Here is a 137,851-nt window from a genome sequence, read left to right as displayed (position 1 = left end):
ATTGCATTAAAAAAGATGCAAATTACCAAAGAAATGGTGGGACTAAATATATTATAATTTAGCTTGTCTATTACGACATGGGAGACTGGATTATAGGAAAATATTACTACTCGACCAGATCTAGAGAATCAAATAACCAAGCAGTTCTCACAAAGGGAACTCTTGCATATGACTTGGGGCGAAATACAAATAGAATTAAGATCCAACATCCTTCTGTGGGATACCATTATAACCTAGAGATTGGTGAGGAAAAAGTTCAAGCTTTCTTAGTCTTTATCCAGATGTAACATGGTATGTTCCATAGTACTTGTCTTTCCCCACATAGTGTATCTGTTATGTAAGACCTGTTAAGTTCCAGGCTGTAACAGGTTAATCTATGGGCCAGTGACCCCCCCTTCTGCTTTCCTTGAAAGTGAAGGAAGGTAGGTGGTGACTCATGGCCTGTGTACAGCCCCCTTGGAGGTGGGTATAGTCCATAAGCCCGCTCCTTCCAGAGTTTTCCAAGGGGAGTAGCTAAAAGTTAGAGAATATTTCTCTGCTCCTCAAGGAGTGAGGAAGGAGCTATCAGTCTTCCCCATTACAGGGGAAAGCATGCTCATTCTAGGCCGGCTGGCCTAGAGACCACCATGATTGAGCCCATGATACCGGGCGAGCACCATCTATAGGTCCTGAGACTGCAGAGAATATACTGTAAAGAGAATCTGCGCAGAAGGAAAAATAAAGCTGTTTGTTCACCAAGACTCTGCCTGGGTATCAGTTACTGGGCAGGAGGGAGACTGAATGCAGTGATGGGAGCTGATATCCTACCCCTAGGATCCTATCATAGATGAAGATTACAACTTTTTATCCAGGTATTAGATTACTGTAAAAAGTTAAAGGACTACAAGACACGTACTAAAAAATAATAAATTATATGATTACTTTAAGTTAAATAAAACTATCAGATATTCTTTATCCAAACTCTATAATGTAGTCAGGGATTATGAAATGGAAAGAAACAATAGGAATACTTTTAAAGCTTGGCAAAAAGATTTCTCGGCTATTCAAAACACAGAAGACCTAAAACACGATACACAAGCGTACACAAGTTAATAACATCATAAACATGGAGGGAAATGCAGTTCAGAATAACGCACATTTTCTTACTACAGTATACAGTACATGTGGCATACAAAGACATATTCAATCCTATAATCCAAAATTACATGATAATGTTAATGTAGAAATGAATACATAACTTTACATTGAGTAATGTTTTAAACCAGCAGGAACACATTAATTAATTTCACAAAGTTATGTATATGATTCCTTGTATTGCTAATTCCTACATAATGTATTGGTCCTGAGGAAGTGTATATTAAGTGTAGCTTGTGTAACAGTGTTTCCCTCCACCCCCAATCGCAGATAGGGGCCATTACAGGTTGTGTGTGGTGCATACCTGCTGGTAACAAGAGGGCTGAGTCAACCACGATGACTTTGGAACACAGGAACAGGCTTCTGGGGTCCATACCCCACATAATACTTAGCAGTGCAGCGCCTCCATCTGCCGTAGGCTCCAGTGATATGGAGATGATCTCCCACGGTAGAACTTGTACTCACCCCCCAGTTAAATCACACACCAGGCCGGAGGTATATTGCAAACAGGAACAGTTTATTACTACACACTTTGCAGGAACACAGCTACGCAACAGTCGTCTGCCGGATACAGTCTCCTTAGATCAGCTCTCACTGGAGATGGACTGTCACTACAGGCACCCGCAGCCGTCCTAGCTCTTCCCAACCTCCCTAGCGGAGGCAGATGTATTGGTCCACACTCACTCCTCCCCGCAGGGAAGAGCACATGGGTAGGCCCCAATCTCAGGCTCCCAGTCGTGTGACCTGCCTTCCTCAGAGGGGAAGGACCAACCCCCAAATTTAGGGCAGTCCTGCCCTTAAGTAGAGTCAGAAGGCGGGCACCCTGTTGTCAAAGCTACAACAGGATGCACCACTCCCTGCCGAGTGCAGCACCAAAGTGAAGGGGAAAACCCCATGATAACTACTGACAAGTCCTGCTTATACCAGGACTTACTGCCAGGAGAAGGGCAGATTAGTAGTCAGGGGTAACCCTGCTACACTTGTAACATTTTTTAATAGACCTACAAAAGAGTTCATCATAAATATAATCGTGTGTACAAATACTCTGTAACTTCAGAGGTATACTCTTTGTTTTTACTCTGTTTTTCACAGTGCACATGAAGATAGGTGACACCTGTGAGGATTTAAAAACCCTGTAATCACTAATACAATTATGAATAACTTGCTTATTGCTCACAACCTATGACAAATTATATCTAGAAGAAAAAAAATGAAAATAATATTATAGCTCATGGTAATATTATTGGAAAAAAGGAAAAGATCAATTATGCTTCACTGAGTCACACTGAAGGTTGCTAACCATCATAAATTCACCCCTTATCCTTTATCATAATAGAGGATTGCTATCATATTAATTGCCTCAGAGTTACAGGAAGCACAGCAGTGACCAACATAGAAGTATTCATCATTAAGTTAGAACTGTTTCATTATCTGTATCTGCGAACTCTAAAGACATATCAATCACAATCCATTCTCACTAATTAGGTCAAGGAAATAACTTGGAAATGTAATATGTGTAATGTAAAAAGTACTACGTACATAATCCTGCTGTATACAATTGTACAGTACATAGAACATTTGTATGCATATATTTATATAGTGAAGATTTATTTATAGCTCCTCTTGTGGCACATTTATTAAGTGCAGGAATGGGTGGGATAACATGTACTAGTACTTATTTATTTGATATATTTATTTATAAAAATGTTTTACCAGGAAGTTCAGTAATACATTGAGAGTTACCTCTCTTTTTCAAGTATGTCCTGCGCATACAGATGCAGCAGCCGTTCTCCGAACATTTCACAGAGCCGTTTTCGTGAGCTCTGCTGTATTCCACGTGGCATTCATACGTTATTCTTCCATGAACGCTGCTGTGAATGCCACCAATCACACCTGTGTTTACCGTGGTTGATTTCCTTGAATTACCTGGATTCTGATTTTTTGGGTGCAATTTTTTGCGTATCCGCCATGTGGCAGAAATGAATGAATTGCAATGTGTACAGTACTGTGCTACTGTGTCAATTTGCAGGTGTTTAAAAACCAGATAAAAACCAAGTCTACAGTACCACAGTGGTCCATTGTGAATCGACCTTGGTCCTTGAAGACGCTAAAGACATTATCAAATTTAGGCGTTTCATAATAAAAACCTCTAAGACACAATGCTGGTGGCTTTTTTTGTACATTCTTATCCCTGCACAATTGCTGACTGGACTGGACACCATGTGTATTCCGTACACGTATAAAAAAAACCTGACTGTAGTTATGAATTTGTTATATGTTCTGCAATTAATGCTGCAACAGATAAGACGGCGACTTTATTAGAAATATATGAATATTGCATTTTGAACTGTGATTTTTACAAATTTTTACCTGACGTTCATGGGTGGAAGCGTTCGGTAAGACCTTAACTAATGATCATTGTTTGTTTCGCATTGCCCCTCCACCGGGAGATAGAAGAGGATATTGGTGTGTGATCTCAGATTTTTACAGTATGTTTGATCATGGCAACTGCAAAAGGAGAAAGGTAGGGTTTAATCCATATAAGATTTGTCTATCCCAATCCAGCAATGTGCCAGCGCCGGCACCAGCACCGGCTTACAATAACAGTCCAACCGTCAGTGAAAACCTGGTGAATGGCAATCCTTGCAACCTGTCCCCGCCAGATTACCCACAAAAATTCCAGCCTAATTTCTAACCAGATTACACGTACAGCATGTGTACCAACATGATTACCAGCGTCATCAGCTGTCAACTACAGGTGTAGCAGGCCAGCTGTCACCTGGCAACTATAATTCAGACTACAGGAGTGACAGTGGCTAATCTCCACCCATTTGGCAAAGTTTATAATGAAGGTAAATATAATGTACAGTACTACAGTATACTGTATTACAATATACAGTACAGTATTACATTTAAAGCTGCAGTTCAAGCTGCCATTTAAAATATATATATTTTAAAAACAATAAGTACTGTATGTGCATCAATACAATATGCACAGAGACAAGTGATTAGCTACAGTACGCTGCAGATCGGTCCGTTCTCCTTTAATCAATCGCTTTGCTCAGGGTTATTTAATTCAATTCTTGCACAGCATTATTGAAAATGTAGTCCTGCAATATGATTGACTGAGCAGTTACTACAGAAGATACAATTGGTGGACTGATAGGGAGAGGACGGGGCTCAAGAGCCAGAGCCTATCACAAGTTTGTTCTCATCGTATAGAACTGATTTATTTAAAAAAACACACATGTCAGATATTGCTTGAACTGCTGCTTTAATTCCCAATGACACTATAGTAGTGTACAGTATGCTTGCCATACAGTATCAATGCTTGTACTCATGCACTCATTTTTTTCCCCCAAGAAAATAAACTTTGACATCAAGCGGCAAAAGATATGGAGGAAGTTCTATGGAACTCTAATATTGCTTTTTTAAAACATTGATTGCGCATTGTAAATCTGATTTAAAAATCCAACGAGGATAAAAATGTTTTCATATTCAATAAATTTTTACATTGTTATCATCACTACTGTTTTATTTTATCAATGAAAAATATCTCAGACACACACCCATGGTATTTAAGTACTGTTGTGAGAACTTTGATTGTAAAACTGTTCAAATGATTTCTTTGAATTACAGTATACAGTCTAATCCTGCACACCAGGTCTGGCAAAGTGAGTGGCATCTGCCCCCCTCACAAAGCAAAATGCATTCAACAGCTTATCGACACCTCCCCTGGCCGATTCATTATTGTTCTCTTACCGGGTTAACACGCACGTGCACGTGTGATTAGTCCTTCATGGGGATTTGGTCAAAATGACTTCACTACCAGTGTGAATGTCAAGTCTGAAGAAAAGAAAAAAAGGCAGAACCGTTTCTTTCTATTTTTTTCTTTATTTCTTCTAGACCAGGGCTTAATAAATGAGTCATTTGAAGAAAACATTGTGTGATGCATGTTTTTAATATTTTATCAATTTATACATTCTTAAAATCATTTACTTTGTATTTCTATATGAGATGGCATACTCTAATTTTTATTTTGTGGGGGGGGGGGGGGAAGGTTACAGTATACCTGTACTATTGAAAACCTTCACCTTTTGCTAGGCTTGATCTGCTTTGCATACGGTTTATGGAAATATCTCAGACACACACCCATTGTATTTATGTACTGTTTTTATTATAACTGTAATAGGTAAGACAGTACACAATGTCTAATACATGTCTAATACAAATGCATGATATATATAGAAAGTGGAGAGTACAGAAAGCACAGACCTCACTACGGTTTAGTAAAGTACCTTACTATATTCCGGTGGCACTCCTTTTACGCTGTAAAAGAACAGGCACCACACTGGCAATATTATTTATATAGTTGTTGCATTTGTCTATTGTGAGTATGTTGCTCCAGAATCTAATTATTCCTTGTGTTACTTCCTCCTTTTTGGATGGTTTAACAACCTTTCTCATATAATCCTTCAGTTCATGCCACACCAGTTCGATGGGGTTCAAATCTGGTGATCTGGAATGGGAGGGGGAAAAAATGGCGAATTAGTTGAACAGCTAAAAACAGTTTAAAGCAATGAGAAAAAGTTAATGTACACTGGAGCACCGGAGCACTTACCGGTGGCATCTTAACTCAGTTGATACCGCTCGTAAGAATATAGTTAAGAGGCGGTATGTTTAGGGTCATTGTCGTGGAAGAAATGGTGACCAGATGGGAAATCATGTCTAATGTATTCAACAATCTGGGGGACTATTTCTTCTTGGAAAAATACTTTATCCATGATTCCTGGAACAGTAGAAGAAAAATGTAACATTAAGATACATAATATTCTACAGTTGTATAGTGCAAAAGGCTACGGCATGTGACTTTGTGCTTTATTTACCCTCAAAGATGATTATGCATCCTGGTCCACATCTAGAGATCGCACCCCACACATGCATCTTCAGTGGGTGCTTGGGCCGCGTCTTCAGAGATAGGCTTCCCTTTTTGTGGAATGCGAATGTGGCAAATCTCTCAAGTGCTACAGTTGTCTCGTCAGAAAAGATGACATCCTGAAAAGTCTCGCCACTTTTGATCCATGCCTGTGCTTGCTCCACTCTCTTCACCTTGTTGACATCTCTTATCATTGGATACGCTCTGTAATGAAAAGGACAAATTTTACAGGTACTGTAAAACTGCACAGTTTCTTTAGGAGACTATGGTATATATGTATGTAAGTTATGTTTTTAAATGTTTTTCTGTGCCCATTAACAATAATAGAACTAATATCCATATGCTATTTAATATTTTCATTATTGTGTATAGCTATGATTTGTTTTTCTATTTTGAATATGGCCACTTGGCAACAGATGATGATTTAGGGGCGTTCCCACCCCTCATCTCGGGTACCCATTGGCTCCCATTTCCTTAGGAGTGTCACTTCCAACATGTCATGCCTTTTGCATCAAACGAGCTGTAGGTGGAGCAGAGTATCCCATGGGAGCCGCCCCCATTGATGACGCGACGAATGGGGCAGTGCTCCGTTCCGTCACGCTCACTGGAGTAGCGGTTCTATATAGGTAAATATGGGGATTGGAGCTTTCTTTCCACAGCGTCGAGATGCATGTGACTAAACGTGGAGGTTTTGGCACTTCAGGATTATTCAGAGCGCTTGGGGGCGTGTCTGAGGGGAGCGTGATGACATCACGTAATGTGGGCGGAGCTACGTCGTTACCTGTGGCGCGAAAATGGACAATTTGAATGGGTATATATGGAAGTAGGTTTATGATCATGTATACTCCTTGATAAAGTGTTTTTAACACGAAACGCGTAGGAAGGTGAGTGCCTCCACTTTTTTAGATGGATCAATAAAGGAATACTTTTAATACTATTTGTTTGTGACCCACTTTTGGATTTTGCGCCAGAATCACCTTTTTTCTCAGATTTACCTCTCTATTCCAGGCTGCGCGCTTACCAGGACTTCAGGATTAAGAGATTTCTGTGAGTACTTTCTTATTCATGATTACTCAATGTGAGTCCAGGGACCCTCCTAATGAGGGTTTTATGTTTTTTTTTTTAGCCTTACACCTTACCCTTCAGGGAATATTGGCCACCTGAGGACTTTACTACTTATAAGCAGTTTACCCATATCCTTATCCAGTCCTGTTTTATGCATACATATTGAAGGGATCCCTGACGAAGTACCTTTGAAGTACGAAACGCGTTGGATAAAAGGGCGCATTCTGACACTACCTGCAGTGTGTTTTTACCCTATTTTGTTATCCGGCTCCATCTCCGTTACACCCTACGCTCCCGTGGCCGGCTGAGACTGCTGAGTGACTGGCGCCGCTTGATGACGTCATCCGATGCGCGCTGTAAGCGGACGCCACACGTGCAGACATACGCCTGAAAGCCAGTGACCGAGAGCTTGCTTCCCTGCAAACTGCCACAGTGAACATGCCGTGGGACATCTGTACTCCACCGGGTTGCTGTACTCATGCTGAGGGGCTGCTGCCTTGTATCACGGCGTCCTGAGCGGTACTACAAGCATACCAAGTGAGACGTGAGAGGAGAAGGGAAGTCATCCGGTGAGCGTTACCCACCATCTGTTGCTGACTGGTAACATGTCCACAACATGTACTGCTAGTAATTTTTAAACTGATGTACGTGCAATACTCACCTGTTTTATCACATTATAATTTTATATATACTACACTATGAGGTTTTTTGCGCTGTTTCTTTTGTCTTTGTATCTTTAGCCCTGGTCTGTGGAGCCATTCCACGAATCTAGCAGCATATCCTCACTTATAAAGTAACAGGTTTACATTTTTATTATCACTGAAATATCACCATTACAAACAATCACGATTAATAGAGCGCAGTTCACTTTTTGTTTCTAGGCCCTGATTATTGCCCACACTATATCGATGTTAGTTCCCGGGATAACCGAGTACTTGGACTGCTCTCGGGGTTTGGGGCATACTAGTGGCTCCACATCCATAGGGTGCGATTTGCCTGTGTTCAACTGAAGTATCTCCAGCCGAACCTTCAATATCCCATCAATGGGGTAATACTCATTACTTAGCCCCTCACTTTCATATGCTTAGCCAACTACAAGGAACGGTGTTTAAGGTGTTGGTTATAGAAACCTCTGTACACGATAGGCTCTTGGGACCCAGTGTCCAACAACGCTGATGAATAGACACCATCCATGATGACGCGTATGATAGCGCGTATGATAGTGCCTGGTCTTACCCGACTGTAAGCGTTCACTGGTGGGGTTCCATTGTTGGGGCTTTGCTCAGGAGGGTCATTGGAGGGTGGGAAGGTGGTTTCATACGATGAGGCAGGGGTTTCGGCGGTGTAAACCTGCAGATCATTACGTTAGGGTGGAAATTCTTAGTTTGAGTTTTTTTTTCTTTCTCGGGGCATTCGTTGGAGAAGTGGCCCTTCCGCCCACAGCTGTAGCAGATGAGGCCACCGGGGCGGCGCGGGCCTTATCGGTAGGAGATACTCTCCCTAACGGTTTGGACTTGACAGCTGGTGGCTTGGATTGAGAGTCCTCTTCCGTACTATAGGATTCCTTGACCTTCGGAGCGAACGCTCCCTTGGATTCACCCCTAAGGGGCTCTTTAGTCTTTTTAGGGGCATGGAAGTGCAGCTGAACTTCGTGCTTTCGAATGTGCCGCATTAAATCCATGTAACTGGGAAGTCACTTAGTGAGAAGTGTCCCCAAGGATAGTTGGAGCCTGTGGATGAAGGCGGACAATTCCTCTTCCTCCCTCTGGCGGAGAGCCTTGAACTGGGCTATGAGCTCATCCTCATTGTCTTCGCTTGTGAAGGACTGGATCAGTAGTTCCACCAACTCGTGGGCAGGAACTTCGCCCTCTGTGTCCCGATGCTTTCGTACCAGTTGTGTGGCCGGGGGTCAGAGACACCCAACCAGCCTCTGTCGCTTGACGGCTTCCAAGCACGACCACTCGTCTAGCACATGTAGAGAGTGTTCCCTCCAAGTTTCAAACCCTTCTTCTCCTAAGGGTGTTGGCACTATCCCGGAAAAGGCCTTGAGCTTTCTATAATTCTGCGACTGTTAAGACATAGTAAAGGCCTCCACTAACTGCGGTAGAGTCACTCCCAAGTTGGACCTACTAGCTGCCAGGTGACTGGAATATTCGGACCTTGTGCTCCAGACTACTCTCATCCGTCTGGGGGTAGATGGCGGGTGGAGAATTTCGGCGCTACGGGGTGTCTCTAGTGAAGTACTGGGAGTGAAGGCCATCCGTGGTTTGGGTGAACTTACACCCGAAGTGCTGTTCTTCTGGAGGGGACATGGGGTACGTAAGAGTTAAGCCACATAGGGGGCGCCAACGGTGAGTCCCAGGGTAGAGGTCAAGGGTAAGGTGGCCAGAGCTGGGTATATCATTGGGCAGCCTGTGGCTGGGATGTCTGGTAAATACAGGGCCTTTGGAGCCCCTTCTTCGGGGTTCATGGCTGGCAGCCACAAGGAATATGGTCCGCCGGTGCGTAGTATCATACTTGCTCCCTAAAACCTGTGCTTTGGCTAGGCCAGGGAGTTGGCAGAGATACTGGCAAAGTTTGTGCGTGGGGGTACTGCTGGGAATATCTCCCACTGTGAGCATGTGGCAGAGACTCATGTCCAGCCCCAAGACCCATTAATTAATTTATTAATTTAACTGAGTAGGGAACCCCAGGTCTGAGAATCGCGGTAGCGCACTTTCACCCACCCCCCTGGGAGATGTGTGGCTATGGTATATGTGTTGTGCTACCTGTGGCATGCAGGAGAGCTGAGTCTCCGCTACTGGGAACCTGGGGTATACCCGAGTGATGCTAGGTAGCACCTCCACCTGTACGAGATTCTAGTGAGTGAAATATTGATAACTCTATATTTGAAATATTGATAATATCAGAGAGATCATCTACTTCTTCTTTCTTTTCGTAGAGATGTTGCTTTGTTCGTCTCCTTCCACCCCGTCGTATCCTCGGTCGTTTTTTGATAGGGAAAAGAATGATGGACGCTGTGGTTTTGTAGATGTTGATGGTTGCTGCCTTTCTTGTTTGTCATTTTTATATTTAGAACTCCCTCATCATTGATTAAGTCCCTTGTCTGGTTTCTGTGGGACACCTCTGTTAACTTGAATATTGGAAAAAGATACTAAATGGCCAGAGGCTCACTCATCAGAGAAATCATATTCCCCACTCGTAGCCCCTTCTAGATCCTTATTTTCTATGCATTGGATGGTGCTCCGTTTTTCCATTTCTACTAGTCATCCCTTGAGTCTAGGCACAAAGTTTATCTTTCCTGTCTTGCCTTCAAATAATTTCTTGGTAAACTACCAGCCTATCCGAACAAGCTCCTCACCCCTACCACATGCAGCACTTATCATCTGAGATCTGACTCCAGAAGACTGTTCATGGTCCCAAGGTTCAACAAAGTATCTGTCCGCTCCTCCTCTTACGGTGCACCACAAAACTGGAACAATCTACCAGAGACTCTCACAGCCGCCACCAGTCTAAGTTTTGCAAAACTAAAGCTGTCTCACATTTTAATCTGGGCTGTGACTGTTACATACACGTATAGTATATATATTATCTTTAACTGTGTTTGCAATGTCTTGTATATAATGTATAATAACCCTGTTCACCTAATGTAACTATGTATTTATAACCATGTATTATTTGTATTATTTGTCATCATAACTCTATGCCCTGGCCATACTTGAAAACGCGAGGTAAATCGCAATGTATTACTTCCTGGCAAAACATTTTATAAATAAATATACTGATGTTTCATGTATCCAGGTTTTAGTATCATTTAATATGCCTAAGAAGAGTGCTTCATGCGTTCCAAATGAATTTTTGTTTGCCTTTCAATATCGTCCACCTAATGCATAGGGGTTTATAAAAGTAACATACAGACAACGCAAGAAACAGGTAATTACAGTTTAATACAGGAATAGGTAGAACAGATATGAAAACATTTATGCACTTAAAAGTTTACAATCTGAGTGGTATATAGATTACAGTAGGAGAGAGGCTACAGTACTGTAACAGCTTCAATTTTATTTTATTCAGCTTTTATTGCACTTCTAAGTCTTAGAGGATGGCATCTGTTGAATTAGCTTTGAGATTTAAATAAGAGATGAGGTTCACAGAGTCTCTAAATGTAGTAGGATAATGGAGAATACAATGGGAAACCAACATATAAAAACCAGATAGAACGTAGGAGTGATTCTAATTATTCAAGCAGCAGCATTGTGAACAGATTCCAGACTATTACTAGAGGATACCGAATAATATAATGTGTTAGAAATAATCGTTGAGCTGATAGTTATTTATAGAGGAGAAAGCATAGGGGAAGTTATCATTGCTTGAAATAATGCTGATTCTGTTGGGTTACAAATGAACAAAACATTTCACAGTAATTATTAATGCCTTTAGACTAACATAGAATTAAGAATATATGTGTTTGTTTTGCTTTGAACTGTAGTATAACTGAACGTTATTGGGAAAGGAGAATGAAATTCATGTTTATCAAGTCGTATCAATCCTGCTTTTTTAAATCCGTTTTTCCAATCTGCAGCAGCAAATCTGCCTGGTTATGTGATTCATGCTGATCAGTGCGACTGTATCAGTGGTACTGTGCTGTGTGGGCGTTTTGTGTGTGCATCGACCTTGAATATACAAGGGCTATGCTGTAGCAGAGAAACACTGCAGTGTGAGCTGTAATATGTTAACACATATGTATACCTCTTCCCTAGAGCATTATGCATGACAATATGAACATCATTTCAGACATCTATACAGTATCAAAAGTTAATTTTTTTCATGGACTGCAGCATTCATAAGGATCTGCAAAGTATAGCAGAGTTACTGCTTTGCAGTATCCTCTGGAACTGAACTAGTTATTCAATGTACATAGACAGGAAATAAGTTCTCTATGGTTGGAGAGAAGCAGATATAGTGGCTGATTCATCACATTCATTTTATAATGTCTGAATGTTAATAAATTAAGGCAAAACAGTATTTGCTTTAAATTAATGTTTTTATTTGCTTTGTGCACTATGTTGTGTGTGCATGTTCTAATTTGCTTAAAATTAAATTACTTATTCCTTTTTAGGGGTAGGGCCTTGAAGGAAAATGACACAATCCCCCCAAAAAGACACTGAGGCCAAAGTGCGAAAAGAGTAAACCACCATAGGCTTTAAATACCCTAAGTGACAACTGGAGCCTGCTCCCATCCCCACAGCTGCAGGATTTAGCACTTTATTTTATAAATAGGTCATACAGAAGACTGGACTTTGTTTTTATTCATTACCATTCTAAACACTGATAACTGTACAATGTATTAAAAAAAAGTTATCAGAATGATAGTGCCAATTCTGGATAGAATAAGTGTGCCTCACCTCTAAAGACAATCTGTAGAAGCTGGGAATGGTCTCATCAGACTATAGGTGACACTTCTATTACACCGTATATGCATTACTGCACCAATGTTAAACTGCCTTACATATGTAACAGGGTATGTCCAGCTGTACCTGTTTCTCTCCACATAGTGTATCTGCTATGTAAGCCCTGTTAAGATCCAGGCATTAGAAGGTAATTCTATGGGCCATTGACCCCCCTTCTGCTTCCTGGAAGCTAAGGAAGGCAGGTGGTGCCTCATGGCCTGTGTATAGCCCTTGTAGCCCGCCCCTTCCAGAGGTTTCTATGGGAGTAGCCAAAGTTAGAGGGGAGTTCCTCTGAGCTTCTCAGGGAGCGAGGAGGAAGAGAGTGTCGATCTCTCTGAGCCCTGGCTAGGGTGACACACATTTATTTAGTTTAGTAAATTAGGTGCGTTTCATGTGCACTGTAGTGGGTTAGAAAAGCACAACACATCACTTCAATGGTGGAGATCATGTTAATAACAGTTTAAAAAATAAAGTGAATGATTCTACTCACAAGTGTAGTGCTGTCACACCGCACACACACAGACACACAGTTGTATATCACATAATGGGATATCTTCTTTCCTGCTCCTTTCTTGCTGTCTCTGTTCTCCGTGGTAGAGTCTCCTCACGCTGCAGTGAAATCTCAGTGCAGCGTACGCTTATCTTCACTTCCGGGTTGTGCCGAGATGACACTCCCATGTTCTTGAGATGGTTGCAGCAAGTTGCCAGGATCCCTTTGGGCACCCAAGTGAGACATCCCCACCCCAGAGGAAGCCAAGACAGACTTTGCGAAATGCGGAGGCCAATTTTGGGCTACAGAATAGCATGCCCAAGGGATTCTGGATCTTGTTGCAACCTACTGCATCCATTTCCAGAACATCAGAGGGTCATCTTGGCGCAATTAGGAAGTGAAGACCAGAGCGCGTTGCTTTGCGGTTTCACTACAGCATGAGGAGACTGTACCACGGAGAAGAGAGGCAGCAAGAAAAGAAATATCCTATTCTGTGATGTACAAGAACTGTGTCTGTGTGCGGTGTGACAGCACTACCCCTGTGAGCGAAATGTTTCCCTTTATTTTTTAAACTGTGTTATTAAAATAATACTCAAAGAAAAATCACCAACCACTGATGGACTTTTATTTTTATTTTTTTTATCATTCACCACATTTAATAAGGACTTTTAGATATCTCACAATCAGAGAGACGTTTTGTGTTTTATTCTTAATGAATGTATTAATATAATTTTATTGCATTTTTTTTCAGCGCTTTTTGGTTAAATTATGTATGATGTACAGTACATATTGCTATCTTGGAACTCATGTTTTATATAAAGAATGAATTCATTTAATGTGTCAACAGGCACAAACATCTCTTAAAAGACTTGTTGGCATTTTATACCCCATTTTTTGCAGTCACAGTGATGAACTTTTTGAGCTACTGAAAACAAGTGTAACAAATCACGTAAAGCAATGTTTTAAAATGGAAACACGAGCTATACACTTCTTATTTGGTAAGGAGTTCGAAAATCTAAATCTAATCCTATTATAGTATTGAAATCCGGCCTATGCACCAGCGGCTGTCAGCACTGCAGTGGGATTGTTTATTCTTTAATCCCTTCCTGCAGCCAAGAGAAAGCTGACTGTGCAGTACAGCCAACCTCACTATTGAGATATAATTGCATTTAGGTTTTGTATCGATACACCACGTTGAGACACTCGTCTAGATATCTTTAACATGGATATTGGACATTATTTAATATTTAGATTAGAATTGTTTAATATGCTTGCAACACATTACAGACTTAAGGGCCTATTTTTGTAGCCTTGATAACCCACTTATCAAGGCTTTTGAGCACGAATCGCACACACACTAAAATGTAGTAGCTATGCAGAAAGCCTCGGTAAGTGCACAGTGAAAGCATTTAATCGCCATTTTTGGCTCTCGCCCAAACACATCACGCTGTGTGCTGCGATGAGCTCCAAATCGCAATTTTTGGAAAATTGGGCAATTCTAGTAAAATAGAGAATCACATCAGCGCTTTAGAATTGCGATTTTTATCCCTTAAAGTGATGTCACATCCTTTTTAACAAATGGAACATCACATGGTACAGGAACCAATGGGATTATCTCCAATCCCATTAACTGTAATGACGTGATATCAGCCATGTGGTTTTAAGAAGGCGACATACCTCCCTTGGAAATAACGTCACATCCTTAAAAAAATTTTTTTAAAGCCGGTCATATGGTACAGAGCCCAATCAGATTGAATCTGGACCATCTGACCCTAAAATATGACGTCACATGCCTTATACAGTATAAAACCTGTTCCGTCTCATTTTAGCCGACTATGCCAACGAGTCAACATCCGTTTTGGATTTAACATGGGGTTCGTATAACAAAGAAAGAAGATGGAAGAAGAAAATAATTACAGAAGAAGATGGAAGATTTTTTTGCCTGATGCTGATCATCGCTGAGGATAGAGGTGGATTGTGGTTGATGACGTCTCGGGTCGAGAGCTTCCTGATACGCCGGGATTCGGAGGGTGAAGACTTCTAAAGGTAAGATAAATATTGAATGTATGTAATTGTCTTTTTTCAGGCTTTTTTATTGTATTTTTTTCTTTTTATGTTTTTGCTTACACATTAACTGCCAATGTATTTATCTGTGCCTCTTTAGGGTACAGATAAATACAGTGGAAGACAATGCATTTTTTTGGCAAATGCTTGTTTTGAATTTATTGATATTTTTTCTATTTAAGTTTATTGTTTTGACTAAATAGTTATGTATTTGGATGGCTTGTTTTTATTACATTTTAGGATTGGTTAGCGGTTTTATTTCTTTAATTGTTTTGTTGGTGTCAATGTTTCAAATTGACAAACGGGGTTCAGTTGATAAGTAGTTTATTTCAATACATAGTATAGTATGATCATACTAATTCAAAAGTCTACAAGACTCTCTGCCAGGGAGTGTCCAGGCAGCAACCTTTATACATTTTTGGTTCCTTTGTCTAAAACTGTTACTAGGCAGATTATACGAACCACTCCTTAATTCTTAAACCAATCATATTACAGCTGATTAAACCTAATTAAAACTAGCCTCAAAACAACTATGAATGGTTCCAGGTACCAAGTCTCACTAGGAATGTGGGTGTTAATTTAGACACAGTCGTAAATCAACTTAGAGGCGAAATCTCTCATTTACACCAGACACATTCTTACTCACAAAATGGATACTAGACATAATTGACTTTACAAAATGGAAACTGAACATCACTTTCCATCCTTCTCCAGAGACACCCCCCAGTCCATTAAAAAAAATATATCAACAGTATCTTCATTTTAGCAATATTACTTAGTCATTGGTTAGGTGTTTATTTAAGTGTAATCTAAAATTTTGGGATAACATTTTTTTATTCTTTTGCTGTTTTGGTGTTAGATTAATTTTATTGATGTGTAGTTTAGGCTTTTTAGCCCTTTTATTCTTGTGGTGTTTAGGTGCTTGTTTATTTCTTTTATTGTTGTGTATTGTTGGGCTTGATGATTTTTTTATTTTAGGTTGGTCATTGACTGCTATAGTGGCTTATCATGCCCATATTATATGGGCATGATGTACCACTGTGCCAATCAATGGATGAAGGGTAGGTATTGTGTCCCCGGGCTGGGTGGTTAGGCCTACTGGGTGGGTAGCGGGGAAGGTGGGTTAACTCCTTAATTACTATAGCGATTACTAATCGCTAAGGTGATTAAGAGGTTATGGGCCACTAGATTGTATTTTTTATTGTATTCTTGCTGCCAACGAAGGACATAGATCTGGAGTATAGTGATGAGGACGCCCTTCATCATGGCAGGGGCAAGTGCAAGTTTTATTTACTTTATTTATGCTGGCTGGCTAATGTTTTATTTAGAATAGGCAAATGAGCAATTATCCATATCTGGATAATAGTAATTTTGCTCATTACTGTACGGTATGTGTTGGGGTGGGGGGTTGTTGGGTGTAGAGGAGGTGGGTATTAGTGTTGTTTTTTTAATGTTAATTGTGGGTAGAGGGTTTGGGTGAAGGGGGTAGTTGCCACAAGGGTGGGTGTTTAGGCCTACTGGGGGAGTAGCAGGACTCGTTAACACCTTCATTACCATAGCAGTTTTCACCTTCCCGGCAGCCCTATCGCATGGCTTCAGAGTCTTTCTGAATACCATGATAATTCAACTGACAAAAAGTCTGGCAGAACATGCCAAATTTGCAATTTAGCAGCGCTTTCATCAAGGCTATTAGAATAGGCCCCTGAAAGAGAGTAACCAGTGCATACTGTACACCTTTAGTTATATTATTCCTCTAGCAAAATTAACTCTAACTAAATAAAAATTCTTATTCCAGCACAAATTTAGTTACTGCATTAGCAGAAAATTTGTGATTCTGGTTCGTCTCGGTGCAGCGCCTCCACCTGTAAGGGATCCCAACATGGTGGTATAGGCCCCTTACAGGAACAATAATACACAGACAGGTATATAACAACAAACTTTACTGAACACGGACCACAGTACCCTATACCCCACAGTATAACAATGCCCCAACCTGATACCACCAGTGAGTGTCCCCCAAAGTACATAGGGTGCTTGGTACCATTACCCTGATGTCCTTTTCCCCCAATGTTAGGGCCCATCCAAAAGTGTAGGAGATAGCGTTATCCCATGGAGTGTTGGTGCACTTAGTTGAGGTGCCTGCCAAGTAAAACAGTACTCGATGCGGCCGACTTAGCAACAGGGATCCGCCAATCCTCTGTGTTGGGTGAATTCCGTCATGGATAATATCACCAAACAGGGTCTCTTACAATGGAGGTGGTCTGGTCCCAGGCCGCAGTCACCGTGCTGCATCTTCACTGTGTCACTGACACTAGACAGTAAATGGGGAAGTGTTTCTAACCAAGAGGCCCTCCCTGCAGCAACTACAAGCTACTGTGAGTCAGGGCCTAGATGGAGCCCAAGGAGGAATATACTAGGCCTAGTCGCAAACTGGCGTGGTCTCCTGAGCGAGCCAAATGTATCCTTCTGCCTGCCGAGATCCTAGCAGCCCTATTGGCTGTGCTTTCCTATATGTTGTACAGCCCCTGGGGCTGCTGGGAATTTTAGTTCCCCTGTGGAGCTTTGAGCCGCCGATATACTAGCTCCTGCACATGCGCGAGGTGGAGCAAGATTGCCACCGCAATTCGGAATATCCTCTGCGCATGCACGAGTGCTTCTGTGCATGCGCGGCCAATTCAACATGGCGGCCCCCGCTGTCAGGTGCGAAGAGAGCCTCCAGGGGGCGACCCGGTAGGCTAGTGCAAAATCCCTGCACCTCCCTTCCTAGCCGCGCTCTCCCCAGCTGCAGCGGAGGTAAGGGGAAAGCCGAGGGGGGGGGGGGGGAGAGCCGAGGGCACAGCCGGGGAAGCTTGAAGGTGACCTATACCAAGATATACCAGAAAATAGCAAACTTTGTGATGAGAGTAAAGATGCTAACCAATTGTACAGCAAGATAAATATAACTGGAGTAGGGAAAAAAGTACTAAATGAAAATGCTTACATGTACTTGTGTTTATAATAATTTACATTCAGTTTATATATTAGTTACATTGTAGATGCTTATTTGCTTCTAAGGTAAGCCTGCCACCTCCTGGATATCCTCCACACTCAGGCTTTTTCATTAACCGTTTTCCGTATGTAAGAAAAAAGGATTAATACCTTTACAAGTTACAGATATATATATGCCCACATTAACTAAGCAATCTTCTGCTTAAAGATACTGTACATTATAATCCATTGAGCGGCAAGCTATCCATCAGCGCTTATGGCAGAAGACGGCTTATTAAATATGACCCATAAGCCTGGATACATCAAGCTGTGGCAAGCAAAAAATATGGTTTTATTATAGTGCAATATATCAACGCTGCATTGCTATAAAAAAACAAATTGTTTATAGGATGGGTAAAAAAAATTAATGATTGAATCTGGCAACAAATAGCCATAATATCGCATTCTTATGTATTAACAGCCACATATCATGTTCCAATGTTTATATTTGATAGAAATACTTGCCTTTTTTATCACCTTATCCAAGCTGGCGTTAACCCTGTCTTGTGTATGTACTGTATATAATGAACAATATATTGGCCATTATATACATACTGTAGGCAAGATAACCTAACCCAACCTGAAATTGATGATAAATCATAACTTTAAATAAATTACAGTACATATGAACCCCTAGTAGCCCAAGTGGTCAACAAGTCATGGTTTTCAATGACTTGTGGACCAGAAAGGATTAAAAAGAGATAAATATAACATTAAACTACACCACACACCCCCTTGGCTGCCTTAGTGGCTAGTAAAGCATTGCCATGATAATCGCTAAGGTGCCCACGGGCCTAACCACCCTCCTAGGGCAACTACCCCCTTCACCCACAACACCCACCCTCTACACTAATGGGCAATAGCCCGATTAGCCATATTTATTGGTCCATGAAAACAAGAAAATATAATAATAAAAAAACACATTACATAAACAATAGAATACACTGCCTACCTTCCAATGTTTTACTAACTGCTAAACGAATCAAGGGGGTAAACCTCTACTACCCCCCCCCCTTCCAGGGCTGCCTAACCACTCACCCCGAGACAACTACTCCCATAACCCCCCCCCCTACACCCTCCACTACTATACTAATGGACAATAGCCTAGTAGCCAAAGTTGTCAAATAAGGCTTTTGTCTATTGAAAGAAGAAAAGATGATAGAAAATAAATACTCACCCAAGACTCTTCTTCAAATCAACAGAGGATCAAGGGCTTTATGACAAATTGAGGATCCAACGTTGTCTAGTGATGATGATGTGGATTACAAATAAACCATCAGGCCTGGATTTATTTTTAACTTTGATTTTTTTGGGAGGCCATCGGATTATTTTTTTTTGCTTTTGGGTGTATTTGTTGTTGTTCTTTATTTTTTTTTTCCAAGCGATCAGGCTTTGGATTAATTTTTTTGGTGGTTTGGCATCAGCATTTTATTGGATGTGTTTCTGGTGGCTTCAGCCATGATGTTGAGGATGGACTTCATCTTGACTGGGTAAGTAACCAATTTTTTTTAATGGTCAACATTGATTGCCAATGTGGCAGTCAAGGCCTCATTGAGGGCCTAAGTAGCCACAGTGACAATCAATGGATTTAATGGCTATTTTATATTTTGGTAAACAAAAAACAAACATATTATATTAAACATTAAAAATCAAATTAAAATACATAGAATAAGCATTCTTTTGCACAATAGTTTTTGTATTGCACATTATACTGTTAATCTCAGATACACACAACAGCACAAATAATAAATAATACAAATAATAACAAAAAAACCAGACATCAATATTTTCAAAAAATTAAAGTTACAGGTATCCTCATACACCTTCCAATCATAACCTGGTATGAGGTGATCCAATTGCCATCTCACACTATGGGGCCTATGCAGAGAGCAGCGCTATTTCGAAATTCGCCATTTTTTGGAGAAAATCGCGCAGAAAACAGCAGAAAATGGCGAGTTCCGAAAAACGCGCCAATTTTTCTTTTCTATTTGTAAAACTCGCCTCGCGGCTGGCGAGAACCTCAATCTCGCCAGTTTTAAAAATATCCTAATGCAGAGAGCCGCGAACGGCATCTAGCGGCTGTTCGCGCCAATAAAATGGCGCGATTGTCTCCTTTTTGCCTCGCCAGAAAAAATTGGCAAGAAGCTGCCGCTCGCGGCCATTGCAATGGGAAAAAAAAGGCGCGAATTTGTTTTTACACGTTTCTGAAGCGCGCATCTCGCCAATTTAAACTCGCCACACGCATCCATGTTAAACATAGCAGAATTCGCACTTTTCTGCATATGGAGAATAAAACTCTCCAAAAAAGCTACTTTTTACTAAATTCGCCATTTTTAAAATTCGCTGCTCTCTGCATAGGCCCCTATGTATCCTGTATAATCATATTTCCTCAAGGATTGTGTTATCTATGGCCTTCTGCAATTAGTCTGAGAGGTCCCAAGAAGTGTGTTCGAATGTTTGTGTAATTGAGTCCCTATCTTGTTGTTATATAGTGTCAATAAACTTTTTTCCTTTTTAATTCTCGGTTTTACATTATTTGTCTCGGCTTCCAACCTGTACAGCAGCATCAATTTATTCAGATAGCCTTTTAAAGTGTCCATGTTGAGGGACTCAGGCTTAATCCATAACTGTTTTTCTTGCTGCCAATATCAGCTAGCCTTAGGACATTAACCTATTTCTAATTTTCTATATTTCCAAACACATCTGGTAGTAGGGTAAGGAACAAAGGGAAAGAGCCCCCACCCCCTTTGTTCTTTTCTATGCACCCGAACCTCACATACTGTATAGCCTTGGCTCTCATATAACTCTCTGTGTTCCCTGCAGTGGGATTTAGCTTAAATACACAGAATCTTTTGTTGAAAGCTTTGCTAGCCTTAGAGAACGACATATCAATCTCCTTCCTTCTCTTAATATATACAATTATTTTCCTCCTTAAAACTGCCTTCACGGTCTCTCAGAATAACTTTCCCTAAATGCAATGAGCTGCATTAGTTTCCTTAAAATAAAGCCTGTTATTTAGAAGAAATGCTTTAAATTCTTCATTACTGTACAAGAAGGAAGGAAATCTCCATATTCTATTCCCATGCACTCTTTGCCTCATATTAACCTCCACCCATACTGGGGCATGGTCAGAAATGACTATGGGGCCTATGCAGAGAGCAGCGAATTTTAAAAATGGCGAATTTAGTAAAAAGTAGCTTTTTTGGAGAGTTTTATTCTCCATATGCAGAAAAGTGCGAATTCTGCTATGTTTAACATGGATGCGTGTGGCGAGTTTAAATTGGCGAGATGCGCGCTTCAGAAACGTGTAAAAACAAATTTGCGCCTTTTTTTTCCCATTGCAATGGCCGCGAGCGGCCGCTTCTTGCCAATTATTTCTGGCGAGGCAAAAAGGAGACAATCGCGCCATTTTATTGGCGCGAACAGCCGCTAGATGCCGTTCGCGGCTCTCTGCATTAGGATATTTTTAAAACTGGCGAGATTGAGGTTCTCGCCAGCCGCGAGGCGAGTTTTACAAATAGAAAAGAAAAATTGGCGCGTTTTTCGGAACTCGCCATTTTCTGCTGTTTTCTGCGCGATTTTCTCCAAAAAATGGCGAATTTCGAAATAGCGCTGCTCTCTGCATAGGCCCCTATATCTTCTATTTTGGTCGCTGTGCCCTTACCTACAGTGGCGGCCGCCTTTAGCCTCTTGCGGCTTTCTCCGCGGGTTTTTTTTTTAAAAACGCGGCAGCGCGCGTCTTTTTTTTTTTTAGTTTTCCCGCGTTGCGGGCGCTTTCAATGATAAGCGCCATTAGCGCTTATCTGATGAATGCGGCCGCCGCGCGGGAAACTCCGATACAAACGGAGAAAATGCCCGGATAAATCCAGGTAAGTGTTAGGATAAAGGTGGCCGCGACAGTACAGTATTACCTGAATATTGGCAAAGATATAATCGATTCTGGAGAATGAGCTGGGTGGTGTGATATGACAATATCACTGAATTGGATTTTTTCTACAAATGAATGTCATTCTATCTGTTTTCTATATTCTGCTCAGTACTTTGTTCTTCTTCCAATTTTAAACTTTCTTTTTTTCTGTGTGTATGGTGTCAATCACGATGCCTGGTAACACCTTCCACCCACACTGTGGGGTTGTTTAGGTGCCAAATAAGTATATTTATTGTGTTTTTAACTTGATAAGGCACCCAGAAGAAGGTCCCCCTCGGGACCAAAATGTTGGGAAACCCTTTGTGTTGTGGGTCAATAAACACCTTTTTGTGTTCAATGCTGATTGTTATGATTACTTCGGTTTTCATTTGTTTTGTTTTTCTAAAATGTACCTTTTTTTATCATGCACTGAAACTGCCTTACAGGGCATTAACTTTGGGAGAGTGCAGCCATTGCTCTGATATGCTGAGCCTGCGTGCGCACCTTATGTGTAGGAGACAATAATTTTTTTATACAAAGCTACTTCCAATGTGACAGTACCATACCTATATATTGTCTTGAAAAAGGGTAATTTAGTTCAACCCTTTGGCCAAAGCGTCTTAAGCCTGCTAGACAACTTCAAGGCATGACCGTTAGCAGGTCCTAACACTCCCGAGTTAAAATTCTTATTTACCTGCATAATTACAGGAAGAATAATCAGCATTGGATATGTCGTAACCCAGCAAAATGAAATTGACCTGCCAACTTGGAAAGTGGGGAGGGGCAAGCTTAAACCTTGGGGCGGGGGGAGGGGCCAACCTCCCAAAAACAGCTGAGACCAGCTGTCAATAGTTAACACAGATACCCAACAAGCTCTGAGAAACCCCAAACATTACCACATAATATATATGTATATAAAAGTGTCAAAATGAGTGCTACAGATAGCCTATGTGTATTGCCAGTCAGCGTGTAGTGTGCAGTGTCTTGGAACACAGCAGTGACATCAGCCATGACCCGTGACTGAAGATAGCGAGGAGAACGTTCACTGATCACTGCTGAAAGACAGGCTGTTTACAAGCTGTGGGCGGCATTCGTGTATTCTTTTTATAGCAACGACAACATGCAAGTGTGTTTCGTTATGCAGGTTATTTTAATTAAAGCGTTTTGCAGTTCTGCATCATCCTCTCTCTTTTTGTTGCTCTCTCTGGGGAACTGATCCGGTGCTTATTGTGGGAACTTACCTGCTGGAATCGGCTGAGGCACCACGTGGGGATCGTGGAGCACACAGACAGAAGTCATTGGCAAAAGCACAGTTTCTATCCATTGAATGCATCAAGATCATTTCTTGTAAGTAGGCAATCACTTGCAACATCAGTGAAAGTGTCCATTGGCTCTATGTACTGCGCAATGGTGTGTCCCTCTTTCTGTTTCATGTAATAGGAAGATTTCCATTCACAAGGAGGCAACATCTCAACTAGATCTCAGGATTGGATTGTCTTTGGGACTCACTTCACCTGTGGACATTTGTATGGACAGTGGTAAACTGGTTTATCTACCAATTTTTCTGAATGCGCCAGGGATTGCATTTTTCCCTTTTTTATTGAAAGTTTACCATTTATTTAGATTTATAAAATGAACGTAAGCATATTTGCTTTTTCTGTTTCAAGGTACAGTACATTAAGAGTATAAAATTACGTGGTATCACATAATTTGTTCACTAATACAACGAATTGCTTGCAAACAAGTAAAACTATTAGTTTTCTAAAATGGTAATAAGAATGTGCCCAAAATATTTAGGTTGTGATAAATGTATATTGTTGGTGTGGTTTATTTAAATAAAAATAAACCTTTTTAGGTTTATTTTCTATGGAATTTCCAGGACATCGATTATGTGGTTTAATTTTCATTTTATTTCCCATGCTAAATGTAAATGTATATGTATATGTTTGCTTACAGGTTAGAAAAGAACAAGTGAAATATATAATTTTTCTATGTTAAGGAAATGTTGTGTTCTGTATTTTTCAGTCTATCCTGATTGTCTTTCGAAGGGGAAACAAAATTTCAAAATGCATTAATAAATGAAGTATTTTGTTTCCCTTGTCCTTAGTAATGTTGTGTTGTTTCCATGTTTTATGTAAAGTAACAGATTTTGTGATACATGTATATGGGAATTATAAAAGGCAAATCGTGTCCCTTAACAGAGAGCTAATAAAGGAGGGAGAGCGAGAGTCTCTGGCTGTGAAAGCAGTTGTTGAAATACTATCAGATAAAAAGGAGAAGCCCGAGGGAATCAAACCAACTTTTAAAATAATAATAATGTTATGGGTATCAAGCAGTAATACAATGTAAAATCACACAAATAGAACACATACAAAATACTGCGGGCACTAGTTTGATCCTAGAAGGGATCGTCCATTTTAAGTACATGTTAAAGTAGAAGAAATTAGGCGAGTGATCAGTAAAATAAAAAAATAAAAAAAGGAAAAGATTTAAAGAAGGATTGAGAACTCAATAAGGAACCATCATAGCTATGAACGGCTAAGGCCGTGCGTATAATGCCCGCGACGGGAGATGGTGACGCCGCCCAAAAACAAATGCATTGCCGCCGCGTGTACTTATAGTAAGCGCGACGGCAACAATGCGAGGGAGCGACGAAGCATCGTGAATTTGGTAGCTGGCAATATTTGATTTTTCAAGGGCTGTCGCTTCATGTGACAGCCCCTGAACCAATCAAATGCCAGTATGCCCGCGACGCCGCCGCAAAGCGAACTATAACTTTCGCTAGCGGCGACATCACCCGTCCCATCGCGGGCACTATACGCGCGGCCTAAGAATTGATATCAAAAGTGGAATCTTTTTCATATAATCCTTTGGATGATTGAAATCTTCATTTGAATGGAAAAAGTTGACCCATAGCCAGGGCGTGACATGTTTAACCATCATCAATGGAATTTTATTATATTTGCCATATTTAAATAACAAAATGTGACATGTATGTTACTAGAGCATTGACATTTTGTAGTACATTTTTATTGAGTTGTGTTATGTAGAGATTATACTATATAATGTCGTTTCTTTATGGTTATGCTTCTGTGAGTGCCCTATTGTATGAGTTTAAAGTGAATATTTCCAGAAATGATGGAAAAGGTTTAAGTGCTAATGGTTAGTGTCTATGAATTGGGGGTGGGGGAAGGGGGTGGGGAGGGAGTCGAGGTTTTCTGGGCACTTACAGTATACTGTATGTACACAAGCGTAGAGTGAAAGGTGTACCAATATACTAGATTATGTCGACCATCACAATACAAGGTGGTTGATGAACAATGTTGGGTAAACCATACAAGTTATATAATTGGAAGGTAAAGAACATGTTAGTGACCCTGTTTATTTTCTGGGTCAGGAGTGTTCACGTTTTAGTCTTTGCAAAAAAACCTAAATATAAGTTACGCACATATGAAGAGTAATTGAATCATCCTCTTCCTACACTTGGTGTACAAAGATCTCAGTACTTACTATTCAGGCAAAATAATTAAATTAACCTATTCCCATTTTTCAAAATATCAATGCTCAGTTTAACTATTCAGTTAACTTGCAGAGATCAAATGTAAGATTGAGAATGGGAACACATCAAAGCTCATCCATCCCTACAATAATCCACAGAAGGAGATAACGGGAAAATGCTGACAAGACGATACAGCTAGGGTGGGGGAAAATGGTGTATGCATGATGCAAGAATGAAGTAGTGTTGCTGTTTCTTCAGGTATATACACCAATGCTTTAGGAGAGATAATTTGTCTTGACCAGGTGTTTGCTCTTTTCACACTGAGACAACACTATACTATTATCCACATTGTTTGCTGTGCTGAAAAATGAAATTTACTTTGAGAAAAGTCTGTGTTAAACTTGCCTGCCTTGAAATACCAGATTGCCAATGCCAGTGAGAACTGGCATAGGCTAATTCTCACCCCTAATTATAACTGGCCAAAGCCAATTTAACCCTGCCAGATGAAGGCTAAGGCCCCGCTCCCTCAGTCAACGCGCCCACACTGCAGACAGGCGGCGCGCTGACAGGCAATTGACCGCGATATGCGGTCTGTAGGGAGCGGGAGGGGGGCGGGAGTGGGAGAGGGGGGCGTGGTAAAACTTTGTGAAGATGGTGGTGCCGTCCACCCCCCCACCTCCACCCCCACACACACAACACACAACACAACACATTTTTCCCCGCAGCTCCTTCCCTGCTCCCCTCCCAAGCCGCCTCCCATCCGTAGCTCCTTTCCTCCCCTCCTTCCCTCATTGGCTGACTGCTGCACCACGTGACGCGTCAGAGCTGCAAATCACTAGGAGCTTGCAGCATCGGCCGGCTTACGCGTCACAGCACGCAGTCAGCCAAGTAGTAAGGAGCCAGCGGGGACCTCCACACTGGAGGAAAGGGGCTGGCGGTCCTCTGCCGCGCAGCACGGGCCGTCGGAAGCAGCGGGACCCAGGCCTGATCCTTACCCCAGGATTCAGCTTTGAGAGGGCGAGTATTAGACCAGGAAAACTTGCACAAAAAACATGCACATGGGATACAGAGGCTGAAATCCAGAAAAAAAATACATTTGAATAATTATTGTTCATTAAAGAAAAAGCTTTTTACAAAAATAAAAAGTACTACAGTGCTCAACACGTTACACTGCTGAGGTATTTTATTTTTACAAGATATAATGTATGGCTGCTTTTAAAATAGTTTCTTCAAAATCTGAGACTTTTAAATCTTTTATTAAGCACTATACATGTGAACCTGGTACATATATTTTCCTGTCTCCTTTTTTTGCCGAAAAAGAAATACAAAATCGCCAATCGTGCGCCAACATGCCACTTATCGTCATGTTTTCAAACTCGTGCTATTCTAGTAGCCCAGATTAGCTTATCAATGCTAATCGCCTGTCTAGAATAGAGATTTCCTCTCAAAATCGTGTCGTCAGGAAAAGTTGGCAAGAGGGTGGTGTTTACTGGGGCAGAAGGGGTTAGTGAAGGGCCAAGTATCTGCTTCACTCACCCCCTCTGCCCTCAATAAAGCTGCTTTAATGTAATTTTTATTATTACTGTGAGGGAGCAGGGGTCTCCTGACCTGAACCGCATTGATTTCAGCCGCGTCGGGGAGCCACTGCTTCCCGAGTTACAGGCCCAGATCTTGGGTACCGGTATCTCCATTATTTAATTCTCCTAGGCACATGACGCGGACGAGTTAAAAATGGCGGCGATACTGGCACCCGATGCCCCTTACCAGGGCCTATAACTCGGGAAGCAGGGGGTTGCCGAGGTTGAAATCAAAGCGATTCAGCTCAGAAGACCCCCTTCTCCTGCACACTATTAATAAAAATTACATTAAAGGAGCTTCATTACCATAGCAGATAGCTGCTACGGTAACTAATGTGTTAAATTTATAATTAGGGTTTTATTACTAATGTATTGTAGCAGGGGGTCTCAGATACAGGCCCCGTTAAGGGGTGCCGTATCTCCTATGCATTTAAATGTTCAGCATCACGTGACCATGAGAATAAAATGCATAGGAGATACAAGCCCCTGTATGGGGTGCCAGTATCTCAGGAAGCAGGGGGTCCCCGGACCTGAAATCAAGGTGATTCTGCTCCGGAAACCCCTTGCTCATCTACACTAGTATTAAAATGTAATTTAAAAAAACACATTTTGGGCGAGATTTGTGCCGAGAGAGTGGCGTCTCTCTCTCTCTGCAGCAGAAAGAACTCACAGGGTGATCCCTTTTCAGAAGGGCAATCTTCACGTCACCGGCTACTCGCCATATTTGCAAATGTTGCCATCACAGGTATTCGGGGCTTTCTGCATTCCATGAGCACCGCTGTAAAAAATGGCTATTTAAAAACCATGGCGTTTTTTTTTTATTGGCGCTTAGTGCATAGGCCCTCAATAGTGCTTAATTAAGTAGTGTAAGAATAATTAATATCTAAATATAATCCCTTCCAACGTGATGAATAAATGTATTCAATAGATATCAGAAATTGAGATACCACATACAATGTGATAAAAAATGTGATAAAGAACATTTAACATGTGACCTTGTGTTAAAACTGTGAGAGTCTGCTGCTGTTCCAATCAAGATGGCTTGGGATCAAGTAAAGCTAGTAAAAAGAAAAAACAGCATACAACTCTCAGTGTAGTAAATTCAATTATATTAAACGAATATATACAAGTGGTAAGAATCGCACGTACATCAGATTAGATCAATAATGCATTTCATGTATATAGCACGTTACCACAACAGCGCTAGGCATGTCTCTGAGGATTAGTCAACGTTCCTCTCTGTAACCCGGTGCTGCTGTGTCCTCGCTGTGGCTTGATGTCCGCGTTCCGTGGGACAACCTCCGTGAGACAAGCGTCCTTGGATCCGGAAGACACTGCTGTGACAATATCAATATATAGAAATAGTAGCCGGGAATGCTCCTGCGCAAGCCCAGTTGTGTACTGGCAAAAACCTCTAAAGGTTATAAAGACTTTGATGATATATTTGCCATACTCCCCATGTCAGCGTGCACGCTACCGATTATAACCCGGCAGTCGTTTTCGCGTGACGTAGGTCTAGTGACATCAGTAGCAGACGCCTTTGAGACACAGCTTGTGCTTGTTTCTGGTACACAACTGGGCTTACGTAGGAGCATTCTCGGCTACTATTTCTATGTAATGATATTGAGCACAAAGCGGAGTCATCCGGATCCAAGGACGCTTGCCTCACGGAGGTTGTCCCACGGAGTGCGGACATCAAGCCACAACGAGGACACAGCAGCACCGGGGTACCGATAGGAACATTGACTACACCTCCCTCTGGGAGTTGACAGCCCGGATAGTGCTGGGATGAGGAGACCTGCATAGCGCCGTTGTGGTAACATGTGCCATATACATGAAATGCATTATTGATCTAATCTGATGTACGTGCGATACTCATCACTTGTACATATTCGTTTAATATAATTGAATTTACTACACAGAGTCGTGCGCTGTTTTGTTTTTTCTTATTGCTTCATATGCCCACAAGTTACTGGTGTTGGCAAAATACTCTGCCACACTGAGATTAAGAGAAGTACAATACAGGTGTCCAGTTCAATGAATGATACACAGATCTCAATTATATCCTAAAGTTAAAGATGTGTTTTTGTTTATTCATTTTCTTTCTTCCTTGATCAACATTGCCAGTCTCTCCAAACCCTAAAAATGACAGAAATATCAATAATATTAATAGTCTCTAAAACACAACATATAAAAATAAATTAAGATTTGTTTCAGAACAATACCATTTAGTTCTGCAAATAATTAGTACAATTCTATATATATATTGTTTTATTTGCTATGTGCAACAGTACCTACAATGGAGAGAAAAAGTTTGTGAACCACAATGATAATAACGCAAATTCAACAGTTTTTGCATGATAGCGTTCTTGAATCGAAACCAGTCATTTCTTAAATATCCAATAGGGTTTATCTCAACTAATTCCAAGTCTATTGAAAAAAAAAATGATGTATGAATTAGAAAAACAATGAGTAATTAAGAGTCAGGGTATGTGCAAAAGTAAGCAAAACTCCAGTTTTATCAGCTAAATTAAAGGGGATAATCAGAATCAGGTGTTTAAATAATTAGGTAGATCTTCAGGGGTGAGTTTGGGACGCTCCACACTATGTAAAGATCAGAAACTTTGAGTTTGGCCTTCACCATACAGGTGTGTGGAATCATGTCACGCCACGATCTACATAAATCTCGGAGGACCTTAGAAAATAAGTTATTGATGCTAGGGACAGGGCCTTCACTGGTTTAAAAAACACAAGCACAAAGCAAGTCTGTAGGCGATGAGTCCAGCAGGAAGCTGGGTAATTCAGCTAGAGTCAATTAGTCAGTCTCCATCCGGCAGGTTTAAATATATGCTACATAAACTGTGTGGGTTCTCTAGCACAGAAGGACTGTGGTGCCAGAGAGAGCCCAAGGAAACAGATCTCTAGCACTGAAGAAGTGTGTGCTACCATAGAGATCCCAGGAAACCAGGCCCTCTTTGCCAGGATGCAGTGGACCCAGGAACCTGCCAGAGGGTGCACCCCAGGGACACCAAACCAGGCCGATATAAAAAGAGCCCCCTGCTTACAGGTATCTTTTACTTTGGAGTCAGAGGTTGGAAAGAGGTCTAGCCTCCCAGTCCTGCAGATAGTAACTGTGAAGTGCGAGTTAGCCCTTACAAAGGAATAGGACTACTTTATTGGTTTTGCATGTTGACATAATGCTCTACTGTTTAAAGCCATGGGCGAAATAAAAGTCAACATTTATTTTCCCTTATAGAAAACGTTTCCCTCGTTATTCCTCTGCACTTTTCTCTTATAATGCTCATCAGTCTAGAAAGACATAAAACCGTCTCTAAGGATTTGGGGCTCCACCAATCCACTGTCAAGACAGATCCTATACAAATGGAGATAGTTCAAGACCATAGTCACTCTACCCAGGAGTGGTCGTCCTACCAAAATCTCTCCAAGAGCAAACTAGCAAATCATCCAGGAAGTGACAAAGAACCCCAGAGTGACAACCAAGGCTCTACAAGCCACTCTTGCCTTGGCTAATGTGAGTGTTCATGACTCAACTATCAGAAAAAGACTGAACAAGAATGGTGTTCATGGAAGGATAGCCAGGAAGAAACCACTGTTCTTTAAAAAGAACATTGCTGCCATCTGAAGTACGCCAAAGAGCACATCGATAATCCACAAGACTTCTGCAACAATGTCTGGACAGATGAGTCAAAAGTAGAACTTTTTGGCCTCAATGAGAAACCTTATGTTTATTTTTTGCCAAACATTGCTTTCATACAGAAAAACCTCATCTTAACTGTCAAGCATGGGTGTGTGATGACTTGAGGCTGCTTTGCTGCCTCAAGACCTGGACACTTGCCATCATTGACACAAACATGAATTCTGCATTATATCAGAAGATGGTAGAGGAGACTGTCAGGACATCCGTCCGTGAGCTGAAGCTTAACTGAAAGTGGGTCATGCAGCAAGATAATGATCCAAAACATACAGGCAGATCTACAAAAGAATGGCTGCAGAAGAAATTACACATTTTAGAATGGCGTAATCAAAGTCCAGACCTAAACCCCATCGAAATATTGTGGCAGGATCTGAAGCGAGCCGTCAATACAAGGAAGCCCTCAAATGTTACAGAGTTGAAGCAGTTCTGTGAGGAGGAATGGGCCAAAATTCCTCAAAACCGATGTGAGCAACTGATCAGCAGTTACAGGAACCGCTTAGTTGAAGTCATTGTTGCTCAAGGAGGTGCCACCGGGTACTTAATCTAAAGGTTCACATACTTTTTCATACATGGATATTGAATGTGGAATCATTTGTGTATAAATAAATGTTGAAAAAGTATCATGTGTGTGTGTAATTTGTTTAATCAGGTTATCTTTTACTATGGGGAAAAGATAAAGATATCCACGTTCGTTTTGTCCCATATATCCACGCTCGTGCTGTCCTGTATAGTACTGCTGTATGTATAACTGTATTCCCCATGCAGCCGTCGGCAGGAGTACTCCAGACTCCTAGGTTAGAGCTCCGGAAGGAGATCTCACAAATACATACAAAGAGAAGAAGCAAAAAGCGCCCTGAAGAGCTGTTGCAAAATGGATTGTGTTAAAAAGTCTTCTGAAGGACAACATAAAATAACATTACAATGACAATGACATTACAAAACTTGCATAAGTGTACAAAATCTGTTTTCTTCACACACCGCCTGCTTAACCAGATCTCCATTACATAAAAATGTACAAAATCTGTAGTATACACGGATTGGGAGATCTGGATAAGCAGGCGGTGTGTGAAGAAAATAGTAGGTCCAGACAACGAACACCGTTAGCCAGATGGAACTGCAAACCTCTCTCAACCGGTCTGTGATGCCACCAATGGGAACGCGTTCGACAACCTCACGTGACCTCTACGCTATTCGCTCTTCATCATCTGGCTGATGGTGTTCGTGGTCCGGACCCATTATTTTCTTCACACACCACCATCCAGATCTCCTGATGTATGTATACCACAGATTTTGTACACTTATGCAAGTTTTGTAATATCATTGTCATTGTAATGTTATTGTATCTTGTTGTCCTTCAGAAACCTTTTTAATATAATCCATTTTGCACCTGTTCCTCAGAGCCCTTTTTGCTTTTTATCTTTATCTATTATTAGGACTTGGATTAAGATCTGACATTTTCCGTTTCAAATATACGAAATATTTGAAAATCAAAAGGGCTTCACAAACTTTCTCACCACTATATAATACTGCAATATTACTGTACTTATTTAAACTATACAGAGGACATGTCAGGTTTCTATTGGAAGGTATACTAATGGAAGAGTAAATTACAACAACTGAATTTAGTTGTATATAACTGCAGAATAGTTAGAACGTAACATCAGCTGCATGATTCTTACCTGATCAATCTGCTCTGGAGATGATATAGAGAAAGAGGCTCTCACATATGGGCTGGATTCTGTGGTTTCAATATTAAATGCTGATCCAGGGACTAGAAGAACCTAGGTGAAAAAATTGTATCTAAATTATACCGTGACATTTGCACCTAAAACTATGTTCAGTTTATGTTAATGTCCCCTTCCTTGTCCGGCTCAAAGAGTTTAACACAAGTTGTATACATACACATGGTCGTTGCAGGCATGGATATGGAGATAGAATAATGATGGGCGCCAGGAACTTTTATATTACAAACAAGAGCTTTATTTACATCCGTTTATAATGCTCGTCATACAAAAGACAAACTTAATTTCAGACCGTAATTGGTGACAAACAATATGGTTACTTTGTGCTTCTCCCCTGGTAGCTCTTACTCCTACGCTGGGGAGTTAGGCTTGCTTGTTTTCCCTAGTAATAGTTAGATTGGCACTCTCACACTCTGCTTTGTAAGATCAGTAGCACCTTACTGTGTACTGAATATTTCATCCATGCATATCGGATTGGTAGTTTGTAAGGACCATCCGGTGGAATCGATCTCATTATGCTCTGGAGATACTACTCTGAGAACTCGTCTACCCGAATAAGAACAATCGTGGGACATTACTATGGTGCCAACTATGTTGGGCAGGTTTCTTAACGGAAAACAATAAATGGTTACAGGATATCCTTAATACATACATACATACATACATCACTGAGGCCCTCTACCTGAACCGCTTCTAGAACAATGGGTGGAGCTAAATATACCCTTCTATCTCCCTATAATAACATCACTGTTCACAAGACCCCTTACACACATGATAGGAAGAGGCAATACCAGAATGATTCCACCCAATTAACCCATCAAGGACTTTAACCCTTTACCTATTGTAGTAGTCACCAGAGGGGGGTCTACATTAGCTATGAAGTATGGCTCATACTCTAAATACGAAGGGGCTAATGCAAAATTCTCTAAGGTTGTAGACAATATTGAACTAGCCTTTAAGTGCTCTATGTATCAAGGCAAAAGTAGAACAATTGTGCAAAACATTTTTTTGCTCTAAAGGTATCATAGGAAATTTTTTTTACTTTAAAACAGAGCGCTACATACATACATACATACATATCAGTGCCAGTATCCGAGCCACGTTTAAATTCTCCTGCATCACGGCCCACGTGACTGGGAGATTTAAACAAAGCAGAGGGATACCAGCACCCCATACCAGGGCCTGTAACTCGGTAAGCAGGGGGTCCTCAGGGGTGAAAACAATGTGGTTAAGCTCCAGAGATCCCCTGCTACAATACTGTGTTATTAAAACAAAATAAAAAGCAGCTTCATTACCATAGCGGCTATCTGCTAAGGTAATGAAGGGGTTAAGCCAGACTATCTGGTTTGTTAGGGGCAGAGGGGGTAGGTAAAGGGGGTAGTTGTGCCATGGTGGGTGGTTAGGCGTTAGGAAAGACATTTTAGCAATAATAGCTCTAAGCAATAAGTTCTTTGACAAACAATTTCAACAATGTTTTCTTTCCTCAGCCACCGCCAAAAAGAGAGGTGTAGCGATTTTATTCCACAGCAGATTCCCATTCGTAGTGGAGCAGACCAAAAAAGGCAGGAAAGGCAGATTTCTGATCCTAGTCGGAACTATTCATGGACAATACTTGACTATTGGTAGCGTATATGCACCATGTGAGTACGACCTGTTATTCTTCACATCCATCATTTTTCAATACATTAAACAAATTAGCCAAAGGCTATACAATCCTAGCTTGTGATTTCAACAAAGCCGAAGACCCTGACCTACAGTAGATAAATCTACGACAGTTAGGTGCAACAGAAAAAGAGGCATGGACACACTTCTCAAAGGGTTGCGGGATAATCATATGACAGACATCTGGAGGGAATTACATCCTACAGAAAAAGGATATACATTTTACTCACATCCATACTCCAGTTACAGCAGAATAGATTACTTCTTTGAATCACACAGACTGGTCCCAAAGATCTCCTTTCCGAGGATCCATGATATTTCATGGTCAGATCACGCACCAATAGAATTACGGTGCTCCCAAATGAATCTAGACAGACCAGGAGCAAACTGGAAACTAAATGAATCAATTATAAAAATCCCAGGGGTGTTCTAGAAGGTTAATACAGAGATTGACCAATTTTTCAGAACAAATCTAGATAGTGTGGATTCCCACATCACCCTGTGGGAGGCCCACAAGGCCACACTCAGAGGCACCCTTAGTATTGCTGCAGGGCGAAAAAAAGGAAAGTGGCAAAATTGCTCAAACTTCAAGCAAAATTAAAAGAGCTATCTGCCCTACATAAAACGAAACAGTAGACCTGACACTTTAAAAGAGTTAAAAGAGTTAAAAGAGTTGAAAGATGTCAGAGTAGAGATAAATATGCTATTGACCTCCCAGGCTAAGCATTTCATGAACTGGTCTAAGAGGAAGTTTTTTGAAAAAGCAAACAAGCCAGATACCCCGTTAGCCAATAGAATTAAGAAAAAACAGGCATTTATAACATACAGGCAATTCGGTTAAAATCAGGTAATATGACCTCCAACCTTAAACTGATCGTGGAGGAGTAAAGAAGTACTATGAAAATCTATATAATGGGGAGAAGGTCATACATAACGTAGATACGAGTCAGGCTCTGAGAGATGCTCTCTTGGATTCGGATCTTCCTAGGTTGAGTGTAGAGGAGAGAGAAGGGCTACAACAGGATTTCACTTTAGAATTAAAACAAGTAATTAAGGAACTAAAACCATCCAAAGCACCAGGCCCTGATGGATTTTCTAATTTATACTATTAAAAAAAAAAGTATAGACTTGCTAGCCCCCCACCTTCTGCGTATATTCAATGCAGTGCTGGCGGGTGCTTCATTCCCGAAACAGATGCTTCAGGCATCTATTTCATTAATTTACAAACAAGATAAGGATCCAACAGACTGCAAAAGCTATAGACCAATCACGTTGATAAATTCAGATATCAAAATTTACTCTACAATGCTGGCTAATAAACAGTCATATCCTGCCTAGACTTATCCATTCTGACCAAGTGGGATTTATTAAGGGTAGGCAGGCGGCAGACAATACCAGACAAATCATTGATGTGATTGAGATAGCTAATACAAATAAGATCCAAGTAATGGTGTGGAGTCAGGACGCCGGAAAAACTTTTGACAGGATAGATTGACCGTATCTTAATGCTACGCTTGGAGCATTCGGTTTTGGGGGTAGAATATTAAAAACAATCAAGGCACTGCATTACAAACCAGGAGCAAGAGTAACACATCAGGGCTTCCCATCTGATCTTTTCCAAATTAAGAGTGTCACAAGACAGGGCTGCCCACATTCACCCTTGTTATTCGCATTAAGCATGGAACCATTAGCAGCCCAAATTCAGAAGAATCCAGACATAACAGAAATTCGAATTAATAACCAAAAACATAAGGTGGCTATATATGCGGATGATTGTATTTTAACGTTCTGAAGACCCCTCACCTCTCTGCCCAACCTGTTCAGTCTTTTGGGGAAATTCAAAATCTGAAGCTCTATATAAAAACGTACCCAAAGAAATGGAAAAATTTATAGATATAACATTTCAATTTTAAATGGCAGCCCCGCGCCCTTAAATACTTGGGAGTTCAAATTACGAATAATTATAAAACCCTATATAGAGAAAACTATCCCAAATTACTTCGAACCCTGAGAGGAGGTATTCAAGCTTGGTCCAAGTATACTATCTCATGGATAGGCAAGATCTATTGTATTAAAATGAACTTACTTCCTCGTATCCTGTATATCGTTTAGACTCTTCCAGTAGCGGTAGTGGGGAAAGATACTTTCAATGTAATATCTAATAACAAAGTTAATTTGGAATTAAAAAAGACCAAGAGTGAAGAGGAAGATCCTGAAGAGACCAACATTAGCAGGGGGACTAGCGGTACCTTGCTTGTTATCATACTACAAAGCGGCCCAATTTTGTCAAATTGCACAATGGCATGTCGACCCTGCACTGAAAACGTTGGGTGGTATTGGAGGGGGAAATGTGTGCTCCCATGGAGATTAATAACCTAAATTTGACTACCCAACAGGATCCATAAATGCATGCGAAAACCGCTCTCTTCGATTACCAGCTCATTAGCAGTTTGGGAGGCTTCTAAATTAGGGTGCTCACTGACTACCAAAAACTCTTTAATGACCCCCTTGTTTGACAACCCTGGCTTTGCTCCGGGTCTGAACAGTAGAGATTTCTCGATTTGGAAACCAAAAGGGTTTTTAAGACTTAAAGATCTGGAGGGCAGAATCAATATTAAAACATTTGATCAAAATCAAATCAGACAAAGACATCCCCAATTCAGAATTTTTTAGATACCTCCAGATAAGGGCATTTTCCAACAAATCTCTGCCCGACCCGCACTGACAAATTTCGAAAAGCTCTGTATTTTAGAAAGAAGACACTAGGGGACTAACCTCTCAAATGTACAAAGTGACCTGTTCAGGCGTGGAGTATTCCCGATAGTTACAGTATACTGTATGTCCCAATGGGAGTCAGACTTGGGAGAGGTACTGGACGAGGAAGAATGGGATGAGATTTTTTTTGGCAGTGGCGAAGAGTTCGATTTGCATGATGTTAAAGAAGAATGAACGCATATAAAAGGTTTTAATGAGATGGTACCTCACCCCATTAAAATGATCAAAATTTATTCCGGGATACTTCCCATTGTGCCATAAACAATGTGGAGAACGGGCTGATCTGCTACATAAGCTATGGTCTTGCCCTTGGAAATGACAATCCATCTATTACTACAATTCGAAATAGAATTTGGTTTGTCTGACATATGAAAAAATTAACCAGTTTAGTTAAAGACCGGCCCAAACGGATATCCCAGTGGTGAACGGTGCCACAGTTCTGCTTTGATAGAAATAGATGCGTCCTCATTTGACTAAGGGAATCACAGTTTAAAGGACATTGAAGATTAGGAGAGTAGAACTTCACCCTAGTAACAAAAATAGGAGATTGAGACAGCATGGGAGAGGATAAGGCAATGGATGGATACAAGGAGATGACAAAGGATAGATGACCTAGACCAAAGAGATAAAAAGAGAACTTCCGCCACGCCCACCTACCCCCTCTTCTCTAACCCCCTCCTCCCCCTCGGGGATTTTGATTTGTTGTGATTTGACAATATTAGTTGATTTCTAAAAAATGCAATGTTATGTCATATGTTTAATATCTGAAAACGCAACAAAAATGTAAGTTTAAAAAAAATAAATAAAAACTATTCATCCCAAGGGAAGTACAAAGGACACGGGGTCATACCTTAATGTTGGAGGAAATTAGATTTCACCAGCAACAAATGAAATGGTTCTTTATAGTAAGGGCAGTTAAAATGTGGAATTCATTACCCATGGCGACTGTGATGGCAGATACAATAGATTTTTCCAAAAAAGGTTGGACATCTTTTTAGAAAGGAAAGGTATACAGGGATACACCAAATAAGTAAACATGGGAAGGATATTGATCCAGGGAGTAATCGATTTCCTATTCTTGGAGTCAGGAAGGAATTTATTTTCCCCTTATGAGATATCATTGGATGATATTCCACTGGGGTTTTTTGTTTGCCTTCCTCTGGATCAATATACTGTAAGTACGGATATAGGATAAAGTATCCGTCATCTAAATTTAACATAGGTTGAACGTGATGAATATTTTTTTCACCCTCCTCTATTATGTAACTATAACTAAGTACATGTATTGCATTTTCATGTCTTTTGAGACAAACTGTTCATTACTTTATCTTCTTGTATAAGTTGTTTCAGCAGAAAGCTGCATGCTTTAATTAACAAGGCATACGCGTGGACTGTTGAAGCACAAACTGTAAAAATCTGCAATGAAAGTAAACGTGTAACCAATTCATTCTTTTCAGGTTGAATAAAGGCAAAAATTGGGTATTGGGGGTTTGGACCCAAAAGCTAAATATCAACTTTGTGTACACATTTAAAACTATTTATCTAGTGTGGGAAACAGAATCGTTCTAACCAATATTATCCTGTCTTCTAGTCGAATAACTGCAGAACACACCTGTGACTAGTAGTTCCTTCAGTTCGGTCGGACAGAATCTGATTTTCTGGGAGGAGTGGCTATATTATAATTACCCTTCCTCTCCACCTGGTCAGTGTCAAATTAACAACAAAAGACAACACACAGAAAAAAAAAAACACTCAATGGGTGGGGGACACGTTTGTGGCCTGCCGTGACTACATCAGAAGAAAGGAGAATATCAGTAGTAACAATTTTGTTTCTTCCTCCCCAAGGTTCCCAAAGATGAAAAAAAAATAAACTCCAGTTTGTAGTGCTCAACAAATATGTGCAGATATCTGACCATTTTGGCAAACTTGATACCCTCTACAACTCAATATGCCGCTTGTCCTTCAAATTAATTACAACACACATCACATTGAAAGGCTCAAAGAACTAGATTGGTCATCACTTGAGTCTAGGCACAAAGTTAATCTCTCCTGTCTTGCCTTCAAATACGTTATGGACAAGCTACCCGCCTATCTGAACAAGCTCCTCACTTCTACCACATGCAGCACTTATCATCTGAGATCTGACTCCAAAAGATGGTTGATGGTCCCAAGGTTCAACAAAGTATCCGGCTGCTCCTCCTCTTACCGTGTACCCCACAACTGGAACAGTCTACCGGAGACTCTCACTTCCGCCACCAGTCTAAGATCTTTCAAAACTAAAAGTTGGCTCACATTTTAATCTGGTCTGTAACTGTTATATACGCCTACAATATATATATTATCTTTAACTGTGCATACACCGTCTTGTACATAATGCACTGTAAAACCCATTTCACTCATTGTAATGATGTATTTGTAACTATGTATTTGTCATTAAATCTCTGTGCCCAGGACATACTTGAAAATGAGTGGCAACTCTCAATGTATTACTTCCTGGTAAAACATTTTATAAATAAACATTTTGCAGCCCAACAAATATCTGCCATGGGAGCTTCTACTCTTTCTGCCCAATACAATATGTTGATAATGCCCTTGAGGAATGAGCCTACACCTTAAAAAGGGTGGTTGTTTCCCTGCCTGTTTCACTTTTCAGGAATCAAATCTCTTGATTAGGTTTGTACTTTGCGAGTTCCAAAAAAGAGAGCATGGAGTCTGTCAGATCGTCTCTACGCCACTTTACTTTCTAATCAAGTCTTTAGACACCTAACTAAATCGAAGTTGAAATTTTCATCTTTATTATTCTTCATTGAATTAGGACAAAATGAAGGGAGAATTGTCCTTGTGAAAGGGAAAAAAGGAAACTTTGGATCTCAACTGGCACCTTTCTGAGGATCATATTAGATAGAGATGTTTATATGAAAGAGCTTGAATTTCTCCTGCCCATGAAGCGGAAGTAGTGGCTACTAGGAAAGCATTTTTCACAGTTAACCACTTACCGTTTGCATTCTGAAGTTAAAAGGGTCTTTGGCAAAGAAAATGTAAAAATAAGATCACAGGGACAAATGATTCTTCTAATACTGGGCCCTATTTTCCCAATAGCATCGAGGAACCTTTTTTTATTAAAAGAATGAGATGTTAAGGATTCCCCTCTAAAGAAGATAATGGCTACCACCTTAATAGAACTTGGACAGAGATTTTTCTCATAGACTGATTAAAGAGAATATAAAATCTTTTGAACTGCAGGCTCCTCTTGACTGTTGTCACACCACCTTTAGAAGGTGGATCACACTCACCAGCTTCGGAAGGTGGATCATTGGAAGATGGTTTTATACACTTGAAGAGCGTGAATTACCTCTGGTAACCGGCTTAGTTTTTACCATTGTCACTCTAGTTGACTCAGATCTGTATGGTATAGTGGATCTTCGGAAATAAAGTTATCTCTGAAATGGCAGCTACCATGGAGGCTTCTTTGCAAAATGTACTAGATCCGTAACCCAGGCCCTTTTGGGCCACAAGGGCATGACCGCTTTTAGGGCCTCATGCAGAGAGCATAGAATTTTAAAATTGGCGAATTTCATAAAAAGTAGCTTTTTTGGAGAGTTTTATTCTCCATATGCAGAAAAGTGCGAATTCTGCTCTGTTTAACATGGATGCGTGTGGCGAGTTTAAATTGGCGAGATGCGCGCTTCAGAAACGTGTAACAACAAATTCGCGCCTTTTTTTCCCCCTTTACTATAGGCAGCGAGCGCCATCTTGCCATCTTTTCCTGGCGCGGCAAAAATGCGAGAATCGCGCCATTTTTTGGCGCGAACAGCCGCTACTTGCCGTTCGCACCTCTCTGCATTCGGAGAGTTTTAAAAATGGCGAGATGGAGGTTCTCGCCAGCCGCGAGGCGAATTTTAGCAATTGAAAAAACAAAATGGCGCGTTTTTCGGAACTCGCCATTTTCTGCCGGTTTCTGCGCGAAATTGTACAAAAAATGGCGAATTTCGAAATAACGATGCTCTCTGCATAAGGCCCTTAATCGTAGATTTTCCTGCCTGATCTTTCACAGGACCGTTGAAATCATTGGAAGTGGGGGAGATAAAAATGTTCCCTAAAGGGAAATTCCACCCCAGAGTCTGCGTCCAGATAAGGTTCGTCTTTCCCCCTAATTGAACAGAGTGGAAACTTAGCATTGGTTCTGGTGGCCATTAAATCTATGAAAAGGTTATGGCCTTGAATGCTTCCCTGTTAAAGTCTCAAAGAAAAGAGGGGGGGGGCGTTGAATGAAAATAAAACTGACACACACCATCCATCTTGTCTGGGTAGAACAGAAAAAACACTGACCAGGAAGAGGGGAAGGATCATTATATACTGTAGCCACTCCTCCAGGAAATCAGGTGTTTGTCCTACAGTACATAGAGAGAGAAGCTTATACCCACAGGTGTGTGCTGTTGTGGAACACAGAATTTATTATTTTTATTTATTTGTAACTCTGCATAGTAAATTGTATCTGCATTGCTCACTGCAGGGAAAAAGGGGGAAAAAATATTTTAAAAAAAAAGGCACTATCAGGAACACCACCGAAAATTCTGTCACTTCCCTTATACAGCTTTAATAAAGTGTCGAGCCAATAACGTTACAGCAGTTACCCATACTGTATTTAGAATACTGTAGCAATTAGACAGCAATTACATCATATCTTATCTTTACAATTTTTTTTATACTGGTAACCACATTCAATTGGTAGAAGGCGAACCATACTGTAAAACAGAAGATAAAACACCAAAAACAATATACAAATACAAGGAACTGAAATACAAAAACATGCATACACCCCCAATATTTACCTCTTTTTGCATAGCTTTTTCCATGATCATCTGATGCGTATCAGCCACTCCCTTCACCTTGATCCATAAGAACATACCAGCTGAAGGAGAGTGCCATTCTGCCAACCCTAATAATAATAAAAAAAAAAAAAAAAAAAAAACACATGGCGCTAAATATGTTTTTTTTTTTTTTTTTAGAAGCAAATCACGGGATAATAAAAGGAATCAGTAAAAACCATAGTGGGGGTTACTCAGCAAAGACTCATGGCTGCAAAAAAATAAAAATGTAACTGCACCAGATTTATTCAAGAAAAACATTCCCACCTGAAACCAGAGATTTTTTTGTTTGGTGCTACACCAGAGTTTTAAAACAGGAAAATCTCACTGGTAAAATCAGAATGTTGTTCCTTGATAAATCCGTTACTGTTTTTGGAGACATTGATAAATGAATACACCTGGATTTGTCATCTAGATTAAATGAGCCATGGTTTGTTCACAGAGAATTTAACATTTTGCTGGTGTTGTGCACCCCTTCAAATAAATATTTATTTAAAGCGATTAAATTATTTATTCATGATCTAGAATCAAAGGGGATTTTCTCCAGCTAAAAGTACTAAACAAAATACATGTTCTCCAATGGTCTTCAGTACTCTATGCGTGTTAAAAAAAAAAAAAAAGAGACGGTAGGTATTTTATTTATAAGAATTCCTCTGGCAGTAGTAATACATAATCACTATAAATATGCCTTCAGCCTCTGAGTGCAACTTTCACAACAATAGTTATACTATAACACTGCAGCTTCTAAAGAATACCAAGCATATGATCAGCCTGACTGGAAAAATCTAAAAAGAAATCAACGAATCCCCAGTGGAATAAATCTAAAAAGAAATCAACGAGTCCCCAGAATAGGCAATGCAAATCGTTTTTATGTTACGTTTTTATATAAAAATATTTTAGCGGTTGTACTAAAAATAAAATGTTTGCATTAAAGCTGCCGTTTTATTTTTTTACATTCCCCCCCCCCCATTAATATGTGCATCAATACAATCCATGCAATGATAAGTAATTAGCTAAATTGCCGATCGATCCGTTCTCCTATGATCGATCGGCGAAGATTCGGCTCGGGTGTTAAAATACCTGTCAGTGTAGCAGAAGAGGACCAAAGTTACAAAGTTCTGCGAGAAACATTATGTGACCAGGCAGTCACTAGATACAATTGGCGCACTGCTAGAGCAAGGCACAAAAATGTGTGCCAGAGTCGGTTTCAGAAGAGGAAGGGGATGTGACTTTGTAAATGGTTGCTATAGAAATTTATTTTTTTACAAAATAATAATACTACATTAAAAATGAAATTCAAATTCGTTTAAAAAAAGAAATACTACAAGTATTTTCTCATAGTACAGAACTTATTTATTAAAAAAAACCACATATATGATATTGCTTGGTCTGCAGCTTTAAGATTTAATTCCTGTTCATGTTGGTTCATCTAACATAGTTCATATTTATAAAATATTTTACAACGAAAGACATATTATACTAAAGGAGCAATATACTCTACTTTTTATTTTAACAAGAACCCTCCACAGGTGAACTGCACTATAATGTTCTCTGGGAACCCCCAGTTTCCGAAATAATTACTGATGAATAGAAATGGGAAAATGTGTCCAAATTCGACCCGTGAATTATTTGTTGAGTTTTGGACAATATTCAATTTGAGGTCAAATTTGTTATAAATTAATCTGTGCAAATGTATCTAGATCCAACGCTGTAGTCACTGCTCCCTTCCTTTCTGCAAAGGTCATAAAATTAGAATGATGAGTGTTTTGAAATATTCGATTTGCATGGAATGTTTCATACATTCGTCAATTGAATGTTTATACATTCATTGGAATTGAATGATGCAACATTTGAATCAACAAATGTTGCAACCTTCGATTAGCTCGAGTTCATGCGTGAAGCCCCTCCCATTGTTGTTGTTGAGATTGTGAGGATCAGGGTGTGTTGTGGCTGGACTGATGGTTGGATTAGTGTGGATAGGTGGGCTGGTAGGGAGAGAGGTTTGAATATATATATATATATATATTTTTTTATGGAGAGTGGGGGCAAGGTGGGTTCTTCTGGAGTCCCTCCTGTTAAACTGTGGAGGGATTTTTCACTTTCGGGCTAAGTTAGCAGTAGAGGTAGAGCAGCACAAGCTGCAGTAGATGTGCTGTTGCCTTTTCTCCTACCAGCAGTGGGAGTAGCAGTAGTATTGTGGTTGTACCTCCTGTAGTTGTGTGCATGCCTCAGGAACCTGCTGCTCATACTGCTTTTCAGCCTGTGTTAGAGGAACAGGTCACATCAGAGTTGAGCTTGGGGAGGTAATAATTCTGCCTCCTTTGACTGCTCTCTTTGGAAGTAGCTCAGGGTTAGAGGAAGCAGGTCCTGTAGTACTGAGGATTTGGAGGCTACTGCCAGTTTTTGGATAGGGAGTGTGTCAGGGCCACCTTTGTTAGCAATTATATCCTCTGTCATTGACCACAGATGATTCTACCACACAAGATGGTTGCAAATAAAATATGATGATGCCTATTTCTGGCAATGAGATAATGATGATGACAGTGGCGTGGGCAATGATGGCTGGACACAACAAGTCACTGGCACTCTGGCAGTGTAGTGACACTGTATCAGTCTGTAGCTATGCTGCAGGATCTGTGATGCTTAGCCGAGTCAAGTTTATCTCAGTCATTTGTGTTATTACTTATTGTTACCAAATGTCTCTTTCAGTCATTCATTATACAGTATCTCAGTGCTACTAGACCTTGTGGCAGTGGTCAATGACTCACACAGATAACACTCAAAAGGAGTGTCTTTCACAGGGACATATTTGAGAACCAAATAAAAACTCACTCACTGTTCCAACACTGTCACCCCATTTAATTTGTTCTTTTCATTTAAATCAAGGAGGGCTCTGTCCTTTCCCAGACTATTTAATACCTACAACCCTCACGAATAAAGTACAATGCAAACTTTGTGTTTTCCTGTATGTTATGGTAGCGATTGTTGTGTGGCACTGGCTGGCATCGCAGTTTGGGTGCCGGCTTGTTTGGGCTTCCCTACTTGGTCAAAATAAAATATACAGTACATATATTACCATATGTGCAATGAGATAATGATGACAATGGTGGTGGCTGGACTAAAGCCACTGGCAGTGACCGTTGCAAGTCAGTGTCACTCCGTGGCTAATTAAGCTTAGCTACATTTATCTCAAATAACCTCAGAGGTTGACTACTTAAGCTAATTAATTTTTCCTTCATCATAACTCACAGCTACTAGACCATGTTTCAGTGGATCAGTGATGCACACAGATAACACTCAAGTGTTTTTCACAGAATAATATTTAGAACCAAATAAAAAGGAGGAGGATGTCATTGGGTGATCCCTCTCAACCATGAGTGATTGAGTAACTGAGCGATGGAACAGTAATTGTATTAGTAATAAGAACATACATATATTCAACAAGCCAACCACATGCCACCATTATGTTAAATTGCTAGCTGGTCAGCCTGCAATGCCAATTCCAATCTAGATTTAATGGTGGTGGTTGTTCTGTGGCTAGCATAGTAGTGTGGGTGCTGGCTTGTTTGGGCCCACACAAGGTGGTCAATATAAGATGTTATATTTGCATGTTTCTGCAATGGATGGTGTGTTTGAGTGGATTATGGCCTCACTGGAGAGTCCCTAGAACTAGTTGTGATGATTAACAACATCTCTGTCATCAGCACGGATACTGGAGATGGGCTATTGAGACAGCTATTATTGCATGGTCTTGACGTGCTACTGAAGTGTTAGTTGTGGTAATGTTTAAATCTAATTACCACCCACCTGATATACCGTGGGAGAGAGGGGGAGGGGAATGGAGAGTAGGCGAACCTCTGCTCAACTAATTAATCAATAGAGTATTATAGATAAGGTGCTGAACAGAGAATTGTAGTAAGCAATACACCAAAAAGAAAAAAGAACTCAGTGGATAATAGCACTCAATATCACCAATGTTATAAGCAATCTTAAAAATATCTTTTATTTAATCGATTTTAAAATAAATGGTGCATGAAAAGAGGGTAAGTATTAAAATACATCATGACACTATGTGTCTAGTAGCTGGCACAGTGCCTGAAATAGCAAATCGCTATCATAGATTAGACCTTAAACAAAGGGTCTAATCTATGATAGCGACTTGCTATTTCAGGCACTGTGCCAGCTACTAGACACATAGTGTCATGATGTATTTTAATACTTACCCTCTTTTCATGCACCATTTATTTTAAAATCAATTAAATAAAATATATTTTTAAGATTGCCATATAACATTAGTGATATTGAGTGCTACCCCCCACCTGAGCCTCTTGAATGCTGGGAGCAGGGGCCTCATTTATGAGGAATCAGATAATGACTCATCTTGATAAAAGTGAGCCTTTCCATACTACCATGGGACAGTTTAGTCAGACAGTCGCTTATGAACGCACTAAACCCTTTCTCTGACAAAAACGTTGCTGGTGGACAACAGCCATTTCACTGCCACCTTTGCAAGAGCAGGCGAGGCCATGTTTCTATTTTAGCAGTTCAGTATTCAAGAGGATCAGAGTCACGAGGTAGGAATGTACTGTCACCAATATATGCCTACACCATGTCAATACCACTAGTTGCATAAGAGGTGGCTGCTGCTTCAGCGCTAGTGCGAACCATACCATAGTGATGGAGCTTTTCCCGTAGTGATGGGACTCTTTAAAGAGTTCTGCTGACAGAGGGCTGTCACTGCCACTACCACTATTTATATCACCAAAAGTCATTTGACTTGAGGCCTGAGAGGAGGAATGCAGTGTACAGTAACTGGGGATTATGACCACTGTGTTGTCTGTTTCTGTGTGGAATGTACCACCACTGATGAAGCCCTCTGTGAACCTTTTACTTCATTGCCCTCCGTTCTCTACCTTTCCTTCTTTTCCAACACTAACTGTACACAATCAATTTGCTTCTCTCTCCAATTTGCCCCAGTCTCTTCACCATGGTCAAAAAGTATTTTATTCTGTCTTTGAAGCTAAGGTCTAAAAGTGTACCCTGAAGGTAATCTTCTCTCTGTTTGATAGAGATAACATAGGGGTCATTTCTCAGGCCATCATCCATAACAATTCATATTTTTTTCAAGGAGGAAAATAAGAGGGATGAGCTGGCTTATGCCAGCAACATGACAATTCATGACAGCCCCTGACGAAGCGTATGTGACGCGAAAAGTGTAGAGGTATTGAGGTCATCAAGTTGCCAAAAAAGTCAAATGCTGTGATGATAGATATCCAATGTTTCCCTGCTCCCACGAGGATGTTGCGAGAAGCTCCATAGCATTAGCCAGGTCACTTTCTTGTTCTGTGGCTAGGGACTGTATACTTATCTTACATATCATCAGGTCCTAGGTGTGGGATGGTTCTTTCCAACATGGTGTTGTGCCTTTGTTTTATCAATGTCCTTTTTTAACATGTTTATAACACAGAAAGTGTTTATATTTTTTACGGATTCCGTCTTTCTATGCGCTCTTTCTTTTTGGTATGTTTGTTGATTAGTATGATATACCTTTTCCAGATAGTGGCAGTAACAGCAGCTGGCAGTGGTAGTACTGTAATGGCGTTTCCCTAGAAATTACTGTTTAATTCTCAATCGGCTTCTCCACATTCCCAATGTCAGTATTAGCCCTAGGCTGACTTGAATTTCCAGTTCCCAGTTTAAAATCGCTTTAAAACTGGAGGTTAATTGTCTAGGTAGGGTGGAGACCTTCTGTTGTAGGATTGCGAATGGGATTCAATGTCATTGTCCTTCAGCTGACTCTTGCTATGAGTAGTAGCACCACCTTTCACAGATTTTTAAAACTGTATCAACACCACCACTAAAATTACAGCTTCCACCTCTTCTTGCCCCTGCACGTCTACTTGCCAAACTTTCTTAACACCACTAAAACAGGTATTAGACATGTTTATTTATATGCAAGGCTAGATTCAGACGATGTGCTGAAGATCCGCTACCCCTAGGCACTTGCATGTTGCTGCCACTTCCTTGCTGCTGCCCCCCTTCTCCTGAATCACGGCGTCAAATGATGCCCGGACGTCACCAATGTGATGTTGCATGGCATCGCATTGCCATGGTAACACGACATCATGACGTCACGTTGCCATGGCAATGAGACACTGTGTGACGTCAGAGGTCTCATTTGACGCTGCGATTCAGGACGAGGGCGGCAGCAAGGATGCGTCCGTCACATGCAAGTGCTTACCCATCAGTCGCGATAGCGCGGCAAATGTATATAGGGGTGAACATTTTGGCACCCAAAGCCCTGGCCTTTCAGGCCTAATGGGAAGGCCGCTTCTCAATGCAGGACTGTACAATGGGCAGTTACTCAATGGGGTCAGATGGATATCTACATGTTGCACCATCCCTGTGCGGCAGTTAATGATACATAACAGTATACTGTATACACACACCCGTTCGCACGAGAATCAGCAGAAAGCACTCGGGTTGAATTAAATAGATTGTAGAAAACAAGACTCAAATATCCAACGTTTCAGCCCCACAAGCGGGACCCCCAACCCCAGGTGAAACGGTATCATATATTTATTGATTATTTATGGAACATGCAGCTACCTTATATGTCAACTATTGGAGTGCCAGTTGTTGTGTGGGTTTGGGTGGCTGGCTGTTGGCATCAGTATTGAATACACACAAAAAAAGTTTTATAAACCAATATATAAATCAAATATTGCAATACTGATGCCAACAGCCAGCCACACCAACCCAAACCCAACAACACATTGGCTTAGATCTGAGGCTGCATCCCCATTTATACTCCTCCCAAAGCAAATGTTAAAACGAATATTTGATTTGTTTGCAGATGTCCCCATAATGGATACATGCAGTCACACCTTTTATAGGGGTGCCATGTACGAATACTTTGCACATACAAATGTTTATCTTTAAAGAGGTGAATGTGCCCGATCGGAGATTGAGCCATTAATATTTTTGCTTGTGAAGAAACTCCATAGTCACTGCAAAGTCGAATGTCTACAAATAATTTACAAACCTCTACTGGCGAAGTTACGAATATGTGGTTGTAAGCTTAAAATACTTTGGCCAAATTGAACTAAATGAACCTTGCTTAGGAAATGATAAACAGATTAGTATTTAACTATTTAAATGATATAATTTGCCAAATTGGATGTAGCACTCTGGCTTTTTTGCCTTTTGTTCTACACATAAGGTCACAATCCCAGTAGCACTCCTTTTGACAAACATCTGCTGTGGTGGGTTTGGGTTGAGTTTACACAGGCTGTGTGTTTGTAAATTTTAATTTGTAATCAATTTGGAGGTTTGTGACCCCTCCACTGTGCATTTAAGCTTGCCCATCCCACCTTTTAAATAGCAGTTCTATTAAGGCGTTCTCGCTCGGTTGGAGAGGTTATTAGAGATGTTTGCAGACACAGTAGGATCTCCAGAGAGGCCACACAGATGTGGTTGTAAGCTTAAAATACTTTGGCCAAAGAATTGCACTAAATGACCCTTGCTTATGAGAAGATAAATAGATTCATATTAAACTTTTTAACTAGATCATTTGTCATGTTGGATGTAGCTTTTTGTCTTTTGAGGTTGCTGATAGTACTTCCTGGTTTTTGAAGAGGATTTAAATGGCCATCCAATAGGACACAACAACTAATGATGTTGAAGCTTCCTATTGGAACGAGATTGTGGGAGCCATTTTGTTCGCCGAGGGAGATTAAACCTGGTACCTTCACTAGTATGTATCTTGGATACCGGGGTTCCCCAGAATTTAAAATAGTGGAGTTGCGCTCACGGGGCACCCCATTTCCCAGCCTGAAAGAGAGTAGGAGGAACTGCTCCTTTAAAGATCTCAACCTCGTTTGCAAGTGTGTCATAGCATACAAAAGGTAAAAAAAGAACAGAACACAGAAATACAACAGTATTAACTTTTGACTCAGGAAAGCTTGAATTCCATGGGGAGATTTAAGCTTGAAGAACGCCAGTTGGACAGATTAGGGAAACATTGTTAAATTAATGTAAAACATTTGTGATTATACACCAACCTGTTAGCCATTTATCTGCAGAAGAAAGCATTGCAACACGCTGTCTACTGTAGAAATCTATTACACTGAAAGAGATAAAAAGGATTATAAATATGCAAGAAACAAGTGAATACTTTCACACCCAAAATACTTTTTGCAAGCGATGGCTGCACATAGTATTTTCACGAAGTAGTATTAAAAATGCATGATTGTAATTACTATTGTAAAGTAATTAAATGGAATTAAAATAATACGAACACCTAACATTTTGACGAACTGTAAAAATGATTTCAAGTGTGTACCCCATAGTAATGGACAGGCATGGAACATATTGCAGATTGCTCAAGCAATACAAGAGTGTGTGTTAGAGTAATGAACCATTCAAGTTGTGTAATCGTTTGGGCTAAACAAACTATTTTGAAAACATAAATGCTAAATCTGCACAATGCTATCAAAACAAGAAGATAGCAAAGCAGTCTGTGTACCTTTCAGTATGTTCCAAGAAGCCTTTCATTCCCCATTTATGAAGTAATTGTGATGTCACAACCTGAAAGTAAAATACTCATTGTAATACATCTGCTGACCAATACCTCATACTCTCTCAGGTGTCACAATCTGGGAGGGAAGCATTGGTACAAATATACAGAATAATACTAGTGTTTATTTGGGTGAAACGCTTTGCTTTTTCTGACCTAAAAATTAACCTGTTGTAGTGTATTTTATTCATGAGTAACTACACACACTTAAAATATCATAAAAACCTCTTATTATGGGGAATAAAACAAACTAGCCCAATGTATGGCCCATAACTAATATACATTTTGTATAGTACATACAGCACCTATGGTTTCCTCATATCCACAGTATCAACCAATAAGATAGCCCTGTTTGGAGCCACATGGGATAAACAGATGAAATTGTTGGGGAGAGGTATATTCAAGGTTTGGCTGCCCCTTTTAAAACCAAGGTATTCATGTTCAGTACTGCTGAGGGGATAAGGAATCACACATAAAATGCTGATGATTACAAGATACTGACTACACCACAAAGGCTGTAAAGCATCTCAGCTTATAACAAAGATTAACATTTATATTTAAATATTTGTGTTTTATATAAATAATGGTATTCTTTGCAACACTGACAAACAGATGAGCACATAGAAATCAGCACTATGACTACAGCAAGGGAGACCAAGGACACACATAAGCAAGAACTGCACGAAATATTATGGACTAGAATATGTACGTAGTCAATATCCAGAGAAAAGAATACTCCCGATACTAATATATATATATATATATATATATATATATATATATATATATATATCCAGTGTTCGACAAACCTATACATTTGCTCGCCCCGGGCGAGTGGATTTAACCCCCGGGTGAGTAAATATTGGCCCAAGCAGCACACGTTTGGTACTAGGTGGCGAGTAGATTTTTTTGTGTGGCGAGTAGATTTTTTGGTGATTTGTCAACCAGTGTATATATCTATATATAGATATATCTATATATAGATATATATCTATAGTATCGGGAGTACTCTTTTCTCTGGATATTGACTACGATATATATATATATATATATATATATATATATACACTGCCATGGGTGCATGTCAAAAACAAGTTCCCCAGCCAGGAAAAGGTAACAAATCTCCCAATAGTTGTTTCTAACTACATTTAAACACACATAGCTCAAAGTTTTTCCATGATAACCTTCTTGAATCAAAAAAAGATCTGATAGGATTTATATTATCCAATTCCATGTCTTTTGAAAACAAAATGATGTATGAATTAGATAAAAAAAAATAGTAATTAAGAGTCAAGGCATGTGAAAAGCTACAGTAAGTGAAATGCACGTTCTATCTGCTAAATAAAAGGGGATAATTAGAATCAGGCAGATCTTCAGGTGTGCATTTAGATGGCCCCATCCTATATCAAGATCAGAAACTTTTGAGTTTGGTCTTCACCATACAGGTGGGTGGAAATATGTCATGCCACAATCAAAATAAATCTCTGAAGGGCCTCAGAAAAAAACAGTTATTGATGCTCTTCAGTCTAGAAAGGGTTATAAAACAATTTCTACGGATATGGGGCACCACCAATCCACTGTCAGACAGATACAGCTTTTTAAAATAACATTCAATGCTTTGACTTACCGGGCATCTGCAGCTCTCTCCTCTCCCTGCTTCATCGGGCTACGTCCACGTGCGCTGCTTTCAAATTTAACTTTTGAGTTTCACATGACCCTTCTCTGACCAAAAACTGACCAACAGTGACAAACTTAACATCTATTGGATTGCATTGTGCAGTAGATGTTAAGTGTATTTATAGAGTCCGATTCATCACACCAATTTTGTGGTGTAGCAGCTAGATAATTACTACTAGCATATGAAGGGTCATTTCCAGCATGGTATGGTGTAATTATCATATTTTATTTATAAATTATTAATTTTATAATTTATACATTTTAATTATAATTTTTAATTTATAAATTATTTTATCATTTATAAATGATTAATTATATAAAATAATAATATATAAATTATACCATGCCGGAATTGAACCCATGACGCTTCATATGCTAGGCACAATTTTCTAGCTGCTACAGTACATCACAGTCTTGGTGTGATGAATCTAAATCTATAAACACATAACCCTGTGGTATAGCAGATAGAGAATTGCTACTAGCAATTCTAAAGGGTCATGGGCTCGATTACTGCATGTGTATTATATAAAATGTATTCACTGTTGGGCTGTCACTGGTCAGAGAAGGTTCATGTGACCCTCCTCTGCGCTCGCGCTTGTGGACAAGCCAGGGAGAGGAGAGAGCGGCAGATGCTGGGTCGTGTCGGCCATTTCACGATCCCGGTTATAACGCGGTGGTACATATGGACGATTTTGAGGCTGCCACCCATATGTCCTGGGGATTGATTAGCCTCCCACCTCATCATGTAAAGATGGTCTATCTGGGTTTCCTCCTCGTCCAGCTCATTATATATTGTTGTTTTTAAGCCTTTCAGGTAATTCCTCTCTCTGCAAATTCCTTCTCCTTGGTTTTAAGCTCACCCACCCAATGTAATCAGCAGGTCCCAACATATACTTGTGATGACTAGTCTATTGACTTTTTCCTCATGTAGACAAGTAAAGAGAACATGGCAGGCAGTTTAGGACCTGCAGTAAAGGGTTAACCTTGACATGGTTGCTGGCTTATAATGCTTTCCAAATGATCGACTAATGACCCTTACTTATGAGTAGAATAACAGATGGTATTGAACTCATTAATTGGTCATATTGGATGTACTGTACCATTGGGGCTTTTTGGTCTTTTGTTGTCTATAGTGTGACATCCCATATTCGTACATTTTGGAGTCTATCCCTCGAGCTGACATGTGACCCCTGAATGATGAGGATAAGCAGATGTAAATCTGAACACTTCAGCCTGAAGGAAGAGGGGTAGACAATAGCTGACCATTGATTTCCTTTCAAGCCCACTAATGTACTATTTGATTACCTGAGTAAAAGTACTTGTATGCAATGTTGAGGCCTGGATGTGCAAAATGACTCTGTCAACAAGAGGTTTGGGACCTGATAAAAAGCCAATCCTCAGTCTATGAAAACGTGAAACAAAGGGTTAAAATGTATATTTGACATTTATGTTGCTTTAAAGAAATTATATACAGCTCAACCCCCTTATAACGCAGTGCTTGGGGTCCAAAGAATCACATCGCCTTAGAAATAATGTGCAATTGTATGCATTGTACAATAAAGTATTTAAGATACCAATAATTGTGTTGTAATGTATTCATAAATACGAAAATTGGGCGCAACGCTTGCATCGCGTTATAAAGGGGTTGAGATTATATATATATATATATATATATATATATATATATATATATATATATATATATATATAATCTTTATAGATATATAACACACGTTTGATATGTGGCTTTACTACATGAAAAATATTGGCAAAACATTTTATGGTTAATATAGATTTTTTAAAAATACAAAAAAAAAAAAAAAAAAAAGGGCCTACAAAATCAGTTGCAAAACATATTAGGGAGACATATATGCCCATATTATACTAGCAAGTCTTCTGCTTTAAGAAACCTTACGGCACGGCAAGATCTCACTTGAATGCCAGCTATTTTACACAGCTTTTAACGAAGAGCCTGGGTTAAAAGTAGTGCATGGCCAGCAAACCTACTCAAGGCCAGTAAGCAACCTCACACTAATGAGACTCAAAGGTCTTAACAGCCGTCTGTGATTAGATTTGCTGACAATGCACTTTTTTAAACCAACATGTTGCATTACAAGGTGTATGAAACAGACAAGCTTAAGGCATCCATATTTGAGTGGATTAGAAGCAAGAAGTGACACACTGAGTTCTCATTACCCAGAATCCCTGGCTATAGTTAACATTGTATGCTGTGGGGTAAGGCAGGTTTGGTGATAAGTACAACAAAAAGAAAAGTAAATAAGAAAGCAATCCTCCTATCCCCCCCCAAAAGTTATCCCAGGGAATAAACATGTCTGCTCTTTTCTTTTTTTGTTACTAGTGTCCATCGGATTGCTGTGTGACACAATTTGTATGTAGCCGAGCCCCCCTTCGTACCTCCGGTGAGGGGGAGCTGCGGCTTTGTGACGCCGGAGCACCGCAACAGACACAGGAGGTGGGGGCGGCCATTTTAGGTTCGTGCATGCGCAGTAGGATGTGGTGCGCATGTGCTGATAGATAGTAGTGCGGCAGCCAACTTAGGTGGCTCCGCAAGACGCCACGTGGGACTATGAGTCCCAGGATCCTTTGCAGTAGGATGCCACATGGGGCTAGGTAGCCAATAGGGCTTGAGGAGGCAGGCGATAGCTTTGGCGTGCATATGGACCGCAAGTCAGTCGGACGGAGGGCGGCAAGAAGAGAGGTAATGTCCAGGAAGCAGTGCTTCCCTTGACTAGGCCTTGGCTTGCCCCTTAGGTCCCAGCTAGGTCCTGAGACCTGAGTTGAGTATTGTAGGGAAAGCCCCAGGTTGGGGCACTTCCACATTTTTTTATATAGATAGAGGTGTTATTGTATCGGTGACCAGACGGCCACGCGGTGCCCTATGGTCTTGGACCAGGCCACAGGTCATAGAGACATTAGGTGACACACTACAGCTGGGGCTCGCCTCACAGAGCGGATCAGGACACATAAGGAGTGAGGAGATTATAGTCAGAGGCCCCACGTCGTGGGACCGGACTGATCTCTTTGTTTCATCAATCTGCACCTGGGTACAGGAGTGCACAGGAAGATATAAGTGCACCAACAGTTCACAGGGGTAGTGCTACCTCATATATTGGGTGGGACTGACATTGGGAAGGACACCAGGGTAATTGGTGACACCGCACCCTCCGTACTTTGGGGGGGAATTATCCAGGGCTATTGGGTATTCCCTGGGAGTTACCATTGCTACAGTTATATGGTTATATGTGTGTGTTCAGTACACACACACACACACACACACACACACACACACACACACACACACACACGTATGTGTATTCATTAATGTATTCGTTCCTGTGAGGGGTTATCCCGCGAATGCTGGGATCCCTCATTGGTGGAGGCGCTGCATTAAAGGAGAAAGCGCTCACTCCAAGCTCCCAGAGGCGGAGGCTTAGGCCTCCTGTGAGGAACAGGTACAGCAGCACGTGTAGTCGCCCTTAGGCTGAGTCCATACAGACTTCAGCCGTGCGGAGGCGCGCGGAGGCTGAGGGAAAGCGGGTGCTTTCCCTGGCCTTAGACCGCGCGCCGTTCGTGGGCGTGTCGGTGGGGTGGGGGAAGGGGGGCCTGTGACGTCACAAAGCTGGTTCGCCGTCATTGGGCGAACCGCTCACGTGACCGGCCCTGCGCTCCGGCGAGGTCAGAAACTTAAGATTTCTTAAGACACACACTTCCGCAAGCGTGCGTGAGCCCCTGCTAAAACCGCTCTCATTGCAGCTACAGGGGCTCACTGCCGAGCAGCAGCGCGCCTCAGCACGGGTCAGCGCCTAAGCGCTGACCATGCCCGAGGCCTTAAGCATAGGGAAAGGGGCTACATGTACACTGGCAGCCGAGCTAAACCTAATGCGGCTGCCTCCGCATTTTAAAAATAGCGCGGCGGCGTGCGGCTGTCTTCGGCCGAAAACCGGGCGGTTTTCCCGCGCCTTGGGTGCTTTCAATAGTAAGCGCCATTAGCCTATTGAAGCGGCCGCCGCGCTGGAAACCCCGTTTTTAAATGGCGAGCAGACCCGCTACGCTCTTGGCCAGCTCCCGGCAAGCATTAGATTAAAAGCTGCCGCAGCAGTATAATTCCACCTAACAAATGCAAATGCCATTTTGCATTCTTTTGTATATGCAATCCATTATGCTTTTCTTAGCACAGGCCTAAAAACACACCTGAGTGGCCTTGACAGTTTGCATCTTTTAACACTAAATCAATAGTGGCCAACTCCAGTCCTCTGGGGCCACCAACACGTAATGTTTTCAGCATACTGTATCCCTGCTTCAGCACAGATGGCTCAATCAGTGGCTAAGTCATTGTGACTGAGCCATGGATTGAGCCACTTGTGCTGAAGCAGTGATATCCTGAAAACCTGACCTGTTAGCAGTCCTTAACAGGAGTTGGCTGTCCCTGCTCGTCTAGGAGGTTATCATATCTCGCCAGCATTTATTTTGTTTAGCAGACCATTTCTTACAGAAAAAACACAGAAGCCCATTTTGTCAGGAAATTAAAAAGTATGTCATTGATTTTACCCCGAAGAAAGAATTTTCGACATGGAGTCAGTTCTTAAAACCCGTCCGTCAACATCCATTGAAAGGAAAGTAGGAGCCCAAGGCTAAAAAGACAAAAGACAAAAAACAAGATAAACATAAATCCTGTAGGTTAATAAAAGATTCTTGCAAAATAATATTTAATAAAATACGAGAGAAAACACATTGAAACCATATTTACTACGTGGTGCGAATCAATACTGATGGAGTATCATTTACTTTCAATTTGGGCGCCAGGAAACTGCATCTGAAGGGTCTCTGACTGACTACAGTTTCCCCACACCCAAAACCTCAGAAGACTAATTTCCCATAAGGAGTAACAAAGCTGGGGTCCTTGCTTCTGAATGGGACTCCCACTGAATTAATCCTACCAGGCCACACTAGTCTGGAAGAGCCCCCCTGTCCCATGTACAGCTCTTACAAGCGATCGTGCAGTTTTTATTTTTAGTACACAGTATTGAAGCACGGGGTTTCCAGAGCTGAACCGCGTTCATTTCAGATCCCGGGGTCCCCTCCTTCGCTGAGGTACAGGCCTCCATATCAGGTGCCAGAATCTCTTTAAAGTTTAAATTTCCTGCGTCACGGCCCACATTACCTGGACATTTAAACTTGTAGGCGATACTGGCACCCCACATGTGGGCCAGTACCCCTGGAAGCAGGTGGTCTCCGGACCTTAAAGTAATGTGGTTCAGCTCTTGCTTCAATCATATGTAATGAAAATAAAATAAAAGCAGAGCTTCATTACTTAACTGCGTAGGTAATGAGGGGATTAAACGGCAGTACCCGGTTTGTTGGTGGTAGAGGGGGTGGGTGAGAGTTGTAGTTGTCCCAGGGTGGGTGGTTCGGCATCCCGGGAGGGGTTAATCCCTCAATTATCTTTGTGGTTACCACCACTAAGGTAATTAAAAGGTGTTAACCCCTCCCGCTACCCGCCCGGGAGGCCTAACCACCCACTCCAGTGCAATTACAACCTGCACCCACGCCCTCTACCACCAACAAACCGGGAACTGCCGTTTAATCCCCTTCATTACTTTAGCAGTTAGCCACTAAGGTAATGAAGCTCTGCTTTTATTTTATTTTTATTACATAGGATTGAAGCAGGGGGTCTTTGGAGCTGAATCACACTACTTTTCACTGCTTCCTGAGGTAGAGGCCCCAGTATGAGGTGCCTCTATCTCCTGCAAGTTTAAATGTCCGGTCTTGTCGGCCGCAATCTTTTTTTTTTTTCTTCTTCTCCAGGTTCAGCAGATGTTGCCTCACCGTCTCCTTCCTGTCAAATGAGACATGAAAGGCCTTATACAAGGCCTGTGACGTCACATTTGACAGACATGTGTTACATCCACCAACCTGATTGGTGGATGTACCATGTGATGCCTTCCCATTTTTTGGGTGATGAGACGTCACCTTAAAAAGGGAGGGAAGCCATCCAATCGGGTAACATATGCCTCCCTTTATGGATTGGCTCATGGACAGGAAGTTGCCCGTTGGTCATTTTGAAAGAGGGGAAAAAGCCCTCCAGTTAAACAATAAAATGTCTCTGAAACCAGGAGTCCCACCTCATGTAGGACTAACACAGTAATACAACAGCAGAGCAATGGTTTGAGAACCCGCCAAAAAAAGGAGCTTTAGCAGAGGGTACTGCTGTTTTAAAGCCATCAATAATCTATAGTAAGATAAGTGTGTGATGGTTTACCTTGCCGAACTGAAGAAAGTAGTAGGGATCATCCTCAATTATAAGAAAATCATACTCATGTGCAAGCTGAAAATAAGAGAACTAGTTGGTAACTGAATTCAAGCCAACAATGTCTTGATTGTGAAGTAACCTTCTCTTTCTGTTTGATTGCTTACACACATTTAATGTATTAACATCACACCAATGGATTGTGATATTTAGTATTATCTACAGATGTAGCAGATGTTATTGCAATGCAGTAACATTACCACAATATTTATCACAAGAAATACCACGGCTCCCCTGACAACAATGCCAACATGTGCATGCAATATTTACTGTTTTATTTCTTGCGTTAACAGGGGTAATCACACTTGTTATATCAGTATTCCAAGTTTGTAACAAAACAAACAACGCAAGAGGAAATTATACACAAATTTACAATATTTGATGAGCTTGTGATACCATTGCATGATGAACACATTAAAATGCAATACATATGCAACCCCTCTTATTTCCCTGTATGTGTCAGTGAGGCTTGAGTTCATCCTCCTTTAGTATACCATAGTTAGGCTCACCAGACGAGACACACACATACATACATACATACATACACATACTGTACACACAGATGCATATTTGCTTATTAATAATTATTACACAGGGATAATAAGGGACAGCATCCTCATTTATGGTGTATTTGTGGAATATAGGCACTTGCTAGTATGTACAGTATGTGCATTGATTCAGCACGCAGTGTAATATATATTGCATTGTGGTGTATATTGTAATGTAGTGTCAGCCCTTTGGTCAGCTGTAGCGTCATCAGTTTGCTAAAAAGCACATATAGAGTATGTATGTATGTGTGTATATGTGTATACGTATATTCTACACACATTCTGTCTTCAAACTGACAGCCTGTTCCAAAATTCCATCCGTTCTTCCCGCATCCAACCCCATATCTCCTGTCGCGTGTTGCCAGGCAGACCAGGGACAGCGTCTCCCACTAACAATCGCACCAGGTGAGATCGATGGAGCATAACAATTCTGCATGGGTTCATAGTACTGTACACACACACACACACACACACACACACACACACACACACACACACACACACTTTGTAGCAGGGTCTACACATACAAATATCAAATGTGACTTTATAGCAGCTTTTAAGAAACAATTACATATCAAAGCCATGAAAGTGTCCCTTTGGTTTGTTATGACTAGCTCTGATGATCCCATTGCCTGCACTGTAACTATAAAAACATTTTTTTTTTATAAATTGCCATTTGAATGTTATTTTGCAGCAGGAAAGGTAATATTTAAAACATATCTGCACTTGCAGGAGCTCGTTGCATAATCCAGAGCAGGATTTTTTTTTAAATGTACTTTAATTATCTCCAAATCATAACTCAATTAACAGTTAATTAAATAAAGTAAAATAACTCGCACTCACATTTCCCATAGGGTGGGGGAAACAGCGCCACACACACACACACACCTTTTTATCTTGGGAGTTTCTCTCATTTTGCTGTATGGATAAGACTCACTGTAGCTGCTTCCCCTCATACAGAGGTAAAAGGAAAGGTTCACAGTTTAGTGTTAGGCCCTGCGAATTTGGTTATACCTTGACATTGTATGCAGGCTTACGTCGCTTTGGCCAAAGGGTTTAACGAAATAACCAAGAAATTATTATTATTGAAGTATTTGTACTTTATACGTATTACCATATATGTTTTGTCAATTGGATGTAGCATTGGGCACCGCTGTCTTTTATTGTATACATTTGCCACGCTCAGTAGCACTCTTTTTGAGAGACACACACACACACCTCTGCAGAGGTTGGATAATCTATAAAAACATTTTTTCACTTTTTTGCATATGATACAGTCTAAAAAAAGCACATAATGAACACAAGACGAGTACTTCTGATGCATTATAAACACAATACATAAAAAAATATATAGCTCGTGCCTCTGATGTATTGTCTATTTCTATAGCAATTAAAACAAAAATCACATAGATTTCATAATTATTTTAGTACAGCAATATCTATATCAGGGACAGATATCACATAGGTCTAACTAAGCGCACATTATGCCACACTATATTACTGTGCCTATCCTCAGTGTATCAATTTAGTGCGTATCATACGCCTGGATACACTCGCAAGGACAGTGTCTTTCAAGTGGGCTCTCAGAGGCTCCTTTTTCCTATATTTCTAGGTAGCTACTATCAGTAGCGTTTGATCCCCAATATTCATTGGGGACTCTACTACATCAACCCACCTTATCGTAGGTGGGTTATCAAGGATACAGTCACGAGCTGTTAATTATCATTTAATTACGTTTTAAACACCCTATTTTTTATTCAAGGTTATCAATAAAGTATATTTTAAATTTACAACATTACATTCCTAGTGATTGAGTGCTGCAAGACTGGGTCCTTTTTCTTTTGTATGATAGTACAGCAATATATAAAGAAAATCGTAATCATAACAATGGCAACAATACCAACAAGCTATTGTTGTGTTACATCTGATTGTTATGCCGTGGTCAGATCTGTGCAGCAACTTACATTTAAACTCCCGTAAGGTATAGCGTGTTCTACAAAAGGACGGTACCTGGTAGATTTCCATTTTGCGCTCCGTGGTCAGCGAGGCTCCAGTGGGGTTGCCACCATTTGGAATGGTGTATAAAAATTTAGGGGATTTGCGTTCAGGTTTTGCGGCATCTTCTGGTTTCCATTTTGAAAGGATTTCTTTTAAGGCCTGAGGAATGATACCATGTTGGTCGCTGGGGACACAGATGATGTTACAGCCCAGTGGTTTCAACTGTAAATAGACAAAGTAGCTGTTCAATGATATGATTATATGATCTCTAGAGAAGACAACATTTTCTGAGTACAGTTAACAGTTTATTAGCAGATATTACTTGAAGGATGATGGGAAAGTGATGCGCAAAGCTTTGAGCATTAAATGTGAATAGACGAGGACATGAAAAAGGAGTGAAAATAGAGAAGATGGGGAGTACAGGGATAAAAAAACAAAATGAAAAATGAGGCGTGAAAAGGTAAGTTAAGAGTAACAGTACTACACCATGTAAACAATACTCACTGCTGCTAGCGTTCCAGAATAGGTTGGTGCATCCAACAGGACATTGTCTCCAGGGTTTACAATCATTTCAAATACCTGAAAGGAAGGGTCCCTTTAGCACTGCTATTGTGTACCATATGTTCAATATATTGCACAACTGTAGCGGTATTCATCTTGTTACTCCCCGCCAGCTCAGAAATTACTCAATTTAGATAAGGACAACCAGGAGTCAAGTCAATAATTACACATCTGAATTCAAAGTATACATCTTTTTTAGAGTATTATTTACTGTAATAATACAGCCTTCTTAGGCTCATTATTAGAAAAATCTAGAAGGTTATTTACTAGAGCCTTTAGGCTAAAAAAAAAAACCACGGAAAAACAGCACCTTACATATAAAAAGGAAATAAGGATCCCATTGAAATCAGGAGGAGTTTTACATCCGTACTGAGTGTGCTCATTTTTGCAGCCAGGAGATTTACAGTAAGTAAATCATCCTCCTAGACATTAACAGTATAACATGTACAAGTCAGCATCAAAAGTTCAATGTGGGATGTATTCTGCAATACATGGAATTAAAAAAAAAAAAAAGTAGTAATTTTTGTTTTTTTTTAAATCTAACATCAATCCTACGGTACTGTAGTTTCACGTTCACTTGAGTTACAGGTGGTGTAATGTACAACTGAAGGACAGAGACACAAAATAAAACGATGTACTTGCGGCACAAAAGTGAGTCATGTCAAATACATTGTTCTTATTCAAGACAGTTCTTTATTATGATTCGAGTAAAGCGATACGACTCATCTCCTTTTTCCGTTTCAACTGGACAGGTGTTAAATCTATTCATGGCCACTCCCGAAACCTGAAACTCATCTCCACTCCCCCCTAAAAGTGAATGTCACATGTCAATGCCACAATCCAACTGCTCCGGAAATATGCAATGTGCTACATATAACTCCCTGGAAAGTGATTGCTCAGATGAGTGTTTGGATAATACAGCATCTACCTTAGAGGCATTGTACAGCAAATTAATTTTCTAATTAATGAAAAGGAAGTACATTAAATCAAGACACACCCTCATGGAATACTTGAAAGGATCAGAGACACTGAATTTCATGAGGGAAAAAAAAAGGGGGTTCATGGGACAGACTACCTCAATCACAAATGTCTATCAAATTGGAAACCTGTTAATTATATTCCAAAGTCTAGGGAAAGCAATGTGAATTGTTTGGTTTACATGAAGCTAGAAACATGTTACTATTGTATATGAGAAAAACAAAAATCTGTTCTTGCACCTACATTTCAAATCCTACACCGCTTCCTAACTCTCCTCCTGCGTTCCTTGACTCTTTTTCTGATGTCACAGAGTAGGATGTGTCATTGCTGATCTCCTCTTCTCACTCTACCACCTGTCCTCTTGACCCCATTCCCTCCAATCTCCTAAAAGATCTCGCTCCTAATATAAACCCTGCGCTCACACACATTTTTAACTCCTCCCTCTCCTCTTACAAACTACCTTTCCCTCCCCTTTCAAACATGCAACAGTCATACCATTACTCAAAAATGCTATGTGTGTGCCGAGCACGCACATTTTAAGTGAAACTTCTTTGTTTTTTGTCACAGGTATTGTGGTGGTGATGTTTTAAATTAAAAATCAAACACACAATTTCAGTGCCAAAACGCAAAGAAGTTTGACTTAGAACGCGTGTTTTAGCTATTTGCACTTCTATATTTATAATAACTGAATTCCTGTGTGTGTGTGTGTGAGTCCAGCTGCTGATGCCTTCTGTGCAGACACGCCGAGTCTGAGCTGACACCTACTGCGTGTGAGCTTTGCACAGGATGCCTCTGCGCATATGCGTCGTGCCAGTCAGTGTGTGTGTGTATGCAGGTGTAAGTGTGTGTCAATCAGTGTGTGTACCCTGCTGCGCGCCAGTGCCTTCTGCGCAGGCGCACCGAGCCAGAGCAGACGCCTACTGCGCATGTGCGCCGTGCAAGTCAGTGTCAGTGTGTGAGTCAGTCTGTCTGTCAGTGTGTGTGTGTGTGTGTGTGTGTGTGTCAGTGCTTCATATCATTTGTTCTACTTCTATGGATTTTCTTCATTCATGCATGCTGTGATTTCTTACTACAAGCAAGTTGGGTCCGTGAGTACTTTATTCAACCTTCAGTGCTCAATTAACACTGATGAAGGCTTTTGTTACCTGTTGTGCATACCTGGATCTAGAGCTGCTGGTGTTTGACCCCATTTAATGTCCGGCTTGATTGCAGGGTTTCTATTGTGGTCTACAACCAGCACGCTTATTAATTTGATTCAGAGGTACATTACATATTGTATACATTGAATTTACGGACTATATCCCTACAAATTTAATAGAATTCTGTATCCTGTATCGATGTGTGGTCCAACTTGGATGCTTTAGAAGCGGTACTTTGGAGATTTACTTCTTCGTTTCTACATGTGTGTGTTTCCCCTGATGCTGGTGCGCCAGTGCTGCACTGGAGTGCTGAACTGGAGCCTACTGCGCGTCAAATGCCTCCTGCACATCTTGCGCAGGAGATGTCTGCGCTTGTGCGCCTAAGGCCGAGACCAGGCAGTGTTTTTGTGCGCATGCACAAGCGCGATGGCGCACCTATTAGTACCGTGATGTCACTTGCATTGCGGTTTTTCGTTTAAACGCAAGGATATTTTCCCCCATGAAAACGCTATAGGCGCCAGCAAAGAAGTTTCACTTCAAAAACAGCAAGCTTTGACCCTACCTGTATTTCTAACTATCGTTCTGTTTCCCCCCTGCCATTTGCCTCTAAACTCCTTGTATTCTCTTGCTTGCTCCATTTTCTCAACACCTATTCTCTGCTAGACCCTCTACAATCTGGCTTCCGCACTGCTCGCTCCACTGAAACAGCGTTCACTAAAATAACTAATGCCTCAATGCTGTCCAAAAGACAGAGGTCACTATACTCTGCTCATATTACTCGACCTCTCTGCAGCATTTGATACTGTGGACCACCCTCTTCTTCACATTCTCCATACTCTTGGTATTCATAACAAAGCTCTATCCTAGATCTGCTCTTACTTCTGCTATAATTTCAGTGTCTCTTTTGCAAACACCTCCACCTCTATCAATCTCTCTGTGGGGAAAGCCCAGGGCTCTGTCCTGGGACCTCTTCTCTTTTGACCTAATCTCATCTCTTGGGTTCAAATATCACCTCTATGCCGATGACACACAAATGTACTTTTTCTACCCATGACCTTACACCTGCTGTACAGACCAAAAAGTTTCTTAATGTGTCTCTCTGCCATATCATCCTGGGTGGCCATCCGCCGACTTAAACTTAACATGGCAAAAACAGAGCTCTGCATACTTCCTCCCAAACCTGGCCCTACTACCTCATTCCACATTACTGTTGGAAGTAATCATTCACCCAGTAGCTCAAGCACGCTGCCTAAGGGGTCACACTCGACTCCTCTCTCACATTCTCCTCTCACATTCAAAAAGTCTCTAAAACCTGTCACTTTTTCCTCCACAATATTACAAAGATTCGCCCTTTCCTCTCTTACTTACTGCTAAAACTCTGAATCAGGCCCTCATTCTCTCCCGTCTCGACTACTGTAACCTTCTGCTGTCCGGCTTTCCTGTCTCTCACCTGTCTCCCCTACAATCTATCCTAAACGCTGCTTCCAGAATAACTCTACTCTTTCCTAAATCTGTCTCAGCGTCTCCCCTGCTGAAATCACTCCTGACTTCCTATCAAATCCCGTATTACACATGCAATTCTCCTCCTCACTTTTAAAGCTTTACACTCTTCTGCCCCTACTTACATCTCATCCCTAATTTCTCGCTATGCACCATCCCGATTCTTGCGTTCTGCTCAAGGATGTCTTCTCTCTACCCCCTACAGTATGTATCTAAAGCCCTCTCCCGCCTTAAATCTTTCTCACTGACTGCCCCACACCTCTGGAATGCCCATCCCCTCGATACCCGACTAGCACCCACTCTATCCACCTTTAAGATCCACCTAACACAAGCACGCTGCCTAGAGGTCACACTCTACTCCTCTCTCACAGTCAAAAAGGTAGCTAAAACCTGTCGTTTTTTTCCTCCGCTATATTACAAAGATGCACCCTTTCCTCTGTTACTCGACTGCTAAAACTCTGACAGACCCTCATTCTCTCCAGTCTCTATTACTGTAACCTCCTACTGTCCGGCCTTCCTGTCTCTCACCTGTCTGCCCTCCAAGCTATCCTAAACGCTACTGCCAGAACCACTCTACTCTTTCCTAAATCTGTGTTAGCGTCTCCCCTGCTGAAATTCTTCTCCTGACTTCCTATCAAATCCCATATCACATACTCAATTCTCCCCTTCACTTTTAAAGCTTTACACTCTTCTACTCCTCCTTACATCTCAGCAAGCATATAAGTAGCTCCATGGCTGATAATTTACACCTCATATATATAAACCTTTGCCCCTTGCAGACGCACTTACCAGAACGCCCTCCTACTGTCTCAGTACATTTTTCCTACCAACCAATTAGATTGTAAGCTCTTCGGAGCAGGGACTCCTTTTCCTAAATGTTACTTTCATGTCTGAGGTACTTCTTCCTCAAATGTATTATTTGTTATTTATATGATTGTCACGTGTATTACTGCGGTGAAGCGCCATGTACATTAATGGTGCTATATAAATAAAGACATACAGCAGGGCCCCGCTCATACAGCGGGTTCCGTTCCAGGCCGCCGCCATAAAGCGGGGCCCTACTGTACTGTATTGTACCTTTTAAAACTGAGATGCAGAGCTGTAAACTGACTATTTCACTGACAAATGGCACCTGACAAGGAGTTGCGCACGCGCTAAAACTGTTGCTTAGTGACAGCCGGATACTCAGCTGCTAAGCGCGTCATGCCGAAAATCGCCGGAAAAAAACAGAACAAGCGCAGAACCTAATGAATATGGGTATACATTGGGAAACGCTGTATGAGCGGAACGCCGTAAAGCAGAGCGCCGTAAAGCGGGGCCCTACTGTACATACATACACTATTTGAGTGCTGTTCGTGTTTGTACCCATGAGTGCTGAAGATCTTGCATTTAAAATGATGTCAGTGGTGTTTTATCTGTTTTGGCCGGTTAAAACCAAAAACCCTAAATTACAATTCTGTACTTGGTGTTACTGTCCCACAAATTACAGAAAATGCAGTCCAAATGCTAAACAAAGGCATTCGAAATGTAACTAGTCAAGTGAATATGAACCTAAAACCTTCATTCAATATCACATTTACATAAATCGATACATTATTTTGCACCAATCCCACCAACAAAAAAAAAATGATCTAGGTCATGTTGTGCTGATCTACAGTATTTCTAACTTTTTTCCCCCTCCAAAATCGTATTTTTTTTGCTGAATTTCGTTGTTTAATATTTCACTGGAATCAACAGCAGTGGCCATTTTAATGTCCCAGAGAGGCAGATATTCCACAATGGATATCTTCATCTTGCCACTACAGAATTTAAAACAGGTGGAATTGCTAGAAGCAGCATACTAGGATTGCACAAATGTATTTATTTCAAAAAATTTTCTAACGCACGACTCACCAAGAAACTCAGTACTACAACGCGTACAATGGTACAGTAAATAGAAAGGAGACGTACTGTACTTAAATAGTGCAGTTTGGCATTGCCAACACCCTTATAGCTACAACAAAACAGAGTATTATTAGCAAAGACGTGGTTTACCGTTCTGTGGCTAACGAAATGCTTTTATTTGTGCGAGCTTTTGAGAAACACTGATATTTTCTTCCGGCGATGTTACATTGAATAAAGCTAGCAAGGTTAAACTTAAAAACAGTGCATATAAGAATGTTATCTGTGACTGAAATCTAACACCCCCCCAGTGTAGTATGCGATTTATGACTTGAGGTGTTAAATAGACCCTGGATGTTAGTGATGTGTGTGTGTGTGTGTGTGTGTATGTAAATATAAAATTGGTAAAGATCCCACAGTGTATAGAGCGCTTTACAAAATGGTGTGTGGAGTGGGAGTGTATATCAATGGTGTGGAAATGTAAGAGGCTGTAGCATTACTAAAAAAAGTGTGTGCAGATACTATGTGGTCCCTATTGGTATATAGGGATGGAATTACATAGCATATTTGTATGTGTAAGAGACAGCTGTGTGTGCATACATACAGCGCAGTATGTATAGACATGTTCAATAGCACTCATGGGAAGATAGTTCTCATGTCAATAGTGACTCATAAAACTTCGGTCTTGGTTTAGGCCATCGCTAAGTGTCCCGAACAGTTGCATAAATTTGTATTCATTCAACCGTTTCTCTTTCGGTGTTCGAAGATTACCTTTGAGTACAGTATGGCCACCTTCAGATCGTTCATCTTGTGGCCAGAGTCAGAGAAATGTTCGCCGACAGAACTGTCTCTTGTTCCGCGTGTGATGCAGATTAATTCTCTTGTTTAGCCCCTGTCCTGTCTCGCCTATGTAGTAGCAGCCCCCTGGGCATTTCATGCACATGAGGTACACGACATTGCTGGAGGAACAGGTGAACCTTCCGCTGATTTTGTACTCCAGATTCCTGTGTGGTATTTATATATTGTGCCCGCTGTGTGGAGCATTGCACAGGTTTTGCATCTTGCGTCCTGGCATGGTCTTGTCCCGCATTCAGTTGTACTGTTGAATACTTTACTCCTCACCATCATTTTCTTGAGATTATGAGGTTGTCTGTACGATAATAAGGGTGTTTCAGGGAAGACCTGTTGCAGTCTTGTATCTTCCTGGAGAATGGGTTGTAGTTCCCTGGCAATCTACACCCCAGAGAAATTGGAAGATTTTGTAGGTGGAAATCCCACCATAGATTGAACTTCAGGTGAGGAAATCTCTCTCCAAACTACCCAGGACATGAGAAACCTCCCTGCAGTTGCTGCCATGTATATACAAATATGTCAACGGAGAAAGAGACCAGGGAATTCTGGGATTTCACTGATGGGCTCCCTTATCTCCAGGCTGAGGCCCACCCATTTTTTTTTTAAATTACAAAAGGAGGTACCCAGGGCTATTGACAGCTTTCTTCGGTCCCAGGATTAGATTCTGAAAGGAAACATCGGGGAACACATCCTTTGCAACGTGTTCCCTCCTTACCTGTCTCCACATGGACCTCTGCTTTGGCACCAGCGTGTGCGCGCACCCCCGCTCTGTTTACAGAGCATGCATGCGCAGCTCTTCTATTGTGGCCACGGAGCTTAGCTCCGCCCCTTCGGACGCACCGCGCTTGTTGCTCGCGGTGTGCTCACGTGGTGCTGTGCACTGCTCCCCAGCTGCGTAGCAAGATCTCCTAATGCCCACTTCTCTCCTGCCGCTTATCCTAGCATCCGCAGAGGCCGCGCCTCTGCTCCGCCTCCTTGGCTATTGGTTACGGTTCCTGCTATATACCCTGCTCTCACTTCTAATCTTTGCTGAGTATAACTAGTCTGTTGTGCCTTGCTCCTGTCTCAGTCTCTCTTACAGTTTTTGGATTCTATGTGTACCGACCCGGCTTGACTACTGAACCCCCTCTGGACTTCGACCTCGGCTTACCCTCAACTCGGTGTACCTCTCCTACCCAGACCATGGCTATACGGACTTCTACGATTCTGACATCTCCAACCCCAGACCCCGGCTTAACAGACTTCTACAATTCTGATCTCTCCATCCCAAGACCTTGGCAAGTATCTGGACTAACCCACTCTCTCCAACCCAGACCCAGTTACGTTGACAATCTGCCTGCCAGGCACGCTTCCGCTGCTGTGGGTGCATGTTTCTATACTTCCCCACCTCAGTACCGGAATCCTGTCTTGCTCGTGGGTAGCGCAAGCGTTACAGTATGCTGAACCCAATGAACATGGACCCCCCTGAGGTGGGCCAAGCCCTGTATTCTATCTCTGAGCATTTCCAATACTTGGATAATCAGATTGCTTCCCTGACTCAAAGCCTGGCAACGGTTGCTCTAAACCAATCTCAATCCAGAATTGTTAGGCCTGCTACCCAGTCTGTTCCTTCCCCTGAAGCCTCTCACTCTCTCTCGATCATCGTCACCCCACTCCCAATCGCTATGCGGGAGATCCCCATGGATGCCAAGGTTCTCTCAACCAATGTGTCATACAGTTCGAGTTAACCGCTTCAGGCTTCTCTTCTGATAGATCCAAGGTGGCGTACTGTATATTATCGCTCTATTAACCGGAGACGCCTTGGCATCACCCATCTGGGAGCAGAGACCTGAGCTTATCCAAGACTTCTCACGCTTCAAGAAAGAATTTAAGCAGGTCTTCGACACCCTGGCCATAAGATTACTGCTGCCTCTTCATTGTTTCACATTTTACAGGGTCACAGATCGGTTGCAAGATACGCTCTCGAATTTCGGACCATTGATGTCGAAATAGGCTGGAATGATGAGGCTTTATCAGCAGCCTTCTGGCAGGGTCTCTGAGACATTGAAGAATGAATTGGCGGTGCTTGAGGATTTAATTGCCGTATCAAGGTGGATCAACGCCTTCAGGAAAGGAGGCTTGAACACCACCACTCACGGTCTTTCACACCAGTTGCCCCTTTCTCCCAGCTCTTGAGGCTCCAGAACCTATGCAGTTAGGAAGTTACCAGCTCTCCTCTTCAGAGAAACGACATCGGAGGACTATGTCTTTACTGCGGACTGTCGGGTCACCTGGTGCTTCACTGTCCCACGAAGCCAGGAAATGCCAACACCCAATGAGGTATGAGGGGATCTCATTGGGTACCATTTCTTCTTCCCCTCCTATTAAGAGAGGTCTGCCAACCAGGGTCATGCTGTCAATCTTCCTTTAGGGTCCTGGCTTTCTAACTCCTGCCTCTGCCTTCATCGATTCCGGGTCTGGGGGAAATTTTGTGGACCAAGATTTCGCTATCAAACATAAGATTCCTCTGGTCAAGAAGTCGGTGCCGGTGGGTCTAAAGGCTTAATTTTATTAGAAACCTACTCTTACTTCTCCACCGTAGACGTTCACAAAAGGAAGAGATTTCACTGGATGTTATCCACTCATCCCTCTATACAGGTAATTTTGGGCTTCCCTTGGCTCCAAAAACACAACCCGCTTATAGACTGGACAGACAAGAAATCTATACAATGGGGTGTTGCCCCTGAAGTTACCCCTGTACAACTTATTGCTGGTGTAGAGACCAGGACTCCAGCCAAACCTACACTTCCAGAAGTATATGCAGATTTCATTGATGTCTTTGATAAAGTCCGTTCCGAGATCCTTCCCCCTCATGTCCTTACGATTGTCCCATCAATCTTCTACCCGGTGCCATCCTTCCTAAAAGGTAGATCTTATCCTTTGTCTCTTCCCGAAACTAAGGCTATGTCCGAGTATATTCAGGAGAACTTAAAGAGAGGGTTCATTAGGGCTTCATCCTCTCCAGCTGGGGCGGGGTTCTTTTGTGTTAAGAAGAAAGATGGTTCCCTTCGCCCATGCATAGACTATAGTGGTCTGAACAAAATAACCCTGAAGAACCGTTATCCCTTGCCGCACATTTCAGAATGGTTTGATAGTCTACAAGGTTCTTCCATTTTTTCTAAACACGATCTCCGTGGGGCCTACAATCTCATACGCAAACGACAAGGGGACGGATGGAATACAGCCATCATTACGCGAGACGGCAATTACGAATAGTTGGTCATGCCTTTTGGGCTCTGTAATGCCCCAGCTGTCTTTCAAGAATTCGTGAATGATATTTTTCGGGATGTCCTCAACATTTTTGTAATTGTCTACCTCGATGATATTCTTATTTTTTCTAAATCTCTATCTGAACATAACCAGCACACAAAACTAGTTCTCTCCCACCTACGCAAGAATCATCTCTAATGACAAGATGGAGAAATGTATTTTCCACCAAACTTCCACTTCTTTCTTGGGCTACATTATCTCTGACATGGGCGTCTTCATGGATCCGAATAAACTGAAGGCACTTGTAGATTGGCCCAAACCCACTTCTCTCACGGTGACTCAGCGGTTCCTTGGCTTCGACAATTATTATTGTAAATGTATCCGTAATTTTCCGGCACAGTGGCTCCCATCAGCGCCCTGACAAAGATAGATGCAGACACTTCTTCTTGGTCTCCTGAAGCATGCCTGGCCTTTGAAACTCTTAAAAAAGCTTTAATCTCTGCTCCCATTTCACGTCATCCGGACCCTAAACTTCCTTTTACTTTGGAAGTAGTTGCCTCGGATATTGGAGCAGGAGCCGTTCTCTCACAGAGACAGTTTCCCCAGGATAAGCTACACCCCTGTGGGTTTTTCTCAAACAAATTCTCTCCCGCGGAGCAGAACTACGATGTGGGCAACAGAACTCTTGGCCATCAAGTGTGCTCTGCAAGAGTGGAGACACCTCCTGGAGGGTACTGACAATCCCATTTCGATCCTCGCGGACCAAAAAATCTCTTATACAGAGGGTTCCCGCCAGGCTCGCAAGGCATTATTCTTTTCCAGATTCAACTACATCATCTCCTACATTCCTGGTACAGTATCAAGAATCTAAAGGCCGACGCCTTATCCCGTCAATGAAGACAAATCCGAAGACATTCCTGAGACCATCTTACCCGCCAAATATGTCATCTCGGCTAACTCTTTTGATGTACTGGACAAGATCCTGGAGACTCAGACGCTCATTCCCGAGGGAATGGAGGTGCCAGAGGGCTGTTTGTATGCTGCACCTCAATTTCAGCAGAAAATTCTTGAGGGGTCACTCCTCCAAGTCTGCCAGTCACCCTGGTACAAAAAGAACTTCCGATCTGATCAGACGCATCTTTTGGTGGCCTAATATGTTTAAGGATATTAAAGACTTCACGGAGTTCCACTCTCTATTGTGTCCGACCGGGGGTCACAGTTCGTCTCAAACTTTTGGCGTGCCTTCGCTCAAAGGTTGGATATCACTCTTCTTTTTTCTTCTGGGTATCAACCCCAAACCAACGGACAAACTGAAATAACAAACTAGTCATTAGAGCAATATCTGCGATGCTTTATATCTGACGCACAGGATAACTGGGTGTAGCTGCTCCCATGGGCCGAATTCGCACATAACTCTCTCAGAAATGAGTCCACCCAAGAATAACCCTTTTTTTTTTTTAAATAAATTATGGGTTCCATCCTGCTTGTCTCCCTATTTCTTCCAATCTTCCTGGAGTCCCAGCAGCAGATTACAGAGTAAACGCGCTCCAAAACTCTTGGAAAAAGATCCAAAGAATTCTACAGGAAGCAGTACTCAGACAAAAGACACAGGCGGATCGCCATTAGGCACACAAGTTTAGGCCTGGAGACAAAGTGTGGCTTTCATCCAAGAACATAAGATTGAAGACACCTACACTAAAACAGGCTCCAAGATTCCTGGGTCCATTTACCATTCTCGAACAGGTTAATCCCATGGTTTATCGTTTGCAACTACCAGAGTCTATGAGAATGCCGGCAGTCTTCCACGTCTCATTGTTAAAACCTGTTTTTCAAAGTTCTCAGTTTCCTGACATCTCACCCAAGCCTCCACCTGTCATCGTACAGGGTCAAGAAGAATTCGAAATGCAATCCATAATTGATTCCAGATACTCCAGAAGAGTTGTCCAATTCCTCGTACACTGGAAAGGCTTTGGACCAGAGGAATGCTCATGGATACCTCTTCATCAAATTCACGCTCCCGGCTTGTTGAGGCGGTTCCACGCTAGGTTCCCGCACAAGCCTTATGGCATCATCCGGAGGCCGATCCTCAAGGGGGGTACTGTAAGGAATCGGGGAACACGTCCTTTGCGACTTGTTCCCTCCTTACCTGTATCCACACGGACCTCCACTCTGGCACCAGCGCGTGCGCGCACCCCCGCTTTGTTTAGAAGAGCTGTGTGCGCGCTCTCTGTAATGTGGCCACGGAGCTTAGCTACGCCTCCTCAGACACACCGCGCTCACATGACGCCGTGCACCGCTCCCCAATGCGTGGCAAGATCTAATTCCCACTTGTCTCCTGCAGCCTATCCTAGCATCTGCAGAGGCTGCGCTTCTGCTCAGCCTCCTTGACTATTGGTTCCTGTTTTATACCCTGCTCTCACTTCTATCTTTGCTGAGCATAACTAGTTGTAGCCTTGTGCTCCTGTGTCTGTTGTGCCTTGTTCCTGTCTCTCTTGCAGTTTTTGGATTCTGCGTGAACCGACCCGGCTTGACTATTGAACCCCCTCTGGACTTCGACCCTGGCTTACAATCGACTGTGTACCTCTCCAACCCAGACCACAGCTATACGGACTAATATTATTCTGACCTCTCCATCCCAAGACCTTGGCAAGTATCTGGACTAACCCACTCTCTCCAACCCAGACCCGGCTACGTTGACCATCCACCTGCCAGGTACGCCGTCGCTGCTGTGGGTGCATGGTTCTATACTTCCCCCACCTCAGTACCGGGGTCCTGTCTTGCTCGTGGGTAGCGCAAGCATTACAGATTCTCCGGGTTTGTTGATTAGGGGAATGGGGAAAAAAAAAAAGAGTCACCATCCCCTCTCCCAAACACACACTCTTCTCTGGCACTCATTCTCCCCCTCCTCCTATCCCCCCCTCTTAGGCTCCCACCCCCTCCACGACTCTTCTTTCAGATTCCCTGCACCCTCTACTCTCACCCTGCCCCCTCCCTCCCCAGTCCTTACCTGTGGTGCGGATCTGACTAGCCATACCAGGTAGCAGAGGCTAGCCCACCCAGGCGCCCATTAGCGGATGTTGGCCCAGACTTCTGGTATGGTCTAACCTCCGGGTGTGGACTGCCAACTTCTGGTTTTGGACCGCTGGGTGGGCCCCCCTCTGCCATCAAGCCCTGGATAGATGTCCCTGTGCTCCCTCCGTCAGCAGTCCTAGATGCAACCATTCTTTATTTTGTGGAATGCTCTTAAAACAGATCCTTTTTCAGTGATGTAGTTGTTATGGTGCATAACATAACAGTGTAATTTTTTGGTTACCAAGTACTACAATCAGCAGCACCTGAAGGCACTGAACATTCCAGCATTAAAATTGTTATTGCAGAAATGACAATAGGGGAACGTCAGATATGATTGCTTACTTTACTTAGTCCTTCCTGGCTGCCAGAAGTGACACAAAGTTCCATTTGTCCTTTGTCTGGACTATAAGTAAGTGTTGGTGGGTTGTGCAGAGTTTTCTGCAGATCTTTAAGCCAGGAGACTAATTCGGGAATTCTGAAAAGAATATAAATGTGAAATATATTTTTAGTTGAAAATATGACAATTTGAGTAGGCATCATTCAAAAAAGGTAGTGTGAAAGCTTTAAAAATGTTATAACAAAACATTCAGTTACAAATGAGTTTATTCAGTGTACACAGGAGAAAGCTTCTATAAAAAAAGCTCTAACAGGTAATATGGTATAAGATACATTTATACCCTAAAAATTAAAGCATACGCCCCCGTTTATGAGGCGGCTTGTGCGTCATAAAAATAACGTAATTGTATAATATAGAAACAAAATGAATATATGTAGATCAGCAAAAATCATTACACCAGCTTCAGTAACCTTTTCTCTACATAATTATTGATTCTTTGTTTCAGGGTTACAATGTGAGAAACTGTGCTGATCTCAGACTCCAACTAATTCTACCAAGTTTTCTCATTCTTGTCTGGACCGTTCTCTACCTCCCATCACTCCCACATAATCCTCACCATTTGCAGCTGGTAAAAGATACAAAGAATCCACTAAGAGCCCAACAATTTCTCTGCTTTCTCACGTTCACACAGACAAGCTTCACAGAAATCAGCACATTACAAAATGGAAGACAGACACAGCTAATAACAAACAAAACTTATAGCAAACAAGACAAAATGGCTGACAAGAAAAGTCTGCCAAAATGGCTGCTGAGATTTGAGTGCTGTTTACGTTAGACCCCCTTAATGTCCTATTTTCTCAACATTCTCAGTAGATTTATTGTGAAAAGTGGATTTTTTTCCCCATTAAAGTAAAATGTATCCAGTCAGATTTATTGTAGAAACTTACAATTTAAAATTTCTCATGCATTGGTTTCATACATGGAAGCAACTACAGTATACATCAATTTACAGTAGGAAGTAAAGATATTCATTAACATGAACCGGCTGAAACAATATACAAGTTACAGAAGTAGCCAAGGTTATTGCCCCCGATGGGTGCTCTATGGTAGGATATTCTGCGTTAACACTGCTATTAAATCTTCCTCATGCACCGTGAAAGGTCAAGATCTCCACCTGCATAGCATTAAATTAAAAAACTTTTAAAACCTCAAAAAGTAAATGTACTTTTACATCTACTGCTCATGAAATTATCAAATTTACCCAGGAGATGCAGAGTACTGGAGAGCCTTCTTCATCAAATTCTCCCCAATCTCAATGGTTGTTCCATCGCGGACGACCACGCTGGCTGATTTGAACGGGAATGTATCCGGGTTAGGAACACCTGCTGCAAGTGATATGACAGATGGTGGGGACCTCAGCATAAGATCAGCTACAAAGAGAAGAGAGACAAATTATAATTAATTAGAGGAAACAGGAACATTCACATCTTTGTGTCTGATAAATGTAGCAAACAATTGTATGCTCTGCAATACAGTAGAATTTATACCGTAAAGTAATTTTTGTAACTATTTCTTAGTCATATAAATCAATATTTTTGCCGAAATACAAAAAGTTATTTAAAACAAACAGGAAATAAAATGTTGAAGATAAGATTTTTCCATAGACTACAAATGTCCAAGTTGCTGTAGATTTTGATGTATATTTATTTCAAGACTACAATATGTGACCTTTCTGATATACTGTATAGATACATTCTTCACACACACATTGGCCAGGTTTAGTAATGGCTGGCCAATGATATATGGGCCTTATAAGTTCAATTAGGAAATGCAATATGTACATGGGCGATGCAAATTAACATTGATCTTTATACATTAAAGGGGAGATATCACAGGTATCATAGGAATAATGAGAACTGATGTTTGCAATTGTTTTTGATTTTACAGAGTTGCTAATCTACCTTGTATTCATTTGATTTTTATTCTTCGTGTTTACTTCATGCCACAAAAGTAAATATGTATTTTGCTGTAATAGAAATTAACTTTCCATCAACGTGTGACGTTCAGAAAAACTGTGTGGTGCACAGAGAATCCTAGACAGATAAATTGAGTTATTGATTGAAGATATCAGTGCATGGTACCTGGCCGGTAACTGATGTAAAGTATATAAAGCGGTAATTATCATGACCTACACGCCTAGCTGGAATGATCCCACATGCTTCAGTGAAGATACAAACACAAACTTGTGCCCAGAAAATTGGCTAGTGTATATTAAAGGGTCAGGTCCTGAATTATATCAGTATCAAATGACTCACGTGACCTTCTTGAAGTCCAAAATGTTCATCTTAATGTCCTGAGGTACCTGGTGTGCAAGCCGCTGAAAGTGGAATCTGGAAACAGCAAGGAGAAAAAACAGAGCGCTACCCATGCAAACACAGAGATGCGTATTCCAAAAGTGATGAAAAACCCCAAAATGTATTGGATCATAGAATATAGGCTAAAAGCCCACATCAACATGTTTCAAGCCCCTAGGCTTCTTTATCAAGGGTTTTTTTTTTTTTTTTTTTTTTTTTTACCCTTAGGGGATTGAAACATGTTGGTGTGGGCTTTTAGCCTATATTCTATGATCCAATACATTTTGTATTTTTGCTAGCACTTTTGGAATACATATCTCTGTTTTTTGTATGGGTAGCGCTCCGTTTTTTCTCCTTGCTTTCATAAATGTGTATGTGTGACTACTGAATTATTTGTCTTATGCATAACTAGAGATGTTCACTTGGGGGTGTATATATATATATATATATATATATATATATATATATATATATATATATATATATATTTTGTTTTCTCTAAATTCCTTTAGTTTTGGTTCTGGATTACGGTGTAATATGTGAATTTGATCATTTTAGATTGATGAAAAATAAAAATGATTAATACACTCACTCTGATTTCACAGCCCAAAACCCTGCTTTTAAAAAGGTAAAAACTACACTGTCATGAAATCACATCACTTAAAAGTCCCACATGCACATCCAAATCCAGCCTCAGATCATATTCCCGTGACACAGAAGGTCTCCACGCTCCTGTTATCCTCTCACCTTCCTCTTCGATTACAGTATATTCATTCCCACCTTGTGTCACACTAAATCCTTACTTTTCTCAACACTGTCACATTCCTATCTTTCTTTAGACATGTAGTGTACTTACAGTATCACAACTATTCTGAAGAAAACCTATCTTGACCTAGACTCAAACTACAACACCCTCTTCACCCCTTTGCCCTCGAGCTCCTTGAGTGACTTGTATATCCTTGAGTGACTTGTATACAATCGCATTATTCACTTTCTCTCCTCAAACCCCCGCAATCTGGCTGCTACCCTCAACACTCCACTGAGACAACACCAACAAAAGTGGCCAATGACTAACAGCAAAGTCTAAATTAATTTCTCCTGGATCTCTTTGCTGCTATTTACACTGTTGAACCCCTTACAATGTTGAACCCCCCCCCCCCACACACACACACGACACTGCCCTCTCGTGGTTCATGTCTTACTACAGTATCTAACTGCTCAGTCAGTGTTTCCTTCCCTGGTGTCTCTTCCTCTCCATTCTCACTTTCTGTTGGGGTCACACAAGACTCTGCTCGTCACACTAGACTTCTATTGGTGAACTAATACGCTCATTTGGCTTTCATTGTGATCTCTATGCTAGGGACACCTACATTTACTGCTCTGCTCATCTGGTATCACCGACTGTCTCTCAGCTTGTTTCCTGGATGTCCCACTGCAACTTCAAGCCTCACATGTCCAACACATACCTCCTAATATTTCCCTCTTTATGGTCACTACGACACCCAAATTCTATCTAAAAGTCATCTTTGGCTCCAACCCCTCCTTCAGTCACTCGCTGCCTCCACCAATGAAATATTGCTAGAATACACCCTTTTCTCACTCAAGACAGCTACAAAATTAAATTCACTTACTTCTATGCCGCCTCAACTACTACTGTAACCTCCTCATAGTTATCATTCCTTTTATCCAACTGTCACCACTCCTAGCCACACAAAATGCTACTGCCAGACTCATCTACTTCACTCAATGCACTGCATCTGCTGTTTGACTATGCAAATCTGTACACTGGTTTCCCATATCCTCTAGAAATAGATTTTAAATCCTAGCTCTGTCATACGAAGCCCACAACAATACTGCACCCTCCTTAAATCTCATCCCTCACATCCAAATACTCTCCTAAACACCCCCTCTGTTCTGCCCATGACCAACGCTTTTCCTCCTCTCACGCCCAGCTACAAGACTTGTCTTGTAGGGAATTCCAGAGAGCAGCACATCAGTCTCTCCCAGCTTTTAGAATTTTAAAAGCTCCCTGAAATCTCACCTATTTTAAAGGAAGCGTGACAACCCCTGACATCCCCAAAACACCTCCTGCGACATATTCAGTATCACAAGGAGCAGCCACTCATGCCTTTTTTGTCTCAACTGTGCCTCTTACTCTTCTAGATTGTACATTCTCATGAGTAGGGCACTCAGTACCTATTGTGCAGCTCACGTTCATTTGTTCTATTTTTTTGTATGTCATTCTGTTTATGAAACTACTATTGTCACATTGTGCAGTGCTGTGGAATATGTTCACGATTTATAAATAAACAATAATATTTTCAATATTATGTTCTAATTTTCCTGAAATCATATTTTCCCAAGTGTATGGTTAAGATCTAGATCAGTGACTAACCTATCCACAATCACATGCTTAATAGCTTGAAGTGATATGTGAATCATGTGTTGCTGGGGAATCAGGTCATGCTATTTTGGTGTTACATACAATGCTGCCATTTGTCCAAGACTGAACGGCCCACATAGCAATAAGCAGTTTAAGAAAAGAAATGCTCTAATTATGCAAACAGATTCTTAAATGGCCACTCCTCATACCAAAGAAAAGTCCTTGACAGCTCACATACAATATCTACAAATAATTTCTATGCTCATCCACTAACAGTTATTAAGTCTATAAAAATCTGGTATAAGCCAGGAGTTTTAATATATAGTGACACAGACTTAAAGTATGGCTATTTGCAAATTAAACTATGCATTGTAATCCATTTCTGTATAAGGAATTAATCAATGGTTATTCTTAAACATCAAAGTGATGTTTATATGGTCAATTAAATTGTCAATTTTTACTGCATAGGTTTACTGGGCGGGAGGTCAGCAAATGCATTTTTACTACTCTGGAAGTGTAAGCAGAGTTGTTAATGTTCATCCCCATTGAATTCTATTACCATTTTTCAAACAGAACATGATTCAAAGCTTTATGCTAAGTGTACACAAGGTTAACAGCCATATACTCTCGTCGTTCATTTAATTACCAGACTATTTTTAAAACAATATTTTACAGATACAGTGCTAGCCAAGTTCATTTTGGGCACAAGGAAACTGCAGTTGAACGGAGTTCGACCACGGCCTGATCGCGGCTTCCCCAGGCCCAAAAGCCCAGTACTCTTGTTTGTCTGAAGGGATTAAGCAGTGGGGGAGTACCTGCTTCTGAATGGGAATTCCGGTGTGTTAATCGTACCGGGCCGCACCAGTGTGGAAGAGCTGCGCAGAGAGCCGTCTCTTTAGTTTTGCAGAGTTTTTTGTCCTCCAGATATAATTTTGTGGACTGTAACTATTTATGCATTCATGTTGAAATGTATGCATCCAATGTAAACAAATTTCAGAAATGTAAAACAAAAGGTCATGGTAGATAGCATTAGATCTGCGCTGGCATAAACCTATTTATTGCTATACAACAACAACAAAAAAATAACTTTTTTTTGCTACACAAATGCATAAGACTACATTTATACATATTAAACTTTATCTGCCACCGAGTTGCCCCTGCCCTTAGCCTATCTGCAGGTCTATCTGCAGATACATTGCACCCTGCTGATATTACAACCCTACATGGTTTAGGAACATCATCAGAACTGAAAGTGTTGCTCTCCATGCCCTCCTCTATGTCATTAAGAAACAAGCTAAAGTTGCCAAGTTGTTTGAATTGCCACTTAAAGAACCTTTGGATGAAGCCATCAGGACCAGGTGCATTACAGTATGTATCTCATCCTCTGTTGTCCAAAATGCAGGTAATGTAAAAGGTAAGAATTAGGTGTTCCCCTTCTAAGGGCTGTTGTATAGTGGCCGCGTGCGCTACGCCGTGCGTGCGCGGCACTTAAAATTGGCTGAAGTTAGTCAGCCCTTCTATAAAAGGGCTGCGCGCGCACGGTAGTGAGCGTGCATCCGGCTAACAGCGGGGAAGACGGGCAAAAGAATCTTTTCACGCCGCTACCGGCGCTGAAATGTATGTATGTATGTGTCTGCACAATGTTAATAAATATTTAATTTTTACGAGTGTTTTTTTTTTTAATAAATCACACACACACACACACACACAAAGTGTGCAGCACGCGCATTCGCACAGGAACACACGCGCGCATTGCCGCACACTCTATAGAACAGTCCTAAGCTGCTTCTGATATCGGCTCCAATTTGGTATGTACAGTGGCAATAATTTGTTTAATGTCTCAGTTTTATTTTTATCCCCATTAATGTTCTTGCACATCTCCTGAAAGGGGCCAATAATATAATCATTTTGCAAATGTTCAATTTGAATAACTTGTTAGGATCACTGCCATTGATCTGAACCTTTGAATTTTTAAAAAGGTAATGGACGTTTCAGGATCTGCTGCACATGCACTTACTCAAAGCTCTTATAGGCGACTCGGTCCTGGCAGCACTGACTGCTGCGATAAAACGTGCATAATTCATGTCTGTGGAGAGATAGAAAACCCACATTTGCATTAGAGATATCCCTATTTGATTATACCCGATAAATGACCTGGAGAGGTTCAAAAGCTTGTAACATTTCAACAAATTGTAGGTCCAATAAAAAGGTATCATACCACCTACTGTACTTCCTCCTTTATTACTTCACCATTTGACTAGTGCACAGTAAATCAGTACTTCAGGCGATAGCTTTTTTATTTATTTATAGATAGTTAAAGACAAAGCTTTGAAGAGTCCCCTCTTCCTCAGGTCAGCAAATCTGATTTACAAAAGTGTCCATGATTTAAAAAAAAGGAAGGAAGAAGCAAGATGAGCAGATGAGCAAGAAAAGCATGGCAGAGAAAATGGTAAATAAACAGAGCAATACAAAAAAGGGGGTTCTGTGTTACACACCATGAATCAAAATACAAGAAGCAAAATACTTGTGTTTTAGTACTGGTGCACCGTGGTTCAGGGAAAAACCTGTCTGGCGAGATCCTTATACATGAGTATGAATGGAGATCCAGGGCACTTCGGATTTGGTAAATGAATTTTATTCTGTCAAAAGGCACAAGGTTCCGAACTGCACAGAGTTCTTTATCAAGTGCCAGTCACTTGATAAAGAACTCTGTACAGTTCGAAACCTCGTGCCTTTTGACAGAATAAAATTCATATACCAAATCCGAAGTGCCCTGGATCTCCATTCATACTCAAACAGAGCAATACATGGATGAAAGGGACAGTGAGAAATAGGACACATACATCCAGCGGTGTGAAGGGGAGGGCGGGGGATGCAGGGGGAGGAAGAGAGGTGGTTGATTTGTAAAATGAATGTTTGTAAAATTACAAAAAATGATAGTTTGTATTTGACTACAATTCCCACCCAAAAAGTATAGTGACCTGGAAAGTACTGCTCAATCTTTGCTTTCTCGCTTTCCCCCCAGCTTCTGATCACCACGTCATCTTAATGTTTTCCACTCTTTCTTTTAAACATCTCTTAATTGTGTGACCTTCCTGTATGCTTCATTGGTTTACCAGTACTTACCTCCACATCAAGTGCGCATTTTGAGAGACAACCAAGCTTACTCATATTTACAGTGCAGTGATTTTTGCCTCTCTTTAACCTACTTGACCCCTCTGTAAATCAAGAACTCTTGCACTTGTCTCCCCCAAATTTTCTCATCGATCAAACTCACTTTGTTTCTATTCTGTCTCAGAACGTCTTTGGAGAAAGTGATTCATCCATATGGACTTAATTATACATTTGTTTTAACACCGCTTTGTCCACTGCTAAATATCTGTACCTATTTTGTCTTATCAATGCTCAGATCTAACACTCAACATCTTTTTTCTATGCTTGTTGTCCACTTGTGGCCTCATCTTTCTTCTTTTCTGACGCCTTATTCTTATTTATGCTGTATTTACATTCTCCTTCCAAAGTACGCTTCACTTTTTCTTCCTTAGCACGGGACGCAAAAAAAAAAATGAAAGCTGCATATACTTTATTTTGAGAAACATTGGCGTCATTAAGGTCACTGCCTTTTTCTGAAATATTTTCCGATTTAAACTTTTCCTTGTTATATCTGTAAACATCAGTTCAGTCATTTTCCCCCCCTGTTTTCTTCAAAAGAAAACACATTTTTGCTACATTTTTTCTTGTGCATAATATCTAAAACTGGGGTGGGCAATTATTTTGTCTGGAGGGCCACTTGACAAGCTTCGTGAGCCACACAGTAAATATACAATCTATGGCCTGCAAAGCTTACCAAAGCTCCCCTCCAACATACTGTACTCTTCCTCTCACCTGCATCTCCCATAGCCTCTCTCTTACTCACGCTCCTTCTCTGCCTCCCTTAGGCCTCGGGCATGAGCGCTGACCCGTGCTGAGGCGCGCTGCTGCTCGGCACTGAGCCCCTGCAGCCGCAATGAGAGCGGCTTTAGCAGGGGCTCGCGCACGCGTCCGCACGCTTGGGGAAGCGTGTGTCTGACGGAGTTTTGAAATTTGGCGCTCGCCGGAGCTCAGGGCCGGTCACGTGAGCGGTACGCCCAATGAGGGCGAACCAGCTCCGTGACGTCACTGGCCCGTCCCCAGACCCGCCCCCGACACGCCACCAGACAGCGCGCTGTGTAAGGCCAGGGAAAGCACCGCTTTCCCTGAGCCTCCGCACTGTTTTGGGCACTATGTCCCAGGCCTTAGGCTGCGCTTATAGTGCCTTGCGATGGTGACGTCGCTCCAAAACAAATTAATTGACTCAGTCGCAAGCGCTTATAGTAAGCGCAACGGAGCGACGTTGTGTCTAAAAATTTGGAAGCCGGGTAAATTTGATTTTTTTAAAATCAAGTCTGACCAGTGCCTGCGAGCCCCCCCGCACCTACCAGCAGCACAGTCAGGGAGAGAGGCGGCAGGCCTAGTGTGTGTGTGTGTGTGTGTGTGTGTGTATGTATATATATATATCACATACATATATATTTATACACACAATATATATATATATATATATATACTAGCTGAGAGACCCGGCGTTGCCCGGGATGTAATTTTGGGGGAGCGGATGACAGGGTTGGGCTTCCCCCGGGTGACTGGGTGACTGACTGAATGGGTGGGTGACTGAATGGGTGGGTGACTGGGTGACTGGGTGAAAGTGGGTGACTGGGTGAAAGTGGGTGACTGGGTGAAAGTGGGTGACTGGGTGAAAGTGGGTGACTGGGTGAAAGTGGGTGACTGGGTGAAAGTGGGTGACTGGGTGAAAGTGGGTGACTGGGTGAAAGTGGGTGACTGGGTGAAAGTGGGTGACTGGGTGGGTGTGTGGGTAGGTGGGTGACTAAGTGAGTGGGTGGGTGACTGAGTGAGTGGGTGACTAAGTGAGTGGGTGGGTGACTGAGTGGGTGGGTGACTGGGTGGGTGGGTGACTGGGTGGGTGGGTGAGTGACTGGGTGAAAGTGGGTGACTGGGTGGGTGTGTGGGTGACTTGGTGACAGTGCGTGGGTGGGAGACGGTGGGTGACTTACCTTGACCCCGGGGCATCTGGCTGGGGAAGGAGGTGAGTTCGGGAAGCTGGCGGGGGGGGGGGGGGCAAGAGTGGCAGGAGGCCCGCGTCGCGCATCCCCTCCGTCCGGGAGCCGGCGCACGTGAGGGGGAGTGCAGGAGGCCCGGGCCGCGCCGCGCTTCCCCTCCGTTCCTCGTTGTGAGCGAGGGGGGAGGAGCCTGGAGTTTGCTGCTGAGCAGGAGGGCCGCGCTTCCCCTCTCCGGGAGCCGGCGCACGTGAGGGGGAGTGCAGGAGGCCCGGGCCGCGCTTTTCCTCGTTGTGAGCGAGGGGGGAGGAGCCTGGAGTTTGCTGCTGAGCAGGAGGGCCGCGCTTCCCTTCTCCGGGAGCGGCGCACGGTGAGGGTGATGGTGCGGCTGGGGATGTTGTGGAGTGTGGGGATTTGGGTGAGGTGGGGAGGGGGGAGAGAGTGAGGGGCACCGGGAGAGGAGGGGGGGGGGGGGGTGTGTGGAAGGTGAGCTGCGGTCCAACTGACGGGGGAGAGTGAGGCCAAGCAACAGAGTGTGTGTGTGTGTGTGTGTGTGTGTGTGTGTGTTCACTCCGCCTCAGGCCAATGAGAGGTGTGGGGGCGGGCGGGCGGCCCAAGGGACCAATGAGATTTCCCCTAGGGACACAGGAAGATGCAGACAGGCATACAGTGCTTTCACAAATATATAATAAAAGATATGTAGAGGTATCAGTACCGTGTTAGCCGAGCTTCAATAATCAAAAAATAAATAGATGATACCGTTCTGTGGCTAACGAAATGCTTTTATTTGTGCGAGCTTTCGAGATGCACTGATCTCTTCTTCCGGCGATGTTAGGCCGAGTCCATGGTCCCTGCTGGCGCGCTGAGGCGCAGGGAAAGCGGGTGCTTTCCCTGGCCTTGCGGTTGCTTACCGCAAGCGCTCTCAGCAGCCGTCAGGGGGCGGGCGCGTCACTGGCCGGGGGCGGGCCAGTGACGTCACGGAGCTGGTTCGCCCTCATTGGGCGAACCGCTCACGTGACCGGCCTGTCTTGCCGGCAAGCGGGGGAATTTTAAATTCCCCCAAGACCTGCGCTTCCGCAAGCACGCGGAAGCGCAGGTGAGCCCCTACTAAAGCCGCTCTAATTGCGGCTATTGGGGTTCAGTGCTGAATGGGAGCGCACGTCAGCACGCTTCCGCAAGCACGCAGCAAACATGTCCAGGGCCTTACAATGAATGAAGCAAGCAAAAGCTATACTATAAACAGTGTCTATTGGAATGTTATCTGTGCTGGTCCTTCCCCAGGTGTGGGTGTGTTTTATGGCTGGAGGTGTCAAAAGGTTCCTGAAAGCAAGTGATGAAAGAGTGTGTATGTGTATCAGTGTGAATAAAAATGAATGGAGAGCCCACAGTATATACAGTGCTTTACAAAAGGTGTGTGTGGAGTGGGAGTGGATATAAATGGTGTGGGTGGGTGTGGAAATGTGAGAGTTAGTAGCACAACTAAAAGTGTGTGTGGATACTATGTGGTCCTTATTGGTGTATAGGGATGGAAAAACAAGGAGTATAAGTTTGTGTGAGAGACAGCTGTGTGTGCATACATATAGACAGTATGTACAGACATGTACATACTGTACATATATATATTTGGGGTGGGCAGGTGTGCGTGTGTATTTGGGGGGGTAGTGTGTATTTGGGGGTGGGAGGGTAGTGTACTGTATGTATGTATTTGAAAATGACAAACTGTTTTGCATGGAAAAACAATGAAAAACAAAAAACAAATAAAGTGACTTATTGAGAAATGCATTTTATTCCCCACGTGACTTTGCCTCTCTGGTTAACTCCGGCTCGAGGACTTTTTTTATTTTTTTTTTATCCCATATTGCTTTGTGCCCAACACATGGATTGTATTCTTTCACTTATATGACATCGTTGAGCCAGCGTATGACTGGAAACAGTGACTGACATTGTGCTAGTATGATAGTAAATAGACAATTGTACATTGGGATTATTTAGCCTGCTTTTTTCTTAAAAACATTCTAATTTTTTATTTATTTTTTTAGCCCCCAAGGAACTTTACTCAAACACTATGCCAATCCTAGCCCATTCCAACCACTGACACACTGGAGACATTTGTATCAGTAACACATTTCATTCATCCTCATGTGACTAGAACTGATATGGTTGTATCATTTATGCACTTGTATACATGCTCTAAATACAAAATATTTTTGATTCAACTGCATTTGCTTCTTAATTATTTGAGTCCTGGGACCCCACACGTTTCTAATAAATATTTTGGAGGAAAAAAAAAAGTGCAATCCCAAACTCAGGTAGCTGAAGCACTGCAAGTTTTACATCCCTTTAAAAATAACACACAGTGTAACCCCTACACTACCATAGAAATCTACAACAAGTACTGTTGCGGACCTCTTTGACTGGCAGCACATTACATCAAATACTTCATAATAAAAAAAAACATTACCCCCAGCCTCAAATATGGAAACGACATTATAAAAAAGGTAAAAAAAACAAAGACTGGATTTACAATTGATAAACAATGGATCTGTCAGACTGCCCTTTTATATGTAAAAATTACCAATTACAAGGTTTGTTTCATTTCATTGATGGTGACATGGCATCTGAAGTAAGAAACGAAATGTGAACTACTGTAAATGAAAATCTTCACCTCCACTACGTAGCAGGGTATGCCCCACTGGCAACAAATGGGTTAATATTTGAGGGGGTTGCGTGTGCTTGCCTACAAACAAAGAAAATGTATAGGGACATCACGCACTCAAACGTTTGCTACCAGTATGTGGATACAATAGTAGCCGTATCTGTATAGGAAATATCTATACTTGCAACACTACTTAATGTACAGACATTGTGGATAAATGTTTATAAGCAGTGACATGTAAAGTGCTCATGCTGCTCTAAACCCTCATTCTCCTGTACATGTCGATTAAACGTTCTCACTGAAGGTGTGTGTGTGTGTGTGTGTAACTAATCTTAAAAATAAAATAATAATAAATAAACAAGCATTGCATAGCAGGTCAGAACGCTGCAGGTACCTGCATGAGAAGCAATGTCCTGGCTGCTTCATGCAACTCCACATGTCTGACTAATGCTATTAGTACGCTAGTTCAGAGGAGCCAGACTTACTCAATCCATCCCTGACTCTCAGCCATCCACTGCAAGGTCCAGCTTGACAGCAAAATATCCCCTCGTGGATTTCCAGCTCCTATTCCGTACACAGGGTTTGCAGCAGCTGCGTTGCAATGAAGAAATCTAACACCAGGAAGGGGCGTACTTGAACCTGAACGCGTATTGACTTAAAAGATTATTTGAGGTCGATGGTAATTGTCAACCAGCTAAATGACCAACACAGTGGCATTCAGTCCAGATATCTGCATTTGTTTTCTATATTCAGACTCGCATGACTACAGAGCCCACAATATTTATCAGCACATAGAGGTCAACCTCCTCGAGGGCTCAAACCCAGTGAGATTTGGGGGGCTCTGGGCTCCACACCGAATTGCGATGGAAAAGCAGTGATAGTTATTATTGAGATGCCGCTGGAGTCTATTAAGTCACATATAGTAGTACATCTGGAAAACCCTTATACCTAAAACAAAACCAGTAACAGTTGAACTAGTTGGCAATATGCATGACAACACGGTACTGTGCCAGTCTGTCCTGCAGATTTTGAATTAGTTAATAGGTATTTTTCAGCCCCTTCAACAGGTTCAGTAAAGCATGATATGACTGTTCTGAGACAGGTAACATAGGGGCACCTGACACCATGTCTTACCTTTGAGTTCTGCGTGTTTGCCTGACATGGCTCTGTATTTCAGCACACGGGTTCTCTCTATAAATAATTACCAATTAGAGATGTATTGAACATATAGATAGGTCTCTTAACAACAAAGAATGAACATGCTAAAAAGAAAAAAGTGTCCCCCATTCAATTATAACGGTTGCTACCTCCTTTTTCCACGCCTCCTTTTATATGTTAACCCTGCTTGGTTATATGTTAACATTTATGTTAATTATGTGTTCAAGGCCTTTGTGAGAATAGGCAGATAATAAAATAGTCCTGCAGTGCCATCTAGTGGACTGTGCATCAATTCAGAATAAATGGGGAAGGGACTCATGGGAGGGAAAATGTTATCTTGCTCCACTTTTGTTTTAGTGCAGGAATTAATATTGAATGTTTTGCACCAGGTTTTTATATTTTATATGTAACACCTCTTCCCACGGCCAACAGAAGAGGGGACACACGAAAGTGTCCCAATGTCCCTTGGATGAGGTGCAAAGTGCAATGTATGTGTAGCAGCTCTTTTTACCTTTGTTCTCATAGAGCTGATATCCGTGCAGGCTGGTATGGCAAGGAAGAAGCAAAGGGCGCCAGGAACTTTTATGTAGTTTATTAACTTTAACAGCAGAACAAAACAGGAACAGTCCCAAAGACAGATCATCCTTAGAATGCTGACTCAGCACTGCTCAAAAAGGCACATTTCTTCTGTGTAGAAGAATAACTTCAGTAGATAACTTCAGGTGTCCTTGGATAACCTATCATAAAGGCTCAATATTCCCATATTGTGGCTAACCTACCCAGGACACTATAGAGGGACCCTTACACTGGGATACTTTTCTTAGCCTGGAAACAAAGAAGAGGCTTTTAAGTCAAAGTTCCTTTAAAGCGGGAGTTCCCAAAACCAGGCACCAATGGGGAAAAGAAATGAGCTCATGGGCTGAAAAAAACAAGTGATGACTTTCCCAGGCCCTGGAAAAGTGGAAAGGGCGTCGGCATTCTCCAGCTGGACAAAGTGAAGTCCTAGTTTGCTTCAAAGCCTCTGGAGCTGGAACCGGCTGGTTCTGTAGTCTAATAGAGTCAGCTAGCCGGGCACAAGGTAGAAGAGATACTGCCGGAGCGAGTAGTTCTCACACAGGGCTTCTGGTACGTAATGCTGAACAGGTTTTACTTATCCAGAACAACTGCTTACAGGCGGCACCCTGGTGGTTTTACTTGACCATAAATGCGCTCACGGCTTTCTTACAGCAGGATGCAGAAAGAACACAACGGGCTCAGGACAATCCACACAGGACACATAAAGAGATCACACAGAATGGATCAGAGAAGAACACAGAATGATGGCTGGTACAGGGCTGTTATTCCCCAGGGTCAATTAGGAAGGTTAGTTGGCCCTTCTCCCCCAAGGTTTAAGCTTGCCCCTCCTCACTTTCCAAGTTGGCAGGTCAGTTTCATTTTGCTGGGTTAAGACAGATCCAATGCTGATCATTCTTCCTGTAATTATACAGGTAAATAAGAATTTTAACTCAGGGAGTGTTAGGACCTGCTAACGGTCATGCCTTGAAAGTGGAAGCAGGCTTAAGATGCTTTGGCCAAAGGGTTAAACTAAATGACCATTTTTCAAGAGAATATATAGGTATTGCACTGAGTATTTTGTCTCATTGAAAATAGCTTTGGGTATCTTTGTTTGTTTTTTGTTGTATACATTTAGCCATGCCGACTAGCACTCCTTTTGACACTTATATACAGCTAGGTCCGGAAATAATTGGACACTGATACAAGTTTTGTTATTTCGGCTGTGTACCAAAATAAATTCTAGTTACAGTTAAATAATGAATATGGGTTTAAAGTGCAGTCGATCAGATTTAATTTGAGGGTATTCACATCCAAATTGGAGGAAGGGTTTAGGAATTACATCTCTTTAATATGTAGCCCCTTCTTTTTCAAGGGACCAACAGTAATTAGACATTTGACTCAAAAGCTGTTTCAGGGACAGGGCTATTCCTTCGTTATTTCATCATCAATTAAGCAGGTAAAAGGCCTGGAGTTGATTCCAGGTGTGGCATTCGCATTTGGAAGCTGTTGCTGTGAACCCACAACAGGCGGTCAAAGGAGCTCTCAATGCAAGTGAAACCGGGCATCCTTAGGCTGCAAAAAAAAAGAAACTCCATCAGAGAGATAGCAGGAACATTAGGAGTGGCCAAATCAACAGTTTGGTACATTCAGAGAAAAAAAGAACGCACCCGTGAGCTCTGCAACACAAAAAGGCATGGACGTCCACGGAAGACAATAGTGGTGGATGATCGTAGGATTCTTTCCATGGTAAAGAAAAACCCCTTCACAACATCCAGCCAAGTGAAGAACACTCTCCAGGAGGTAGGCATATCATTATCCAAGTCTACCATAAAGAGAAGACTTCACGAGAGCAAATACAGAGGGTTCACCACAAGGTGCAAACCATCCATACAGTAAGCCTCAAGAATAGAAAGGCCAGATTAGACTTTACCAAACAATATCTAAAAAAGCCATCCCAGTTCTGGAATAGCATTCTTTGGACAGATGAAACTAAGATCAACCTGTACCAGAATGATGGGAAGAAAAAAGTATGAAGAAGTCTTGGAACGGCTCACGATCCGAAGCATACCACATCATCTGTAAAAAATGGTGGAGGCAGTGTGATGGCATGGGCATGCTTGGCTTACAATGGCACTGGGTCACTAGTGTTTATTGATGATGTGACAGAAGCAGCTGGATGAATTCTGAAGTGTATAGGGATATATTGTCTGCTCAGATTCAGCCAAATCAGCGAAGTTGATTGGACGGCTGTTCATATTACAGATGGACAATGACCCAAAACATACTGCGAAAACAACACAGGAGTTTTTTAAGGCAAATAAGTGGAGTATTCTGCAATGGCTGAGTCAATCACCTGATCTCAACCCGATCGAGCATGCATTTCACTTGCTGAAGACAAAACTTAAGGCAGAAAGACCTAGAAACAAACAACAACTGAAGACAGCTGCAGTAAAGGCCTGGCAAAGCATCACAAAGGAGGAAACCCAGCGTTTGGTAATGTCCATGCGTTCCAGACTTCAAGCAGTCATTGCCTGCAAAGGATTCTGGACAAAGTATTAAAAATGAACATTTTATTTATGATTGTGTTAATTTGTCCAATTACATTTGAGCCCCTGAAATAAGGGGACTGTGTATGAAAATGGTTGCAATTCCTAAACATTTCAACCCCTTGAATTAAAGCTGAAAGTCTGCACTTCTATTGAATCTCGGTTGTTTCATTTCAAATCCATTGTGGTGGCGTACAGATCCAAAATTATGAAAATTGTGTCAGTGTCCAATTATTTCCGGACCTAACTGTATGTCTGAGCCCTCCTCCCTTCTCTCCCTGATTGGTACTCCTCTATATTTGTCTCATTTATCCTTTGATCGTTGCTAAGCATAGACCTTTCTACAGTATGCACCGTGCTCACTTGCAGCCTGAGTACCTGTCCACGTTGTTTCCGAATACCTGTTGTGACCCTGTTTGTTCTTGACCTTTCTCTTTTTGTTCCCCTAAACCTTGGCTTGGCTAACAGACTACTACGCGCTCTACTCCACGAACTCGGCTTCTGGACATCTACCACTCTACGCTCTCCAATCCTCGACTACGGCGTACGGATCTCGACCATTCTACACTCTCCAATCCTGGACCATAGGCAAGTACTGTACCCGCTACCCTCTCCACTCTGATATCCTGACCCGGCTACGTTCACGACTCTGCAATCCGGGCCCACTCCGTGGCTTAGGGCAGTGGTTATATATATTCCCCACCTCGGCTCCGCCGATGCAGTGAGCATCCGTGACATTATGCTCAGCCCAATGCACCTGGACTCAGCTGAGGTGGCCCAACAATTACAAAGAATTGAAACAATGTTTAAACAGGTGGAAGGGTGTTTGAATCAGAATAATCAACGCATGGAGGGTTTCCAACATTCGCTAGGGGATTTAGATGCCCGGGTTACCACCCTCCAACCCGCGGTACCTCAGCCTGCTGTACCGGCACCTATCCCTGCTCCACTCTTCCCAAGCCCAGCACCACGCCTTCCGACCCTAACAGCTATGGAGGCGACCCCTTAGCATGTCGGGGTTTTCTTAATCAGTGCTCCATACAGTTTGACTTACTGCCTGCACACTTTCCTTCTCCTCGCTCTAAGGTGGCGTACATAATCTCCCTCCTGATGGACGACGCTCTGGCTTGGGCCTCAACCGTTTTGGGAGCAAAGAACCGATCTCTTGTCTGACGTTGACCGATTCACTGCAGAGTTCTGAAGAGTCTTTGACACTCCAGGAAGGAAGGTAACGGCGGCTTCTTCTCTCCTTAATATATCCAAGGGGAACCGCACGGTGGCACGATACGCTCTCGAATTCCGCACGATTGCCACCGAGACCGGGTGGAATGACGATCATTGTCGGCGGTGTTCTGGCAAGGGCTGTCCGAAAATCTCAAGGACGAACTGGCATCATTGGAACGTCCATCGGGATTAAAGGAGTTAGTGGCCCTGTTTATTCGGATGGACCAGTGTCTACAAGAAAGGAGGATGGAGAGAGGTAAGCGCTTTCGACGTTCACCTACATGTCTTCCTTCGCCAATCTCCAGCGGTAATTCCCCAGCTGTAGCCGTGGAGGAACCCATGCAACTCGGACTTACCCGTCTGTCCACCGAAGATAGACAGAGAAGACAACGCTCGGGACTCTGTATGTAACTCGGCAACAAGGGTCATCTAGTTGCCACCTGCCCCATGAAGCCGGGAAAAGCCAACGCCCAGTGAAGGTCGGGGGAACTACACTGGGAACCACGTTACATCCCTCTCCCAAATCTCCTACCAGGATCCACATTCCCATCACCTTGTCCGGGGACAACTTTAAGACGACCACATGCGCCTTCCTGGACTCTAGGTCAGGGGGCAAATTTATTGACCAGGGATTTGCGGAGAGAAACAAGATAGCCCAGTGGGTCTCGAGGCTATCGACGGTCGTCCTCTCCAACCGGCTTTTATTATCCTCAAACCATCCCTCTGTCCCTACACTCCCCCGGTGGCCATTCTGAGACTATACAACTCGATGTTATCCACACACCATCGGTAGATATTGTCCTAGGACTACTGTGGCTCCAGCAACACAACCTGGAGGTGGACTGGACCGGTACTTTGCCTATCTGCTGGAGTACTCTGTGCCAGGAGAGATGTCTGGACACATTCCTGACCCTCGCCTGATTACAACTACTGGACCCTGGAGATTCTCTACCAGAGATATACCACGAATTCCGGGATGTCTTTGACAAGGGTCAAGCCGAAGAGCTACCACCCTACCGTTCCTTCGATTGCCCCATCGACCTCTTGCCCGGTGCCACTATTCCCAGTGGTTGCTCCTACCCTCTATCCGCACCGGAGACTCTGGCCATGAGGCAATATATACAAGAAAACCTCGGGGGCTTCATCCGAAAATCTTTCTCACCCGCTGGTGCGGGATTCTTCTTCGTTAAAAAGAAGGATGGGTCTCTCAGACCCTGTATAGACTATCGGGGGCTCAACAAAATAATGGTTAAGAACCGTTACCCTTTCCCTCTGATCTCAGAATTATTCGACAGACTCCAAGGAGCCACAATCTTCATGAAACTGGACTTGAGAGGGCATACAACCTGGTGAGGATCCGTCACGGAGACGAGTGGAAGACGGCGTTCAACACTCGTGACGGCACTATGAATATTTGTTGATGCCCTTCGGCCTGTGCAACACACCCGCCGGGTTCCAAGAATTTGTGAACGAGAACTTCAGGGATCTACTCAACCAATACTTAGTCGTATACTTAGACTACATCCTGATCTTCTCAAAGAATGCTGTAGAGCACACGAACACGTGAGACAGGTCCTCCAGAGACTACGCACTAATCATCTCTTCGCCAAACTAGAGAAGTGCCAATTTCATCAGTCCTCCACACTTTCCTGGGGTACATCATATCCAGTACTGGCTTGATGATGGACCTGGATAAAGTCAAGATCATTGAATGGCCGCGACCACTGTCTCTCAAGGCAGTTCAGAGGTTCCTGGGTTTTGCTAATTACTACCGGAGTTTCAGCCAGGGTTTCTCCGCAGTAGTCGCACCTACAGTATCACAGCACTAACCAAAAAAGCAGCTGATCCGACTCACTGGCCTACCGAAGCCATTGAAGCCTTTGAAAGACTGAAGAAGGCCTTCATTTCCGCACCTATACCAGTGCACCCGAACACTGCACTACCCTTTACCCTCGAGGTGGACGCCTCTGATGTCCGAGGAGGCGCGGTACCCTCCCAGAGAAAGGAACACCAGGCAAGACTTCACGCATGTGCATTTTTTTCAAGAAAAATTTCAGCCGCAGAGAGGAATTACGACGTGAGAAATCGTGAACTCCTCGCTATCACGATGGCCTTAGAGGAATGGAGGCACTTTCTGGAGGGCACAACAACCCCTATCACTATCTTGACGGACCATAACATTTTTCTTTATATTGAAGGGGCTCGCCACCTAGGATCTCACCAGGCACGTTGGGCTTTGTTCTTCACCCGTTTTAACTTTGTGATTTCCTACATCCCGGGCTCCAAGAATACCAAGGCGGATGCACTCTCCCGGCAGTTCTTAACTGAGGACAAATCCATGGATCAACCAGAACCTATTCTCCCTCCAATGTGCATAATTTCCGCAAACATCTTCAGCGCTCTACCTGAGATCACGATGGCACAGAACAACATCCCCTAGGGTATCCAGGTTCCCGAGGGATGGCTGTTTACTCCCCCCCAGTTTTCACAGACAGGTCATGGAGTGGGGTCACGCTTCCAAGACAGCAGGTCACCCTGGTACTAGGAGGATTATCTATCTCTTGGAGCGCACCTTCTGGTGACCTGGCATGCGCAAAGACATCAGGAGCTTTGTATCTTCTTGTGCTACCTGCGCCCAGAACAAGACACCCCGCAATAGACCACCCGGCCTCTTACTGCCTCTTCCCATCCCTGATCACCCGTGGAACCATCTCTCGATGGACATTATATTAAATTTGCCCAAATCCAAGGATATGGATAAGAACTACCATGTGCCGCCAGATTATCCGAGACCTTCATCAAGGAGATCTTTAGGCTTCACGGGACACCCCAAACCATAGTGTCGGATTGGGGGTCACAATTTGTGTCTAAATTCTGGAGAGACTTTTGCAGGAAATTAGGTATCAAGCTACAGTTCTCCTTTACCTACCATCCACAGACAAACAGGCTGTAACGCCTGTATGCCCGCAGACCTGGCCAGTCCCCAGTACTGAGCTGGGTAAGGGTATAACAGGCACCCACAGCAGTGAGGGCGTGCCCAGAGTGTGGTAATTGCGTTGCCGGGCCTAGTGAGAAAGGGTTAACGTTATACTTGCTGAGTCCGGGGCGCCAGAGGTCGGAAGGTATTTGTCCAAGAGCCAGAGTCTAGGGATAGGAGAGAGCAGCGTAGTGAAAGTCAAGGTTCAAGGGCAGGAGAAGGCAGCGTAGTCAAAGTCCAAAGCAGAGTTCAAGTTCAAACCAAGGGAATCCAAACAAGGGCAGGGACAGGAACCAGAGCTGAAATAGACAAGGGAGATGGGCATAGACACTGCACACACAGGAGCTACAGGAAAGCTATGCAGAGCAAGGAAAGAGAGGACAGACTGGGGTTATAAAGGAGGGAGGACAAATAGCAGGAAGGGGTGGAGCAGGGGTTTGGCTGGGAGCTTGCAGGGATAGGTGTGTGGGAGTAGGGGAGGAGACAGGGAGGTAATCTAGTGTAATGGCCTGTAAGCTCTGAGGGGCGGAGCCAGTACCAGGGGAGGATTGGTAAATAGAACGGGTGCGCGCGCCCTCTGTAAAGCGGTCACGTGCGCGCAATACGCGAGTGCCAGAGCGTGGGGGAAGCATCGCGGAGGAGGTGCTCGGCTGAAGGGTAAGAGATGGGGAAGGAGCGGAGGAACTAGGTAAGGGGACGGAGGTACGCCGAGGGGCGTGAATCCCCTGACAGGAGACCAGAGACCGGGAACGCGCGCGCACAGTGAGAGGAGCGCGCATGTGTGCGGACCGCGAATGGGAGCACGTTGACCACGCCACAAGGGAGTGGGGTAGAGATCGGGAAGGCAAGGAAAGGGAAGGGTTAGCCGGAGGGACCAAGGTGATGGGGACACGCTGGGAAGAGCGAGTCCCCTGATCCGTTACAGTATCCCCTCCTTGAGGATCGGACTCCGGACGATCCTCCCAAGGTTTATGAGGGAACTTCCGACGGAACTGTCTGAGGAGTGTTGAGGCATGGACGTGATGAGATGTTATCCAGGAGCGTTCCTCCGGACCGTAACCCTTCCAGTGTACGAGGAACTGAAGTCTGCCCCTGGACCAACGAAAAAACAAAAGAGGAGATGGAGCGCAGAGAAAGAAAATGCCAAGGTAAGATATGGGTCAATTTATTTGAACAACAATGCACAGTATTACTTACAATTAGTTTAAAACAGCATACAAGTAGAAGTTCCCACAGAGGTCTGTATATACATCTGTTTGGCACCCCCTGTCCCGACTGTAACGCACTGCTTCCAAGTCTCACAGGGTCCCTGACCCGGAACCGGAAGTGTTACCAACCAAGGGTGATGGGCGGGCTCTCAAGCTCAGGCAAAGGCTATGGCAATAGCAACAGCCGCTCGTGAAATGACAGGGGGATATCAGCACTGCTGAATTAGGGAAAATTCTACCGTACTAAAAATGCACTCCTACCCAGGAGTGCAACATAAAGGTATTAAGCAACCCTCAACGCGTTTCACGCAGTATAGCGCTTCGTCAGGAGGTAATTAGGCACTACAGGAGGTGGTCCTATATAGGTCACCACCTAATTGCCCAACACAAAAACCATGTGTAAAACATAATACAAATACTTCCCAAAGGTGAATGTGACTAACAATGAACACACATATACATAAAAGGACATAAAAACATATTCCATATACATAATAATACAATATTAGCTAAAATTATCTCTAATAATAATACATATCCATCTACACTTTTAACAATGATTGAATTAATGGTTAGTACTTAAATTATGATTTAAATAGATAGCTGCCCATTTTTTATCGCTAATATCCAATTTACATGCTATTATAATTGAACCTTAAAAAACATATAATTCCTAATCCTTAGAGTCATTATTAGATTAAAATAAAATGACTGCAATATAATATCCCTATTTAAAATTATCTATACCTAAAATTCCCTAAAAAATTAATGTTAAAATCAATATACATCAAAGATAAACCGGAACATCTATATTTCATTTTTTATATGTTTATTTAAGGAAAGGATTTAATTCTATCATCTCGTTAAGGCCACCTGGGATTTTGCTTTTCAAAGTATAAATCCAATATTGTTCTCTTTGAAGTAATTTTAGTTCCCTATTGCCTTTCCTAATATCTCTTTTTATAACCTCCAACCCTCTAAAATGTAAACCCTTTGTGTCTCCATTGTGCTGCTCTAAAAAATGCATAGCCAAATTGTGTACCTTTCTCCCTATTTCGATATTTCTTTATAATACTGTGCATTGTTGTTCAAATAAATTGACCCATATCTTACCTTGGCATTTTCTTTCTCTGCGCTCCATCTCCTCTTTTGTTTTTTACTTGGACTGTCTGTGGCCGGCTGATCACCGGAGGGAGAAGGAGCAGCGGGAAGAGAGGCATCTCAGAAGAATCCCCTTGAAGTTTACAGACGAGCGCGGTCTCCATTTTCTGGAACCCTGGACCAACGAGAATCGAGTAAGGATTGAATTTCAAATTCTTGCTGTCCTTGTAAGACGACAGGGTTAGGCCTACGAGGACGGTCCGGAAAATGGAGATTCTGGATCACAGGTTTCAGTAAAGATACATGGAATACCGAAGGAATCTTCATGGTAGAAGGAAGTGCAAGTCGGTATGCGATCGGGTTGATCCTTTCGAGAATTTTGAAAGGACCTAAGAATCTTGGGACCAGTTTCTGGGAAGGGGTGTTGAGTTTGATATTCCTGGAAGATAGCCAAACTCTTTCTCCGGGTTTGAACTCTGGGCCCACTTGGCGTCGCCGATCCGCTTGCGTCTTTTGTCTTTGAATGGAATTTTGCAAAGTTTTTATGATCCTTTTCCAGGAATTTTGAAGACTGGATATATGACAATCCGCTGCGGGAACACCAGAGGAGAGGGAGGAGAGGGGAAGACGGCTGGGGTGGAATCCATAGTTAATGAAAAAAGGCGACTCTTGCGTGGATTCGTTTTTAATGAGTTAATAGCAAACTCAGCCCAGGGTAATAGGTCCACCCAATTGTCTTGTGAATCGGACACAAAGCATCTGAGATACTGTTCCAGAGTCTGATTCATTCTCTCCTTGTGACCGTTGGTCTGTGGGTGATAACCCGAGGAAAATAGAAGGGAAATGCCAAGACTTTGAGAAAAAGCTTGACAGAACTTAGAGATAAATTGAGTACCTCTGTCTGAAACAATGGAAATAGGTACACCGTGTAATCTGAAAATTTCCTTGGAAAAAACGTCGGCTAAAGTAGCTGAATTAGGAAGACCCTTGAGGGGTATAAAGTGTGTATGCTTAGAAAACCTATCTACTACCACAAGGATCGTATTCATCCCTTTGGAATTGGGAAGCTCTGCAATAAAGTCCATGGAGATATGCTTCCAAGGTTGTTCCGGAATAGGAAGAGGCATGAGGAGACCAGAAGGTTTGTGACGGGCAGATTTGCTCCGGGCGCAGACTGGACCAGCCCTGGTGAACTTGAAAATGTCCTTATTCATTTTAGGCCACCAAAAGGTCCGTTTGATGAGATCTACAGTTCTCTTGTAGCCTGGATGACCAGCAGCTCTAGACAAATTTCCCCATAGAAGAATTTTGTGGCGAAAACACGGGGCAGCGTATAACCGTCCCTCTGGCACCTTAAATGTCATAGGAATATGAGCCTGGGCTTTGTTGATTTCGTCCAAGATATCAAAATTGTTGGCGGCAATAATACACTTTGCAGGAAGAATCGACTCAGAGGACTCGTTAGATTAGTTCTCGGTGGAGAACTGACAAGATAGAGCTTCGGCATTGATATTCTTCGTGCCCGGAATGTAAGAAATTGTGTAATTGAATCTAAAAAAGAACAAAGCCCAACGAGCTTGACGGGATCCCAAATGACGAGCCCCCTCGATGTACAATAAGTTTTTGTGATCGGTGAGGATGGCTACTGGCTCTTTGGTACCTTCGAGGAGATGTCTCCATTATTGGAGGGCCCATTTGATGGCCAGCAGCTCCCGGTTCCCGACATCATAATTTCTCTCGGCCGAATAAAATTTTCTGGAAAAGAATCCACACAGATAGAGTTTTTTCCTGTGGGGAGGATCTCTGAGAAAGCACTGCGCCGGCTCCCACATCCGAGGCGTCTACTTCGAGAGTGAAAGGAAGGGAAGTATCTGGATGCTGAAGGATAGGGGCGGACACAAAAGCTCTTTTGAGAAAGTCGAAGGCTTAGATGGCTTCGGGGGACCAAACAGTCGGATCAGCACCTTTTTTGGTGAAAGCTGTGATTTGTAGAGCAATAGTAGAGAAGTTACGGATGAATTTCCGATAGTAATTGGCAAAGCCAAGGAAGCGCTGCACGGCCTTGAGAGAGTTCGGTAACGGCCAATCGAGTACAGATTTCTCGGGGTCCATGGTAAAGCCTTTGTCAGAATTTATATAGCCCAAGAAGGCTGTGGAAGATTGATGGAACAAACATTTCTCCATTTTCGCGTAGAGGCGATTAGCACAAAGCTGAGAGAGGGCCAATTTGGTATGGTGAATGTGCTCCTCCAAGCTTTTGGAGAAAATGAGGATGTCGTCCAAATATACGATGACGAACGTACCCAACACGTCCCAGAAGATATCATTCATGAACTCTTGGAATACAGCAGGGGCATTGCAAAGGCCGAACGGCATCACTAAGTACTCGTAATGTCCCGAACGCGTGTTAACGCGGTTTTCCATTCGCGCCCCCCCCTCTCTTATACGAATGAGATTGTAGGCTCCTCTTAAATCGAGTTTGGAGAAAATGGAGGCTCCTTGTAAACGGTTGAAAAGTTCTGAAATCAGAGGAAGGGGGTACCGGTTCTTTACGGTGATTTTGTTTAGCCCACGATTGTCGATACAGGGTCTTAAAGAGCCATCCTTCTTCACAAAGAAGAAGCCTGTGTTACGCCGGTGCTGCCCGCAGACCAGACCCGTCCCTTATACTGAGGTGGGGACGTATATGAGCACGCAAAAGGAGCGTGTTCGGAGTGTGGTGTTTTAGGCGTTGCCAGGCCAGGTGGTGTTAGCTTTAGCAATACTTGCCGGTACCGGTAAAGAAGTTCCGTAGTCGTTGCCGTTAGCCAAGGTCGGGGATTGGAGAATTCCGGAAGGTCGGTGACCAAGCAGGGATCGAGAGCCAGAGGTTGACGTCCGCCAAGCCAAGTCGTGTCCTGCGTAAATAAAGAGAGAGAGAGTGCCTGAGTAGACATCCGCAAGTGGAGACTATGTCGAGCGATGTGGAAATGGCAGGGCAGGCATAATATAGTGAGGCTGGCGAATAGGAAGGGGGGCAGACCTGGAGGAGTGCATGGAGCTGTCTGGATAGGTTGCTTAAGGAGGAGTACAGGTGAGCAGTCTTTGTGCCTGATTGACTTTTTTGAGAGTGTTTTGGGCCTCACTGCAGGAGCAGTGAATAAATTAAAGGGCTCTGACGCGCGCTCTTTAACGGGAGAGGGCGCGCGCCCGTGTACAGAGGCAGCCGCCATAGCTCGAGCCACTTGCGTCTCAGCAACCACCCGCCGGGGACGAAGAGGGAGTCCCCCAACCATAGCCACCGGACGGGGCCGGCGAAGGGGGCGCCCCGCAGTAGCGGCCGGGAAATGAGGTGAAGGGAGGTCACGCTGCGGCTGTTATGACCCCCGGATCCTCACAGTACCCCCCCCCCCCTCAGTGTGGGCCTCAGGACGATCCTCCCAGGGTTTAGACGGAAACTTCTTTCGAAAATGTTTGAGAAGTCCAGGTGCATGGATGTCTTTAAGAGATACCCATGATCTCTCTTTGGGTCCAAAACCCTTCCAATGGACCAGGAATTGAACCTTACCTCTCGAGAGGCGGGAATCCAGTATGGCTTGGACCTCATACTCCTCGTCGCCCTGTATGATAATTGGATCTGGTCTCAGAGTGTGGTCCGGAAAGAGAGGGCTGAAGATGAAGGGCTTGAGAAGAGATGTGTGAAAGACATTAGGGATTCTCATGCTGGGAGGTAGTTGAAGACGGAAGGCCACCGGGTTTACCTGCTACACTACAGGAAATGGCCCCAGAAACCTCAGTGCCAATTTAGGGGAAGGAGTTTTGAGGTGGATATTCTTTGTAGATAACCAAACCTTGTCCCCTGGTTTGTAGTTGGGTGCAGGTCGGCGATGGCGATCAGCCTAGATCTTAGAAGATAGGGAGGCTCTTTGAAGTGCCGATTGGATTCTAGCCCAAGAGTCCTGTAGGAGGGAGATGTGTTCATCCACAGCAGGAACTCCGGATGAGATATTGTAAATGGGTAGGCGAGCCAGGTGAAAGCCGTAATTAATAATGAAAGGAGTCTCACCAGTGGATTCATTCCTGGAGGAATTAAAGGCATACTCAGCCCTGGAGAGTAATTCTGCCCAGTCATCCTGTGAATCAGAGACAAAGCACCCTAAATACTTCTCGAGAGATTAGTTAACCCTCTCGGTCTGTTCATTAGATTGGGGGTGATATCCCGAAGAGAAGGAGGAAGCAATGCCCAGTCTTCTGGTGAAGATCCTCCAGAGTTTGGAAACAAATTGAGAGCCACGATCCGACACGATGGATGTGGGTATGCCATGGATCCGGAAAATCTCTTTGGAGAAGATATCGGCTAGGGCGGATGAGGAGGGTAATCCTTTGAGAGGAATAAAATGTGCCATCTTGGAAAACCGATCCACCACTACTAGAATGGTGTTCATGCCATTCGACCTAGGCAACTCAACAATAAAGTCCATGGATATGTGTGACCAGGGGCGCTCCGGAATGGGTAAAGGTAAAAGAAGACCATGGGGTTTCTGACGAGGAATTTTATTACGTGCACATACCGGACAGGCCCATGTAAATTCGAGAATGGATTTGGCCATATTGGGCCACCAGAAGGTGCGACGGACGAGATCCAAAGTTTTCTTGAATCCTGGATGTCCTGCGAGCGGGAAGCATGTCCCCAATCGAGTATCTCAGGAATGAACTTGGGCTCTACGTACAAGGTGTCCTTCGGAAACTCAAGACCAGTCGGACGGTGTCTTTGAGACTTGATGATTTTCTCAAGATTCTTTAACGCAGCGACTGCGAGGATCCTTTGTTTAGGTAGGATGGACTTGGTGGTTTTTCCGGTCTCTCTTCAGAAGAGTATTGTCTAGAGAGGGCATCCGTCTTGACGTTTTTGGTGCCGGGAATGTATGACAGAATAAAATTAAACCTGGAGAAAAATAACGACCAGCGGGCTTGGCGGGGACCTAAGCGGCGGGCATTCTCGATGTACAACAGGTTTTTATTGTCCGTGAGAAGATGACCCCTCCAGAAGATGCCTCCATTCTTGAAGAGCTAATTTGACAGCCAAAAGTTCCCTATTGCCCACATCATAGTTTCTCTCCGCTGGAGAAAACTTCTTAGAGAAAAACCCGCAAGGGTGAAGTTTGCCCTGGGGAGAAAATCTCTGGGATAGAACCGCGCCAGCCCCACAGTCCGAAGCGTCTACCTCTAGGGTGAATGGAAAATTAATGTTCGGATGTCGGAGGATGGGAGCAGAGACGAAAGCTTGTTTCAATGTTTTGAAAGCCATGACTGCCTCGGGAGACCAAGACGAAGAATCTGCACCTTTTTGGGTCAGTGCCGTGATCGGAGCGATGATGGTGGAAAAGTTGCGAATAAATTTCCGGTAATAGTTAGAGAACCCTAAAAATCGCTGAATAGACTTGAGGGAATCGGTTTGCGGCCAATCCACTACGGCTTTAAGTTTCTCTGGGTCCATGGCCAAGCCCCTGTTGGAGATAATGTAACCAAGAAAAGAAGTGGTAGACTGGTGAAAAAGGCATTTCTCCATTTTAGCAAACAACCGGTTCTTTCGGAGATGAGAGAGCACAAACTTCGTATGGATGATATCGTCCTGTTAGTTCTTAGAAAAAATAAGGATGTCATCCAGATAGACGATTACAAAACGGTTAAGGACATCCCGAAAGATATCATTGATAAAGTCCTGAAAAACCACTGCGCATTGCATAAACCGAAGGGCATCACGAGATATTGGTAGTGCCCGCTACGTGTGTTCAAGGCAGTTTTCCATTAGTCGCCCTCCGGATGCGAATGAGGTTATATGCCCCACGAAGGTCTAGCTTGATAAAGAGGTTGGCCCCTTGAAGTCTATCAAAGAGCTCAGAGATGAGTGGGAGTGGATAACGATTCTTCACCGTAATGTGGTTCAGGCCCCGGTAATCTATACACGGTCTGAGAGTCCCATCCTTCCTCTTAACAAAGAAGAATCCAGCCCCCGTGGGAGAGATAGAATGATGTATAAAGCCCCGCTTCAAATTCTCGCGAATATATTCATCCATGGCTTCCGTCTCGGGCAAAGAGAGGGGGTAGGATTTGGACTTGGGCAATGTGTATCCAGGTACCAGGTCAATCGGACAATCGTATGGACGATGAGAGGGTAGGAGCTCAGATTGCGATTTGTTAAAACATCCAAAAAATCCACGTATGGGGAGGGTAAATCTCTTTTAGGATTGGATGTGTTAGCAAGTAATTGAGGCAGACGTTCCGTAGATGAAGAAGATTCCTCTCACCTTGACCTCCAGACAATGGGATTAGGAGATACCCAATCGATATGTGGATTGTGCTTCTGTAACCAGGGCAGGCTAAGATTGACCGGTGTACCAGGAGCATGAATCATGTCAAAGTCCAAGGTCTCCTTGTGGGAGTGAGAAGAAAGGGTGATGGGGCCGGTCTCCAAGGAGATATATGCCGGGGTGAGCGGCTGATTATCAATCCCGACCAAGGCAACGGGGAACTTCTTCTTAGAAAGTGGGATCTGATTCTGTTCAGAGAAGGTCTGGTCCACGAAGTTCCCTCTTGTGCCGGAATCGATAAATGCTGCTGAGGAGGTGCGGAAAGTAAGACCATGGAGAGAAACAGGAATGGTCAATTTTTTTGGAAGTTCCCTACTGGAAAAGGGGACACAAAGATTTAGCACCCAAGGAGAGCCCCTTCGTACTCACTGGGTTTGGTCGTTTCCCAGAGACGGTGGACAATCACGGTTGCGATGCTCAGAAGATCCGCAATGGTAACACGACTCTCCGGTTGGGCGCAATTGTCGTAAGGGTACCCGAGGGCGCTGGACTCCGAGTTGCATCGGCACTGGGGCTTCCAGCATGGGAAGCAGGGAGAAGGCGGGTCCCGGGGTAGTAGAGAACCTGGAGAAAGGAGCACGGAAAGGCATAGACCTGGGTTGCTGGCGCTGAGCGCGGCGTACCTGAAGACGCTGATCCATACGAATGGTTTGGGAGATAAGGTCCTCCAGAAGTCCTGGCCTGGGTTGAGAAGCAAGTTCGTCCTTCACAGAGTCTGATAATCCTCTCCAGAAGACAGAGACTAAGGCCTCCTGATCCCATCGCATGTCAGCTGCAATGGTCCTGAACTCCAAGGCGTATTGGGCCACAGGCCGACGTCCCCGTGAAAGCTGCAGCAGGGAGTCAGAAGCAGTCTCTTGTCGTGCGGGGGTATCGAAAACCTGTCAAAAGTCTCGTCTAAAGGCTGCGTAATCTCGGGTAATATCAGGACGCAGTTCCCAGATCGGGTTGGCCCATGCCAGTGCATTACCTTTGAGCAGGCTGTAAACATAAGCCACCTTTTTATGACCAGTGGAATACTGCTGCAGAGCCATCTCGAACTTGATCTCGCATTGATTGAGAAAACCACGACAGGCGTGCGGATCCCCTGTGTATGGCTTCGGGGCCGGAATCTTCAGACCTGGGGACGAAGTGGATACCGGATCTGACTGCGCCGGCGGTGCAGCCGCAGGTGGTGCCTGAAGAGAAAGGTCCTGTACCTGTTAGGAGAGGAGAGCCACTTGATCCGTTAAGGCCTGGATTTGTTGGTACATGGCCGTCATCATAGAGTCCATGTCAGTCTGGTCTGCGTCTTGTGGGCTCGACATAATGTTACGCCGGTGCTGCCCGCAGACCAGACCCGTCCCTTATACTGAGGTGGGGACGTATATGAGCTCGTACCCGCAGCAAAAGGAGCGTGTCCGGAGTGTGGTGTTTTAGGCGTTACCAGGCCAGGTGGTGTTAGCTTTAGCAATACTTGCCGGTACCGGTAAAGAAGTTCCGTAGTCGTTGCCGTTAGCCAAGGTCAGGGATTGGAGAATTCCGGAAGGTCAGTGTCCAAGCAGGGATCGAGAGCCAGAGGTTGACATCCGCTAAGCCAAGTCGTGTCCTGCGTAAATAAAGAGAGAGAGAGTGCCAGAGTAGACATCTGCAAGTGGAGACTATGTCGAGCAATGTGGAAATGGCAGGACAGGCATAATATAGTGAGGCTGGCGAATAGGAAGGGGGGCAGACCTGGAGGAGTGCATGGAGCTGTCCTGGATAGGTTGCTTAAGGAGGAGTACAGGTGAGCAGTATTTGTGCCTGATTGACTACTTTGAGAGTGTTGGGGGCGGGGCCTCACTGCAGGAGCAGTGAATAAATTAAAGGGCTCTGACGCGCGCTCTGTAACGGGAGAGGGCGCTCACCCGTGTACAGAGGCAGCCGCCATAGCTCGAGCCGCTTGCGGCTCAGCAACCGCCCGCCGGGGACGAAGAGTGAGTCCCCCAACCATAGTAACCGGACGGGGCCGGCGAAGGGGGCGCCCCGCAGTAGCGGCCGGGAATGAAGGTGAGGGGCCGTCGTGACCCCCGGATCCTCACAGCCTGCCCCGGCGGGGGAGGTAGAATTCCGGATGAACCCTTTTTTAAGATTCTCCTGGATGTAGGCTGTCATCGCTTCCGTCTCGGCACAGATAAGGAATAAGATTTAGATTTGGGAAGAATGGTTCCGGGAATTAAATCAATGGGACAGTCGTAAAGGCGATGAGGAGGTAGTACTTTGGCCTGAATTTTATTGAAGACATCTAAGTATTCATGGTATACCTTCAGCAAAGCAGAGTGAGAAGATGAGGTGGTGTCAAGACCCTGCTAGCACGGCAAAGAAGGAGAAACCATCTTCTCTGGAGAATCAGCCCATTGGATCGGCAAAACATTGGTCCAATCAATACGCGGGTTGTGAAGCTGCAGCCACGGCAATCCCAGTATAACCTGGACAGTAGGGGAATGGAAAACATCAAAGACTATTAACTCAGTATGACCATCCACGGTGGTCAAGGTCAGTGGAATGGACTCCCAAATGATGAATGCTGGTTGAAGCGGTCGACCGTCAATGGCCTCGAGGCTGATGGGTGACTTCTTTTTGACTAGCGGAATCTGGTTGTTGCAAGCGAAGGCGTGATCAAGAAAGTTGCCACCAGACCCGGAGTCGATGAAGGCTTCAACCTCTATTTGGAGGTCAGGACTCACAAGGGTTATGGGAAGGAATATCTTCTTCGGTAGTTCCTTAGGGAGAGAGGGGCAAGGAGAAATAGTACCCAGTAGAAGCCCCTCTACCTTTACTGGGCATTTCCGTTTCCTGGTTTCAAGCGGCATTGACGAAGTTGGTGTTCTGGGGAATCGCAGTAATAGCAGTGACCCTTCTCCCGACGTCGTGCTTTCTCAGCGGCCAGAAGCTGTTGGCTACCAATTTGTATCGGTTCAGGAGCGTCCAACGTAGGAGAGGGCAGTGGAGGATACCTAAGAGAAACAGGCAAGGATGAGAGAGAACGAGAACGGTGACGCTCGTGGCGTCGTTCTTGAGTGCGCTGATCCATCCGGATACTGAGAGCGATGAGTTCCTCGAGAGATAAAGGCCGGGCGTGAGCTGCAAGATCATCCTTGAGAGATTCGGACAAACCATGCCAGTATGCTGCAGCAAGAGCTTCATCGTTCCACTGTGTCTCTGCCGCGATGGTGCGGAACTCCACCACGTATCTTGCAGCCGACCTACGAGCCTGAGAAAGGTGAAATAAAGAGAAAGCAGCAGTCTCCCTACGTGCCGGTGTATCAAAAACTTGTTGGAACTCATGGCGGAATTTGAGATAATCTTGAGTTAGGTCTGATCTGTGTTCCCAGAGGGGGGAAGCCCAAGCAAGGGCGTCGCCCGTGAGTAGGGCATATACGTAGGCCACCTTGGAACGACCAGTAGGGAAGTGGGATGGGACATTTTGAATTGGACCTCACACTGGTTCAGGAATCATTGACAGGCGAGGGGGTCCCCGTCATACCGGTTGGGGGGTGGAATACGTGGTCCCGGATTGATTAGAGGTATTGGGGCCGGGGTAGGTGGTGTCACAGGAGATTCCCGGAGAGATAAGGTAGAAAGTTTCTCAGTGACATCAGAGTGCTTAGGAATTGCCAGTGTTCCATAGTAACACCTTGGACCACCTCGGGGGGTCTGCATTTGTTGGGCTCTGCATAATGTAATGCCTGTATGCCTGCAGACCTGGCCAGTCCCCAGTACTGAGGTGGGTAAGGGTATAACACGCACCCACAGCAGTGAGGGCGTGCCCGGAGTGTGGTAATTGCATTGCCGGGCCTGGTGAGAAAGGGTTAACGTTATACTTGCTGAGTCCGGGGCGCCAGAGGTCGGAAGGTATTTGTCCAAGAGCCAGAGTCCAGGGATAGGAGAGAGCAGTGTAGTGATGTCCGAAAGCCAAGGTTCAAGGGCAGGAGAAGGCAGCATAGTCAAAGTCCAAAGTAGAGTTCAAGTTCAAACCAAGGGAATCCAAACAAGGGCAGGGACAGGAACCAGAGCTGAAATAGACAAGGGAGCTGGGCATAGACACTGCACACACAGGAGCTACAGGAAAGCTATGCAGAGCAAGGAAAGAGAGGACAGACTGGGGTTATAAAGGAGGGAGGACAAATAGCAGGAAGGGGTGGAGCAGGGGTTTGGCTGGGAGCTTGCAGGGATAGGTGTGTGAGAGTAGGGGAGGAGACAGGGAGGTAAACTAGTGTAATGGCCTGTAAGCTCCGAGGGGTGGAGCCAGTACCAGGGGAGGATTGGTAAATAGAACGGGTGCGCGCGCCCTCTGTAACGCGGTCACGTGCGCGCAATACGCGAGTGCCAGAGCGTGGGGGAAGCATTGTGGAAAAGGTGCTCGACTGAAGGGTAAGAGAGGGGGAAGGAGCAGAGTAACTAGGTAAGGGCCGGTGGTATGCCGAGGGGCGTGAGTCCCCTGACAGGAGACCAGAGACCGGGAACGCGCGCGCATGTGTGTGGACCGCGAACGGGAGCGCGTTGACCGCACCGCAAGGGAGTGGGGTAGAGATCGGGAAGGCAAGGAAAGGTAAGGGTTAGCCGGAGGGACCAAGGTGACGGGGAAACGCTGAGTAGAGCGAGTACCCTGATCCGTTTACACGGGCAGAACGAGCTGACCAACCAGTCACTCGAACAATACAGTATATCCGCTGCTTTGTCTCCGACACAAAGGACAACTGGGCGGAACTCCTCCCTTGGGCAGAATTTGCACACAATAATTCACGCAACGAGTCCACCCAATAGTCACCCTTCTTCATCAAATCTGGGTTCCATCCTGCCTCCTTCCCATCCCCAGTCCCCAATTCCTGCAGTGGAGAATAGGGTTCGACTTCTTCGGCAATCCTGGGAGAAGATTTAAGACAATCTAAAACAGGCCGCCTTTCTCCTTAGGAAGCAAGCCAATTGACACCGCCGCTAGACCCCTAATTATATTCCTGGCCAAAATGTCTGGCTCTCTACTAGGAATATACGGCTCAAGGTACCCTCTCCCAAACTAGCACCCAGATTCATCAGACCATTCCCCATTCTGGAGAGAATCAACTCAGTGGTCTATCGGCTAAAACTCCCTCCCACCATGAAGATTCCTTCTGCATTTCATGTCTCTCTCTTGAAACCCTTCCTACCCGATAATCCTTCTACCAACTGGAATATTCCACCCCAACCCACCCTAGTGGAAGTGCATCAGGAGTTTGAGTTCCAGGCCATCATCAATTCCAGAATATCTAGAAACAAACTACAATATCTGGTACACTGGAAGGGCTTTGGTCCCGAGGAGCGGGAGTGGATTCCTCAAGAACAAGTACATGCTCCCAGATTAACCCGGGAATTCCACCGCAAGTATCCCTCTAAGCCATCCTTGGGTCACCCGGCGGTCTCCCCTCGAGGGGGGATACTGTCAGGACCGCACGGTCCGTGCCCGCACATTCCTACCTGCCGGTGCCAGCGTCCCATCATGGTGGCCCACGCGGCTGCATTCCTCGCTCCTTTGTTGGCCTGTGCTCCATCAGCGCACTGCCTCTGCCTTCCGGGAGCACGCGGCAGGTTCCGTCCTCATGCACACCTCGGCATGCCACACTGCAGCCCCGGGCGTGCGCATGCACCATTTAAAGGAACCAGCACCTGCAATACTGCCTGGACTAATCTCAGATGGGCTACACCTGAGCTTCACCCTGCCTCAGCCTATCACAGGTCTACTTATGCCTGAGCCCTCCTCCCTTCTCTCCCAGATTGGTACTCCTCTGTATATTAGTCTCATTCACCCTTTAGTCGTTGCTGAGCATAGACCTTTCTATGCACCGTGCTCACTTGCAGCCTGAGTACCTGTCCACGTTGTTTCTGAATACCTGTTGTTACCCTGCTTGTATCTGACCTGTCTCTGCTTGTTCCCCTGAACCTTGGCTTGGCTAACGGACTTCTACACTCTCTACTCCACGAACTCGGCTTACGGACATCTACTACTCTACGCTCTCCAATCCTCGACTACGGCTTACGGGTCTCGACCATTCTATGATCTCCAATCCCGGACCATAGGCAAGTACCCACTACCCTCTCCACTCTCCTATCCTGACCGGCTACGTTCTCAACTCTGCAATCCGGACCCACCCCTGTGGCTTAGGGTGGTGGTTATATATATTCCCCACCTCGGCCCTGCGGTTCAGTCCAGGTTCCAGTGAGCATCCGTGACAATGTGCGAACCTCGCTCCTTTGCCGCTTAGCATATGAGACACAACCTCCTTACCTGTCGACACTCAGTCTGGGCTGGAGCAGCCATTTGCCGATCTGCCCGGACATTACATTAAGATGGGGGTACTTGGGCTACCCCTCCCCACTTCAAACCTTAGTAGGTCGGAGCCTTTCAACTCCGGACTTTTTCAGACATCCCGGCAGCAAACTAGTGGGGTATCTTAGAAGTCCGGGGCTGGAAATGCTCCTCTCATTTTCAGGAATTTCCTGCCATGAATTTCTAAACGACAGTGATTATAAATGAAGTGTTTCCTCTGTCTCTGGCGGTTCAAATGAAATCCCTACGTGCCTAATATGCTGGAACAATTAAAATAGGGGCAATTACATTCATTCATTTTTATATGAATGTATAACAATTGCGCTGTATGACTTTTCATGGTTTTACACGAACGGCGCTCACAGCAAATCTCAGCGCTCTAGGAGCTTCCTAGCCAAAGTTAGCAAAAAGACGCTTTAAATGCTGCCAAGCGCCAGACTTTAAAACCATTTTTCCTTTATGCGTTCACATGAAAACACTGCTACACTTATACACTTTAAACTTAGAAATAACATTACTCTTGCAACCTTATACCTGGTGGGAGATGTTCTGAACTACACATACATTTTATTACAGATACAGTGTTTCTGCCATCATTGGGTTGCAGAGCTGGCACTTCACAATTCCCAATATGACTCGGGCACCCAGCCGAGCATAATACCTTTATTAATGGACTGGGTACCCCCTCACCATCACAACTACCATTACCATGTCTATTGTGGGTAGTTGTGGTGGTTGAAGGTGGTATTTGGCCCATGGTGGGTGTTTAGGCCTTTCGGGGGTTTGCGGGTGGACTTAACCCTTTCATTACCTTAGCAGTTAATAGCACTAAGGTAATGAAGGGGTTAAACCCTCCCGCTACCCACCCGATAGGCCTAAACACCCACCAAGGGCCAAATGCCAACTTCACCCATCCTCGCTACACACAATAAATATTTTAAAACACAACAACTCTACTACCGACCTCTTCTACTCGCAACAACCCCCCCCAACATATACAGTATAGTCATGGGCAAACCTACTACTATCCAGTATGGATAATAGTGCATTTGCCCATTATAAAATCAAACATTAGCCAGTCAGCATTAATAAAGTAAATAAAACGTTCAACTTACCCCTGCCATCATGAAAGGCATCCTCGTCAGCATACTGCAGGTCCATGTCCTCCGATGCCAGCAATAATACAAGAAAAATACAATCTAATGGCCCCTAACCCCTTAATCACCTTAGCGTTAATAACCGCTATAGTAATTAAGGGGTTAACCCCTGCCCCCCTCTATCCACCCGGGAGGCCTAACCACCCACCCCAGACCCACTATACTTACCCTCTACCCATTGATTGGCACAAAATAATTAATGAATTTAAACCACTAACCAACAAACAAAACAAATAATTTAAAATAAAATGCTAACAATCCTAAACTGTTCTAAAAACTAGCCATACAAATTCAAAACAATTTAATCCAAACAGAAATCGAAAAAAATAACAATCAATTTGAGAAAGGCCCGTTGCGGCTGAAACGCGTTAGAGTTGCGGGGGGTGCCTCCCTCTCTCTCTTCTTTAACTTCCATGTTATAATAAAGTAGATTTTTTCACAGCACAGTCCAGCCTTGTTCACTTGCTGCGCGGCCGTGACCGCTGTCTTTCCTCCCCGGTGAGATTATTTTGCCTAATAGAAAACAAGTATTTGCCAAAAAATGCACTGGCTGTCACTGTATTTATCTATAACAGATTAATATACTATCAGTCAATGGGCAATCACAAACATAAAAATAAATACATTGTAGTATTGTTGTAGTAGACCATGTGACAGAGTCAATTTTTGGAACGGATGTGATGTCATCCGAAAGGAGTCACATGCTCTGCTACAACCAATCAGATTTAAGGGTAAACATCTCACAATCTGATTGGCTGAAATAACATGTGACTGTGGCTATGTGGCTTTGGTGACGTCATGTTAAAGGGAAAGGAAGCCCAGCCATTCTGATTGACTGACTTCCCTCCTTTTACATGACATCACAGTCTAAAAAAACTAATTGTAACATGGTTATCCCAGCCAATCAGATGGCGTGGGAATCATTTGCCACTCAAATGTGATGTCACAGGCCGTATAAAAGCCTGTGCAGCCTCATTTGACACCAAGAGTCTGGAGAGTGAAGACCTCCTCACCAATAGGCTTACAATGGCATTATAGATGATGAAGATGAAGATACAGAAGAAGAGGAAGAAAGAAGACCCCCAAATGGATTACAGTTAACAGATGAAGATAAAGAAAGAAGAAAAGGACTTTGGACTTTAACTGAGGCCCGTTGCTGTTTTGGATCGGGAATTTGTTCGAGAGTTGGCTGAGACCACGGAAATCGGAGGGTGAAGACATCTAAAGGTAAGAAAAAACATTGAATGTATGTTATTTTTATTTTCCTGTTTTTTTCATTGTATTTTTTTTAAATTATTTTTTCATTGCCCATTGATTGCCAATGTATTTATGTCTGCCCCTTTAGGGGCAATGCTTTTTTGGGGGGAAAATGCTTGCTTGTATTTCTTTTAAATGTATTTTTGTTCTTTGCTTTGAAATATTTCTGCTATTTATTTTGTGTTTTGATTTTTAATGATGGGAATTTTTGTGGTGTTTTCAATTATTTATTTTTGTGACTTTTTTGTTGTGTCTGTTGTGTCTGTTTGTTGTTTTTGGTCTTTTGCTTTTTAATAATGGTGTTAATTTGCAGCTTTCTTTTATTTATTTATGTTTTTTGAAGTGTTTTTTGTTAATTCTGGTGTTTATTTGGTATTTGCTTAATTGATTGTTGGTAATTTTGTGGTGTTTACTTGTTTATTGTTGTTTATTTTGTGATTCTTTTGATTGCATTGGATATTGTTGGTGGTTGTTTCAATTTTAGGTTGACTATTGACTGCCATAGTGTTAAATCATGCCCATATTATATGGGCATGATATACCCACTGTGGCAATCAAGTTTATTGGCATTTGTAATGTGTTTATTTTTCTATGTAATGTGATTTATTTGGGGCCTGTTTTTTTTTAGCTTCACCATTTATTGCTATAGTGGCAAATCATGCCCATATTATATGAGCATGATGTACCCACTGTACCAATGAATGGGTGGAGGGGGGGGGTAGTTGCCTGGGGAGGGTGGTTAGGCCTCTTAGGTGGGAAGTGGGGGAGGGTGGGTTAGCCCCTTAATTACTATAGCAGTTACTAACCGCTAAGGTAATTAAAGGTTTAGGGGCCATTAGATTGTATTTTTTTATTGTATTGTTTCTGGCAACGGAGTAGTACATGGACAGTGATGAGGAGGAGGACGCCTTCAATGTGGCAGGCTGGCAGGAGTGAGTGCACATTTTATTTACTTTATTTCTGCTGGTTAATGTATTATTTTAAATGTGCAAATACACTATTATCCATATCTGTATAATAGTCATTTTGCCCATTACTGTACGGTATGTAATGGGAGGGGGGGGGGGGAGAGAATTTATTTGAATGTATGCATATATATAATTTTTTTAGGCACAGGATTGGTACCGCAGGCCAGCTCCTAGGCTAGCCTAGACTTTCTCCTGGGCCATGCAGGAACACTGTACTACACACAGGTAGAACAGCACACTGGCTGAACTACTGCCAGACATAGAGTCAGAACTCAACAGACAGAACTCAACACATGTGGATGGGAGACATCTTTTATACAAGGGGTGTTCCCCACTCCTAAGCCCCAGCATCTGGGCAGGACCACCAGAGTAAGCCCACCCCCTGGGATGTGACTTCAACTGTATTGTATTGTATGTCTTTATTTATATAGCGCCATAAATGTACATAGCTCTTCACAGTAGTAATACATATCATATAAATAACAAATAATATAAATAACAGATCATGGGAATAAGTGCTTTAGACATTCTGTAAAAGTAACATTAAGGAAGGAGTCCCTGCTCCGAGGAGCTTACAATCTAATTGGTAGGTAGGGAGAACGTACAGAGACAGCAGGAGGCAATACTAGTAAGTGCGTCTGCAGGGGGCCAAGCTTTATGTGTCATGTGTCCATGATTATCCAGTGCTACTCAAATGCTTCTTTAAGCAGATGTGTCTTAAGGTGAGTCTTAAAGGTGGATAGCGAGGGGGCTAGTCGGGTATTGAGGGGAAGGGCATTCCAGAGGTGTGGGGCAGAAAGTGAGAAAGGTTTAAGGCGGGAGAGAGCTTTAGATACAAAGGGGGTAGAAAGAAGACATCCTTGAGAAGAACGCAAGAGTCGGGATGGTGCATAGCGAGAAATTAGGGCTGAGATGTAAGGAGGGGCAGAAGAATGTAAAGCTTTAAAAGTGAGGAGGAGAATTGAGTGTGAGATACGTGATTTAATCGGAAGCCAGGAGAGGGACTTCAGGAGGGGAGATGCGGAGACAGATTTAGGAAAGAGTAGAGTGATTCTGGCAGCAGCGTTTAGGATAGATTGTAGGGGAGACAGGTGAGAGGCAGGAAGGCCGGACAGCAGGAGGTTGCAGTAATCGAGACGTGAGAGAATGAGGGCCTGAGTCAGAGTTTTAGCAGTTGAGTAACAGAGGAAAGGGCGTATCTTTGTGATATTGCAGAGGAAACTGTCTTCAGGCACCTGCCTGAGAACTGCCTGAGTCTCACATGCTGGGCAATGTGAGAGGAGATTAACCCTAGCACTTTTTGCTCCTACCAGGACTTATTGTACTAGGGCAGAGAATGTAGTATCCAGGGGCTATATGACTACATTCTCCCCCTTGTGGAAAAAACCTCATTGATCCCGTTTGAGGCACATTATATAAATGACCACATTATCAACATTTATATTATATTAATAAAACATGCAGGGTACAACATAACAATAACTTTATAACAGGTTCCTTCCCTAGGAAGAACCAACATAACACACAGCATATTTTTCACAAATACAGGCATACCCCGCATTAACGTACGCAATGGGACCGGAGCATGTATGTAAAGCGAAAATGTACTTAAAGTGAAGCACTACCTTTTCCCACTTATCGATGCATGTACTGTACTGCAATCATCATATACGTGCATAACTGATGCAAATAACGCATTTGTAACAGGCTCTATAGTCTCCCCGCTTGCGCACAGCTTCGGTACAGGTAGGGAGCCAGTATTGCTGTTCAGGACGTGATGACATGCGCATGCGTAAGCTGCCGTTTGCCTATTGGGCGATATGTACTTACTCGCGCGTGTACTTAAAGTGAGTGTACTTAAAGCGGGGTATGCCTGTATAGGCACTTAATAATAATGAGCAGGGTCTTATCAATTTGCTATTATGATCAGGCACAGTCCCTGAGTAACACCTTTTCTTTCCCTTTTCACTGATGTACTCCACCCTGCCCATGTAAATGTTTCTGCCCACATGCCACATCTTGATCAAATAGGCCACCCTGTCATCAGTGTAATGGCCCTTGCTGATACACTTAGGTGCCATATATTCCAACACTGCCTTTCTTACCCATTCCTCCCTATGCTCCTCTGCCTCCCGCATTAAAGGTTCTGGTAGATAGGGATAGTCATACGCATGAGACTTTCTAAATCTCTGTATTATAACCCTATCAACCCTACTGTTCTTAATAAGGTTCTGACCACACACACCTGCCCTGGCAGTACCCAGAATAATGAATCCTCATGAGAGTCTTCAAAATTGCTTTCCTCCAGACTTGGCGAGAATTCAAGTCCCAGCCCACAATCCTTACTGTGATTACACATTATCTCTGTCTGCTCTTCTGGGGTATATTCTCCTTCCTCCCACCAGTGCTCCACTTTGCTACCCATTTCTAGTACAAAGAGAGTACGGTCCAACATATCCCCTGAACATAAGATCCCACCATTTCAGTAATGTACTCCCCACAGCAGGCTTAGATACATCATCACATACATTTACATTTGCACATTTAGGATGAATGGACATGGGATGGTGGTCGGGGCAATAAGGGCTTTCCTTCCCCATATTACACTAAGAACACATATTGGGGCATCGGGTTGTATGAGAGGCATTGTCATGGGATTGGGCTGGCACTGCATTGTCCCGCTTCTTTGTGGAAGCTTCTATCTCAGTCCTTGGGGCAGATAAAGTATCCTGGCACTCAACCTTAATGGCTGGCACATGGGAATATCCCGGTCTCCCAATTACCTTTCTGCGGCCTTGGCCGATTGCCACAAGCATCATTGCCATATTATCCGTATTGGGCCCATCGCATCCGGGAGCCAGAGCCTCTGCAACTGCTTCCACATCCGCAAGCTCTCTGGCCTTCTCAAGCTACCGACACCGCAGCAGGAAAGGATTGACTTCAGCACTGTTCACTGCCATTGAAGGGTCGATCTCCTGAACCACCAGTGGGGGTGAATCACTCTTCGGAGCCATCAGCAATGATGAAGGGATCTCGGTAGCAGGAACAGTGGAAGTACTCCCTCGCCACACTTCCATCCGTAAGCAGGTATTGCAGTCACCCCATGAGGATCCTCCACAGCCGCAGACTCTTCTCAATCAGGACTGGTTATCGGGGATGACACAGTGACTTCTCCATACCACAAATAACATCCTGGAAGTAGCGGGCTTGCTCCTGCACCATCAAGTCTAAAGAGCAACGGTTGTATGAGAGGCATTGTCATGGGATTGGGCTGGCACTGCATTGTCCCGCTTCTTTGTGGAAGCTTCTATCTCAGTCCTTGGGGCAGATAAAGTATCCTGGCACTCAACCTTAATGGCTGGCACATGGGAATATCCCGGTCTCCCAATTACCTTTCTGCGGCCTTGGCCGATTGCCACAAGCATCATTGCCATATTATCCGTATTGGGCCCATCGCATCCGGGAGCCAGAGCCTCTGCAACTGCTTCCACATCCGCAAGCTCTCTGGCCTTCTCAAGCTACCGACACCGCAGCAGGAAAGGATTGACTTCAGCACTGTTCACTGCCATTGAAGGGTCGATCTCCTGAACCACCAGTGGGGGTGAATCACTCTTCGGAGCCATCAGCAATGATGAAGGGATCTCGGTAGCAGGAACAGTGGAAGTACTCCCTCGCCACACTTCCATCCGTAAGCAGGTATTGCAGTCACCCCATGAGGATCCTCCACAGCCGCAGACTCTTCTCAATCAGGACTGGTTATCGGGGATGACACAGTGACTTCTCCATACCACAAATAACATCCTGGAAGTAGCGGGCTTGCTCCTGCACCATCAAGTCTAAAGAGCAACGGTTGTATGAGAGGCATTGTCATGGGATTGGGCTGGCACTGCATTGTCCCGCTTCTTTGTGGAAGCTTCTATCTCAGTCCTTGGGGCAGATAAAGTATCCTGGCACTCAACCTTAATGGCTGGCACATGGGAATATCCCGGTCTCCCAATTACCTTTCTGCGGCCTTGGCCGATTGCCACAAGCATCATTGCCATATTATCCGTATTGGGCCCATCGCATCCGGGAGCCAGAGCCTCTGCAACTGCTTCCACATCCGCAAGCTCTCTGGCCTTCTCAAGCTACCGACACCGCATCAGGAAAGGATTGACTTCAGCACTGTTCACTGCCATTGAAGGGTCGATCTCCTGAACCACCAGTGGGGGTGAATCACTCTTCGGAGCCATCAGCAATGATGAAGGGATCTCGGTAGCAGGAACAGTGGAAGTACTCCCTCGCCACACTTCCATCCGTAAGCAGGTATTGCAGTCACCCCATGAGGATCCTCCACAGCCGCAGACTCTTCTCAATCAGGACTGGTTATCGGGGATGACACAGTGACTTCTCCATACCACAAATAACATCCTGGAAGTAGCGGGCTTGCTCCTGCACCATCAAGTCTAAAGAGAAGGACTGGGCCCCCCCATCACCGGCAAGTGTGGAGACAGGTAAATCATGTTCAAATTCACAGTATGGTACTAATTCACAGCACTGTACTCACACATGCAGGAGAAGGAAGACTCTCTTTCCGGGTGCCAGCTCCTAAGGACTCCACTTGCTCACTTCAGTAAGTTATGGCTGGAGCACTTGGATCAGGGTGCAATAGTTCATAGATCAAGTCCATATATTCCCTCTCTGCGACCGCAGAGGAATTTTCCACAAGCAACTGCAGCTTGCGGATCAGTTTGACAATGCTCCGCTTTTCTCCAGGGTGGAGCATAGCACAGGCCTTCATATGCGGCTGGAGGTAAGGCACATTGCACTGCTTGCATCGGGATGTAACCTCCAACTCTCCTCCAGGGCAGTCACATAGTGGGCATAGCAATTGTAGGAAATCCTTCCCATTGATCTTGAGCAGCAGGAATCCTCTGGACAGCTTAAATCGTTGTGCCATTTTCTCAGCCATGGTAAAGTGCAATGTAGCAGGGATCAGGGTAGACACCGCTCTGACCTGCTCTGTCACCACTTGTGTTTCTTGGGTGTGTTAGCTGCATCCGGCTATACCACACGTGATGGCATATAAATCTTCGTCTCCTCCCCTTGGTGGATCCAGGAGTCCCAGACACTGGAGAAAAGGCGCGGCAATTGCTTTGACACCAAACCACACCTGTTTTGCAAGACTGATTCTTGCATCTTGCAAATGCTGCACACGGTTCTCCTGATTTTGTCGGGAACAGTTTACAGCCACCAGGATACTCCTCGGGAACCCTGAATTCACGTTGTGCATGCTGGCATCTTCTTCTTGGGGGTTCTATGTTTCAAGACATCCACACCTGGACACTCCGCATGCACTTTATTTTATAGCAGAGTACAAACTGGTAGTCCTAATCTTGGGGGTTCTCTATTTCAGGACATCCACACCCTGGTAACTCCGCGTGTACTCGGCTGATAACATGATTGTCAGTCTGGCAAGTGTAATCCGGGGGGTGTGACATCATCACGTGCAGATGTCGGACCGCTCAAGGTTGGAATTTGGAAGTGCGACACAGAGAAGCTGGAGGTCACCAGTGCCTGCACGCGAGCCTCACACATCACAACACTTCAACCCCAATCGCTGGATCAACACCCAGCCTGATCGTTCAATGCCCTGTTGCAGGGTCTCCACGTGAGTTGGTAATGTTTATCTTTCTGCATACTCAAATATATTGTGACCGTCTGCACCATCCTGTTTCCCTTTCTTTTTGTGTTTACTATATCTGGTTGAGAATATACATTTGACACTACTGCATTCAAGCTACACACTGAGACAACCATCACCCGAACTCCCTTTGGCGATCAAGGCTTATTTACCTTCATGTAAATGTAAGTGCACTTTTATGAAGATACTTTTTTCATCAGCCCAGGAAGACTGCACTACACACAGGTAGAACAGCACACTCTCTGAACTACTAGCAGACACAGAACCAAAACTCAACAGACAGAACTCAACACATTTGGATGGGAGCCATCTTTTATACCAGGGGTGTACCTCACTCATAAGCCCCAGCAACTGGGCAGGACCACCAGAGTAAGCCCGCCCATCTGCCATGTGACTCCATCTGTCTTCAGGCACCTGCCTGAGAACTGCAACAATATAACATACCTGGGATGAGGCTCACATGCTGGGCCATGTGAGAGGGATAAACCCTAGCACTGCCTTCTCCTTCCAGGACTTATTGTACATGGGCATAGAATTTAGAGCCAGGGGCTATATAGCTACACTTACAAATTATTAAGAACACTGACCTCAAACTAGTGATTTGTCAATAATGGATAATGTATCTGCTGGGGGGATTTAGACTTACTGAATGGCAATTGGTGCAGTCATTTTAGGGACATTTGCATGGGTTTAGTGAATACAGACCATGTATACAGTGGCGGCCGCCCTGAGTCTAAATCGGCCGCCACCGCGGGAATTTTTAAACAGCGTGCAGACGCGGGCTTTTTTTTTTAGTTTCGGTGCCTGCGGCGCTTTCATTGTTCAGCGCCATTAGCGCTGAACGGAGATGCGGCTCGCGCGAGGCCACGAGATGCGGCTGGCGCGCGGCCAAGTTCGGCTGTTAAAGGAAACAGCCCCGAATAATTCCAGGTAAGTTTTAGAATAAGCTTAGCCGCAACAGTATGCATAAAATAATATTTACATTATTATTAAAATATTAAACACGCTTGCATCATTTTTTGCATAACAATGGTTTACTTTTATTGTGTATTCTCTTTTCACCACTAGATGTCATTATAACACTCTAAAAAGCTACAGCTGTAACGGTAGAAAATGTCCGGCTATATGATAATCATATGGCCACAGAACTGGGAGAATATATTTTCTTAAGGCAATTCTGTCATAATCATTTCTAGTACTAGTCATTGTGACAGCAATGAACACTATATCCGACTTGCTGGCTAAACTAGTTAGGTTATTGATATAAAACTTACTAACCTTTGCTAGCACTCTTTTGCAAACACTTCGTAACAAGAGGGCTGTTAATTTTACAGCTTGCATGACAAACATGTATTTTTCTTGACGTTGAGGCACCTGAGCAGCCTCTTTAAATTATTTTCATAGGTAACAATATTTCCTGGGTTCTTTGTGACTGAATTCCGGATGTATGGTCAGCCATATGTGTAAGTTTTTCTCTTGTTTGCTTGGTATGCTTTAGTTTCATGGGTGATATATGTATTGTAAAAACATTTTAATATTGTTTTCAATACTATCTGCAAACTTAATGCCAAAACATAAGTCATAGAAAACCAATCCAATACTATATATGCTACATACATTCCCTTTTTTCTGTGATGAATTTAATGCACATTCTTTTCTACCTCCTCTTCTCTTGATACCTGTCATATTTCATTTGCTAACATCTTTGTGACCGCCTTTACTGTCATCTCCTACTTAAATTTAACTCTCCTGCAAGAAAGAATCTGTTTAACTTTCATGTACTGCATGTTTGAATTTGTTGTTTATGATGCTTGGGTGATGGAGTGGCCTAGAGATGATGACATTGACTTTGAAATCTGTTGGGACTTGGTTAAGTCTACTGCTAACTGCTTGTCAATTTCCTCACCAGTGCCTCACATAATATGTTTTATATTTTAAGGTCATTAGGACAGGTATTTCTTGTGCCTGTAAATTCTATTATGTTGAGTGCTCTACATACTGTTGGAACTTTATAATCATAAATTATTATCATTGCTGACAAGATTCAAGGACCAAAATGGGTGGGATTCAGTGGTTCTGGACTAACAAATTGGATTCAATGGAACAGCTTAGAGTACAATTTATGAGACTGTTCACTGATGCTAAAAATAATTGAGACTGCTTTCCAATAAGTGAAACTCACTGCAAATAAGATTTGTCAAGCGTCTTCTATTAATTTTTCAGTATGTCAGCATCTTACAACATATACTGCCCTTGTAATATGCTGCAGGATATATTGGTTCATACAGTATGTAAAGAGGTATTCCATTATTGAAAAAGAAGCAAGATTAGACATTTTCTCAGACATGGTTTTGTCTCTGTTGTTGAAGCAAAAATTGGACGAAGCACTGGAATCAATACTGTATTAAGCTGATACACTGAAATATACATGACTTTTCTCAAGTAATCAGGAAATGGAACGTGTTATTCAAAACCCATTGCTGTCATTCTAAATTAAAATAAGCAAGGGTTTCTGTTTTTATTTGCATTTGCTTTTACATTGATGACTTGTACTGTATGCTTCCTGCACTTCAGTCTTTTTGTTCTCTTAATATACTCTGTATTGTTTGGTCACTTTATTTATCTAGAATAAATATATTTTTTTGGCACGACGCATCCAGGTTTAATTGATATACTTGCAGTCACTGGTTATTTGAAGATTGCTAAGTAGTCTCAGTATTATTTAAAACCAGAGGCAGAACATGAAACACAGACAGAGCTCAGTGCACATCCAATGAAACTTATACACGGTACAGTGCCTAAATATATATGTATAGATAGCTTTTGAATAAAATGGTCTTTTAGTTTAACATTTTGGCCAAAGTGTTGTAAGCCCCTGAGCCACTACACGGCAGACCACATCTCAAGGATACCTAATACTAATATAAATTCTTAATAACCTGTGCATTACCAGGAAGAATGATTTATAATAAATCTGTCAAAATTAGTTGCAAAGTTCTAAGTCTGATTGAAGCTCTTATTAACCTGTACATTACCAGGAAAAGCACTCTGTTTTAGATTTGTCACAATCACACTGCAAGCAAGCAAGATCCCCTGAGAGTGGGAGATGCAATGGAGTGAGCTTTTAACCATTTAAAAGTGGGCGGGGGTGAGGTTCAAACTAGGTAGGAGAAGCCACTCTCCAATCAGCTAAGACCAGCTGAACAAGAATTGTAAAACATACAGAACACCTACAAGCTCATATTGAACCCCCAATATAACCACAACATACAGTATATATAAGCATATAAGTGTCACAGAGGAGTGCTACTGAGCATATAATTGCCATGCTCAGTAGACTTAGAACTTTGCAACTAATTTTGACAGATTTATTATAAATCATTCTTCCTGGTAATGCACAGGTTATTAATAATTTATATTAGTGTTAGGTACCCTTGAGATGTGGTCTGCCGTGTAGTGGCTCAGGGGCTTACAACACTTTGGCCAAAATGTTAAACTAAAATACCATTTTATTCAAAAGCTATCTATACATATATATTTAGGCACTGTACCGTGTATAAGTTTCATTGGATGTGCACTGAGCTCTGTTTGTGTTTCATGTTCTGTCTCTGGTTTTAAATATATATTGCCATGCTCAGTAGCACTCCTCTGTGACACTTACATGCTTATGTATATATACACTTATATGCTTATATATATATGAGCTTGTAGGTGTTCTGTATGTTTTAGTCTCAGTATTAGGCAACTCTATTCCACAAAATGATGCAGATAAAAACTGCTGTCAATAAATGTTTGCTACTTAAAAATATTTTCAGACTCATGCAGTACTTGTGCAAAAGTCATTGAATGACATACTGTACAGTCATGTGAAAAAGACAGTACACCCTCTTTGAATTCCATGGTTTTACATCTCAGGACATAATAACAATAATCTGTTCCTTAGCAGGTCAAAAATGAGGTAAATACAACATCAGATGAACAACAACACATGACATATTACACAGTGTATGATTTATTTTACAAAAATAAAGCCAAAATGGAGAAGCTATGTGTGAAAAACTAAGTACACCCTTACTGCTTCCATAGGAATTAAGATGCTAAGTAGCAGACAGGTTTTGCTAAACAAATACCCTTGATTAATTGATCATCAGCAAGTGTGACCACCTCTATAAAAGCCGAAGTTTTAGCAGTTTGCTGGTCTGGAGCATTCAGGTGTGTGTTAACACAATGCCTAGGAGGAAAGACATCAGCAATGATCTTAGAGAAGCAATTGTTGCTGCCCATCAATCTGGGAAGGGTTATAAGGCCATTTCCAAACAATTTAAAGTCCATCATTCTACAGAGAAAGATTATTCAAAAGAGGAAAACATTCAAGACAATTGCCAATCTTCCCAGGAGTGGACATCCCTGCAACTTCACCCCAAGGTCAGACCGTGCAATGCTCAGAGAAATTGCAAGATACCCAAGAGTTACATTTCAGACTCTACAGGCCTCAGTTTGCATGTTAAATGTAAAAGTTCATGACAGTACAATTAGAAAAAGACTGAACAAGTTTGGTTTGTTTGGAAGGGTTGCCAGGAGAAAGCCTCTTCTCTCTAAAAAGAACATGGCAGCACGGCTTAGGTTTGCAAAGTTGCATCTGAACAAACCACGAGACTTCTGGAACAATGTCCTTTGGACAGACGAGACCAGAGTGGAGATGTTTGGCCATAATGCAACCTCCACGATTGGCGAAAACCAAACACAGCATATCAGCACAAACACCTCATACCAACTGTCAAGGACGGTGGTGGATGGGTGATGATTTGGGCTTGTTTTTGCAGCCACAGGACCTGGGAACCTTGCAGTCATTGAGTCGACCATGAACTCCTCTGTTTACCAAAGTATTCTAGAGTCAAATCTGAGGCCATCTGTCCGACAGCTAAAGCTTGGCTGAAATTGAGTCATGCAACAGGACAATGATCCCAAGCAAACCAGCAAATCTACAACAGAATGGCTGAAAAAGAAAAGAATCAAGGTGTTGCAATGGCCCAGTCAAAGTCCAGACCTCAACCCGATTGAAATGCTGTGGCTGGACCTTAAGAGAGCTGTGCATAACCAAATGCCCGCAAACTTCAATTAAATGAAGCAACGTTGTAAAGAAGAGTGGGCCAAAATTCCTCCACAACGATGTGAGAGACTGATTAAGTCATACAGAAAACGATTACTTCAAGTTATTGCTGCTAAAGGTGTTTCTACAAGCTATTGAATCATAAGGTGTACTTAGTTTTTCACACATGGCTTCTCCATTTTGGCTTTATTTTTGTTAAATAAATCATGACACGGTGTAATATGTCATGTGTTGTTCACCTGAGGTTGTATTTACCTAATTTTAAGACCTGCTAAGGAACAGATGATTGTTATTATGTCCTGATATGTAAAACCATAGAATTCAAAGAGGGTGTACTTTCTTTTTCACACAACTGTATGTGATGTGCAACATGAAATAAGTTTCTTAGTTTCTTGGAATTGGTTACAACTAGGGCATGAAAGGAAATAACAACTTAACTCCCTGTAGGGCCAAGGATATACTAAGAAAAGTCTAGCATACTGTCACGATGGACACAACTATTATCAACACATTTATATTTTGGGTTTAGATTGAGCATGCGAGTTGAGCAAAATAAATTGTCATTTATTTCCTTGATAGACAGACACACGACAACCTTAGAATTCACTTAATAAAAACACTTACCAAACAGAGAACGGGATAGAATGTCTAGAAATAAGACAAAGTCCCGGAATATTGCCCTTTTAACATGCAGTCCTGTTGCGAGGGGCGCACGCTGTAAATTCAATATCTCCGTGAAAATGGCAATGTTTGTTCTGGTCCGTTGGGGTTCGTTAGATAACCCCCAGCACTAACAAAATCCTGAAGCAGAGATCTGTACTTGGTTCCGATGGAAAGATTGTGTTCTGAATCCGCTGGTGCTGCTCTTATCCGCTATTAGAAGCATGATGGAAGTCCGCTCACATGGTTAAATGAAAAACGAAAGACAACGGGGATAGCTTGGGCAGCATGTATATAGGGTTTGAGAGCCTATCTCCAACATGCCCACCCAATCCCTGTCGTGGTAATTTTCTAATTCCCCAATCCCTTACTTGCCCACAGTTTGGAGAGTAGGCACTCTGGGGATTTCCTGTTGCTACAGCGCCTGTGCGTCCTTGCTACCTGGCCTGCTTATCATATCTGTACTCCCCCTTCTACCTGGCGTATTCCAGGCTGGGAGGGAAACTCAGGGTGTGAGCTAGCCCAGATGGCCAACATGATTTCCTATTTAGCAACCATCCTGGCTAATTCACACATGCTGACTCTGGGGCTTTCATATGCAACACTTCCCTAGACTCACAGGCATTGGTCCAGCATGTGATCTTTGAAGCTTGCATAGGAAAGTGACCCAGCTCATAGGTGTCAAAACATTTGGTCTCTGTGTGCATTTTAATGACAGGAGAAAAAAGCTTCATCCTGCTTGTCTTTTTAAAACCTGCAGCAAAAATCCACTTTATTAAAAATATGCGTTCCCCTTATCCCACAGTTATAATTTTCATATGTGCGTGCTTGGGATGTTTCTCTGGGACTGCACACCAAATTTCAGGTTTTTAACCCTTTTCCGTTCCAGAGTTATGGCTTCTTCTTGAACTGAGAAAGTAGAAAGATCCAGGGCAACTTCGGATTTCTTTAGAAAAATGTATTCAGCACAGAAACACAACGTTTCATCCCTCCTAGGGGACTTTATCAAGTGATGGGAGGGATGAAACGTTGTGTTTTTGTGCTGAATAAATTTTTCTAAAGAAATCCGAAGTTGCCCTGGATCTTTCTACTTTCTCTAATATTGGATGTTCCAGGCAGATATCCCTGAACCAGGAGCACCGGTCTCAGCAAGTATCTTGATTGTTTTTCATGTTGTGCAGCTTCTCTTGTGATATTTCTTCTTGAACTGGCAATGCTGGGCTATGGGATTCTCACATCAATTGACTTGCGGTTACAGCTTTCTCACGTCAATTGACCGAGTTCCCACGCCAATTGCAAATTGCCTTTCAAGAGGCACCATTAACCGGGACGTCGATACATTTGTATCCGAGTATCAGTTGAGATTGGAAACTGCAGCCCTTTGATTCAATTGACTCTGCGGTTACGGCTTCCAGTCTCAGTAATGGATACCTACAGTATACTTGGCAATGGAACAAATAGACCGCACCATGCTTATCCACTTAACTTGTGGTTTAGCGCTCGCAGCGGCATCTTGTGTCCAAAACCAGTAACGTCAGTCTTACTGGGTTATACACTAATGCAGGTACATACACTCCTGCAAAATGGGGAGAATAAGGGCAGAGGGAAAAATAACATATGTACAGTGCACATAAAATTAACCCCTTCATCCCCAATACGAAACAGGGCTAACCAGCCGAGCACACTGCCTTTATTAATGCACTGATTACCCACAATTTCGTTACACATACCCCCAGGTTTACTACATGCGTATGTAAGGGATCATGGCAAGTGCATATGAGATGTACTGTATAGTACTAGCCAAGGGAGCTACCCATATGCATCATAACAGAAGTAGTTGTAAATCTAAACTAGTATTATGTTACACAGATCTCATGTTCTTTCAGTGATTTTCTAATGTCCTAAAATGAATGTCTTCAAAATGCATTGTAAGCCCCTCTCACAGTGAAGGGTTTAATGTAAATTATTTTGTCAATTTTGTTAAATGTATCTATAACTCCCCAATCAAAATACACACGTTCCCCAGATATACGCCTGATCACATCTTTTTTTCTACAATGGGTGTAAATCAAGGGTAAAATCATCATCATCATGATCATCAACACCACCACCACCACCACCACCACCACCACCAACACCACCACCACCACCACCACCACCACCACCACCACCACCACCACCACCACCAACACCACCACCACCACCACCATCATCATCATCATCATCATCATCATCATCATCATCATCATCATCATCATCATCATCATCATCATCATCATCATCTCTCCTCCAGCACCTCTCATCATCATCATCATCCTCATATATCTCCCCCAGCACATCTCATCATCATCCTCATATCTCCCCCAGAACCCCTCACTATCAACCTTTGCAATACTCCCCATCTATCTCTCATACCCCCATCTCTCCCCCTCACCCACACACATAATACTTTCCCTCACATCAAACACACAATACCCCCTGCACACCACACACATCCCACCCCCTGCACCTCACATCCTTCTCCCCCTGCACCTCACATCCTTCTCCCCCCTGCACCTCACATCATTCTCCCCCGTGCACCTCATATCATTCTCCCCCCTGCACCTAAAAGCGCACCAGCAAAAATGGAGTAGGAAGGACCAACAAGCTTTACGTGTGTTTGACAACATTGTGGATTTGGATACCACTGACATCTCTGATCTTAAAATCCATTTTCAAAAATTGGAAAGGTTATTGATTCATAAAAATCGCTTGTGGTGGGACATTATAAGCTTGGAGAACTATGCTAAATGTAAAAGGATCCCAAGAGGGTTAAGGGTGAAGAAAGCCCTCTCTTTTGGCTTTCCGGATGTGGATTTTGAAAGTAGATGGGTGGCAGTTTTAAATGACTGCTCCTTTCGCTTAATGGAGTTAACAGTGACACAGAAAATGGAGGAGAAAGATCAGCTTGATATTCAAATCACAGAACTGCAAAAAAATCTATATAGTTTCAAAGGTTTAAAGGGCTTTAAGGAATTTGATCTTATTCTCTCCAAAACAGTTAAAGATGTGGAATGTGGTATCATGTCTAAGAAACAAAGTAAATATGATAGGGACAGATATGACTATGAAAAGAACCAAGTTTACCATTGGCAGAGGATAAATTCCATTCAAGATAGATCGAATAAGAAAGAGAAATCAATTATTCAGATCAGGTCTACTCCCAATAAGTCTATTTTAAAGTCTAAGAATGTGGAATATCAGAGTGGCGAATCTGATGTTTCAGATGCAGAGACTGCCTCTACAGTACCTCTCATTCTGTATCTTTTGTCAATACATTTGAAAATGATGATCATCGTGGTCGTGGAGCCCCCTCCAGAGGGCGTGGGAGGGGTGGTCGTACCTTTTGGGGCCAGTCACCTAGATCTGGAGCTGGTCCGGACCAGTCCCATGATACTTTTTCTTACCAAACTGACAATCACCAAAGACAGCAACAACAACAAAAATCTTTCCCTTTATTCCAAAAGGACACAAGAGAATCAGAAGAGGGAAGAGGGGGGGGGGAGGAGGAGGGGGTTACAGGTCCGCCTCCAAAAGGAAGAAGTTTTGAGTGACGTATCCAATGTTATAAATATATCAGGAACTACTCTCTCCCCTATAGTGTTGTCACTACTGGATAAAGGTCTAAAATTTTCACCATCTATGAACTTTAATTTGTTTGAAACCACCATTGATGTGTATAAGTTTGTTCGGAAATTATCCTTGAAAATTTTTTTTGACAATTTAATTCCAAATGTTTCTGGGTCGACCGGAGATGGTGACTTGGATGGGGACACACCACTCGCTATCGAGAGTGATGTCCCCTCATCGGACTCCGTTCCTCCGGTATCTATTGCTTTACATACATTTAATGATTTTTGCACATTGCAAGACACGAATGACCTTCTGTCTAAACAGACTTTTGATGATATTAGTATTCCTACCTTTTCAGAATGGAACTCGGGCCTCAAAAAGAGCTCCATCTTCTACCCCACTCATGTTAAGGGTCAATTTCTAACTATGTTTGAAAATCTGGTCATTAGGGACCTCCGTCTTCTAGCTCCGGGATTTTCCTTTTTACGTATAGATCATGACAATTTGAATCAAAGTGAACGTTTAGCTTTAAAATCTTTGAAAAGTAATCATGCTTTGGTCATTAAGAGTGCGGACAAGGGTGGTGCAGTGGTGGTGCAGAGTAGGGACGGTTACGTCAGGGAGGCATTACGCCAACTTGATGATGGCCTGTCCTACCGTGTACTACCCGCCGATCCCACTCCCCACTTCTTGGATGTCCTTACTGAACTGGTTGACTCAGGTGTTATTATGGAGGTTTTGTCCAAGGAAGAGGTTAAATATACTGTATCATACCATCACATCCCATTGTCCCTATCTTCCACCATCTCCCAAAGATCCATAAGACATTGGTCGACCCTCCAGGTCGTCCAATTGTCTCTAGTATTGGATCTTTGGGAGATGGTCTGTCAAGATATGTGAATGGTTTTCTTCAGCCATTTGTTAGGAAATTGCCCTCATTTATACGGGACTCTGGTGATCTTCTTGATCAGATCAAAAATGTTAATTGGGACAACCATTACTTGTGGGTAACACTTGATGTTACCTCTCTGTATTCAGTTATACAACATGATCATGGGATGGCAGCTGTCCGCCAATTTATTGAGATACCAGAAATTTCAATCTTTCAGTCGGCTTTTATTTTGGACGCTATTCATTTTTTACTCACGCACAACTTTTTCACTTTTAATCGTAAGTTTTATTTACAATTAATTAGCACTGCTATGGGCACAAGCTTTGCTCCTTCTTTTGCAAATCTATTTATGGGGTGGTGGGAAGCACTTTTTATATATTCAAGCACTAATTCTTTTCGTCACAATATTGTTTTTTATAAAAGGTTTGTGGATGATTTAATTATTATTTGGAAAGGGGATGTCACTACACTTCACACTTTTGTATCTTATCTTAATGACAATATATACAACTTAAAATTTACATTAAATTTTCATTTTCATCACATTGAATTTCTGGATCTACAATTATTTGTGGATATAGACAAAACAATCTAAACCGATGTCTATAGGAAATTAAACGCAAGAAATACATTTCTTAGGGCGGACAGCTGCCATCCATCTCATATAATAAAAGCCATACCCAAGGGACAGTTCCTCAGACTGAGAAGAAACCGCTCCACATTTAGTGGTTTTCTTTCTCAGTCTGAGGACCTGACGAAGAGGTTTTTGGAAAGGGGATATCCTAAATCCCATATAGCAGTTGCTTTCAATAATGCAGTACTAACAGAGAGGGCATCATTGTTACCCGCATATTCAATTGGGGATTCTCGTCTTGGTAACACTAATCAGACACATGTTAATAAACAGGGTACACATGGATTCGTAAACTCTAAAAATAAATGTCCTCTTTTTATTTCACAGTTTAACAAACAAAGTGGAAAAATTAATTCTATAATTTCCAAACATTGGAATGTCCTATCCATGGACCCTGTCCTTAAAAAATATGTTGAACCTGGTCCTACTTTTGTATACCGTAGAGCGAGGACAATTGGATTTTATGTCTCACCAAGTGAACTTATTACTCCTGGGTCTATAAGACCTTATGTCACCAGGGGATCCTTTAAATGTGGCTCTTGTAATGTATGCAAACACATGAAGCCAGCAAAAAGTTTTCTACAGTATGCCTTGCCGCAGCCACAGGATGTGAATAAAGTAAAAAAACAAGGAATTTTATATCAACAGTTTCATAAAATGTAAAAGTCAATTTGTTTTTTATCTCATGACATGTGGTTGCGGCAAAAGATATGTGGGTAGAACGATTAGAGCTCTTAAGGTCAGGATGTTAGAGAATTTAAGGCTCATAAGATTGAAAGACACTAATCATCCTGTTTCCAAACATTTCACAGAATGTGGTCAGGGAGGAACAAGTAATTTTTCCTTTCTGGGAATTGAATTAGTTAATTGTAAATCTAGAGGAGGTGATCATGTCAACCTTCTGAACCGTAGGGAGGCGTATTGGATTTTCACTCTCCAAACGCGCTTCCCTATGGGTCTGAATATTGACTGGCAGTTAACCCATTTTTTGTAATTTGCTAATTTTCATGAGTTAATTACACTTCAAGTCAATTTTGCTTAAACGACAAATGGATTGATCAAATTAGCCCTTTAAGTTTCATAAAGTTTCATATAGTATATAATAAACTTGTTTTTTATGTATTGTGTTGATGATAGCTTTATTATACAATGTTTTATATGTACTATATGTGGACATATTTCCCTGGTTCCTAGGTTCTAGATATACATTATATGTTATGCAGTATTCATGTATTTACATGTTTTTCAAGTTATTTAGATGTTTTAAATTACTCGTAAATTTGTGGCTATATGTTTTATATACCCTTATTTTCCCCTTATGTGTTAGCATAAGATGTAAGTTGTTATTGTTATTTTTACATTTTCCCTTATGAATAGAATGCCTTTCTTCTTCTTTTTTCTATTTTTCTTAAACTTTTGATTTTAGCTTTGTTGATGTCTGCATCGCCGCAATGCGCATGCGCAGTGATTAGCACTGCATGTATGCGTCATAGGGATGTTAATTGTATTAGTGGGGCAGTGATTCTCTATGGCTTGCCCTTAACCAAGATGGCCACACTGCCTGTGGGACTTGCTTTGCCCTTAGAACGGCACTGGGTCGCTCTGCGCATGCGCGATGACGCGCGTAGCGTCATGACGTCATCAGGTTCCGTTTTTTGGCGCGAAACGGCCCACAGGTAAGAGGGTATTTAATGGATGTTATTACATTGTGTTTTATCCTTGAAAAAGAATGCTGTGACGTTCGAAACGCGTTGGATGAGTCTCTTGTCACATTAAAGTGCCCTTTTAATCATTTTTTCGTTTTGGGTCCTTCCTGCTCCGTTTTTGCTGGTGCGCTTTTTGGTCTCCCTTTCCTGTTATTGCATAATTGTAGCTGCACAGCTTGCCTACCTACCACCAGGATATGAGTATTGCTTATATTCAGGGGAACCTGCCGATGAGACTGAGGGTGAGTGGGCTTGTACCATCTACCACCTGTCTTCAGGAGGATAGTACTCATACTATTGCACATTAAGTACTATATTATTCTTATTAGTACCCTGGTTTAGTGGTTTGTCTTATTTTATTCATTGCACCTGCATTTGAGCGCTTTAGCAACTTTCCACATCCCCCTGCACCTCACATCATTCTCCCCCCTGCACCTCACATCACTCTCCCCCCTGCACCTCACATCATTCTCCCCCCCTGCACCTCACATAATTCTCCCCCCTTGCACCTCCAATCACCCCCCCCTGCACTTCTAATCACCCCCTGCACCTCCAATCACCCCCCCTACACCTCCAATCACCCCATCCTACACCTCCAATCACCCTCCCCTGCACCTCCAATCACCCAAGCAATGGGGGAGCGTGGGATTAAAAAAACATTTGACAATAAAAAACAATAAAATACAATAAAATTAATGTGGTTACAACAATATTGCTGGGGGTTGGTGAAAATATTAAATACACTTACACGGCCATGTGCAAGCGGACACGGTAATGTGGTTTCTTTAAGCAATTCCAGTCACTCCCAACAACAGGTAATGGTGGTTTAGAGGGTTTTGAAATAAATATATAAATATATCTGTACTCACACGGCCATGTGTGAGTCCTTGCAGGAAATTGGTAACTTTGGGGTTAAATTAACCCATCTGCATCTCCCCCCAGTGTAGACTCTTCTTTGTTTGCAACCAACGTGGGATTCTAACTCCAGTCTTGGGCATCAGATGGGGACTCTCCCCAGTGGTGGTAGTAGGGGGGGGAGTAGGTAGAGAAAGTGAGGCACGTTGTCAGTGGTGTCCTGAGGAAGTCGATGATTCGACGAAACGCGTAGCTCTAAAGCTCCTGCTGAATTTGGCCCAACGTGGCTCCCGTAGCCGGATCAACCAGGCAGCCATTGCAGATAAGGAGAAAAAGTTTTGTTTTTTTTCCTCCTGCATCACGGACGCGTGATTGGCAATAACGGCTGCTTAAACTGTATCCTGGACTGCACGAGGAGGCCAGGGGTCCAACCACTATGTATGTATGTGAGTCTTGTTGTACCAATTGCTTTTAAAACTAATAAATGTGTTTTAAACCCCACTGACAACGTGCCTCACTTTCTCTACCTACTCCCCCCCCTACTACCACCACTGGGGAGAGTCCCCATCTGATGCCCAAGACTGGAGTTAGAATCCCACGTTGGTTGCAAACAAAGAAGAGTCTACACTGGGGGGAGATGCAGATGGGTTAATTTAACCCCAAAGTTACCAATTTCCTGCAAGGACTCACACATGGCCGTGTGAGTACAGATATATTTATATATTTATTTCAAAACCCTCTAAACCACCATTACCTGTTGTTGGGAGTGACTGGAATTGCTTAAAGAAACCACATTACCGTGTCCGCTTGCACATGGCCGTGTAAGTGTATTTAATATTTTCACCAACCCCCAGCAATATTGTTGTAACCACATTAATTTTATTGTATTTTATTGTTTTTTATTGTCAAATGTTTTTTTAATCCCACGCTCCCCCATTGCTTGTATGTCTCTATATCTTTAAAAGGGTTCCGGATTAACCCTTCCCTGGGGTTGCAGCAGAGGGGAACTCCATGCTGGCTCAAAGCATCTGTCATAGAGCCGTGGTCTAACTTACTGCCACATTGTAAGCACACCTCATATATTAAGCTTAAGGTAAGCGCCAGGTTTTTTCCTATTGTACCTCCAATCACCCCCCTGCACCTCCAATGACTTCCCCTACACCTCCAATGACCCTCCCCTGCACCTCCAATCACACCCCCTGCACTTCCAATCAACCCCATGCACCTCCAATCACCCCTGCACCTCCAATCAGCCCCCCTGCACCTCCAATCACTCCCCCTGCACCTCCAATCACCCCCCTGCACCTCACCCCCTGCACCTCACATCACCCCTCCTGCACATTACCTCCCCTGCACATCACCCCCCTGCACCTCACATCACTCCCCTGCACCCTACCCCCCTGCACCTCACATCACCCCCCTGCACAAATCACCCCCCTTGCACATCACCCCCCCTGCACATCACATCACCTCCCTGCACATATCCCCCTGCACCTCACATCACCCCTGCACCTCCTCACCTCACATCACCCCCTGCACCTCCTCACCTCACATCACCCCCTGCACCTCCTCACCTCACATCACCCCCTGCACCTCCTCACCTCACATCAGACCCTGAACCTCCCCTACACCTCCCCTCAACTCAGATCACTGCAGGACTGCGCGCGCACGCAAGTAGCGGGCACCGGAAGTGCCGCACTGCAAGTGCATGCAGTCTTAAGAGCGGGCTGGGGGGGAGGAGTGGGAGAGTGGGCTAAGCTCACGGGGGGAGGGAGAGGGGGCTTGGCTCGTGGGGGGAGGGAGAGGGGGCTCGGCTCGAGGGGGGAGGGAGTGGGGGCTCGGCTTGCAGGGGGGGGAGAGGGCTCGGGAGGAGGAGGGGGGGGGGAAAGTCGCCGCCGCGGGCTGCACAGTGAGTGCCGGCGGGCCGCGTGTTGTGCAGGCCTGATGTAGACAATCATATTGTTCATTCGTATTGCTCTTACCAGAGAACTGTGAAAGGGAATGGAGTGTTTACTAACTGTTTCAGCTGTTGGGGGTTAGTGGCTCCTCCTTCCCAGGTTTTAAGCCCGCTCCTCCCCACTTCCCAAGTTAGTAGGTCCTTTCATTCTACTGGATATAGATCCAATGTGGTATTTTCCCCTCCTAATAGAGGTAAATGAGAATTTTAATCCTAATAGAGGTATATTAGTATTTTATCTGGTAGTGTTAGGACTTGCGAACAGGGTCTGCCTTGTCGTGGCTCGCAAGCTTACAATGCTTTGGCCAAAGGGTTAAACTAAATTACCCTTTTTCAAGAGAATATATAAGTATTTTACTGTGTATTTCTGTCATGTTGGATGTAGCATTGGGCTTCTCTGTCGTCTGTGTATTAGATACTCATACCCTTCAGCGAGGGTATCACCCCATAATTATGAATTGTACAGTACATTAGACGTCAGTATTCACCTTTATGGAATAAGGCAAGCTCAATTAAATAATTCACTTTGTTTTCAAATGCAACACACAAATAAGTCAGGAAAACCATAATTTTATGTTTTTATAAATGGTATCACATTTTACTATAGCTCTGCAGGGGTTAATAAAATGTAAGCCCCAAGCTGTGTAAAGGATAGATTTGTAAAGGATAGATTTTTATGTCTGTACTTTAAACAGCTTTTAAAATGTAAAAAAAAAAAAAAAAAATGTAAACACTACAAATAAAAATAAGAGCCCATAGTAAACAGAGGCTTGTTAATATGAATTTATAGAGAAGGCAAAATGCTTGAAGTCAGTAAAGTGCTTCCAACCACAAGTAAAGATTTAACTCTCCTGTACTGGCAGGATTACTGTGTCAGAAAGATGCATTGCAGTGTTGTCAGCTGTCTGTTGGTGAATGTTTTGTTAAGGATAAGCACACTGCAAAATGTTCCACTTTTTATAATTAAAAAGTGTGTTTCTGAAAGCATATTCACTGCTTCTGAGATCTCTAAAAATCAAAGGGGGAAAAAAGACAAAGCAAAGACACTGTCAAATATATCTTTTTGGCCCCCTCTATCAAAGACAATTATAGTAAGTAAAAGGGGAACACGGTGATTTAAGGAGACATTGGGGGTTATCCGTTAAATTGAGTTACTGTAGTGGTGATGGGGCACTATTGCACTGAAACTCTCATTCAAATTACAGTAAGTGACGTATCTGTGCTGTAGTGTCCCAATCACCTGTATTGTAGTTTAATGAGTAACCACCACTATTACCTTAAGCAGACGTGCAGATGTTATTATTTTTATTCATTTTCTATTTGTTAAATAAAATCTATTAAGCTTGCTGTGACCTTTCTTACTACATTGCTAGACTTAGTTTGATGTGCACTCAGATGTATTTTTCAGGTGCATTGATTAATAGTTTATTTTACAGTGATGACAACTACAGTAATTGTTTTATATTTAGAAATAATTTTGACCGAGAGGCGCATGCGCGAGGGCTAGGTACATGGATGCCTAGAGTGTGAGCTCCGCACCCCTCGGCAATTTAAAAGCACACACACAATACAAAAGTTATACATAACTTTTTCAAAGCACACGACTCCGTCAAGGAACATTTCAGGATGCCAACGAGACCAAAATCGGGCCGCCAGGCCACGGTACTCACGAAGTACTTTAACAAAACGGACTCGGCGCGCAAAGACAGAGCGGGAGCCCGGACGCCATCTGCAGATTCAGATTCAGAAGATGATCGGCTACTGGAGGAAAGAACTGACCCAGGAACTGACCCAGGGGACACAGAATCAATCACCCGAAGAGTGATGAGGGAGTTCTGTAATGAGATGAAGGCGTATATGCATAAGGAGTTGGAGGATCTGAAAAAAGACATTAGCAGTATTGGCGCCAGAACAGACGAAATAGAGACTAAACTAGACTCCACGATCAGGGCAGTCCGCAAGCAAGACAAAACATCAGCCAACCTTCAGGCTCAAATAAATGAGCTGGCATGCAAACAAGAAGACGCGGAAAATAGGGACCGCCGGAACAATATAAGAGTGCGTGGCGTCCCTGAAGAGTTTACAGACCCTGAAGACTTCATAACAAGATGGCTGACAAGCCTATTCCCTGATAAGCCCGACACGGCCCTGCACCTGGATAGATGCCACAGGGCCCTCCGATCCAAACCACAGCCTAATGACCCCCCAAGAGACATCATAGTACGTCTACATTATTTTCAAATAAAAGAAGCTGTCTGCCAAATTTCCAGGGCTTCAGGGTCAGTGGAATTCGAAGGGGTAAAGCTCCTGGTGTTCCAGGACTTGTCGCCTACAACCCTTGCCAAGCGGAGAACCCTCTTCCCCATCACCAAACTACTCCGTGATAAAGGTGTGCGGTATCGTTGGGTATTCCCCTTCGGACTTATGGTCCTAAAGAACGGGGCAGCCCACACCATACGCTCTCTGGATGACAAGAACCAATTCCTGAAAAAATTGGGCCTCCAACGAGATTCTACTGACCTGGTAGAAGCGGGTACGTCCTCCCCGGAGCCGTCCTGGAGCAAAGTGACCAATCTGGAGCCAAAATCCCCAGACAAGACCCTTAATTGATGCCAATTAAGGATCAATTGAGCCTTAAAAGGACGATACCAGCGGACTGTCCGTTTGTCCACGGACCACCTGAATAAAGTTGGACACTTCAAACCTGTACACCAACACGGCGGACATCTTGGTACACCCGGATGCGGAGCAGTAACCTGAACCGGAGAGGTTCAACCCATCATCAACGGAGGCAGCTCACACCAGAGGAAGCACCCAACGGGGA

The 137,851-nt window shown here is 43.1% G+C and overlaps 1 protein-coding gene across 4 annotated transcripts; it reads right to left on the bottom strand.

Annotated features, from left to right (window-relative positions):
• Window positions 1-26,812: 26,812 nt before the first annotated feature.
• On the bottom strand, window positions 26,813-88,399 carry AADAT (aminoadipate aminotransferase). 4 transcript variants are annotated; one of them, XM_075611457.1, is made up of 14 exons: window positions 88,230-88,396; window positions 81,364-81,432; window positions 75,871-76,039; window positions 74,615-74,747; window positions 61,545-61,619; window positions 61,053-61,262; window positions 58,447-58,512; window positions 56,736-56,818; window positions 53,472-53,568; window positions 50,439-50,500; window positions 49,975-50,039; window positions 41,876-41,982; window positions 32,544-32,645; window positions 26,813-29,288 (listed from the first exon to the last, which is right to left on the bottom strand). In XM_075611457.1, exons 1-14 carry the CDS (start codon window positions 88,255-88,257, stop codon window positions 29,244-29,246), a joined length of 1,311 nt encoding a protein of 436 aa, XP_075467572.1. In that variant the 5' UTR covers window positions 88,258-88,396; the 3' UTR covers window positions 26,813-29,243. The 4 variants fall into 4 exon arrangements, with proteins under 4 accessions (XP_075467572.1, XP_075467590.1, XP_075467582.1 ...); XM_075611475.1 differs by lacking the exon at window positions 88,230-88,396 and adding an exon at window positions 87,581-87,719; XM_075611467.1 differs by lacking the exon at window positions 88,230-88,396 and adding an exon at window positions 87,490-87,718.
• Window positions 88,400-137,851: the final 49,452 nt, after the last annotated feature.

Source organism: Ascaphus truei, chromosome 1 (genome assembly GCF_040206685.1).
Source record: "Ascaphus truei isolate aAscTru1 chromosome 1, aAscTru1.hap1, whole genome shotgun sequence".
NCBI classification, from domain to species: Eukaryota; Metazoa; Chordata; class Amphibia; order Anura; family Ascaphidae; genus Ascaphus; species Ascaphus truei.
Note: the sequence above shows the minus strand (reverse complement) of the source record. Positions and strands in the feature narration are given on the sequence as shown.

Coding starts and splice junctions, on each gene's coding strand:
- AADAT (XM_075611457.1), bottom strand. CDS start 88,257: ATGTCAGGCAAACACGCAGAACTCAAAG. Junction 53,569..56,735: donor TCGAAAATTCTTTCTTCGGG/GTAAAATCAATG, acceptor ACGTTTTCATAG/ACTGAGGATTGGCTTTTTAT. Junction 32,646..41,875: donor AAAAAGCTATGCAAAAAGAG/GTAAATATTGGG, acceptor TTTTTCACCTAG/GTTCTTCTAGTCCCTGGATC.